The sequence below is a fragment of the Salmo trutta genome, chromosome 31 (assembly GCF_901001165.1).
Source record: "Salmo trutta chromosome 31, fSalTru1.1, whole genome shotgun sequence".
Classification (NCBI taxonomy): Eukaryota; Metazoa; Chordata; class Actinopteri; order Salmoniformes; family Salmonidae; genus Salmo; species Salmo trutta.
This window is the reverse complement of record NC_042987.1, coordinates 30,166,831-30,276,501: the sequence shown is the minus strand read 5'-3', so window position 1 is coordinate 30,276,501 and position 109,671 is coordinate 30,166,831. Positions and strand designations below refer to the sequence as shown.

Genomic DNA, 109,671 nt, shown 5'->3' with positions numbered 1-109,671 from the left:
CTAATGTGAAATGTCAATGTGAAATAAACAAAAAATGTTCCCATGTCATTGGATTTAGGTTAAAAGCTGGGTGAAAAAATAGGAAATTCCCTTAAATCCAATCCGTTCTCCACGTTGATTCAATGTCATCACATTTAATTATTTGGTTGAAATGTCATGGAAACAACGTTAATTCAACTAGTTTTTGCACGGTGGAATTTCTATCTTCAAATGACTGTAAATGCCAAAGGGTCCCATCAAGTTGCTGACTACAAATACAGCCCACCACAAAACAGAAGCAGATGAGTGTATTTCCAAACTCAGGCGGGAAAGAGAAAAAGACATACATGACAATCAAACCCTGGTTGTGTTGATTGATTTCGATGCAGTAGTAGGCTGGTAGCCAGACATGTCAACAACATCTAATGAAAAGGTCAAGTCGAAGTTCATGGGTGTGGCTCCTGCCCTTAGCATATCTCTTCAGTTTAACTGATACCATTGTTCCCCTTACAAAAAAAACATTGTAGTCAGAGTGCAGTATAACTGCAGTATGCTGAAAATACTGCATCCAAATAATAGTTTTTTTTACTGCGTCCAAAACACCACAGTCGACCTCAGTTACTGCACTTTTACAGTTTCAAAACGGCAATCTTTTTTGTAAGGGTTGCCATGAGAAGACTAGTAACATAAATAAATAAATAAATAATAATATGTATCTTTGCTGTAGTCAATGTAGACATAAATGTTCTCATCCACATGACGGCGGCATTGTATCTTTTCTGCCAGCAGGTGGCCTAGGACTGCACGCGTGCCAAGATAATCCACTTTATCGAGCCTATTATGAAGTCCATTCCACAGGTTTTTTAAATAGTTGACACCTGAATTGTGCTTAAATATGTTTTCACTGAATAGGCAGGCCTATGAACATACTGGTTCAAATGAAACTTGCTCATGCTGGATAACACGTCAAAGAAAATGTAGGATAAATGTGCGCAAAGAACAATGGCACAATGAATGGACTAAGGCGACTCCAGAGTGGAGGCACCTGATTAGGCTGTGCTTCCAAGCATGCATTTTCATCCACAAATATTAGATTAATTCATGATAATACAACGTTTGCTGTATTAACCTTAGGACAGTGGATGATAACAATCTGCTGGATAACATGCACCCAGAGAGTAATCAATCCAATGTAATCCCTTTTCTCACTGGTCAGTGCAAGGTGGTGCGGTCAAGCACATCCCCCTGAAACGTATCTCAATCACTGATCTTCTGTCCCCTTGAGAGACACACCGCACAAATACGCCGCGGCGATTACGCACGATTGCGCAGAAGCCCGAGATGCACCCTACTTGAGAATGCTAAACTTTCTCATGAATAGAGACCATTTTAAAACCATAGATGTCCCTATTTTTCAGGATCTTGTCCATTTCTCTCTCGGCTTCATCCAAACTCCACCCGTCGGGTCATCCATTACATACACTAGTCCCGTGTCCCGGCGGCTGTGGTGCCATGAGTGGGGTAGCGTGCTGCTCTCATGAACCCCGGCGTCATGCGAGAGGTCCGGCCTCTTCACCGTCTCTTGGAACCGGATAGTAAGGGCAAGCGTGGAGCTTTCGTTCATTTTCTGATACACTGAATTGCGTCTCACGGGCACCGGAGCACCAAAGCACTGGAACAGCTCCCACACCTCTACTACAGTGGGCTTGGAACCGCGTTGACCCATTCTTCAAAACTATGACCAAATTCACCTCAAAAGCAGATATGAGTCAGCTCCGGAAGAACCAAAGCTCAGATAGAGACCCTAATTGCAAACACCCTCAAAGGTCCTGTCTTTCCTCACTTGTGCTGCTGTTTGCTACACACTTGTCTCGCTTGGCCCAATGACCGAATACTTCTTATAGAGGCTCAGTATCCCAAATAATGAGCTTCGCTTTCCTGTAAGGCGGCGTTAAGTACAGTGACTTTGGTTTACGGAAAACCTGTTGAATGTTACCACACGGCTCTGGCATTTTGCACATTCGATAAGACTATTTTACAAATGTAGACCTACATGCTATTCTAAGGCCGGTTCCACCTGGCACCGGCCGTCAGTTTTGACTTGGCCCCTAGCTTGCGCGCTGTCTATGCGACGCACGCCAGCAACTGCCAAGCCTCTGTAGCTAGTGGTAGGGTGTTTGGTTACTAGAGTTATAGCTCAGACAGAACTATTTGTGCCTGCGTCTAGCGGTCCCAGAAGTGTATCAACGACGTCATATGTTTTCTTTCTGGCTGTGATCTCACCAGCCCAAACATTCTTATGCTTGTTGTCATCATTGAGGATTTTCAAATAAAACCCAATCAATTGTTTAGTATCATGACGTGACTGATGGGAGACATATTCATCAGTGTGACAATCCAGCACACTGGTAAAGCAAGAAACATGAAAACAGAGATATGATTGTTCGGCTTGGTATGTGAGTGCGTCATTGTGGTTTCTCACGGCCCCAGAGAATACTGCACTGTTTCTTGGAGGCCATATTTGGTTTGTAGTCTACAGAAAGGCCACATACACATTGCCATACATGAATAAGCAACAGAGGTCAGACAAATCTGTGACCCGTTTATTAATCCCTTTGCTGTATTACACTGCTCAAAACAATAAAGGGAACACAAAAATAACACATCCTAGATCTGAATGAATGAAATAATCTTATTAAATACTTTTTTCTTTACATAGTTGAATGTGCTGACAACAAAATCACACAAAAATAATCAATGGAAATCCAATTTATCAACCCATGGAGGTCTGGATTTGGAGTCACACTCAAAATTAAAGTGGAAAACCACACTACAGGCTGATCCAACTTTGATGTAATGTCCTTAAAACAAGTCAAAATGAGGCTCAGTAGTATGTGTGGCCTCCACGTGCCTGTATGACCTCCCTACAATGCCTGGGCATGCTCCTGATGAGGTGGCGGATGGTCTCCTGAGGGATCTCCTCCCAGACCTGGACTAAAGCATCCGCCAACTCCTGGACAGTCTGTGGTGCAACGTGGCGTTGGTGGATGGAGCGAGACATGGTGTCCCAGATGTGCTCAATTGGATTCAGGTCTGGGGAACGGGCGGGCCAGTCCATAGCATCAATGCCTTCCTCTTGCAGGAACTGCTGACACACTCCAGCCACATGAGGTCTAGCATTGTCTTGCATTAGGAGGAACCCAGGGCCAACCGCACCAGCATATGGTCTCACAAGGGGTCTGAGGATCTCATCTCGGTACCTAATGGCAGTCAGGCTACCTCTGGCGAGCACATGGAGGGCGGCCCCCCAAAGAAATGCCACCCAACACCATGACTGACCCACCGCCAAACCGGTCATGCTGGAGGATGTTGCAGGCAGCAGAACGTTCTCCACGGCATCTCCAGACTCTGTCACGTCTGTCACATGTGCTCAGTGTGAACCTGCTTTCATCTGTGAAGAGCACAGGGCGCCAGTGGCGAATTTGCCAATCTTGGTGTTCTCTGGCAAATGCCAAACGTCCTGCACGGTGTTGGGCTGTAAGCACAACCCCCACCTGTGGACGTCGGGCCCTCATACCACCCTCATGGAGTCTGTTTCTGACCGTTTGAGCAGACACATGCACATTTGTGGCCTGCTGGAGGTCATTTTGCAGGGCTCTGGCAGTGCTCCTTCTGCTCCTCCTTGCACAAAGGCGGAGGTAGCGGTCCTGCTGCTGGGTTGTTGCCCTCCTACGACCTCCTCCACGTCTCCTGATGTACTGGCCTGTCTCCTGGTAGCGCCTCTATGCTCTGGACACTACACTGCTCGCATTGATGTGCCATCCTGGATGAGCTGCACTACCTGAGCCACTTGTGTGGGTTGTAGACTCCGTCTCATGCTACCACTAGAGTGAAAGCACCGCCAGCATTCAAAAGTGACCAAAACATCAGCCAGTAAGCATAGGAACTGAGAAGTGGTCTGTGGTCACCACCTGCAGAATCATTCCTTTATTGGGGGTGTCTTGCTAATTGCCTATAATTTCCACCTGTTGTCTATTCCATTTGCACAACAGCATGTGAAATTTATTGTCAATCAGTGTTGCTTCCTAAGTGGACAGTTTGATTTCACAGAAGTGTGATTGACTTGGAGTTACATTGTGTTGTTTAAGTCTTCCCTTTATTTTTTGAGCAGTGTATATATATGTTCAATAAATTATTGGACCTATAATGTTAAAAAGTAATTTACTGTGTTAAATGACAGGGTGCAGTAGCAGCTAAACAGACTGTCTGCACAGTCTTTCAAATTGGCAGGAATAACAAACAAAAACAGCAAGATTTGACATGGTAGCATTGGATTTTAATACTGACAGACTGCATTCAGCAAATTCATACATTTTGTGTTTGGCAGATTATATGACTGACTTGTTGGTGAACTGTCTACAAGTGATGCTTGTTGCATTATCAACTTATGCATACTGTATGCACAGGTGAACAATAAACATCTGTGTATGTTTTGTTTTGACAATAAGATTAAAACTGAAAAAATAAATAAGGCAATTAAGGTACATTGTTAAATGATACATTTGCCACATCATAGGGCAGCAGGTACCTGTTAAGAGCGTTGTGCTAGTAACTGAAAGGTTGCTGGTTTGAATACCCGACCAGACAAAATAAAAAAAATCTGGCGATATACTCTTGCGCAAGGCACTTAACCTTAATTTGCTCCAGGGGCACCGTACTATGGTTAACCCTGTACACAACACCTATCTGGTGTATATGATAATACAACATATATATATATATATATATAAAAAAATCTAATTATGTATCTATGAAATAAATTCCAAGCAGGTCACCCCTTATAGAAGTCAGTATTCAATGTCCATCCATGTCTGAGGACTCCGGGAGATAAAGAGGAAACCAGCCACTAGGGACAACAGTCTGTTCCCTTCCAGTAGGTTTGGGTTTTAGGACGTTGTGGATGGGGATGGCGGGTGGGCGTAAATATCTGCATTTTGTTCCAAAAGCTGCATATTCGAATCCAGCGATAGAAAGCTGTTTTTATATTTTGGTTTTAAGCCTATCCCAAACCTTAACTCTGAAAGGTTAATGTATAACCGTAATAATTCTGAGTTAATGCCTAAACATTACCCTAGCCTTAAAAATGTGGAGTTAATGCCTAAACCTTAAACATTTTGAAATTTGATGTTTGGAACAACTTTGAAATTTGACGTTTGAGAAACATGAATGAACGTCAAATTCTGAGGTGAGCCTGTGAGAGATTGTTGGAAATACAGTCGTAATAGTAGTATTCAATACAGTAGTACACTGGTAAAACTAACACACGGGTGGCCAACTATGGTCCTGGATAACCATCTTATGGGCTGGAACAAAACCCTGCACACACTGCTACTCTCAGAGCAAAGTTGGCCATCCTTGGTCTCTAACATGATCCTGACCTTATTAACACATCAGTAGTCTCTCCAATCATATTGTGTCATATGCATATTACTGGAAATTAGCCTTCCTGTTTCAGCTGTGTGGCCTTTAACTCAGTCGCCATGGGTAACGGTGCTTTAATAAGCAGTCTGAGATGCACCTCCCAGTCCGTACGATTCCCATGGACGAAGGCATCAACACCTGTGTGCTAAAAGCCACAGATCTTTCCTAAACAAGGATAGGCTAAACAAATGTCCTATACAGGTCCAGTACCATAATTCAGTAACTTAACATCAGCCCTGTTAAGACTATGTTGACAAAAAAGGCATTGGCTGGAGCTAGATCAGGGTATAACTGATCCCGTATATGACCAAGGACATTTTTATGGACTGATACGTAAGGGCTTATCATTCCACCAAAATCAAGCCTCAACAGGTGCTTTTTCTTTTACAATTTTCTTCAGGACAGTATCAGTCCTGTGACAGTACAATACACGGCAGCAGGGTGTGCAGAGAACACTAGATCAGTTTGCTGTACTGTTTGAGTCAGAGAGTCATCTTCTCAATGATGAAGAGGTGATCCCCAGTTGTGTGTTCGTGCTGAATGCCAATGTGTGAGACGGCAGATGGACGTGTGTATGTGTGAGCGTATGTGTGTGTGTGTGTGTCAAGATGATCAAGCACTCCAGCTTCTGAGTTAAGGCCATAATTCAAGCAAAAATAATCTCTATCCAAAAGTCATTGTCAGAAATGAAAAACAAACTACATAGTGTAGGATGTTGGTGTGGGTGTACATGCGTTTCAAAGAGAATGCCAGGTATGCATGTTGCAACAGTTCCCAATCCTCCCCATTGATTGCTTGCTGCACTATCCATAAGGGAGGAGAGTCTATCTATAACATAACAATAACAATGACCCCGTCACGAACTTGTGACCTCATCGTGACCTCATCACCGCCTCTACTCCTCAGCCTTGCTCCCCACGGGGCCGCTCTTGAACTTGACCACCATGACGGTGATGTTGTCGGGGCAGCCGCGGTAGAAAGACTGCAGCACGATGCTCTTCGCACCGTAGTGTGGCTCGTCCAGGCGCTCGCGCACGAAACGCACCGCCTCCTCATTGCTGAAGGCGTCCCACAGCCCGTCCGACGCCAGGATCATGAACTCGGGCTGCAGCTTGTCCAGGTCAAAGGTCAACACGTCGGGGTCGGGGATGACCACGTTGAGGTTCTTCAGGGGGTAGTCGCCCAGCGAGCGAGACATGGCCAGGATGCCCTGGACGCGCCACGAGCCGTTGAAGCTGATGAAGCCCCCTGGTGGTGAAGGAATGGAAGTGCAATGCCCTTTGATTAAACTCTTAGTCATTTTATTATCTCACACTGGGACATTGGTCCTTGATTGTGTACACGGAAAAAACGTGCAGACGGAGTAAGGGAATTTCTGTATCACAGTCAAATTACATTATATCTATATTTCTATAGATATTCTATTTACCAAATCCACCTCAGCATATCAGTGCTTCCTATCATTTGTCAGAGCAAGTAATGTATTCATCTTCTCTTGCCCTTCCAAAGAGGGCCAATAGGTGGTGAGTGAAGGCTGCAATTGTACAGTCTCTCCATTTGACACTAATTCATTCTAGTGATTCATCCTAGCGTGCCATTGTGATCTGCTCAAGTATGGGAAACATTTTATGTCGTCATGACATTATGCACTACCTTCCACAGCCAAGAAAATGGTATGTGTGTTTTGTTTCTGTGCTGAACACTAAGGGCCGGTTTCCTGGACACAGATTAAACCTGGTTCTGGACTAAGAAACAGTTCTCCAATTAAAGTGGTCCTTAGTTCAGGACTAGGGTTAATCTGATCCAGGAAACCCACCGCAATGTGTGAATTCACTGTGTTGAGTTTAGCTAGGTTTAACACAAACACATATTTTTAATGTCCCCATAGCGTTGTTGTGCTGTTCACCCATGCTGGTGGTCCGCTCACCTGCCCTCTTGATCCTCTTGCGCTCCTTCAGCTGGTATGGCTTGTGGTCATGTGACAATGCCACAGCGTTTCCGTCCTTGTCACACAACACGCCTCGTGAGTCCCCAACGTTGGCCACCGTCAGCTCCCTGTCCGATAGCAGGGCCACCAGACATGTAGTACCTGAGAGAGGGAGACAGAGGTGATATTTCAATTTAAAGGGACATTACATTCCAAAACCATACATGATCTAGACAAGCGATGGCCTGGGACGTGGGCTCATCTTGACATAAGACTACTGTTAAGGTCTGAAAATATCTAAGTGTAATGACCCTTTAAGTTCATGTTTCTCACCTGTGATTCTCATTCTCAGAATACCACACGCGTACCAAAGTCCGCTAACCAACCACAATACTGAGAGCCATACTGTATTTCCATCACAGCTATGAAAGTCCAGGTAACAGGAGTGAAGGCCCTAATAACGTATCTGACACAGGTCTACCTTTTCATGTCTTCCTCCTCCATTGAAAAATCCAGTGATTTATAAGGTACTGTTTCCAGTACAGTCAACTAATCCATTTCTCAGGGATGACAAATCTCTCAGGGCAACAAAGCAGCTTCGTGTCTTGACCTTCCAAAGGTTGTCTCCATGGAGACATTTCACCCCCGCCATAATAAATAATACTACATTTGATGTATACGGCTTTACTTTTTACAGACCAAACTGTAAAAAAATCTATAAATTACTTTACATTTCAAAAAATATTTCTCTCTCTCCCTTTAGGCATAAAATGATTAGGATTTTTTAAAGAGAGGGTCAACTCTGACCTGCTTTAACCCTTGTGTTGTCTTAAGGGTAAGAAATGACCCGCCACTATGTTTAACAGCAATTTGATGACTTTTCCTAGTGACCCCAACATTAGAAAAAGTGAAACATCGCCTTTGTTCATATTTCCATGAAAGCTATAGACCACCAGGGTACAAAGATTGTCTTAGGGTCATTTACACACCACCAAAACCACAAAGACACACACACACATACAATGAGAAATTGAGATTGTGTGCTACTGATTGAATTCAGACAAAACTAAACTTTATTGTGCATGTGCAGCATCTCCCCTCCACGACCCCACACATGACTCAACTTCACAGACAAAATAAAAACAATTTCAGACAAAATAAACATTTCTTGAAAGCATTGTTTATTAATGGGGAATGCAGTCAGAGGCTATAAAGGTGCTGCAGATGACAGTCCCCCCAGTTCTCTCTTTGCTGAAGCCATGAGTGCACGTTTCAGTGCCCAACAGGTCATAGATCAGATTTTTTCAGATGTCCAGGAGGAACAAGAGAACAATGATTTAGAAGAGGAGGAGGTATCTGAAGAAGGGGAAGAATACAATTCAGAGCACGATGCATCATCTTCAGATGAAGAAGAAATCCCCCAAGCTGAAAGAGAGACATTTTTGTCAAAGAACAGAAAAATAACATGGTCCTTGTCACCATATGACAACCAGGGCAGGATGGCAGCACAACATGTCATAAGGATGACCCCAGGGCCTACAAGACATGCAGTTGCCCAGGACATCGCCTCAACATTCTACATGTTCATCACACCAGCCATCGAAAAAATCATCCTGGAGATGACAAATTCATGGCATCAAGATATGGGTGGCCTGTGACGCACAATCCAGCTAAGCTTGGAAGATGCAAGTCTACACAGGGAAGCTGACCAGTGGAGGACTGGAGAAGAACCAGGGGACGCGGGTTGTGCTTGATGTGACAGATGGACAGAAGGGGGCACAATGTCACGTGTGACAATTTCTTCACCTCTTGTGAACTCAGCCAGCAGCTCCTGAAGAGAAAGATCACCATAGTTGGCACAGTTAGAAAGAACAAGCCTGAGCTCCCCCCTGCACTCCTCGCAACAAGGGGGAGAGAGGCCTTCTCATCAAAGTTTGCCTTCACCCCACCACCACTCTAGTTTCTTACCTCCCAAAGAGGAACGAGAATGTGGTCCTCCTGAGCACACTGCACAAAACGGCTGAGATCAGTGATCGTGAGGACAGGAAGCCAGCCATCATCCTGGACTACAACCACAACAAAGGAGGCGTGGACAACCTGGACAAGGTGATTGGAACTTAAAGCTGCAGGAGGATGACTTTCCGCTGGCCCCTGGTCATCTTCCATAACATCATTGATGTGTCCTCATACAATGCCTTTGTGATATGGAACAAGATCAACCCTACCTGGATGGCTGATAAGCAGAACAAGACGAGGGTGTTCCTGGAGCAGCTGGGAAAAGCACTTGTAACCACACACATGCAAAGAAGGGAGCGCCTCCCCCGCACAGTAGCCTTTGCAGTGCTTGTGAAAGCTGTTCAGGGGGCTGAATCTTGTCCTGATCCACCTGAGGCTGCAGCTGGGGCAGGCAAGAGGAGGAGATGCCAGTTCTGCCTCCCAAAGAAGGACTGTAAAACAAATACTATGTGCTGCACATGTGAGAAATACATCTGCCAAGTCCATGCACACACACTTGCATACTGTCCTACATGTGCTAATTAGAGTTGATTGATTTATGTTCTTCATGTTTTTGTATCTATCATCTTATTTTATTCTTATTCATTGTTGTTGTTTGAACACCTTGTGGGTGGGGGCAATGTTTAAACAAATGGGAGAAGACTAGTATTTTGTAGTTGAATTCCTCATTGTACAGTATATAAGGATATATCACTATGTTGCCAAAACATTAAGACTGTTATTGTTTCCCTTCAATAAAATGCATTCAAAACTACTTTCTGCAAATTTCTGCTACTTTCTTAGGCTATACAAGTGCAATCTCTTGCTAAGAAATGTATGTTTACACCTATGCAGTACCCTTAGCAATAATAATAATAATAATAATAATAATAATAATAAACCTCTACTTTAGTAAAGAAAACAATTATGACAGGTGTGTTGTAATAAAAACGAGTGGTGTCCGCTGATTAAATGCAGTCTTTCTGCATTGAAAAGACGCAAAACCCAGATATTCACAAAGTTTGTGATGAATGACAGGTTGTTTCTTCATGCAAAATAGATTTGTGGTTTAAAATTCGCCTCTCCCCCTCTGACCCATCTCTGTCCGAGTGTATCGGACTTAATGTCTTAACCAATCCGCAGTATTGCCACATTTTTAACCCGTCAGAATATCTCAGAGAAGGAGTGCTGATCCAGGACCTAAAAGGATAAACTGATCTTAGATCAGCACTCCTACAGTCCCTCACCTGCTTCGTCATGATTGGCGGAGAGCTTGTCCACCATGTCTCGGTCCACAGCCAGGATACGCTGCTCCAGGATGCTGAGGTAGGAGGAAACGCTCTCCCTCTTCTCCCTCTCATAGGACAGCAGCTGCTGCCTCAGAGACTCCGGAAGGTGGGCCTTTACATAGTCCGCTGCAGCCTGTGACAGATGGAGAGAGAGCGATGGGGAAAGGGTGGGGGGGGGGAGAGAGAGAGCAATATAAGTATTTAGAAAGTTGTTCATCACGGTTTTGGTTGAATTTCAGTTATTTCACCGGTCAACTTTCTGATGATTGGTTGATACAATTCTGTGCTTTTACCTGTACAGCGGTACAGAATGGTTGTTTTTTTGCCTGTAGCCGAATAAATCCAGATTAAATGTTTGAACGAGGCACATTTATTTTTTCTGTATTCAGTAGTGTTGTGAGCCTCCGATGCTGTAAATGACTGACAACCTGTGTCCTTGAGAAATAGTCTGTCTTAGTGCCCATATTTTACAAGAACACAGCCAGGATATAGCTGCCAATGTTAACAGAGATTATCAGATGTTTAGTTTAAAAATGTCTGTTTATATAATGGAAATTGTTCCATCTGAATTCAAAGTCCAAACAAGTTCTTCATCTTATAATACATTGAAATACATTGACCACAAACTACAAGTTTAAAACACAAAAAAGTATTATTGAAATACACACCAAAAGGCATGACACTAATGTTTTCTAGGACCTACCAGAGACCTCCAAACAAAAGCTATACATAGTGCAAGACCAGAGAAATTCTATTTGACGAGCACATTTTATACCGTATGTAGAAAGGGTTTCAATGTGGCAGGCTGTCTACAGATAATTCATGTGTCTATATACAGCACTGGGTGAATGGAGGCAATATGTAAGAGATTTTAATATGCATGCTCAAATGCACACTTGGTGGCTTTGCTAATTTCCAAGAAAAATGAATGAATTAATAATGACTAATCAATTACCATGGGCCAAACCCGGTGGGCATGAAGGTTAACACTGGTTTCCAGTGATGTTAAAGACACTGTCTGTTTCTCTTTGTATATTCAGATGACTGTTATCTGAGTAAGAACAGTAAATATCCTTGGTTTTACTACACGTAGAAATGGGATTTCAGTTGGATTTAAAGAGGTGTATTTTCAGTATTTGACTGATTATTTCTAGGTCTTCGCCAGGTGTTCTGTGCTGAATTATTCAACAACCTCTCTTCCTCTCCATTCCTCCCTCCTTCCTGCTCTCTTTTTTAGCCTCTTTCATCATGTTCACTGCCTCCTTTCTCCTCAGATCATGTTCATCATATTGAATATTAATTCAGCTGCTGGAAGTTTACATATTTCATTATAGAAGCGTTCAAAACTCTTAAAGACTTGAGACTCGACACACTCATGTCGTCGTTTGCATATTCTTACACTTTGCAATCAACAGTTCTTGTGTTTTAATCAGTCCTGTAATCAAGCCATCCAATTAACCGAGGCAGATGAGATATTAACGAACAAACTAATTTCCCTCATGGTGTCATTGTACGCCGATGATTCATGTTTTCTTTTAAAACCACAATTGGAGTCTCTCCACGGCCTCAGAGGATCTAGATACTTTCGCTATCCTCTATGAACTAAAACCAAATCACGTATTGGATCACTAAAAATTGCACATTTTACATTACCATGTAGTTTACCAATAAAATGGTCTGACGGGGTTGTGGACATACTCGGTATATAAATCCCAAAAGAAAGAAATGATCTCACTCCAATACAATTTTATAGAAAGTTAGCAAAAATAGAAAAGATCTTGCTACCATGGAAAGGAAAATACCTGTCTATTTGTGGAAAAAATCAACCTGAGTAACTCTTTAGTCATATCACAGTTTACCCATTTGCTTATGGTTTTGCCTACACCCAGTGACCTGCTTTTTAAATTATATGAACAAAAAATATTCAATTTTATTTGGAACGGCAAGCCAGATAAAATTAAAAGGGCCTATTTATATAACGAATATGAATTCGGAGGGCAGAAATGATTAAATATTAAAGCATTAGACCTCTCACTAAAGGCATCAGTCATACCAAAGGTATACTTAAATCCAAACTGGTTTTCTAGTAAATTGGTACGAATGTCTCATCCTATGTTCAAGAAGAGCCTTTTTCCCTTTATTCAGATTACACCTGCCCACTTTCGGTTGTTTGAAAAGGAAATAATCTCTAAAATATCTTTATTTTTTAAACAAGCCTTAGAAAGTTGGTTGCAATTTCAGTTTAATCCACCTGAAAAGACAGGACAAATAATACAACAAATATTGTGGTTAAATTCAAATATAGTAATTGATAAAAAAAACTGTTTTTCGAGGAGAAATTTTTAAAAAAGGTATAATTTTAGTGAATGACATTAGTGGTGGAGTTATGCCACACATGCAGCTAACACAGACATATAGAAATGTCTGCTCTACCCAAAATTATAACCAACTAATTGCAGCATTATCACAAAAATGGAAGAGGCAAGTAGAAGGGGAAAAAAGTCAGGAACTTGTATGTTGGCCCTGCATTAAAGAACATAAATGGTTAAAGAAAAGTGTGATTAATAAAAACATATGCTAATTTCATTTAAGGACCAAAAAACTGACAGCTGTGCCATATAAATTACAAAATAGTTGGGAAGAGATTTTTGATGTACCCATTCCATGTCACATGGTTTATGAATTGACACGCAAAACAACACCGGATTCAAAACTTCACATTTTTCAATTTAAATTACTATACAAAATTCTTGCAACCAATAGAATGTTATATATATATATATACAATCTTCCCAGCTCTGCAGATTCTGCTGTGAGGAGGCAGAGTCATTAGATCATTTATTTTGGTATTGTCCATATGTAGCTCGTTTTTGGTCACAGGTCCAGGAATGGCTGAAGAATTGCAACATTTACCTAGAACTAACGCTGCAGATAGCAATACTGGGTGATTTGAAAAGCCATAGTCAATCAATAATATAACAATTATTTTAGCAAAAATGTTTATTTTTAATTTACAATCTGTAGAAGCTATGAGAATAGAAAGCTTCAATTGTTTTGTGAAGCATCACAGCACAATTGAAAAATATATGGCAAATAGAAATCTGAAATGTATGGTGTTGGGAGATAGATGGGAAGGGTTGAATGGAGCTGAAGGGTGGGACTAATAACAAGATAAACAATGTAAAACATACGGGGTCTGTAAAATGTATATAGGTTCAGAACTTTTGTGAAATAACACAGTTACAAATAGAAATCAAACTAGATGGACATCAGAAATAGAGGAAGGACTAAAAACAAACAAAAAATAACTATTGTAAAATAGACTGTCTGTAAAATGTGTATAAGATGAATAAATTGAAGGTAAAAGCCGAAGTGTTTATTAGTTTACTCCAATTGGGGGATCGGTGGTAGGGTTTGCGGGGAATAATAATAAAGGTATATTCTTTTAAAAAGTATGTATGTCTATATAGGTATGTGTATGTATATATGTATGCATGCGTGTATGGATATATATACAGTGGGGGAAAAAGTATTTGATCCCCTGCTGATTTTGTACGTTTGCCCACTGACAAAGAAAGGATCAGTCTATGATTTTAATGGTAGGTTTATTTGAACAGTGAGAGACAGAATAACAACAAAAATATCCAGAAAAACGCATGTCAGAAATGTTATAAATTGATTTGCATTTTAATGAGGGAAATAAGTATTTGACCCCCTCTCAATCAGAAAGATTTCTGGCTCCCAGGTGTCTTTTATACAGGTAACGAGCTGAGATTAGAAGCACACTCTTAAAGGGAGTGCTCCTAACCGCAGCTTGTTACCTGTAAAAAAGACACCTGTCCACAGAAGCAATCAATCAATCAGATTCCAAACTCTCCACCATGGCCAAGACCAAAGAGCTCTCCAAGGATGTCAGGGACACGATTGTAGACCTACACAAGGCTGGAATGGGCTACAAGACCATCGCCAAGCAGCTTGGTGAGAAGGTGACAACATTTGGTGCGATTATTCGCAAATGGAAGAAACACAAAATAACTGTCAATATCCCTCGGCCTGGGGCTCTATGCAAGATCTCACCTCGTGGAGTTGCAATGATCATGAGAACGGTGAGGAATCAGCCCAGAACTACACGGGAGGATCTTGTCAATGATCTCAAGGCAGCTGGGACCATAGTCACCAAGAAAACAATTGGTAACACACGAAGTTTGCCAATGAACATCTGAATGACTCAGAGGACAACTGGTGAAAATGTTGTGGTCAGATGAGACCAAAATGGAGCTCTTTGACATCAACTCAACTCGCCGTGTTTGGAGGAGGAGGAATGCTGCCTATGACCCCAAGAACACCATCTCCACCGTCAAACATGGAGGTGGAAACATTATGCTTTGGGGGTGTTTTTCTGCTAAGGGGACAGGACAACTTCACCGCATCAAAGGACGGGGCCATGTACCGTCACATCTTGGGTGAGAACCTCCTTCCCTCAGCCAGGGCATTGGAAATGGGTTGTGGATGGGTATTCCAGCATGACAATGACCCAAAACACACGGCCTTGGCAACAAAGGAGTGGCTCAAGAAGAAGCACATTAAGGTCCTGGAGTGGCCTAGCCAGTCTCCAGACCTTAATCCCATAGAAAATCTGTGGAGGGAGCTGAAGGTTCGAGTTGCCAAACGACAGCCTCGAAACCTTAATGACTTGGAGAAGATCTGCAAAGAGGAGTGGGACAAAATCCCTCCTGAGATGTGTGCAAACCTGGCGGCCAACTACAAGAAATGTCTGACCTCTGTGATTGCCAACAAGAGTTTTGCCACCAAGTACTAAGTCATGTTTGCAGAGGGGTCAAATACTTATTTCCCTCATTAAAGTGCAAATCATATTATAACATTTTTGACATGCGTTTTTCTGGATTTCTTTGTTGTTATTCTGTCTCTCACTGTTCAAATAAACCTACCATTAAAATTATAGACTGATCATTTCTTTGTCAGTGGGCAAACGTACAAAATCAGCAGGGGATCAAATACTTTTCCCCCCCAATGTATATTTACCCCCAAAATATATGGGGGATTGGAAATGATGCAGACAATTACATTGATGGAAGCAATATTCTTTCCGCAATATTAACCTGATCCACCCCTAAAAAAAATAAAAAAAATATTCACTCATGGTGATAATTGTAGGAGCAGATTGATTTGAGAGAAGAGGAGCATGTAATGAGGAAGTGAAATGGAATAAAATAAATGATTAAAACAGCCTTCATTAGTCCCCAGTGTGAGTAATCTCTCTCTCTCTCTTCATTCGTTCCATTTGTTTGGGAGGAACACAGGGAGTCGTGAATAGTGAACAGTAAATGTAAAGTTACCCATCCAAGAGCCCAAATGACTAAGCCATGTAAAAGTCAATTCAGCATTCAACCTTATTTCATTCAATTCAATGTATATTTTGCATCTTGAAAATGTCTGACTTTGGTGATGAAGGCCATTAAACAGCGAAAAGATTGAAAAAGGATAGAGTTGAGAATTTGCTACATATTTGCAGTTTAAGGACACACTGCTCAGACAGAGACAAGCTGTTCTGTACACAGATATTTGTTTAGGAGACATTTTGCTCCTTTTGATACCAGGGGACAAAGCAAACATTTATTTTAATACGCAGAAAATAATTTGGAAAAAAGCAATTGAGCATGGGTCCTCACATTTACCACAAACCCCTCTTGCGACTTGAAGGCGGACTTCTACAGACTTGGGTAACTGAAAGGTTCATACTGAAAAGGTGAACATTTAGTCCACTGAGTGTGTTGGGTTTGTTGCTCTCTCCAACTAACACATCTCTGTTACTCCCACCACATGTTTGCCAAAAGAGCTCAGCTCAGGATAGGTTAATTCAACATCCCAGGCCCCTTCTGACAAAAAGTTCCACAACACATACCCATATGCATGCGCTTATAACTCATTCACTCAGCAACATAGTCTACTGTGCATGCTTCTCTTGACGTGCCTCTGGCAGTACTCACAATGTTATGGAACCTTCCCCTCGTGATTTCTCAGGAGGTCCAGGCCTTCCTTGTGAACCAGCTCTACAATCAAGGGCATCGACGACTCCCTCCTGCGGTACTCTGGGCTCAACTCGTCGGTCGTGCTGCAGGACCACTCTGCCCAGCTGCTGGCCTTTGTGGGCAGCCAGGCCCCATCCTACGTGGCCAGCCTGGGTGCGGCTCTTGCCGGCCTGAGCAGTGTGCCCAACGCAGTGGGCATTGGTGCTCTGGTGGTCTCCATGATCTTAGAGATCAGCGCAGCAGGTCTCGGGGAGCCCCAGCCAGACGCGTCCCACCTACTCCACCGTATCTTTGCCGAAGAGAAAGCTTCAGAAGTGCGTGACCTGATGGAGGAGTACCTGAAGCGCTACCGGATGCACGTGGGGGCTAGTGAGCGCCTGCTGAAGGACACGCGCCGTCTGGAGGCTGAGCTCAGTGTCCAGCTGACTCGTCTGAAGAACTCAATGCTGCACGACGGCCACATGAGCACGCGGGCACTCAAGCACTGGGTCAACGGAGCCGCCTTCCACTCCCAGATGCTGGTGCACCAAGCCCGTCTGGAGCTGGACAATGGGGCAGCTGTCCATGCAGCTCTGGGCTCCTACCTGCAGGAACTACACCCCCTGCTGGCCGAGTACAGGAGGTACAGAAGCTCCAGCCTGGAAATGGTGAAAGATTGGTATGGTTCTTGTCACAAGAGGGAGCGAAGGAGGAGGCAGATGTGTTCCGGGGATTGTTGGCCATCATGTTCAGTTTGTGACAAAGAGACTGGCGAGACACGAAGCGTTCCACTCCTAAACAAAGATTCATGGTATCTACCAAGAAGCTATTGCCAACAGATCAAAGAGGCCTACATCAATCACACATTCTGAAACTACGACCAGATCACAGGTATGAAGGGTTATTTCACAGCCATCCAGGTGAACCTGACCAACCTTAGCGTGGCGTCTTCCATGTTCCCACACAACTGTCTCTAGCAAACCAAACCCAACCCAGGCAACAGGTTGGAGTCGGTACACTGGTGTACAGATGTATAAGTATTAATAAAGAGGATCAAGTTACCCAGAAACCCTTACTCTGTGACTGGATTTCAGATAAGAAGTTCTGACTTGAGTGTGTGTGTTTAGTGTGTTTGGGGGGGGGGCTCTGATTTGTGTGTTCCTGGCAAAACTCCCACTGAGAACAAGGTCCGCCTTCATAGTCATAGCTCATGTACGGGAAACATTTTTTTTTAATGAAATGTATTCACTACTGTAAGTCGCTCTGGATAAGAGTGTCTGCTAAATGACTAAAATGTTAAGAAATATCACTCTGTCACCATGACCACAGGAAAGGTAACAGGATCTCACACACACACACACACACACACACACACACACACACACACACACACACACACACACACACACACACACACACACACACACACACACACGGGTTGGTAAGGGGACCAGACGGGAAGGTTAAATATTTAATCATAGGATAGGAATAGTCTGAAAGTTCCAGATAGATATGTAAACAGCCTGCCCTTTCAGACTCCCTCCTACCTCCACTACACAAGGCCAAGCACGTCCCTTATCTTAAAGGGTAGCTAGCATAAACGTAACCACATGTAACATATGAATATGCATTAAAAGTCCCAATGCAAAGTTACACCTCACTTTTCTATTGGTTTTAGTTATTACATAAAACTGATCAGAATTCTGAAGAATGCTGGAAAAAACAGGCAAACCAGCCTATTCCCTATAATGTTACTTGCAACAGAAATGACTTCATATGTATAACTTCAAATTAAACCAAATCGATTACACTCATGACTACTGGTTTAATTTTCAGCAAACTTACAAGCAAATACTGTATGTATTGTTACAAATCCACTTGCAAGGTTGCGAGCCAACTAGCCTGCTAACATTACGTTGCTATCAACACCTAGCTTACAGCTACATTAAAGTAAACCAAAGTTTTCTAAATATATAATGGCACCTAACCAGTTATCAAATCATGTTACTGGTATATGCAGTTATCTTAGCCAGCAAGCCAGCCAGCTAAAGTTAGTCATTTTAGCCTACTAGCTAGCCAGCTAATTAGCCAACCACCACGGTCTAAGTAAGTAGTAAGCCAGAGAACAACTAGTCTAGCACAGACAGGAACTCGCATTCCAAATCCTGCCTTCCACTGGTTATACTAAGCCATGAAAGTCCTCCTGTGTGAAATGAGCACTGCATACAGAAGATACGCGCAGGGTTCCCATGCTCGAAACTGCTCTCTTCAACCTGACAAATCGTTCTGACTTCAAAGACTTGCTTCTCAGTTTTGTGCCACAAATGAGTGGGCCACAAATGAGTCATAACCCCGTCATTGTGGGTATTACTGCACTATGTGGGTATTACTGCACTAGCTACAAACAACGGAAAACTACTAGAATACTCACTCGCTCGACTTCCAATACCAAACGCACAGGAGAAAAAGAGTTGCAGTTCTTCCGCATTATTTTATGTTTTTTTTCTTTGTAATGTACATAGTAGCTCACCAGCGCCAACACTTGGTTTGGAATATAATTACATGCTAGCAAGGCTAGTAGCTACTAGCAGCCAGCTGGAACTAGCTAGGTAGCACCGGTTCTCCATATGACGTTGAGAAATAGTGCATTGTGCGTAGTTTCAAAGATATCCGGAAGTAAGTTCTTAAATATGTAAAAACGCTCAAATATAACTGTTTGTAGTTATAGGGAACCAGATTGTGACTACAACTAAGTTACTGAGTCTTTGACCACACTGTGTGTTACTAGAAATTCATGCCTCCTACCCTTTAACAGGATCTTGCCAATCTATTTAGATAGAGTGAATTTAAAAAAAAATAAAAATAATATTTAAACCTTTATTCAACTAGGCAAGTCAGTTAAGAACAAATTCTTATTTACAATCACAGTCTAGGAACAGTGAGTTAACTGCCTGTTCAGGGGCAGAACGACAAATTTTTACCTTGTTAGCTTGGGGATTCGATCTAGCAACCTTTTGGTTACTGGCCCAACACTCTAACCACTCGGCTGCCTGCCTCTAACCGCTAGGCTGCCTGCCACCCCGTATTTGAATGTCATAGAGTGGAACTTTCAATGGTTGAAAGCAGGGATTGGACCCGGTTCAGGTTACACAACCGAAAACAACATTTTTTCAAGGAACAGAAATGGTTAATAACATTGTTACGGTCATGACATTTTTTTCTATTCCCACAAAAAAACGCCTATCCAAAGCCCTCACTCTGTCACTCAGAAAGTTATTCCAGTGTCTGACTGCCAGCTGAAAATCTTTGCCTGTGTGTGTGCGTGTTTAGGCTACCTGCCCCTCCCCCCAAGGAAGTATAGGCTACTGTACTGACGTTACCATAGTCTACTGTACTGATGGCTACTGTACTGACGTTACCATAGGCTACTGTACTGACGTTACCATAGTCTACTGTACTGACGGCTACTGTACTGACGTTACCATAGTCTACTGTACTGATGTTACCATAGTCTACTGTACTGATGGCTACTGTACTGACGTTACCATAGTCTACTGTACTGACGTTACCTTAGTCTACTGTACTGACGTTACCATAGGCTACTGTACTGACGTTACCATAGTCTACTGTACTGACGTTACCATAGTCTACTGTACTGATGGCTACTGTACTGACGTTACCATAGTCTACTGTACTGATGGCTACTGTACTGACGTTACCATAGTCTACTGTACTGACGTTACAATAGTCTACTGTACTGACGTTACCATAGTCTACTGTACTGACGTTACCATAGTCTACTGTACTGACGTTACCATAGTCTAATGTACTGACGGCTACTGTACTGACGTTACCATAGTCTACTGTACTGACGTTACCATAGTCTACTGTACTGACGTTACCACAGTCTACTGTACTGACGTTACCATAGTCTACTGTACTGACGTTACCACAGTCTACTGTACTGACGTTACCATAATCTACTGTACTGACGTTACCATAGTCTACTGTACTGACGTTACCACAGTCTACTGTACTGACGTTACCATAGTCTACTGTACTGACGTTAATATAGCCTACTGTACTGACGTTACCATAGGCTACTGTACTGACGTTACTATAGCCTACTGTACTGACGTTACTATAGCCTACTGTACTGACGTTACTATAGGCTACTGTACTGACAATACCATAGTCTACTGTACTGATGTTACCATAGTCTACTGTACTGATGGCTACTGTACTGACGTTACCATAGTCTACTGTACTGACGTTACCATAGGCTACTGTACTGACGTTACCATAGGCTACTGTACTGACGTTACTATAGCTTACTGTACTGACGTTACCATAGGCTACTGTACTGACAATACCATAGTCTACTGTACTGACGTTACCATAGTCTACTGTACTGACGTTACCATAGGCTACTGTACTGATGGCTACTGTACTGACGTTACCATAGTCTACTGTACTGATGGCTACTGTACTGACGTTACCATAGTCTACTGTACTGACGTTACCATAGTCTACTGTACTGACCTTACCATAGTCTACTGTACTGACCTTACCATAGTCTACTGTACTGATGGCTACTGTACTGACGTTACCACAGGCTACTGTACTGATGGCTACTGTACTGACATTACCACAGGCTACTGTACTGATGGCTACTGTACTGATGCTACCACAGGCTATTGTACTGATGGCTACTGTACTGATGGCTACTGTACTGATGCTACCACAGGCTATTGTACTGATGGCTACTGTACTGATGCTACCACAGGCTACTGTACTGATGGCTACTGTACTGATGCTACCACAGGCTACTGTACTGATGGCTAATGTACTGACGTTACCATAGTCTACTGTACTGACGTTACCATAGTCTACTGTACTGATGGCTACTGTACTGACGTTACCATAGTCTACTGTACTGATGTTACCATAGTCTACTGTACTGACGTTACCATAGGCTACTGTACTGACGTTACCATAGTCTACTGTACTGACGTTACCATAGTCTACTGTACTGATGTTACCATAGTCTACTGTACTGACGGCTACTGTACTGACGTTACCATAGTCTACTGTACTGATGTTACCATAGTCTACTGTACTGACGTTACCATAGTCTACTGTACTGATGTTACCATAGACTACTGTACTGATGTTACCATAGGCTACTTTACTGACGTTACCATAGTCTACTGTACTGACGTTACCATAGTCTACTGTACTGATGGCTACTGTACTGACGTTACCACAGGCTACTGTACTGATGGCTACTGTACTGACATTACCACAGGCTACTGTACTGATGGCTACTGTACTGATGGCTACTGTACTGATGCTACCACAGGCTATTGTACTGATGGCTACTGTACTGATGCTACCACAGGCTACTGTACTGATGGCTACTGTACTGATGTTACCATAGTCTACTGTACTGATGGCTACTGTACTGACGTTACCATAGTCTACTGTACTGATGTTACCATAGTCTACTGTACTGATGTTACCATAGTCTACTGTACTGACGGCTACTGTACTGACGTTACCATAGTCTACTGTACTGACGTTACCATAGGCTACTGTACTGATGTTACCATAGGCTACTGTACTGATGTTACCATAGTCTACTGTACTGATGGCTACTGTACTGACGTTACCATAGTCTACTGTACTGATGTTACCATAGTCTACTGTACTGAATGTTACCATAGGCTACTGTACTGATGTTACCATAGTCTACTGTACTGATGGCTACTGTACTGATGTTACCATAGGCTACTGTACTGATGTTACCATAGTCTACTGTACTGACGGCTACTGTACTGACGTTACCATAGTCTACTGTACTGACGTTACCATAGACTACTGTACTGATGTTACCATAGGCTACTTTACTGACGTTACCATAGTCTACTGTACTGACGTTACCATAGTCTACTGTACTGATGGCTACTGTACTGACGTTACCATAGTCTACTGTACTGACGTTACCATAGTCTACTGTACTGACGTTACCACAGTCTACTGTACTGACGTTACCACAGTCTACTGTACTGACGTTACCATAATCTACTGTACTGACGTTACCATAGTCTACTGTACTGACGTTACCACAGTCTACTGTACTGACGTTACCATAGTCTACTGTACTGACGTTACTATAGCCTACTGTACTGACGTTACCATAGGCTACTGAACTGACGTTACTATAGCCTACTGTACTGACGTTACTATAGCCTACTGTACTGACAATACCATAGTCTACTGTACTGATGTTACCATAGTCTACTGTACTGATGGCTACTGTACTGACGTTACCATAGTCTACTGTACTGACGTTACCATAGGCTACTGTACTGACGTTACCATAGGCTACTGTACTGACGTTACTATAGCCTACTGTACTGACGTTACCATAGGCTACTGTACTGACAATACCATAGTCTACTGTACTGATGTTACCATAGTCTACTGTACTGACGTTACCATAGTCTACTGTACTGATGTTACCATAGTCTACTGTACTGATGTTACCACAGGCTACTGTACTGACGTTACCATAGTCTACTGTACTGACGTTACCATAGTCTACTGTACTGACGTTACCATAGGCTACTGTACTGATGGCTACTGTACTGACGTTACCATAGTCTACTGTACTGATGGCTACTGTACTGACGTTACCATAGTCTACTGTACTGACGTTACCATAGTCTACTGTACTGACGTTACCATAGTCTACTGTACTGATGGCTACTGTACTGACGTTACCACAGGCTACTGTACTGATGGCTACTGTACTGACATTACCACAGGCTACTGTACTGATGGCTACTGTACTGATGCTACCACAGGCTATTGTACTGATGGCTACTGTACTGATGGCTACTGTACTGATGCTACCACAGGCTATTGTACTGATGGCTACTGTACTGATGCTACCACAGGCTACTGTACTGATGGCTACTGTACTGATGCTACCACAGGCTACTGTACTGATGGCTACTGTACTGACGTTACCATAGTCTACTGTACTGACATTACCATAGTCTACTGTACTGATGTTACCATAGTCTACTGTACTGATGGCTACTGTACTGACGTTACCATAGTCTACTGTACTGATGTTACCATAGTCTACTGTACTGACGTTACCATAGGCTACTGTACTGACGTTACCATAGTCTACTGTACTGACGTTACCATAGTCTACTGTACTGATGTTACCATAGTCTACTGTACTGACGGCTACTGTACTGACGTTACCATAGTCTACTGTACTGATGTTACCATAGTCTACTGTACTGACGTTACCATAGTCTACTGTACTGATGTTACCATAGACTACTGTACTGATGTTACCATAGGCTACTTTACTGACGTTACCATAGTCTACTGTACTGACGTTACCATAGTCTACTGTACTGATGGCTACTGTACTGACGTTACCACAGGCTACTGTACTGATGGCTACTGTACTGACATTACCACAGGCTACTGTACTGATGGCTACTGTACTGATGGCTACTGTACTGATGCTACCACAGGCTATTGTACTGATGGCTACTGTACTGATGCTACCACAGGCTACTGTACTGATGGCTACTGTACTGATGTTACCATAGTCTACTGTACTGATGGCTACTGTACTGACGTTACCATAGTCTACTGTACTGATGTTACCATAGTCTACTGTACTGATGTTACTATAGCCTACTGTACTGACGTTACCATAGGCTACTGTACTGATGTTACCATAGTCTACTGTACTGATGTTACCATAGTCTACTGTACTGATGTTACCATAGTCTACTGTACTGATGGCTACTGTACTGACGTTACCATAGTCTACTGTACTGATGTTACCATAGTCTACTGTACTGAATGTTACCATAGGCTACTGTACTGACGGCTACTGTACTGACGTTACCATAGTCTACTGTACTGATGTTACCATAGTCTACTGTACTGACGGCTACTGTACTGACGTTACCATAGTCTACTGTACTGACGTTACCATAGACTACTGTACTGATGTTACCATAGGCTACTTTACTGACGTTACCATAGTCTACTGTACTGACGTTACCATAGTCTACTGTACTGATGGCTACTGTACTGACGTTACCATAGTCTACTGTACTGACGTTACCATAGTCTACTGTACTGACGTTACCACAGTCTACTGTACTGACGTTACCATAATCTACTGTACTGACGTTACCATAGTCTACTGTACTGACGTTACCACAGTCTACTGTACTGACGTTACCATAGTCTACTGTACTGACGTTACTATAGCCTACTGTACTGACGTTACCATAGGCTACTGTACTGACGTTACTATAGCCTACTGTACTGACGTTACTATAGCCTACTGTACTGACGTTTCCATAGGCTACTGTACTGACAATACCATAGTCTACTGTACTGATGTTACCATAGTCTACTGTACTGATGGCTACTGTACTGACGTTACCATAGTCTACTGTACTGACGTTACCATAGGCTACTGTACTGACGTTACCATAGGCTACTGTACTGACGTTACTATAGCCTACTGTACTGACGTTACCATAGGCTACTGTACTGACAATACCATAGTCTACTGTACTGATGTTACCATAGTCTACTGTACTGATGGCTACTGTACTGACGTTACCATAGTCTACTGTACTGACGTTACCATAGGCTACTGTACTGACGTTACCACAGTCTACTGTACTGACGTTACCATAGTCTACTGTACTGACGTTACCATAGTCTACTGTACTGATGTTACCATAGTCTACTGTACTGATGTTACCACAGGCTACTGTACTGACGTTACCATAGTCTACTGTACTGACGTTACCATAGTCTACTGTACTGACGTTACCATAGGCTACTGTACTGATGGCTACTGTACTGACGTTACCATAGTCTACTGTACTGATGGCTACTGTACTGACGTTACCATAGTCTACTGTACTGACGTTACCATAGTCTACTGTACTGATGCTACCACAGGCTATTGTACTGATGGCTACTGTACTGATGGCTACTGTACTGATGCTACCACAGGCTATTGTACTGATGGCTACTGTACTGATGCTACCACAGGCTACTGTACTGATGGCTACTGTACTGATGCTACCATAGTCTACTGTACTGATGGCTACTGTACTGACGTTACCATAGTCTACTGTACTGATGTTACCATAGTCTACTGTACTGACGTTACCATAGGCTACTGTACTGACGTTACCATAGTCTACTGTACTGACGTTACCATAGTCTACTGTACTGATGTTACCATAGTCTACTGTACTGACGGCTACTGTACTGACGTTACCATAGTCTACTGTACTGATGTTACCATAGTCTACTGTACTGACGTTACCATAGTCTACTGTACTGATGTTACCATAGACTCCTGTACTGATGTTACCATAGGCTACTTTACTGACGTTACCATAGTCTACTGTACTGACGTTACCATAGTCTACTGTACTGATGGCTACTGTACTGACGTTACCACAGGCTACTGTACTGATGGCTTCTGTACTGACATTACCACAGGCTACTGTACTGATGGCTACTGTACTGATGGCTACTGTACTGATGCTACCACAGGCTATTGTACTGATGGCTACTGTACTGATGCTACCACAGGCTACTGTACTGATGGCTACTGTACTGATGTTACCATAGTCTACTGTACTGATGGCTACTGTACTGACGTTACCATAGTCTACTGTACTGATGTTACCATAGTCTACTGTACTGATGTTACCATAGTCTACTGTACTGACGGCTACTGTACTGACGTTACCATAGTCTACTGTACTGACGTTACCATAGGCTACTGTACTGATGTTACCATAGTCTACTGTACTGATGTTACCATAGTCTACTGTACTGATGGCTACTGTACTGACGTTACCATAGTCTACTGTACTGATGTTACCATAGTCTACTGTACTGAATGTTACCATAGGCTACTGTACTGACTGCTACTGTACTGACGTTACCATAGTCTACTGTACTGATGTTACCATAGTCTACTGTACTGACGGCTACTGTACTGACGTTACCATAGTCTACTGTACTGACGTTACCATAGACTACTGTACTGATGTTACCATAGGCTACTTTACTGACGTTACCATAGTCTACTGTACTGACGTTACCATAGTCTACTGTACTGATGGCTACTGTACTGACGTTACCATAGTCTACTGTACTGACGTTACCATAGTCTACTGTACTGACGTTACCACAGTCTACTGTACTGACGTTACCATAGTCTACTGTACTGACGTTACTATAGCCTACTGTACTGACGTTACCATAGGCTACTGTACTGACGTTACTATAGCCTACTGTACTGACGTTACTATAGCCTACTGTACTGACGTTACTATAGGCTACTGTACTGACAATACCATAGTCTACTGTACTGATGTTACCATAGTCTACTGTACTGATGGCTACTGTACTGACGTTACCATAGTCTACTGTACTGACGTTAACATAGGCTACTGTACTGACGTTACCATAGGCTACTGTACTGACGTTACTATAGCCTACTGTACTGACGTTACCATAGGCTACTGTACTGACAATACCATAGTCTACTGTACTGATGTTACCATAGTCTACTGTACTGACGTTACCATAGTCTACTGTACTGATGTTACCATAGTCTACTGTACTGATGTTACCACAGGCTACTGTACTGACGTTACCATAGTCTACTGTACTGACGTTCCCATAGTCTACTGTACTGACGTTACCATAGGCTACTGTACTGATGGCTACTGTACTGACGTTACCATAGTCTACTGTACTGATGGCTACTTTACTGACGTTACCATAGTCTACTGTACTGACGTTACCATAGTCTACTGTACTGACGTTACCATAGTCTACTGTACTGACGTTACCATAATCTACTGTACTGATGGCTACTGTACTGACGTTACCACAGGCTACTGTACTGATGGCTACTGTACTGGCATTACCACAGGCTACTGTACTGATGGCTACTGTACTGATGCTACCACAGGCTATTGTACTGATGGCTACTGTACTGATGGCTACTGTACTGATGCTACCACAGGCTATTGTACTGATGGCTACTGTACTGATGCTACCACAGGCTACTGTACTGATGGCTACTGTACTGATGCTACCACAGGCTACTGTACTGATGGCTACTGTACTGACGTTACCATAGTCTACTGTACTGACGTTACCATAGTCTACTGTACTGATGTTACCATAGTCTACTGTACTGATGGCTACTGTACTGACGTTACCATAGTCTACTGTACTGATGTTACCATAGTCTACTGTACTGACGTTACCATAGTCTACTGTACTGATGTTACCATAGTCTACTGTACTGACGGCTACTGTACTGACGTTACCATAGTCTACTGTACTGATGTTACCATAGTCTACTGTACTGACGTTACCATAGTCTACTGTACTGATGTTACCATAGACTACTGTACTGATGTTACCATAGGCTACTTTACTGACGTTACCATAGTCTACTGTACTGACGTTACCATAGTCTACTGTACTGATGGCTACTGTACTGACGTTACCACAGGCTACTGTACTGATGGCTACTGTACTGACATTACCACAGGCTACTGTACTGATGGCTACTGTACTGATGGCTACTGTACTGATGCTACCACAGGCTATTGTACTGATGGCTACTGTACTGATGCTACCACAGGCTACTGTACTGATGGCTACTGTACTGATGTTACCATAGTCTACTGTACTGATGGCTACTGTACTGACGTTACCATAGTCTACTGTACTGATGTTACCATAGTCTACTGTTCTGATGTTACCATAGTCTACTGTACTGACGGCTACTGTACTGACGTTACCATAGTCTACTGTACTGATGTTACCATAGTCTACTGTACTGACGGCTACTGTACTGACGTTACCATAGTCTACTGTACTGACGTTACCATAGACTACTGTACTGATGTTATCATAGGCTACTTTACTGACGTTACCATAGTCTACTGTACTGACGTTACCATAGTCTACTGTACTGATGGCTACTGTACTGACGTTACCATAGTCTACTGTACTGACGTTACCATAGTCTACTGTACTGACGTTACCATAGTCTACTGTACTGACGTTACCACAGTCTACTGTACTGACGTTACCATAATCTACTGTACTGACGTTACCATAGTCTACTGTACTGACGTTACCACAGTCTACTGTACTGACGTTACCATAGTCTACTGTACTGACGTTACTATAGCCTACTGTACTGACGTTACCATAGGCTACTGTACTGACGTTACTATAGCCTACTGTACTGACGTTACTATAGGCTACTGTACTGACGTTACTATAGGCTACTGTACTGACAATACCATAGTCTACTGTACTGATGTTACCATAGTCTACTGTACTGATGGCTACTGTACTGACGTTACCATAGTCTACTGTACTGACGTTACCATAGGCTACTGTACTGACGTTACCATAGGCTACTGTACTGACGTTACTATAGCCTACTGTACTGACGTTACCATAGGCTACTGTACTGACAATACCATAGTCTACTGTACTGATGTTACCATAGTCTACTGTACTGATGGCTACTGTACTGACGTTACCATAGTCTACTGTACTGACGTTACCATAGGCTACTGTACTGACGTTACCACAGTCTACTGTACTGACGTTACCATAGTCTACTGTACTGACGTTACCATAGTCTACTGTACTGATGTTACCATAGTCTACTGTACTGATGTTACCACAGGCTACTGTACTGACGTTACCATAGTCTACTGTACTGACGTTACCATAGGCTACTGTACTGATGGCTACTGTACTGACGTTACCATAGTCTACTGTACTGATGGCTACTGTACTGACGTTACCATAGTCTACTGTACTGACGTTACCATAGTCTACTGTACTGACGTTACCATAGTCTACTGTACTGATGGCTACTGTACTGACGTTACCACAGGCTACTGTACTGATGGCTACTGTACTGACATTACCACAGGCTACTGTACTGATGGCTACTGTACTGATGCTACCACAGGCTATTGTACTGATGGCTACTGTACTGATGGCTACTGTACTGATGCTACCACAGGCTATTGTACTGATGGCTACTGTACTGATGCTACCACAGGCTACTGTACTGATGGCTACTGTACTGATGCTACCACAGGCTACTGTACTGATGGCTACTGTACTGACGTTACCATAGTCTACTGTACTGATGTTACCATAGTCTACTGTACTGATGGCTACTGTACTGACGTTACCATAGTCTACTGTACTGACGTTACCATAGTCTACTGTACTGATGTTACCATAGTCTACTGTACTGACGTTACCATAGGCTACTGTACTGACGTTACCATAGTCTACTGTACTGACGTTACCATAGTCTACTGTACTGATGTTACCATAGTCTACTGTACTGACGGCTACTGTACTGACGTTACCATAGTCTACTGTACTGATGTTACCATAATCTACTGTACTGACGTTACCATAGTCTACTGTACTGATGTTACCATAGGCTACTTTACTGACGTTACCATAGTCTACTGTACTGACGTTACCACAGGCTACTGTACTGATGGCTACTGTACTGATGCTACCACAGGCTATTGTACTGATGGCTACTGTACTGATGCTACCACAGGCTACTGTACTGATGGCTACTGTACTGATGTTACCATAGTCTACTGTACTGATGGCTACTGTACTGACATTACCATAGTCTACTGTACTGATGTTACCATAGTCTACTGTACTGATGTTACCATAGTCTAATGTACTGACGGCTACTGTACTGACGTTACCATAGTCTACTGTACTGACGTTACCATAGGCTACTGTACTGACGTTACCATAGGCTACTGTACTGATGGCTACTGTACTGACGTTACCATAGTCTACTGTACTGACGTTACCATAGGCTACTGTACTGATGTTACCATAGTCTACTGTACTGACGGCTACTGTACTGACGTTACCATAGTCTACTGTACTGACGTTACCATAGACTACTGTACTGATGTTACCATAGGCTACTTTACTGACGTTACCATAGTCTACTGTACTGACGTTACCATAGTCTACTGTACTGATGGCTACTGTACTGACGTTACCATAGTCTACTGCACTGACGTTACCACAGTCTACTGTACTGACGTTACCATAGTCTACTCTACTGATGGCTACTGTACTGACGTTACCATAGTCTACTGTACTGATGGCTACTTTACTGACATTACCATAGTCTACTGTACTGACCTTACCATAGGCTACTGTACTGATGTTACCATAGGCTACTGTACTGACGTTACCATAGTCTACTGTACTGACGTTACCATAGTCTACTGTACTGATGGCTACTGTACTGACGTTACCATAGTCTACTGTACTGATGTTACCACAGGCTACTGTACTGACGTTACCATAGTCTACTGTACTGACGTTACCATAGTCTACTGTACTGACGTTACCATAGGCTACTGTACTGATGGCTACTGTACTGACGTTACCATAGTCTACTGTACTGATGGCTACTGTACTGACGTTACCATAGTCTACTGTACTGACGTTACCATAGTCTACTGTACTGACGTTACCATAGTCTACTGTACTGATGGCTACTGTACTGACGTTACCACAGGCTACTGTACTGATGGCTACTGTACTGATGGCTACTGTACTGATGCTACCACAGGCTATTGTACTGATGGCTACTGTACTGATGCTACCACAGGCTACTGTACTGATGGCTACTGTACTGATGCTACCACAGGCTACTGTACTGATGGCTACTGTACTGACGTTACCATAGTCTACTGTACTGACGTTACCATAGTCTACTGTACTGATGTTACCATAGTCTACTGTACTGATGGCTACTGTACTGACGTTACCATAGTCTACTGTACTGACGTTACCATAGTCTACTGTACTGATGTTACCATAGTCTACTGTACTGACGTTACCATAGGCTACTGTACTGACGTTACCATAGTCTACTGTACTGACGGCTACTGTACTGATGTTACCACAGGCTACTGTACTGACGTTACCATAGTCTACTGTACTGACGTTACCATAGTCTACTGTACTGATGTTACCACAGGCTACTGTACTGACGTTACCATAGTCTACTGTACTGACGTTACCACAGGCTACTGTACTGACGTTTCCATAGTCTACTGTACTGATGGCTACTGTACTGACGTTACCATAGGCTACTGTACTGACGTTACCATAGGCTACTGTACTGATGGCTACTTTACTGACGTTACCATAGTCTACTGTACTGACGTTACCATAGGCTACTGTACTGATGTTACCACAGGCTACTGTACTGACGTTACCATAGTCTACTGTACTGACGTTACCACAGGCTACTGTACTGACGTTACCATAGACTACTGTACTGACGTTACCATAGTCTACTGTACTGACGTTACCATAGTCTACTGTACTGACGTTACCATAGGCTACTGTACTGACGTTACCATAGACTACTGTACTGACATTACCATAGTCTACTGTACTGACGTTACCACAGGCTACTGTACTGACGATACCATAGTCTACTGTACTGACGGCTACTGTACTGACGTTACCATAGTCTACTGTACTGATGTTACCATAGGCTACTGTACTGACGTGACCATAGTCTACTGTACTGACGTTACCACAGGCTACTGTACTGACGTTACCATAGTCTACTGTACTGACGTTACCATAGTCTACTGTACTGACGTTACCATAGTCTACTGTACTGAAAGCTACTGTACTGACGTTACCATAGTCTACTGTACTGACGTTACCATAGTCTACTGTACTGACGTTACCACAGGCTACTGTACTGACGTTACCATAGTCTACTGTACTGACGTTACCATAGTCTACTGTACTGACGTTACCACAGGCTACTGTACTGACGTTACCATAGTCTACTGTACTGATGGCTACTGTACTGACGTTACCATAGTCTACTGTACTGATGGCTACTGTACTGACATTACCATAGGCTACTGTACTGACGTTACCACAGGCTACTGTACTGACGTTACCATAGTCTACTGTACTGACTTTACCACAGGCTACTGTACTGACGTTACCATAGTCTACTGTACTGATGGCTACTGTACTGACGTTACCATAGTCTACTGTACTGATGGCTACAGTACTGACATTACCATAGTCTACTGTACTGACGTTACCATAGTCTACTGTACTGATGTTACCATAGTCTACTGTACTGACGTTACCATAGGCTACTGTACTGACGTTACCATAGGCTACTGTACTGACGTTACCATAGGCTACTTTAGGGGTTCCCAAACTTTTTCACTCTGGGTCCCCCTTCCAGTATTGGGGAACATCCCGCGCCCCCTGTGCGTGCATGAGCCCCGGGCACAAGCACTGTTCATGACAAACTGTTCACACCCCTCTTGTTGGTGGAGAGAATTGTGCAGCTTTAAAGATTATTTCCTGCAATTCTACACATTTTGTCATGGGGTGCAAAGAAAATTCTGCAGTTTTAAAGCAAATTTTCTTGCAATTCTATACATTTCGCCATGTCTAATGTGTATTCATGTGATATTTAAGGCAACAAAAAAAATTCAACAATATCTATGAGAAATCTAAATAAAAAAACGTTCGCTGACATGGGCTAGTTGATCTGGACATTTCTGACAAGTTATAAATAGCTCTCTAAGGAATGCAGTGACTAACATGACAAGAGGAACTGATGATGCACTACCCAATTTTGAAATTGCAGCTTGTGCATTCTACCATTACAACTTTCACACTGACTGCTGAAATAATTTAATTAGCTAACTACTGTTGATTTCACAAGTTAAAAAAGGAACAGAAAGGAACACTATAAACCGGTATCTTTTTTTGTCTCAAACGGGTTCAGAACATTCTTTTGCTGGTCAAAACAGTGGAATGGAATGGAAAAAAAGTGGTTCTGTTAACAACAAAAAGATTGGAAAATCATTTTGGTTCCAACCCCTGGTTAAAAGTCAAAGTTGGTTTGTTTAAAAACCATGACTCAACGAATACAACACAAAGCTGCTGTTTTCATTAGTAAGTTCATGTTTAAGTTGTTATTCAGCACTGTCAACACTTTGTCAACAGTTTTATAACACATAAAATGCAAGTTCTCCGTAATTCCACTCACGCTACAACCAGCACTGCAGCTGCAATGAATGAGTATAGTAAAGTGTTTTGATAAGCTAACGCTGTTAAAACCTGTTGGGGATAGGGGGCAGTATTTTCACGGCCGGATAAAAAACATACCCGATTTAAACTGGTTACTACTCTTACCCAGAAACGAGAATATGCATATAATTAGTAGATTTGGATAGAAAATACTCTGAAGCTTCTAAAACTGTTTGAATGGTGTCTGTGAGTATAACAGAACTCATATGGCAGTCAAAACCCTGAGACAAATCCTAACAGGAAGTGGAAATCTGATGTGTGGAATCACTTTCAAGCCTTTGCCATTGAAACACACAGGGACTTATTAATCATTTAGGCTTCCACTAGATGTCAACAGTCTTTACAAAGTGGTTTGAGTCTTCTCCGGTAAAAACTGACCGAACGAGAGGCCTGGAAAGTTTGTCATAGAGGGAGGGCCATTACTACTATGATGCGCGTGCCCGTGGGTACTCTCTCGTTCCGAAACGTTTAGTAAGACAATGCAATCGTCCACCTTGAATATTATTGAAGTTCTGATTGAAAAAGGCCCTAAAGATTTATGTTATACAACGTTTGACATGTTTGAACGAACGTAAATACATTTTTTTTGCACATTCGTGGCGACAAGTCCCGTGCGCTTCGTACATTTTGAGTAGCCTTCGGAACGCGCTAACAAGAAGGAGCTATTGGGACATAAATTATTAACTTTTTCGAACAAAACTACATTTGTTGTGGACCTGGGATTCCTGGAAGTGCCTTCTGATGAAGATAATCAAAGGCAAGTGAATATTTACAATAGTATATTTGATTTTAGATGAGTCCAAGATGGCGCTAACCTGTATCGCCTAGCCTATTTTTCTGAGCCTAGCACCTCGTTTATTGCAAAGTGTGATTTCCCAGTAAAGTTATTTTTAAATCTGGCAATGCGGTTGCATTCACAAGATGTTAGTCTATAATTCTTTGAATGACAATATTATATTTTACCAATGTTTTCGAATAGTAATTTTGTAAATTGTAGCGCTGATTCACCGGAAGCATTTGAGGGAAAATATTTTCTGAACGTCATGCGCCGATGTAAAATGCTGTTTTTATATATAAATATGAACTTTATCGAACAAAAAATGCATGTATTGTGTAACATGATGTCCTAGGAGTGTCATCTGATGAAGATTGTCAAAGGTTAGTGCTGCATTTAGCTGCGTTTTGGGTATTTGTGATGCATGCTAGTTGCTTTGAAAATGGCAGTGTGATTATTTTTGGCAGGGTACTCCTATCATAATCTAATGTTTTGCTTTTGCTGTAAAGCCTTTTTAAAATTGGACAACGTGGTTCGATTCAGGAGAGGTGTATCTATAAAATGCTGTAAAATAGTCATATGTTTGAGAAATTGAAGTTACAGCATTTATGAGGTATTTGTATTTCGAGCGACGCGATTCCACTGGCTGTTGACTAGGGTGGGACCTTGCCCAGACAGGTTAATATCAAGGAATATTTCACTTTCTCTGGTCATAGAAGTAACAACATGAATTGGTGCATGAGGCAGAAGTAATGCAATGTGACTGAAGTTTCACCATCAGCTGGAAGACTGTGGATAATTGGATGTTGAATAGGCTTACTTTTTTAAAGTCATGCAACAGCAAAAAATCTGAGTGGTAGATCTTGGCTTGCATTTTGACTCAGAAAGTGATCTTGACTCCAATGCTTCCCACAGTTGTGTCAAGTTGGTTGGATGTCCTTTGACCATTCTTGATACACACAGGAAACTGTTGAGCGTGAAAAACCCAGCAGCGTTGCAGTTCTTGACACAAACCGGTGCGCCTGGTACCTACTACCATACCCCGTTCAAAGGTACTTAAATCTTTTGTCTTACCCATTCACCCTCTGATTGGCACACATACACAATCTATGTCACAAGGCTTAAAAATCCTTTAATCTGTCTTCCCCCTTCATCTACTCTGATTGAAATGGATTTAATAAGTGACATCAATAAGGGATCGTAGCTTTCACCTGGATTCACCTGGTCGGTCTATGTCATGGAAAGAGCAGGTGTTCTTTATGTTTTGTCCACTCAGTGTAAATCTTTTAGTATTTTGATTTGGTTTGGTGGAGATGGACACAGTCGCCATACTAAAGTGGCATTTGTGACTTCTAAAACACAGATGTGTAACAGTGTGTAATAGAGTAATAGCTTTTGTAATAATGTGTAATAGTGTTTGTGTAATAGCTTTGTTAGTGTGTAATAGCTTTAATCGTGCTTGTGCAATAGCTTTGTTATAGTGTGTAATAGTGTTTGTGTAATAGTGTGTAATAGCTTTGTTATAGTGTGTAATAGTGTTTGTGTAATAGTGTGTAATAGCTTTGTTATAGTGTGTAATAGTGTTTGTGTAATGGCTTTGTTATAGTGTGTAATAGTCTTTGTGTAATAGTGTGTAATAGGGTGTAATGGGTGTAATGTGTGTAATAGGGTGTAATAGCTTTGTTATAGTGTTTGTGTAATGGCTTTATAGTGTGTAAGTGTTTGTGTAATAGTGAGTAATAAGGTGTAATAGTGTGTAATGGGTGTAATAGCTTTGTAATAATATGTAATAGCTTTGTTATAGTGTGTAAGTGTTTGTGTAATAGTGTGTAATAGGGTGTAATAGTGTGTAATAGGGTGTAATGGTGTGTAATAGTGTGTAATAGGGTGTAGTAGGGTGTAATAACTGTGTAAGTGTCTGTGAGAAAGAGAATCCTGGCTCCAAGCTCTCTGTGGACAGTGAAGTGGCAGATGGCTCTCTAGAAATGTGGTCTGGAGGCTACTTTGGGCATTCACTGACCCTTGACAGTCAAAGAGAGAAAAATATTGTTCACACCATGTGTGACACACAAAGCCTCAAGACTGGTTCTTTGTGTGGGTTCGCGATTCAATTCCTATGTCTCTGAGCTGAGGACAACACACAAAAACACATAGAGGGTGATTCTAGTTTCATCAAAGGGGAGGCAGGTAGCCTAGTGGTTAGAGCGTTTGGCCAGTAACCGAAAGGTTGCAAGATCGAATCCCCGAGCTGACAAGGTAAAAATCTGTTGTTCTACCCCTGAACAAGGCAGTTAACTTCTATAACTTCAACAGCCGGTGAAATATCAGAGCGCCTTATTTGAAAACAACAAAATCTCATAATTCAAATTTCTGAAAGATACAACTATTTTACACCATTTGAAAGATAAACATCTCCTTAATCTAACCACGTTGTCCGATTTCAAAAAGGCTTTACGGCGAAAGCATAAAATTAGATTATGTTAGGACAGTACATTGACAAAACATTACACACAGCCATTTTCAATACAAGGACAGGCGTCACCAAAAGCAGAAAACCAGCTAAAATTATGCACTAACCTTTGACAATCTTCATCAGATGACACTCCTAGGACATTATGTTAGACAATACATGCATTTTTTGTTCTATCAAGTTCATATTTATATCCAAAAACAGCATTTTACATCGGCGCGTGATGTTCAGAAAATATTTTGCCTCCAAAAATTCCGGTGAATCAGCACAACAAATTCAAAAATTCTATTCATAAACCTTGATAAAATATTAAACTGTTATTCAAAGAATTATAGATTAACATCTCCTGAATGCAATCGCGTTGACAGATTTCAAAAGAACTTTACTGGGAAGGCACACTTTGCAATAATCTGAGTACTGTGGTCAGAAAAAAACAGTAGGCAATTATAGACACCGGCCATCTTGGAGTCATCTATTTTCATAAATAGCATTAGAAATATTCACTTACCTTTAATAATCTTCATCAGAAGGCACTTCCAGGAATCCCAGGTCCACAACAAATGTTGTTTTGTTCGATAAAGTTAATGATTTATGTCCAAATAAATGTTGTTCGCGCGTTCTGTAGGCTACTCAAAATGTAGGGCGCGCGAGGGAAATGTGACGACGGAAAGTCAAGAAAAAGTTATATTTACGTTCATTCAAACATGTCAAACGTTGTATAGCATCAATCTTTAGGGCCTTGAGAATGTGAAACTTCAGTAATATTCCAACCGGACGTTTGCATTGCCTTGAAAAACGTTTTGGAACGCAAAGGGATTTTTCACATGAACGCGCCCTATGGACTGATGTGATTTTCTGGTCACCTGATTACCAGCGTTCTCCTTCGGTCTGTGTTTACCGCAAAAAGCTCAAACTACTTTCTAAGACTGTTGACATCTAGTGGAAGCCTTAGGAAGTGCTATTTGAGTCCTAACTCACTGTGTGTCAGAAAGGCAAGGACTTGAGAAAACTACAGGAACCAGATTTTCATTTCCTCGTTGGATTTCTCTCAGGGTTTTGCCTGCCATATGAGTTCTGTTATACTCACAGACATCATTCAAACAGTTTTGGAAACTTTAGAGTGTTTTCTATCCAAATCTACTAATAATATGCATATCCTAGCTTCTGAGTTTGAGTAGGAGGCAGTTTAATATGGGCACGTATTTCATCCGAAAGTGACAATACTGCCCCCTAGCCTAAAAACCCACTGTTCCTAGGCCATCATTGAAAATAAGAATTTGTTCTTAACTGACTTGCCTAGTTAAATAAAGGTTAAATAAAAAGGGTCGTAGTGGTAGGTGACATACACAGGGCCTACTACTAAATAGGCCAGCGGAGAGACTGTAAATCATACTGCAGAGGATTTAGATGCTGCCTACTCAACTTAAATTCTGGTCATGGTTAGGATGGCCCAAGACCGTGTGACTTTCAAAATGCTCTGTTTGCTAGTTTTATGTACCCTGAAAGCTGGGGTGGGAAGATCTTTTGTTTGGACTCTCTCATTCCAAATCCAATGAGGATGCTGTGCGTACCACAGACGCTAATGATGTTCAACAGCATCCCTTGTGTTTTCAGCTATTATCTCTAATAAATCGTGAGACATATAGGCCTCTTTCACTAGGCTATGGATTTGAGAGACACCTATCCAGTGGGACCCATCATTCAGGGCAAGTGGGGCAGAGCCACGCCTGTTTTGAGACCCACCTGTTTAGCTAAAAAAATATGTAAAAAAATAATGGGTTGCCTGTTTTGCATGTTATTTTGGCATTAATATGTCACATATCAGTTCGCAAACAATGTAAAAACTAAATAACTTTGTTAATAAAGCTGCATACAAACATGGTCTCTTTTTTGCTTTCTTGAGTAAGGCAGCTCCAAAATGCAGGTGTTTTAGCGTAGCTCAGTGATTTCTGTGGTGGTGGGGCAGCCAGCGGAAAATACGGAGTATAGGGGTTGGTAATGTTCTCTAGTTGCGCCGTGATTGGCTCAGTGTTCTGTCACTCATGGGGACACTACATCACCGAAAAATCTACGGGGAGAGCTCATAAATTCAAGCCCCTTGGGTGCTGCCGTAGATTTACATTAGAATTGCCCATCCAAGAAGGCTCAAGGTTATTGGCCACAGATAAATTTACGTCAAATCACGTTATATCTACCGTAGCTTTGGTTGGACTGATCATGTCAACATCATACTTTCAAAATCTTAGCTAGCAAGCTAGACAAGCAGTCATCATCATGAATCAAGTTGACAATATATTGGAAAATCCTTTTTTCAATCCTTGTCATATGAAGAGAAATTATAGATCAAACGTATTGGTGCTCATCGGCCATTGGACATAAACATTACACAACAAGTTGGAAATCGCAAATTCAACAATGAGTGGTTTGGAAGGAATCTGTGCCTAACTGCAAGTGTTGCAATCACTAGCCTGCTATTCAGTGGAGTGGGTGTGTGGTCCCTAGTTTGGGTTTAAGGGGTCTCTTTTCCAAACTTAAAAGGATAAACATTAATATGCAATGAGCCAGAAAAGATTAAATACATTGGCCATGCTGTCAATCCAGCATTACTTCTGCCGCGCTCATAACAACTGGAAACTTGGAAATCTCAGACTTCAGTGAGTTCAAGACAACTGGGAACTCTGGAAAAAAATGAGCTCTGACTGGGAAAATACATTTTGAATGGTCATCCAACTCGGAATTCCAAGTCGGGAACTCGGGCCTCTTTCTACAGCTCCGACCTGAAGTTCACCAACGTCATGATTCAACCTTGTTTTTTTTCAGTTCCCAGTTGTTTTGAAAGCACCATAGATCCAGAGAATGTCTTTGATTACAAAATTTGGCAACAAGAAGTACCGCCTTGCCAAATTCCTGTTCAAGCTAGCACAGCAGGTGTGTCCAAAAATGTATTTTCTGTTGCTGCATAAATGGTGTAATATGTTGTAGCTAAGAAAGTAATACTAAGTGCATGTTGTGTAGTAAGCTGTTAATAGCCCATGTGCCTCACCCTAATAATTTGTTCCCTTTCCCCCCTCATAACTTAGCCTACTGTTCTGACTTGGTTGTGCACATCTAACCTATAGCCAGTTTTAGAGAACTGTCATCATCAAATATTGTAAGAGCTTTCATTGTCTGCTTATATCCCCCTTTATTTATCCCACGGTTCTGACTTGGTGTACTGGGAGAATACTGTAAGAACGGCCCATGTTCTGAATTATTTTGCTGTACATTTCAAAAGTACTGAACAAATAGTTATTGACTATGACAGTCCTAGCTCGGATTGCCTCTTATCCGCTCGTTGTTCCCTTATGCCATAGTTTGTACATCTCAATTGTCAGTAGAAACCACATTTGTTTTAGCAAGTCAGCCATATCAGTTCCATATCATTTCCTCCCAGTTGCCCACTGCTCTGAGGCTAGGAAACACTGTTACCACTGATAAATCCACTATAATTGATAATTTCAATAAGCATTTCTCTACGGCTGGCCATGCTTTCCACCTGGCTACCCCTACCCCGGTCAACTGCCCGGCACCCTCCACAGCAACCCACCCAAGCCCCCACCATTTCTCCTTCACCCAAATCCAGATAGCTGATGTTCTGAAAGAGCTAAAAATCTGGACCCATACAAATCAGCCGGGCTAGACAATCTGGACCCTCTCTTTCTAAAATTATCTGCCGAAATTGTTGCAACCCCTATTACTGGCCTGTTCTTTCGTATCGTCTGAGATTCCCAAAGATTGGAAAGCTGCCACGGTCATCCCCCTCTTCAAAGGGGGTGACACTCTAGACCCAAACTGCTACAGACCTATATCTATCCTACCCTGTCTTTCTAAGGTCTCCGAAAGCCAAGTTAACAAGCAGATTACCAACCATTTCGAATCCCACCGTAAATTCTCCGCTATGCAATCTGGTTTCAGAGCTGGTCATGGGTGCACCTCAGCCACGCTCAAGGTCCTAAACGACATCATAACTGCCATCGATAAGAGACATTACTGTACAGCCATATTCATCGACCTGGCCAAGGCTTTCGACTCTGTCAATCACCACATTCTTATTGGCAGACTCGACAGCCTTGGTTTCTCAAATAATTGCCTCGCCTGGTTTACCAACTACTTCTCTGATAGAGTTCAGTGTGTCAAATCGGAGGGCCTGTTGTCCGGACCTCTGGCAGTCTCTATGGGGGTGCCACAGGGTTAAATTCTCAGGCCGACTCTCTTCTCTGTATACTCTCTTCTCTGCTGGTGATTCTCTGATCCACCTCTACACAGACGACACCATTCTGTATACTTCTGGCCCTTCTTTGGACACTGTGAACCTCCAGACGAGCTTCAATGCCATACAACTCTCCTTCCGTGGCCTCCAACTGCTCTTAAATGCAAGTAAAACTAAATGCATGCTATTCAACCGATCACTGCCTGCACCTGCCCGCCCGTCCAGCATCACTACTCTGGACGGCTCTGACTTAGAATACGTGGACAACTACAAATACCTAGGTGTCTGGTTAGACTGTAAACTCTCCTTCCAGACTCACATTAAGCATCTCCAATCCAAAATTAAATCTAGAATCGGCTTCCTATATCGCAACAAAGCATCCTTCACTCATGCTGCCAAACATACCCTCGTAAAACTGACCATCCTACCGATCCTCGACTTCGGGGATGTCATCTATAAAATAGCCTCCAACACTCTACTCAGCAAACTGGATGTAGTCCATCACAGTGCCATCCGTTTTGTCACCAAAGCCCCATACACTACCCACCACTGCGACCTGTACGCTCTCATTGGTTGGCCCTCGCTTCATACTCGTCGCCAAACCCACTGGCTACAGGTTATCTACAAGTCTCTGCTAGGTAAAACCCCGCCTTATCTCAGCTCACTGGTCACCATAGCAGCACCCACTCGTAGCACGCGCTCCAGCAGGTATACCTCACTGGTCACCCCCAAAGCCATTTCCTCCTTTGGTCGCCTTTCCTTCCAGTTCTCTGCTGCCAATGACTGGAACGAACTGCAAAAATCACTGAAGCTGGAGACTCATATCTCCCTCACTAGCTTTAAGCACCATCTGTCAGAGCAGCTCACAGATCACTGCACCTGTACATAGCCCATCTGTAAACAGCACATGTATCTACCTCATCCCCATACTGTATTTATTTATTTATCTTGCTCCTTTGCACCCCAGTATCTCTACTTGCACATTCATCTTCTGCACATCTACCATTCCAGTGTTTAATTGCTATATTGTAATTACTTCACCACCATGGCCTATTTATTGCCTTAATTCCCTTATCTTACCTCATTTGCACACACTGTATATAGACTTTTTGTCTTATTTTTTTCTACTGTATTATTGACTGTATGTTTTGTTTATCCCATGTGTAACTCTGTGTTGTTGTATGTGTCGCACTGCTTGGCTTCATCTTGGCCAGGTCGCAGTTGCAAATGAGAACTTGTTCTCAACTAGCCTACCTGGTTAAATAAAGGTGAAATATATATATATATGTTTATGTTATGTTTTTTTTTTAAAGGCAGTAAATGAGGCTGAATGAACTGTTTCGCTGCCAGACAAGACTCCGCTCATAGCCAGGTGTAGTGGTAAGGATTCACTCCATGGTGCTGAAAAGAAAGCTCTGCTGTTGGGACAGCTTTATGTAGGCCCTAACAGTTTTAGTGCAATTAATGTATTGTTTAGTGTTGTGAAGTGGCTTCATCTAAAAACATTTGGCGAGGTTGCCCCATCAAGATTTACATGCTAAAATCGTCACTGCACCTACCTCACCACCGTGACCGTCAAATATCCCGAATATAGAAGGGTGACTCTTGTTTGTGATGTCGGTGAGTACCTCGAATCGGTCCTCCATGTGATCGCGCCGCCCCTGAATGGAGTACACTGCTACATTGTTGTTTTTGAAGTCCCAAGTTTTGGAGAACTCCGCATCTAAGACATTCAGGCCCCCCAACCTGTCGTTTTGCATCATCTCCGCCACTTTCCCCTTCACCATGTTCACGGCATCCCGACTGGACTTGACGATGGTCTTCACCTCGTCCGTGTGGAAGAAGTAACTCCATAAGGCCAAGCTAATGCATAGCAGAAACAATGTCTCTGGCCTGAGGAGGAAATAACGCATGATCCGACCCAAAAGAGACAACAGCGTCATTGTGTCTTCTATCATCACACGCAAGAAAACTGTTGACGGTTGCCCCTCTCGTGCAGGTCAATTCACTCCATTACATTCGTTCAAGAGAAAACTTAAAAACGTCCACCATCAATGTTTGATGTCAGAACTGCTATAAATATATCCAACTGGCTTTAAATGGTCAATGCAGGCTATTCCCAGCCTTAACGCTCAGCGGAATGTAACACTGAAGAGCGAATGACGAAAGCGGGCAGACACATTGGCTTGAAAGACACAAGTGAGACTGTCTTGGCTCGCGAAATAACAGCTGGAGCGCGAGGATTCGCCGACAAAACTCGTTATGAAGTCGCTGTCGTCTGTAGCCCATTGTAGGCTTCGCGAATAACGGGAGACGACCCACCGGAATGTGAGGAGTTGTCGTCACCCGGGGCGTAGTAGTGGTTTCAGTTTCGGTGGCCTGTTTTTGCGGTGACCCCGTTTCTTGTGTGGGAAACGCTCCCATTCAGCCTCTACTCACCCGCATCAACAGCACCCCCCTTGCGCACCCCCCCCCGTCTTCAACTGTAGTCAGTGATGACAGTGTGCGCAGCTGCTGCAGAACGTCCTGTGATGGATCATGATCACAGCAGCTGCAGCAAGCGAGGGTGTTTACAATAGTCTTAATATTCAGGATTTGTAATGTAGGTCTGTCTATAGCGTTCCTCTTTGCACATTTTATTATCAAATGTATGTTTTAATTATTAGGCCTATTAAGCATATTACACTGGTATCAGTTAGGATTAGGATGGAACAAAAGCCTGCACGCCCACCAAAGGCTGTCCGGGAAACGGTTGGTGACCATTGAATAGCCCCTAGCCTATAAACAGCACCCAAAGCACAACACGAGGAATGTTGTAGCCCTCTGGCGGCTGACTCCAGTCCTATTTTATTTATTTAACCTGGCAAGTCAGTTAAGAACAAGTTCTTATTCACAATGACGGCCTAGGAACAGTGGGTTAACAGCCTTGTTCAGGGGCAGAATGACAGATTTTTACCTTGTCATCTTGGGGATTCGATCTAGCAACCTCACCCAACGCTCTAACCACCAGGCTACCTGCCACCCCACAATTAAGATGAAACATAACTGGTCCCACTTTAAAACCTATGTATTTACATCGCAATTACATAGACACATACATTGCATATTGTTACATAACTCTTATAACTTATATACCAGTTTGTGGTTTGCACAATTTCAAAGATTTGCAAATAAGCTCACAGTGGAAATAACTGTAACCTAACCAATCATTCTCAAGTAAAGGGAGGTCTTACCACAGCTAATTTAACTATTCTAATAAACATTAAAAAAATAGTTCTGTACTTCCACAAACTGCAAACAAATTGTCACAGGCTAATGTACTATGCAACAATGTGACTGTGAACCAACACATTGTAATACTGGCCTATGTACCATGTGAATATAGTCCTGGGAGCAACAGGAACATTGGTACATTGTTTTGGGAGGCAACCCCGTCTGTCTAGAGAGACTAATGTGAAAACACACTTTTTAGCACCACCATGTAATGTTATATGGGACCACATTATTAGGAAACTGTCATTGACATATTGGGATGTCAAACTCAATTCCTAGAGGGCAATTTTACACCACACAGTGGTCACAGGCATATTCATCAGACATTCTTACTTGCACGAATAACATCTTTAGGCAAGAGGCGCTACATATCAAATGTGAGCCTAGATTTTTTTGATAAAGGTCCCTCAATGTTAACTTCCTTCCTTTGGTCTCTCTTCTTCTCTCCCTCTCTGTTGCTTGAAGAACATAATTCCGGAAAGCCAAAATTACATTATTTTGTTAAATATGTTTGGGCCTACCCCCACCCTGTAGTACATGGCTAGTAGACATTCAGAGACTGTAGTAAAAAAGCACATTGGGAATGTGATTAAAAAGCCATGTAGGCCGACCCAAGGCTGATCCAAAAAATTCCTTACCCCAGGACACTTCACCAGGTGACTATCCCATGAAATATAGAGAAAAAGGAGCACTCTGTGTCTGCATTGATCATGAGTTCATTCACGGGACAAACAGGTCATATAGGAGGCTTTCATCTGAGTCTTAAATAGGACCATAGATATAGAAAATAGTAACATAAACAGTGCATTCGGAAAGTATTCAGACCCCATGACTTTTTACACATTTTGTTACGTTGCAGCCTTATTCTAAAATGGATTAAACAAATACTCATCAATCTACACACAATACCCTATAATGACAAAGTGAAAACAGGCTTTTAAAAATGTTATCCAATTTATATAAAATTCCCCAGAAATACCTTATTTACATAAGTATTCAGACCCTTTGCTATGAGACTCAAAATTGAGTTAATGTGCATCCTGTTTCCATTGATCATCCTTGAGATGTTTCTACAACTTCATTGGAGTCCATCTGTGGTAAATTCAATTGATTGGACATGATTTAGAAAGGCACACACCTGTCTATGTAAGGTCCCACAGTTGACAATGCATGTCACAGCAAAAACCAAGCTATGAGGTCGAAGGAAATGTCCGTAGAGCTCCGAGACAGGATTGTGTCAAGGCACAGATCTGGGGAAGGGTACAAAAACATTTCTGCAGCATTGAAGGTCCCCAAGAACACAGTGGCCTCAATCATTCTTAAATGGAAGAAGTTTGGAACCACCAAGACTCTTCCTAGAGCAATTTGGGGAGAAGGGCCTTGGTCAGGGAGGTGACCAAGAACCCGATGGTCACTCTGACAGTGCTCCAGAGTTCCTCTGTGGAGATGGGAGAACCTCCAGAAGGACAACCATCTCTGCAGCACTCCACCAATCAGGCCTTTATGTTAGAGTGGCCAGATGGAAGCCACTCCTCAGTAAAAGGGACATGACAGCCTGCTTGGAGTTTGCCAAAAGGCACCTAAAGGACTCTCAGGCCATGAGAAACAAGATTCTCTGGTCTGATGAAACCAAGATTGAAAAACTTTGGCCTAAATGCCAAGCATCACGTCTGGAGGAAACCTGTCACCATCCCTATGGAGAAGCATGGTGGTGGCAGCATCATGCTGTGGGGATGTTTCTCAGCAGCAGGGACTGGGAGACTAGGCAGGATCAAGGGAAAAATGAACAGAGCAAAGTACAGAGATCCTTGATGAAAACCTGCTCCAGAGCGCTCAGGAACTCAAACTGGGATGAAGGTTCACCTTCCAACAGGACAACGATCCTAAGCACACAGCCAAGACAATGCAGGAGTGGCTTCAGGACAAGTCTCTGAATGTCCTTGAGTGGCTCAGCCAGAGTCCGGATCTGCAGAGAAGAATGGGAGAAACTCCCCAAATACAGGTGTGCCAAACTTGTAGAGTCCTACCCATGAGGCTGTAATCGCTGCCAAAGGTGCTTTAACAAAGTAAAGGGTCAGAAAAGCTAATGGTAATGTTTAAAAAACATATATATTTTTTTATACATTTGCAAATAATTCTATAAACCTGATTTTGCTATGTCGTTATGGGGTATTGTGTGTAGATTGATGAGGAATAAAAACAATTGAATCAATTTTAGAATAAGGCTGTAATGTAACAAAATGTGGAAAAGGTCAAGGGGTCTGAATACTTTATATATATGTTGTATCTCTATGAGTAGGACCCTAGATATAGAACCTATATATGTGGTGTATGTCTATGAGTAGGACCCTGTCATGAGGCACCTATACAGCCTCAGAGGTGTGTGTAGTGTACCTATAGAGGAGGTGGTGTTGGTTTCACTGACCAGGCCACAGTGCAGCAGCCCAGGGGGTTCAAATGTCCAACTTCAAGCCACACCCAACCAGTGTCAAGGTAGAAGGTGGACATCCTACCCATAATGCCCTCTGAGAGGAGTTGTAAAAGTCAGCAGTACTGGAGCTAGACAGCCCGTCGTGCCGCTTTGTGGACAACGACTCCCACTGGTAAGGCGGAGAGACATGTATCTTGACAGTATATCCATAATCGTTGTTTTCCTAAAGGTTGGTAGGATGTTGCATCAAGGTGGTCACTGGTCATGGAGGCTCGTTTGAGACATTCATCCCTCCCTCTGCGGTTGTGTTTTGGACCCTTCCACTTTGAGGTGGTGCCAGCGTGGTGTGGTCGTCCTGACGCCTGAGCGTACAGGTCCTGCCTCCATCTCATATAGGGTATGATGTATGATGATATAGAGTGATGCCCAGATAAATAAAGGTTAAATAAATACATAAAATGTATTACTAACTCTGTGGTGTGTCTGTGTTTGTGGCAGCCATATAGAAAAAAACAGCTAACTGTATATTATCCGTGTCGTCGTTCAGCCACGACTCGGTGAAACAGTTTTTAATGTCCCGTTGGTAGGATACTCTCAAACAGAGCTCGTCCAGTTTATTCTCCAATGATTGCAAGTTGGCCAATAGAACGGATGGTAGAGATGGGTTACCCACTCGCCGACGAACTCGCACAAGGCACCTGGATCTGCACCCCTGTATCTCCGTCTTTTCTTCATGCGAAAGATAGGGATTTGGGCCTGGTCTCGGAGAAGCAGTATATCCTTTGCGTCAGACTCATTAAATAAAATATCTTTGTCCAGTTCGAGGTGAGTAATTGCTGTTATGATATCCAGAAGCATCATATCACAGAGACACAAGGCAAAAGGAAAGAACGTCCTGTGTTGTATGTTATCCTAAAGCTTTATTACCATGTCCCTCAGGTTTTCACCTTGTGTCCATCCCGACCTACCCTTCCTCATAATCCCCAGTGTATCTGTCCCTTTGTCTCCTCTCATTGGTCAAGCTATGAAGCCCAGAGGCTAGCAGACACAATAAAAGGGGAGGGGTTTGTTGTTGGAACCACCAAATGCAGGGAATGGAGTGATCAGCAAACCATTTCATTTAAAGCTAAGCACTGAACGCTACATTTGAGGTAAATTTTTAAATGAGGTAACTTTTTTTGTTTTGGTCAGTGCTCAGAATTGTTCATGAATTAATAGCTATTTGTTACTAAATGTGATTTACTACCTCCATCTATGCTCTCTCTCTTCCTCTCTTAGATCATCGCACACCAAAATCCGCTGACATGCATTCTCTTTGCTTGCTCGCCATTCTAATGACCCTGCTGGTGGTGGTCTTGACGGAAACCTAGTTGTCTGCAGCCAGACACACCTGCTGGCCCAAGCCTCAGAATACCAAGAAGTCCCGTCGCGGAGGTGGCACTGGAGGAGGAGGTGGTGGAGTGGGAGGAGGTGGTTCACTGCCGGCCCGTCTGTGCTTCAGACAGACCACCACCAACACCACAGAGTTCCAACCAGACGCCATGGTGCCCCCCGGGAAGGGCCACAGGGGAGAGGGGACCCCAGGGCCGGGAGGAGAGAGGAGACTTCCAGGTAGACTAAAGAATATACATTATGTTGATTTCAGTATAGATTGACTAAAAGTATACATAGTACTGTAGTGGCTTGTGACCATGACTGTAGGTTGTGTGTGGTGTTCTTGCAGTTATATTGTCTCCATGGTGTGTACTCCTAAATATCTCCTCATATCCCCATCCCTCATACCTTTACTCTTCCCCTCCTTCCCCTCCTTTCCCCTGTCTTCTTTCAGGTGTACCTGGAGTGATGGGGGATGTTGGACTCATGAGACCTCCTGGACTGGATGGAATGTCTGGAGCTACTGGACTGGAAGGAGATAATGGTAAGCTTGCCAATTCTCATATACAACTGTTAAAGGATGTAATCTGGGTTTATACATTTACAGTCCAAAGTGTGAGCTACTATGACATCTGTTATCTCATTCCTGAATACGTCGTTATCTGGTGCTGTTTTTAATCAAATCGCTAATTTTGATCTAAAATAGAATATTCATGCTTGAGACTGATATCTATCTTCATATGTTGACATGTTTCAGATACCAATCCTTCTCTCTTTCTTATGATAGGTGAGAAAGGAAATCAAGGAAACATGGGGATGCCTGGTGTTCCGGGGTAACTTGGGAGACAAGGAGAGAAAGGTCTACTCCAGAAGTGAGAACGATAGCATCTTCACCGGCTTCCTGCTCTAAGCCGACCCCAAGGCCTGACCTACGACTTTGTCTGTGAACCCGGCTTGACCACTGCATGAGCTTTATCTGACAACTTATGCTGACTGGATCACCTCCAAACTCTTTTCACTACTCTGATAAATGATCTCTTTCAATATAGCTACTGCTACTAACTTTGTTCCTGCTTATTGCTATCAAAATACTCTGACCAAATGCTTGCTGTATTTTGATGGTAAAGGCTGTAACACTTTATCCAATGGTTCCCAAACTGTGGGAAGACATTTTCAGTGGTTCCCGAACAGTGTAAACTTAAATGACTGACACCAAATAGAATGTATGTAGAAAAGATAATGGACGTGTATATTTTTCAATAATAGCCTATAATCTTTGAGAATTTACAATCAGCAAAATAGAGCTAGACAATCAGGCCCCCATTGATTTAGTTAAAATGCTTGAGCATAAGAACACCAGCCATGTCAAAATTTGGAAATTAGCTTAAAAACGGAAAACAAATTATCTCAGCTCCGTGGCAAAATGCATAGAATTGCAGGGAATTGACTTTAAAATGGCAAAATGTTCTTTCAGCTCCATGGCAGGATGTGTGGAATTGCAGTAGATTATCTTTGAAACTGCTACATTTTCTTATCTAGATGCCCAGATAATATTTGTTAATTATTCTTTGGTCTGTGTATGTTTTTTTTTTAAAACAGCTCAACCTTTATGTTGGGTCACGACTCAAAAGACACCTCAATCGGTTGGTCAGTTTGGGAACCCCTGCTTTATACAACGCTTACAGTTTCTATCAATGCATTAAAACACTGCTAATGCTTGAAATTAAAATTGCTTGAATTTTGTGAGTTTAGGTCTGAACTTATCTCGACTTTACTACGACTGATTTTAGTTTTGTCAACTTCCCAAACCCAGCTCTGCTTAGGGACAATCTCACCCATTCACTACTTGAATGTGCTCCTAACAGTAAAAAGTCTTCATCATTGTTGTGCCATAGAAATATAGCTCCAAGGTCTGTGGGTGATGGTGAGTGATGTATGAATACATTATGTTCTATAGCCTACTGATGTACTAGTCTACCGTCACCACCAAAATATATCTAACTGAAACCTACATGTTATTTCCCCCACTAGAGGGCACTGGGACATCACAGTTTGAAGAGGAGGGCTGAATGAGGATTGTATTAATTCTACAGTATCATGTAAAATTCATTTTTAAATACACTAAAATAATGTTGATATTCATGCAAATGTAGAGGGGGAAAACACACACATGCTATAATTATTTATGTTACACCACCCAATCACAGATAGACACATAAATAGAAATCAAAATAAAGCAGGTTTGTACTAGAACAATTCCCCTCTGGCTGTGACTGTGCTTCATCCCTGTGACCTGTGATGTTGCCTCCCACCGCTTAAGCCATTGTTTGATGCTACCAAGACAAACGGCTTCAGCTCCATCCCTGACTTCCTGATTTACTGTTTTTGTTTCATTGTTTAATGACTTGTATGTGTTGTATACGTCATTCAGGTTTTAGCTGCCATGTACTACGGCCTACATGTAAATGTATCAAAACTACTACTACAAAGTATGTGATATTGATTAAAAAAAACTAAGAGGAGGCCTTCTACGGTTAGAAAATGTGAAGTCACAAAGCAGCACTATGATGTCTCTGGCCCTCTTTTAGAAGAGTGAATCTCCATGGAAAGTTCTACAACATTCTAGAATACCGTAGCAATCACAGTGGAAAACAGAAACATTTGATTCTTATCAGTTTTCTCTACTGTGAGACCTTTGAGAAGTAACAATGTTTATATAAAGATTGTCTAATCTTCACTTCAAAGAGATGGTAAGGACAGACAGATGGGGGGAATCCTGCCCCTGAAGAGTCCCAAGAGGGGAGCAGGATCATGACAAGCATCCTATAAGAGACCACCATGAAGATGTCAGTGAATCACCATCTCCTCCAATAACATCTTGCCAAGACGATCAGCTGGACAACCAATATGATACCCAGTCAGTCAGCCTGCAAGATGTCCAACTAGACCTCCAAAAAGGTGGCATGTCTAATCACCAGCAAGACATGCACTTTATGAATGATCCAAAGCAAGATGAAATACAGAATGATCATCAAGACATGCACCAGGATGTCCACCAAGATGCAATGCCAAATTACCAGCAAGACATGCAACAAGACCAACAGCAAGATTTAAGCCCTTAGAAGTCTGTAGATATCCTTCACTCCCTTACAGACACCATCATCACAGGATGAACTAGAAGACTGAAGTGATTCCTCACCTCCTACTCTGGTTCCCATCTTCAGGGATCACTATGTAGAACTAAGTGATTCATCCAGTGTCAACAACTCATCTTGGTCAGTGAGTCAGGGGGAATATAGCGACTCAGACTCTTCCACATCAGAAAGTGGGGAGCAAATCAGCTATTCTGTCCCTCTTACACCAAAGAGTGAGGATGGTACAAGTGATTTGGTCCCACTTCTACAAAAGAGCGAGGGTGGTATTAGCGAAGACAACACAACCTATTTTGCATCCGTAACGCCTAAGAGCGAAAGAGATCTCTCGTCATCGGAGAGTGAGGTGGACATGATCAAAGCTGCCACCCAAATTGTCAGCAGAGATGCTTTTCCACTGGCTTCTGATGGCTTAACCAGGGACCAAGATCCCTCCTGGAAGTGGTGTTGTCCACCCTCTCTTCTGGAGACCCTAGCCCCAGCCTGGAGGAGTCCCTGCCTGACTGTGAGGCTGTGGAGGATGGGGGCGGTGTCTATCACCTCTGTGGGAGCACCGAGACCCTCAATCTGGATCCCAGTCTGTCTGTGGATGATGCCCCACCAGTGGCCCCAAGCACTGCTGCTGACTCACCCCAGGATGGGACTGCTCTACCTGGGAAAGCAGGAAGCAGTAGTAGCCCCTGGCATGGTGTAAGGGCAGGTAAACACACCATCAGATGCTGCCGAAGCTCCTTGAATTGCTTCAAGAGAAAGGCCGACATCCAGCAAGAGACAAAGCCAGAAGAGACCCTCTCAGAACTCTGAGCCGAGCACAGAGCAGGGAGGAGAAGCGAGCTCCGAGCAGGGGAACGGACAGGGCTCTGAGGAGGCTGACACTCCTCCCCAAAACAAGAGGAGGAAGTTGTCATCAGAGGGAAAAAAGAAAAGGAGACGGTTATCAGGTGTGGCCTATGCCCTTCCAAGAACTCCATGATGTCATCTCCTTGGAGTTGGATGGAGGGAGAGCAGGCTATTATTAGATTAAGGTATTGAAAAAAACAAAAAAACATCGATGTGTGGAATAAAATCTCAGCACCATGATAATAGTGTTATGTTATCTCATTCGGAATAACTTAATTTCAATTTCACGTATTTTTGTTTAGAATATTTAAGGTGATGTATAATATAATTTTTTATACACAATTTTACAATGGTGGACTCACATGCATGTATATAAATGATACATTGGGAAGATGTAGTATGGAGAGCGTTAACACATTGGCAAGACGTCTTGCAGATGTATATAGAATGTCTACATTCTAAATTCTACAGTTCTACATCGTTTATACGTCGGCCAGACATCAACATTCTATTCTGATGTTTCTGTGACATCTTACAAATGTGCAAAGTAAATATTCCCTACACATTTTGATTTGTTGGCCGAAGGTGTGCGTTCTGACTGGGTAAGAGTTATCAGTGACTGTACAGCTCCTCATTAACTTATCAACTCACTGCATCAACTTGCCTAGACCGTCAGATTTGGACATGACAGAAAAGTCTAACTATGACTTGGAGTCAGTCATTAGCTCGTCAAAATCATGACATTATTAGCTCGTTAGAATGGCTTCAGTGAGGAAGAACCTTGAGTGTGTCTACTGGAGGTTTAGGTCCATATTCATGAGGTGTCTCAGAGAAGTAGTGCTGATCTGGGATCAGTGTTGCCTTTAAGATCACAATGAATAAGATTTAATGGACAGCGGGGAACTGATCCTATCAGCACTCCTACTATATGACGCTTTACGAATATGACTCAGGTCACTCAGGGGGATGATGTGCCAGCCCAGCCCAGCTGGCACTCACCCTGGCACATACCAACCACCGCCCTGGACTATGGACCACTATATTCCAGTCAACCAGTCTGGTTCGGATCAAAGGGCCCTTCTTTTTTTCCTTCATAGGAAATTATCTTTGAGAACAGTGGCCAATCATGAAACAAACATGAAGTCAGGCCCTGTCAGGGAGCAATCACAAACACACACATGTACAGTCATGGCAACAGGTAAACAGAGAGGTTTCTATAAAAACCTCTTCTTGTTTCAGTCACTTCACCACTGTCCAGCAAAATCATTAGGCACTTCCAATAGCCAGGTAATTTGTTATTTCTTTTATTATATAAAGACTGAATTCATGTTAGTACACTGTACAACACAGCATTGCATATACAGTACCAGTCAAAAGTTTGGACACACCTACTCATTAAAGTGATTTTCTTTATTTGAACTATTTCTACATTGTAGAATAATATTGAAGACATCGAAACTATGAAATAACACATATGGAATCAGGTAGTAACCAACAAATTGCTACACAAATCAAAATATATTTTATATTCTTCAAAGTAGCCACCCTTTGCCTTGATGACAACTTTGCACCCTCTGCTACAGAGCATAACTTCATTAGAGTTACCAGCCTCAGAAATATAAATAGCATTAAGCCTGCATGAATCAGGCCTTTATGGTCAATTTTGCTTCAAAGAAACCACTACTAAAGAATACTAATAATAATAAGAGACTTGCTTGGGCCAAGAAACACGAGCAATGGACATTAGACAGGTGGAAATCTGTCCTTTGGTCTGATGAGTCCAAATTTGAGAATTTTTGTTCCAACTGCTGTGTCTTTGTCAGTCGCAGAGTTTTCGAACGGACGATCTCTGCGTGTGTGGTTCCCACTGTGAAGCATGGAGGAGGAGGTGTGATGGTGTGGGGGTCCTTTTCTGGTGACACTGTCAGTGATTTATTTAGAATTCAAGGCACACTTAACCAGCTTGGCTACCACAGTATTCTGCAGCGATACGCCATCTCATCTGGTATGCGCTTGGTGGGACTATCATTTGTTTTTCAACAGGACAATAACCCAACACACCTCCAGGCTGTGTAAGGGCTATTTGACCAAGAAGGAGAGTGATGGAGTGCTGCATCAGATGACCTGGCCTCCACTATCACCTGACCTCAACCCAATTCAGATGGTTTGGGATGAGTTGGACCACAGAGTGAAGGAAAAGCATCCAGTGCTCAGCATATATAGGAGCTCCTTCAAGACTGTTGGAAAAGCATTCCATGTGAAGCTGGTTGAGAAAATGTCAAGAGTGTGCAAAGCTGTCATCAAGGCAAAGGGTGGCTATTTTGAAGAATCTAAAATATTTGTTTAACACTTTTTTGATTACGACATGATTCCATATGTGTTATTTCAAAGTATTTCATAATGTCTTCACTATTATTCTACAATGTAGAAAATTGTAAAAATAAAGAAAAATCCTTGAACGAGTAGGTTTGTCCAAACTTTGGACTGGTACTGTATATTTTAGTTACACACCACAACATGGAATTAAAAGGCATAAACATTTAAAGCAATAATTTATACTATATTGTTGTCGATGCACACGTACATGTTGATGATTGAGCAGCAACTTCAGTGCTTCATGTTGATCTGTGAAAATGGGAACAAATCAAATATCGTAAGTGCTTACTAATGTTTCATAGTTATTCACTTGTTGAATAATAATTATTTTAAAACATAGTTTTTGTTGTCGTGGTTGTTGTTATAATTATCATAAGAAGCTGTAGCAGTAGAACCAGCTGTCTGCATGCAGAGCAGAGTAAAGGTAGCTAATGTTATAAACATACATAAGACAGTTATACATCACATTTCCCACTTGGAAAAAACTGGTTGAAGCAATGTTTCCACGTCATTTCAACCCAAAACAATCAATGTGATGACGTTGAATAAACTTGGAAAACTGATTTGGAACTTTTGTAAAAAGTTATCATCCTCAGGGCATTTCATCTTTCTTTCACCCAACTTTGAACCTAAATGATAATTGTTGTTGATTTCATGTTAAATTCAGGATCAGTTGACAACTCAACCAAATGTAAATCCAAACTAGACATTGAACTTAAATCTGTGTCCAGTGGATTATCTCCTGTCAGTGACATTTAGTCTACTAAAACACAATTACAACATTACTCCTCTGGATAACTGGTCCTCGGTTACCCCATGGGTAAATATACATTTTCCTCAACTGTAACAGTCACTGAATGCAGTCTTTTCTCATTTAGCAACACAGTGATAAGCAGGTTATACAGTTCGAAAAGTAATCAGACCCCTTTCCTTTTACCACATTTTGTTACGTTACAGCCATATTCTAAAATGGATTAAATGAACGAAATCCTCATCAATTGAACCCTAACCCAGACGTGACACTTGGCATTCAGGCAAAAGAGTTCAATCTTAGTTTCATCAGACCAGAGAATCTTGTTTCTCATGGTCTGAGAGTCCTTTAGGTGCCCTTTGGCAAACTTCAAGCGGATTGTCATGTACCTTACTGAGGAGTGGCTTCTGTCTGGCCACTCTACCATAAAGGCCTGAATGGTGGAGTGCTGCAGAGATGGTTGTCTTTCTGGAAGGTTCTCCCATCTCCACAGAGGAACTCGATTGCTCAGTTTAGCCGTGTGGCCAGCTCTAGGAAGAGTAGGAGGAAATGTTCTGTGTTCTTGGGGACTTTCAATGCTGCAGGATTTTTTTGGTGGCCTTTCACAATCCTGCCTCGGAGCTCGACAGACAATTCCTTCGACCTCATGGCCTGGTTTTTCCTCTGACATGCACTATCAACTGTGGGACCTTATGTGTGCATTTCCAAATCATGTCTAAAAACAATTTAATTTGTGACCCGTTTCAGGAAACTAGGCGTAGCCTCAAGTCACGACTTCATAGGAGAGCCGTTTGAACGTAAAAACATTTTTTTTTAATCAAAATGTGTTTTTGGCCAGAAATGCCTTCAACAACATGTGAACTTTCATGTGCCTTAATAACAAACTTTTATGCCATCTGTAAATATGAATAAAATTGTTAAATTACGATCCTAGTTGGTTAAGCCACAGAAAAAGACAGCAACCTTCCCGCTAGCCATGATTGACTGAGATAATGAGGGGGCTGGACATGCCGAGAGATGAGTTTGGATTGGTCTGCCCCATATAGCACGCTTCTGTCTATTTGAGTGTGTGTGTAGGGTAATCCTGTCTAACGCAGCTTTAAAAAAAATATATGTATTGCGTATTAAAACTTAACAAAAGACTCCAGTAAGCAACTATCCATTTCAATAGAACGTCACTGCAACAACTGTTTCGTCTGAGTGTACCAGAGCGCAGAATAACTGATGAATTTATGAACTCTCAACACTGGTTGAATATGGCCGGTGTCAGTAAACGTCAGCAAAAAAGCGTAATTAAATTGTTGCCAGGAGCACAGTTACAGTCATCAATGCTCTGGATAACATGAAAACAGCCTAACCAACTCTGCTAGGGCGAGTAAAATGGTCAGAGTTTGGGTGGGGGCTAAAGCTTAAGATGATTCTTATAGCATTGCACACGGTCAGTGTGAACCAGAGTGACTTGACACAACAAAGGGCCAAGCAAATTGTACATACAAAACGGAAACGACACAGGAAAACGACTTTAGCTATCTATGATAATCGGTTTGTATTTCTAGTACTCTATGGATTGGGAATATAGTACATTTTTTAGCTAGCGAACTTTAACGTTACATGTCTAAACAAAAGACCACAAGTTAAAGTTTACTGTTAGCTAGCTAACGTTAGCTGACTGACTAGCTAGCTAATATTATGTGTATGAACTGTGTGTAACGTTAGTGATGTTCTCAGAATGCCATTACGCATTGCTAGTTATAGCCTAATGTCAGCTAGCTAACTAGCTAACATTGAACCTATTTGGTTAACTTTAGCTAGCTATGACAATTGGTTTGTATTGCTAGTACTCTATGGATTGGGATTACGGTTCATTGTTTAGCTGGCTAGCTACATGTCTAAACAAAAGACCCCAAGTTAAAGCTTGCTGTTAGCTAGTTAGCTGACGTTTGATGGCTGGCTTGCTAGCTAACATTACGTGTATATGAACTGTGTGTAGTGATGTTATCTCAAAATGCCACTTCGTATCTATTGTATAATAATGCTAAAATATTTTTATCTGGAATTTGTCTTTCAGCATCAGTAGAATATGCCTGACTCTCCTCCACCAGTCATACAAAGAGAATGGTCTAATGCTGCCCCTCAAAAAGAGAGCTGGCCCAAGCAAGCACAGGTTACACCTGAAGCATGAGGACTTGCAGTGAGTAGTGAACTTCATCAACAACTACGTAGAGTTGACCCCGCCCTGTGCAACTGGGTCCTGGACTTTCTGGCAGGCCACCGCCAGGTGGTGAGGGTAGGAAACAACATCTTCACCCCGCTGATCCTCAACACTGGGGCCCCAAAAGGGTGCGTTCTCAGCCCTTTCCTGTACTCTCTGTTCACCCATGACTGCATTGCCATGCACGCTTCCAACTCAATCATCAATTTTGCAGATGACACTACAGTGGTAGGCTTGATTACCAACAACTACAGGGAGGAGGTGAGGGCCCTCGGGAGTGTGGTGTCAGGAAAAAAACCTTTCACTTAACGTCAACAAAACAAAGGAGATGATCGTGGACTTCAGGAAACAGCAGAGGGAGCACCCCCCCGTCCACATCGACGGGACAGTAGTGGAGAAGGTGGAAAGTTAAGTTCTTCGGTGTACACATCGCGGACAAACTGAAATGGTCCACCCACACAGACAGTGTGGTGAAGAAGGTGCAACAGCGCCTCTTCAACCTCAGGAGACTGAAGAAATGTGGCTTGTCATCTAAAACACTCAAACTTTTACAGATGCACAATCGAGAGCATCCTGCCGGGCTCTATCACCGCCTGGTACAGCAATTGCACCGCCCTCAACCGCAAGGTTCTCCAGAGGGTAGTGCGGTCTGCACAACGCATCACCGGGGGCAAATTACCTGCCCTCCAGGAGACCTACAGCACCTGATATCACAAAAAGGCCAAAAAGATCATCAAGGACAACAACCACCTGAGCCACTGCCACAGAAGGCGAGGTCAGTACAGGTGCATCAAAGCTGGGACCGAGAGACTGAAAAACAGCTTCTATCTCAAGGCCATCAGACTGTTAAACAGCCATCACTAGCATAGAGAGGCTGCTGCCAACATACAGACTCAAATCTCTGGCCACTTAAATAAATGAACTTAATAATGGTATCACTAGTCAGTTTAAATAGCGCCACTTTAATAATGTTTACATATCCTACATTACTCATCTTATATTGTAACGGTCGTCGTACGTAGTGGACCAAGGCGCAGCGGGTTGAGTGCTCAGTGACTTTTATTGAACACAAAAAAACGATCGAACGAACAGGATTGCAGGCTAAAACACACAGCTATGCAAACAACAACTTCCCACAAAGGGACAGGTGAAACAGGGCTACCTAAGTATGAATCAATCAGCAACAACGATGTACAGCTGTTCCTGATTGAGAGCCATACCAGGCCAACACAAAGAAATACACAACATAGAAAACCATAGAAATACAAAACAAGAACATTACCCAAAAACCCTGGAACACATAAATCAACATCCCTCTTACATAAATACATATCCCATAAACCCCGAACCACATAAAACAAATACCCCCTGCCACGTCCTGACCAAACTACAATAACCAATAACCCCTTATACTGGTCCGGACGTGACACATATGTATATACTGTATTCTATACCATCTACTGCATCTTGCCTATGCCACACGCCATCGCTCATCCATATATTTATTTGTACATATTCTATTCATTCCTTTACATTTGTGTGTATTTGTGTGTATAACGTAGTTGTTGTGAATTTGTTAGATTACTTGTTAGATATTACTGCATAGTTGCATTAACATCTGCTAACCATGTGTATGTGACCAATACAATTTTATTAGATTTGAGAGGATAATGCAATAGTATTACAAGGACTCAACCCAGGACACAAACACTTTGGTGGAAAGCTGCTGCCATCCCATGTGACAAAAGCAGCAGTGTGGCGTCTCTACAAGGAATCGATGACAACACTTGGTATATAAAGCTTAAACACAGTGAAGAGGCAACTCCGGGATGCTGGCCTTCTAGTCAGAGTTCTTCTGTCCAGTGTCTGTGATCTTTTGGCCAGTCTGACAAATTGCTTTTTCTTTGCAACTTTTTCTTTGCATCCCGGAGTCGCCTCTTGACAGTTGACATTGAGACTGTTTTTTTTTTTGCAGGTACTATTTAATGAAGCTGCCAGTTGAGGACTTGTCTGTTTCTCAAACTAGACAATCGAATGTACTTGTCCTCTTGCTCAGTTGTGCACTGGGACCTCCCACTTCTCTTTCTATTCTGGTTAGAGACAGTTTGCGCTGTTCTGTGAAGGGAGTAGTACACAGCGTTGTACGAGATCTTAAGTTTCTTGGCAATTTCTTGCATGGAATAGCCTTCATTTCTCAGAACAAGAATAGACTGACGAGTTTCAGAAGAAAGTTATTTGTTTCTGGCCATTTTGAGCCTGTAATCGAACCCACAAATGCTGATGCTCCAGATACTCAACTAGTCTGAAGAAGGCCAGTTTTATTGCTTCTTTAAATCAGAACAGTTTTCAGCTGTGCTAACATAATTGCAAAAGGTTTTTCTAATCATCAATTAGCCTTTTAAAATTATAAACTTGGGTTAGCTAACCCAACGTGCCATTGGGACACAGAAGGGATGTTTGCTAATAATGGTCCTCTGTACGCCTATGTAGATATTCCATACAAAATCATCCATTTCCAGCTACAATAGTCATTTACAACATTAACAATGTCTACACTGTATTTCTGATCAATTTGATGTTATTTTAATGGACAGAAAATATGCTTTTCTTTCAAAAACAAGGACGATAGTGTGTGTATATATATATATATATATATATATGTATATATATATATATTACTGCTCAAAAAAATAAAGGGAAAACTAAAATAACACATCCTAGATCTGAATGAATGAAATAATCTTATTAAATACTTTTCCTTTACATAGCTGAATGTGCTGACAACAAAATCACACAAAAATAATCAATGGAAATCCAATTTATCAACCCATGGAGGTCTGGATTTGGAGTCACACTCAACATTAAAGTGGAAAACCACACTACAGGCTGATCCAACTTTGATGTAATGTCCTTAAAACAAGTCAAAATGAGGCTCAGTAGTGTTTGTGGCCTCCACGTGCCTGTATGACCCCCCTACAACGCCTGGGCATGCTCCTGATGAGGTGGCGCATGGTCTCCTGAGGGATCTCCTCCCAGACCTGGACTAAAGCATCCGCCAACTCCTGGACAGTCTGTGGTGCAACGTGGCATTGGTGGATGGAGCGAGACATGATGTCCCAGATGTGCTCAATTGGATTCAGGTCTGGGGAACGGGCGGGCCAGTCCATAGCATCAATGCCTTCCTCTTGCAGGAACTGCTGACACACTCCAGCCACATGAGGTCTAGCATTGTCTTGCATTAGGAGGAACCCAGGGCCAACCGCACCAGCATATGGTCTCACAAGGGGTCTGAGGATCTCATCTCGGTACCTAATGGCAGTCAGGCTACCTCTGGCGAGCACATGGAGGGCTGTGCTGCCCCCCAAAGAAATGCCACCCCACACCATGACTGACCCACCGCCAAACCGGTCATGCTGGAGGATGTTGCAGGCAGCAGAACGTTCTCCACGGCGTCTCCAGACTCTGTCACGTCTGTCACATGTGCTCAGTGTGAACCTGCTTTCATCTGTGAAGAGCACAGGGCGCCAGTGGCGAATTTGCCAATCTTGGTGTTCTCTGGCAAATGCCAAACGTCCTGCACGGTGTTGGGCTGTAAGCATAACCCCCACCTTTGGACGTCGGGCCCTCATACCACCCTCATGGAGTCTGTTTCTGACCGTTTGAGCAGACACATGCACATTTGTGGCCTGCTGGAGGTCATTTTGCAGGGCTCTGGCAGTGCTCCTCCTGCTCCTCCTCGCACAAAGGCGGAGGTAGCGGTCCTGCTGCTGGGTTGTTGCCCTCCTACGGCCTCCTCCACATCTCTTGATGTACTGGCCTGTCTCCTGGTAGCGCCTCCATGCTCTGGACACTACGCTGACAGACACAGCAAACCTTCTTGCCACAGCTCGCATTGATGTGCCATCCTGGATGAGCTGCACTACCTGAGCCACTTGTGTGGGTTGTAGACTCCGTCTCATGCTACCACTAGAGTGAAAGCACCGCCAGCATTCAAAAAAGTGACCAAAACATCAGCCAGGAAGCATAGGATCTGAGAAGTGGTCTGTGGTCACCACCTGCAGAACCACTCCTTTATTGGGGGTGTCTTGCTAATTGCCTATAATTTCCTGTTGTCTATTCCATTTGCACAACAGCATGTGAAATTTATTGTCAATCAGTGTTGCTTCCTAAGTGGACAGTTTGATTTCACTGAAGTGTGATTGACTTGGAGTTACATTGTGTTGTTTAAGTGTTCCCTTTATTTTTTTGAGCAATATATATGAGGCAGGCAAATACCTTTCACTGAGCTGTGTAAAGACAGACTGACATGGGTGAAACAATTATTATTTGTAATTTCTCTTAATGTTATTTTGTTGTTTGCAGGTGCACTATCCTCCTGACCCTATGCAGCTGTGACAGGTGTCAACATCCCACAGCTGGTTGGACTGGAGGATGGTATGGTGCTGGTGGAAAGCTGAGGCTGGCAACAACACCTGACTCCGTACTTCAGGTCGCTGCCACAGATCAAGCAGTACCAGCACTTCAGGTGAATATCATTTTCATTGCATTGTATGAGCTTATTCTGCTTATCTAAACTTGGGAGGTGAATTGATGTTGTGCAACGTTGTAATGTCAGAATTTTTGGTTTTTTTGCCTGGTGTTGTTGTTGCCAAGGAGCGTTCGAACTCAGTCGGGACCAGGTTTCAGCTGCTGCGCAATGATGACATCCATCCTCCCATATATGGTCTGCCTGTACAAACACCACCAGGACTGAACACAGCTAGACAAACATATATTTTTGAGAAGATCAGGGAGTTTTGCGACGAAGAGGCTATGGACATCACATGCCCTGCACCAAAGTCAAGGGCAGGACAGAAACAGGCTCTCTGAATATAGATTCCCTTGTTCATGCGTGGTTTGGACAGACCAGTCATCAGCACTATCTGCAATGCCTCTATTCAAATGACTCTCTTAACACACACGCCATACGTTCCTGCTACTATTTCTCGTTTTAATCCTGCTGTTCAGCCACTTTACCACTGATTGTATGCATACAACTACCTCGTCTATCACTGATATCATTATTCATATTGCTCTTGTACATACTGTATATTATTTTATTTATATTGACACTATTTCTGATATTGCTACTATACAAGTAACCATTTGGCTGTACCGTTTACACCTTCTGTAGAGACCCATCCACTTAGCAAGATGTGGCCAGTTGTGTAAAGTACTAAAGTAAAAATACTTAGTGTTTTGGGGGGGTATCTGTACTTTACCATTTATATTTGTTGCAACGTTTACTTTTACTTCACTACATTCTGAAATAAAATAATGTACTTTTTACTCCATATATTTCCCTGACACCTGACACCCAAAAGTACTTTACATTTTGACAGGAAAATTGTCCAATTCAAACTTATCAAGAGAAAATCCCTGGTCATCCCTACTGCATCTGATCTGGCAGACTCACTAAACACAAATGCTTAATTTGTAAATTACGCCTGAGTTTGAGTGTGCCCCTGGCTATCCGTCAATAAAAAATTAAAAATGCCGTCTGGTTTGCTTTATATAATGAATTTGAAATGATTTATACTTTTTACTTTTGATACTTAAGTATCATGGAATCGCTAAAATGTACTTCAGTATTTTTTTTAAACCAAATATTTTTACTCAAGTAGTATTTTACTGGGTGACTTTTACTTTCACTTGAGTCATTTTCTATTAAGGTATATTTACTTTTACTCAAGTATGACAATTTTGTTATTTTTCCACCACTGGATGTGGCTCGGGTTATAGCATTTCTTTCACATGACCCATCAATTTAGACAAGTGTGTCTGGGTAAGCGTCATCTAATATTTATTAAATATTTTTATCTCAACACTTTGTTAACCTGGAATTTTTTCCTTATTGTAGGTTACTACTTTCACCACTTTCAGTCTTAATCTTTACTACACTACTCACTGTTTAGCATATGACCTTACATGTGAATCCTTAAAGAGATGGGTGGGGCTGGTTTAAGAGGGTGTGAGCAATGCTGAATGGGTGTAGACGAAGGAGAGCTCCCCAGTAGGTACCAAAACGTTCAAAGGCCATTTTCTCAAAAGTGAGTCTACAAGTCGATCAACATTCAAAGCAGAATTACTTTCCCATTTTTCCTCAATAATGCAGTGTATGATATACCATTTTGTAGCTCTGAGTCTATACTTTTGTCCAATGTAAAAAAAACACAATTTCAAATGTTGCTACATAAGACCGGTCAGTCACATTTACCACAGGTGGACTACAATCAAGTTGTAGAAACATCTCAAGGATGATCAATGGAAACAGGATGCACCCGAGCTCAATTTCCAGTCTTATAGCAAAGGGTCTGAATACTTATGTAAATACGTTTTTTGTTGTTGTTCTAAAAACCTGTTTATGCTTTGTTATTATGGGGTATTCTGTATAGATTAATGAGGTAAAAAAAAATATTAAATCCATTTTAGAATTGTGCTGTAACGTAACAAAATGTGAAAAAAAAGTCATAGGATCTGAATACTTTCCGAATGCACTGTAAATGCATAGTACTTATTTCATGTAATGTTTTGATACATTGGTAGACTCCCATGCATTTGCAGCTCCAGTTAATTCTGTCTTCAGTACTGCTAACTTGATTACTAACTATGGGGGAAAAAGGCCTTGATTCATACGAGAATGCAAACATTGTTGAAATACTGAGATGATATATTAGCCACTAGAGTAATAGACATTCCAACTTGGATATTTCCTGGAGATTTGGGTCCCTATGCAATCAGAAATGATTCAATAGTGCTTGCAGCATTGAACAACCACAGAGAAAAAGTCACTTTCTTTAGGTTTCATTTCATAGAACACAGGAAATCAGGTCCGACCAGTGGTAGGTCTATTCAATCAAATGAGGCTCAGGGAACGTCCCAGTCACAGGCCAATCATGAACACACACGTACAGTCACGCTCATTCAGAGACCAATCATGAACACAGCTGTACAGCCATGACAACAGGTTTCTATAAAAGCTTCTTGTTTGAGTCAACATTTATACATTTTTACGATCAAAGAGCACTAGCCCAATGGTAATCCTATCGTACCTGCTTTCTTCAGGTAAATTATTCATTTCATTATATGAAGACTGCATGTTATTACACTGCACAATGTATATTTTGTTATTGAATTGTTTATATCGCACTAACAACGTATGTGTGACGTAGGCCTAAATATGGCTAATGGGGTGAAACTCGAGGCAGAACCCTTTTCTGACTGAGCAGGTGACAAAGATTATTTACAAACGCAAACATTGAAAAAGCATGGAGGAGCCTGAATATTTTAGCTCTGAAAGTGAGAAGGCACAGTGATGACCCTGAAAGCCCAGCGATTCTGAAACGTTGGTGATTTACAAAATAAATTACTGGGAGTTTATATATAGTGTGACTATTTTTACAGTTTAGTTCATTCGCCCGTTAGTCCGCACCTCTACATAAAATATTTTTCTTTGGGTGTGCGCCAGCTCATGTTTTTGATTAGCTCTGAAAGTGAGAACACGAGGTATATATGATGCAGATTATAAGTGAGTGAAAATGCTGTTGTGCAGCAACTCACTACTTTCCTGAATACAAATAATGTATATGAAACGCTCTAGTAAAGCTCCATTAAGAGTGAAAAACAATGGCTTCTCAGCACTGTCCTATCAGTGTAATGAACACGGTGGGAGACAGACTGCTGGTTTCAAGCGCAGGGAGCAGCAGCTGTTTATTGTAAAGGACCACAGGAGGAGGCAGGTAGCTGGGTCCAGGGACAGGCAGAAGGTCATACTCATGGGTCCAAAGGCAACAGTTTAAGCAGGGAAAAGGCTAGTAACTTAGTCCGGGAGATCAGGCAAATCGGTAGATAACAGGAAATCCGATAGGCTAAAGTACAGTCAGGGAATAGGCAAAAAGGCGTCGTTAGTGAGGCAGGCAAAAACTATCATACACGGGAGGAGTAAATCACAGGAAAACCAGAGCTCTGAAAGACGTATCACAAAACAAACAATACCTCACAGTGATGGGGTGCAAAGAACTGAACTAAATAGTGTGTGATAATGACATACAGGTGTGTGAACAGGTGATTAGAATTCAGGTGATTGGGATCTGGAGAGTGAGCTGCGTTCAGGGGATCTAGGTGTTTGAGGGTGTGAGCTGGAAAGTGGGCTGGAAAGTGAGCTGCAGGGGATCTATGTGTTTGAGGGTGTGAGTTGGAAGCAGACGTTAATCAGATTCTGATATTTTGGACGGACTCAAATGTACGAATAGATTAAATATTCCACCACGTTTTTGAGTGAAGCTGTGACATGTACACTAGAAAATATACATGCTTTAAGTATACTTTGGAGATACAACTAGTCTAATAAAGTCTTCATGATGCCTTCATACTGTCCTACAGTCTCATCTCCTTTCGGCAACATGTACTAAAACAACATGAAAACAATACACTTCTGGATGTGTGGTCCTCGGCCTCCCAATGGGTAAATATATACGTTTCTCTACTTTAACTGTCAATGAATGCTGTTTGGTCTCTTTTGTCAGGAAGACTATCAGTAATGTTATTCATTTTTCAAGGCTTCATTCTGTTGCAAGCAGTGCATTCAGGCTGTAACATTCAGGCTGTAACACAACAAAATGTGGAAAAGTCAGGGGCTGTGAACTTTATTTTCATACCCTGTTACTTTTTTCCACATTTTGTTGTGTTACAGCCTGAATTTAAAATTGATTAAATTGAGATTTTATATGTCAAAGTGGAATTATATATATTTTTCAAATTAATACAAAATGAAAGGAGTTGCTTACTAAGACGACATTGAATATTCCTCAGTGACATAGTTATAGTTTTGACTTAAAGCGTCTTGAAAATCTATGGCAAGACTAGAAAATGCCTGTCAAGCAATGATCAACAAACAACTTGACAGCTTGTACAATCCAGTTGTGCAAAGCTTCACAAATCATTTGAGATTTACCCAGAAAGACTCGAAGCTGTAATCGCTGCCATAGGTGCTTCTACAAAGTATTGACTCAGGGGTGTTGAATACTTATGTTAATATGATATTTCTGTATTTACTTTTCAAGAAAATTGTAAAAAAAATCTAAAAACATGTTTTCACTTTGGCATTATGGGATGTTGTGTGTAGAAAAAAAATCTATTTCATCAACTTTGAATTCTGGCTGTAACACAACAAAATGTGGAATAAGTCAAGGGGTATGAATCCTTTCTGAAGGCACGATTGTCAAGATTATTATATCAATCCTTATCATTACCTTTATATTCATTATCGTTATCATCAGCAAATTCATTATCCATAAATACCAAATACCGTGCAAATCTAATTGATTGTTTAAGAGAGTAAACATGTTTCTTCACATTGCAGGGCTGGGGGCCAGGGCTAAAGCAGGGGCCAAGATAGCGGATGGAGAACACACGGACCACCTGAGGACCTATGTGCCATCGCTGCCCTCCTGTTACCGCTGGTGGAGGCTTCCGGATGGATAACGGCAACCACTCTGCTTTCTCCCTCCCTCTGTCCCTATCTCTCTGTTTCTTTCTCTTTCATCATCCTGGAATTAAAGTGTGACTATGTTAACCTGTCAGGTCAGTCAAAAAGATTGCTACTGGTGTCACTGAAATCCGGTACTATCCTGTGTCAGTATTTGAGATATATATGGTTCAATTCAAAAAGATTTGTAATATTGATATTGTGCGTGACGTAAATATGTCCTTTGGAGTGGAACTTGAGGCAGAAGATTTTTCTGACTCTGAGCAGGCGACAAAGATTCTATACAGACGCAAACGTCGGAAAAGCATGGAGGAGCCTTCACGTTTTAGCTCTGAAACTGAGATCTTCATAAGTACAGAGGGTGCAGATCAGACATTGAAAGTGAAAAACAACATCATAGACTCTTCTCAGCGTTCCATCATATCAGATTCTGAAATTTTAGACAGACGCAAACGTAGGAATAGCTTAGATATTCCACCAGATTTTGTAACATGCACACTGGAACATATTCAATATGTATACTTTGAAGCTTTATGTTTAATGTATACTTTGAAGCTACATAGTCACATTTTAAACCAGATATATCTAATAAAGCCTTCATGACTCTATCATAATGCCTTCATAATGTCCTACACTACATACATAAAGCTTCACATATCATTTGTAAGCTAATGTCATGCTGGAAAAAGGTGTGTAGATGCGGAAGCAGAGACGTGCCGACAGAAGCGAACTTTCGATGCATAATCTCGTTTAAACGGACGGCGCAGAAGCTGCAAAAATTGGGCTTTCGAGAGGTGGAAGGTTGCTTGATCAGTAGCCGGAAGGTTGCTGATTCAATCCACGGACAGGGTATAAAAACAGAACTGTGGGAACTGTTGGTCTATGATTCCAGGTACCCCCTCCAGCCGTTGTGCCCTTGAGCACAGGACTTAAACCCTAAAACTGCTCTCCATCCAGGGACGCTGCTCTGTATCTTATCAACTGTGATGTGAAATGTGATGAAGCAGATAATGAGGCCTAACAATATTCAGTTAAGTAATGAACATTTAGAAGGTTATGTTAGGGTCATACTCACATTGCTCCTATAAATATATTTAGCATTTCATTATCTTTATTCTGGCTTAGCTTTTTAATGCAATAAAAACTATGACAAACTATTCAGTGATGCTTTATTTGTCCTAATGCAATCCTCATTTTAAACTATGTATTTAAACTATGTCACGCCCTGACCTGAGAGTCGTTTTTCTCTGTTTGGTTAGGTCAGGGTGTGATATGGGGTGGGCATTCTATGTCATTTATTTCTTTGTGTTTGGCCGAGTATGGTTCCTAATCAGAGGCAGCTGTCTATCGTTGTCTCTGATTGGGAATCATACTTAGGCAGCCCTTTTTCCCCACCTTCAGTTGTGGGATCTTGTTTTTGTACAGCTCTGTGTAAGCCTGCCGAACATAACGTTCGTATTCCTTTTCATTAAATTAAATCGAATTTATTTATATAGCCCTTCTTACATCAGCTGATATCTCAAAGTGCTGTACAGAAACCCAGCCTAAAACCCCAAACAGCAAGCAATGCAGGTGTAGAAGCACCTTATTTTGTTTAGTGTACCGAGTTAAATAAAAGTAAACATGAGCACTTTCCACGCTGCACCTTGGTCTCCTCTTTACGACGATCGTTACTGAAGATCCCACCACCAAAGGACCAAGCAGCGTGGTCAGGAGCAATGGACCTGGGAAGACATCCTGGACGGCAAGGGATCCAGGACGTGGGAGGAGATCCAGGACGGATGGGATCGCCTCCCATGGGAACAGGTGGAGGCAGCGAGAGCAGAGCGGCGACGAGATGAGGAACTAGCATGGCAATGACGGAAACACGAGAGGCAGCCCCAAAAATATTTTGTAGGGGGGGGGGGGCACACGGGGAGATTGACTAAGTCAGGGTGGAGACCTGAGCCAACTCCCCGTGCTTACCGTGGGGAGCGAGTGACCGAGCAAGCACCGTGTTATGCGGTGATGCGCACTGTCGCCAGTGCGCATTTACAGCCCGGTGCGCTCTGTGCCAGCGCCCCGCATTTGCCGGGCTAGAGTGAGCAGTCGGCCAGGAAAGGTGGTGCCAGCTCAGCGCTCCTGGTCTCCTGTACTTCTCCTCGGTCCAGGATATCCTGCACCGGCTCCACGCACTGTGTCGCCAGTGCGCATTCACAGCCCAGTGCGTCCTGTGCCAGCGCCCCGCATTTGCCGGGCGAAAGTAAGCATCCAGCCAGGACGGGTTGTGCCAGCTCTACGCTCGAGACCTCCAGTGCGCCTCCACGGCCCAGTATAGCGTGTGCCTGCCCCACGTACCCGGCTTCCAGTGAGTCTCTCCAGTCTGGTACGCCCTATGCCCAGGGGCGAAAATCTGATATCAACTTTGGAGGGGACAATTACATGACATTTTCTCAAGAGCAATTCCTGAGGGGGACACCAAAAGTAGTGCTGTAACACATAGCCTACATTGTAATATGGTAAATGTATATTGAGGAACCAAAGAAATAAGGTGTTTGCCATACTCCTAACTACCGGTACCCAAAACTATACAACTAATCACAACAGCAATACCATTGCCTTTAACAAATCTTAGTTCAGTCACCAGTTTAAGTTGAGAGTGGGGGTATCCATGGCATTTTCCAATTATGTTCCTATTTTACAAGTAAAAAAAATGGAGAACCTTTCATAATGTTGCCAAACAAAGACTCAAACTTACCTGAGACTCCCTGTCTCTGCCAGTCTGTCCCTGCATATCTGCCCCCAACTCTGCTGTCTGTGTGCCATCTGTTGCCTGCTCTGCCTAATGATGACATTGTGAAACATTTCCATTAGAATTTCATTTCTTATGAACATTTTATCAACTAGTCTTTGAGATATTAGGCTACTAGGGTTCTTACTTTGCGTTTTGGTGTACTGAAAAATACTCTGATGTCCGTCTTTTATTTTTCTGCCATTTTTCTTCCTGGCTGGCTGGCTGGCTACACACACACACACACACACAGTGTGTAGGTTATTTACAGTAGGAGATGGGCTTCTATCATCTTATCTTTTATCATTCTATTTGGGCTTCGATCTAAAAGGTAGCTAGCAAATGTGAAACGGATTAAAATGACAAGAGTTGACAGCTGTATGAGTTCACCATTTACACAACATATGCTGCAACCTTTTGTAATTTTAATAGTTTGTTTCATATTGGCTGGCTTCCAACAATAGCTGAATTTGCAAAGCTAGCGAGCACCAATTCCGTTTCAGTGGTGTTTGCTATAATCTTTGCTACCCGGGTTAAATAAAGGTGAAATAAAATAAATAAAGGTTCCCTTGCGTCAATTTAGCTTTTGCAACTAGACCATTAAATATATTTAAGACAATGGTAGAAGAGTGTAGTTCTGTTCAGTTTGGACTTCAGTTCATCGCTAACCTTATCACAGGGACTTTGAAGCACTAATTTACATCATCTGCATGCTGATCTTGGAATAAATTGACGATAGCAAAGATTCCATCTTTGACGAGGCCACATAAATGGAATAGGTACTAGCTAGCTTAATAGTTAATATTTGCGCGCTAGCTCTGCATATTCAGCTAGTGTTTGTGTGCGTGATTGACTGGATTAACCTCACTTCAGTTACGTTCATTGAGTGCCTTTCAGACAGTAGATACGACCCCTCTGTTACCTAGCCAACTAAGGAACTGGCAGTGGATCAAAACATTGTGAGGCAAAGCGTGGGGGGGGGTCGCAATCTTTTGAAACTTAAAAACGCGCTATTAAGTGTCTATAATCAGCACAATTGCTTTCATTGCGTATTATTATTATTTAAATTACATAGTTATGTTTCAGTGATATATTGGGGGGGTCAAATCATATTTTTCCAAGATGGAGGGGTCGTGTCCCCCCTGGGATTTCCGCCCCTGCCTATGCCTGCTCCACGCTCCCGGCCTCCAGTGCGTCTCTCCAGCCTGGTACGCCCTGAGGCAGCTCCACGCACCAGGCTGTCAGTACGTCTCCTCAGTCTGGTGAGACCCGTTCCGGCTCCACATACGAAGCCTCCAGTGATGATCCATGGTCCGACGCCTCCAGTGATAACCCGTGGCACGAAGCCTGTAGGGATGATCCATGGCCCGGAGCCTGTAGGGATGATCCATGGTCCGGAGCCGATCCGCGGTCCGGTGATACAAAAGCGGAGATATAAGTGGGCGGAGCGGGGGCTACGCCCCGAACCGGAGCCGCCACCATGGGTAGATGCCCACCCGGACCCTCCCCTATAGGTTCAGGTTTACGGCCGGGAGTCCGCACCTTTGGGGGAGGGGGGGGGGGTACTGTCACACCCTGACCTGAGAAAGACGTTTCTCTCTGTTTGGTTAGGTCAGGGTGTGATATGGGGTGGGCATTCTATGTCATATTTCTTTGTTTGGCCGAGTATGGTTCCTAATTAGAGGCAGCTGTCTATCGTTGTCTCTGATTGGGAATCAACCTTCAGTTGTGGGATCTTGTTTTTGTACAGCTCTGTGTAAGCCTGCCGAACATAACGTTCGTTTTCCTTTGTTATTTTTAGTGTTCTGAGTTAAAAGTAAACATGAGCACTTTCCACACTGCACCTTTGTCTCCTCCTTACGACGATCTTTACAAACTATGGCAAATTGTTCCCTATTATCAAGTCAGGGCTTTGGAACAAAATGTCCTGCATCAGTCCAGCACTGTTGATGCTGTTTTTTTTTCATCCTCTTGAAAATGCACTCAGTAAATGTACTGGAATGATCATGTCTTACTTAAATGTTGACACTAAGGAACAAAGTTCAATGGGCTTAACATCTAAACCTTGAAATGGGTGACTGACTGGAAAAACAACTGTCACTGGAGGATGAGAATGAGATGAATACTGTAAATTAGACCAGTGTTAACAATCTGCCTGTTTAAAAACATTCCAGAACTATGTAAACAGTTCCATGATACAAGCGTGCTAATCAGAGGACAAGAGAGCATCTCATTACAAAACAAAATAGTACTTATTAATGCAGTCAATGAACACTTGATATTTATCCGTGTCAATTCTATATGTCAAACTGCTGTAAGTATCTGAGACAAATTGGTTGCGGTGCTTTCTCTGGCAATTGTTCAAAAGATTCAGCAATTGTACAATGGCAATGATGCATTATTACCGACTGGGCACAGACGTCCTTTCAATGTCTAGTTTTTATTTACATTTGGTTGAGTTGTCAACTGACAGTGAATTCAACAAATGTCACCATGTCATTGGATTTAGCGTAAAAGTTGGGTGAAAAAAGACAAAATGCACTGATGACTTTTATAAATCCAGTCAGTTTTCCACGTTGATTCAAAGTCATCACATGTCCCTGCATATTTATGTAGTAAGGCTAGGTTCGACACTCAACACAAATACAGAAGTTAGACATAGGGATTTACAAGAAGTCACGTGATTTTCAGGAAATTGTAGACAGAAAAGAGAAACTGATATGCCAAATAAATGGTATCTGGGACAGTTTTTATTCACTGTGCTTGTTGAGACAAAGACTTTCACATGGTACATACTTTTCCACCGAGGTATTATTTGACCGTTAGATTCTTCTCACCGTGTTGTTGGTACATGTTGCATTCAGAATGACAGCACACAAAGACCCAAATGGGAGTGAACAAACCCCAAACTCACTTTACTTACCATTTGTATTTTGAGTAAATTATCTCTTCAAGGTGTTGTCTTTAATTAACTATACTGCACTCCGTTTCCTCTCAAGGTTTCTTCTCTTGCCAGTGTTGCCCTGTTTTTTTAGGAGCATCTAAAATTAATTTGTGTAGAAATACAACACCAGCATAAAGACAGAAAGTGTGCAAGAAAAGATTGGACTTTGTGACTTAAGTAACAAACCAGTTATATTAGTCATCACATCTTCTCAACCATCTCATGGCAGGTTTAGACTCAACTGTTTCTGGCTGCTGACCAACTGATTGTCTCATTTGTACAGCAGCACTGCCTGTGGTGTTGACCTTTTTCACTGTTCATAAGATATTATAGTCATACTCAAGATGAAAAAAAACAAATACAGGAAATACTTGTTTGTGTGTGTGTGTGTGTGTGTGTGTGTGTGTGTGGCTCCCACCCGCAGTACACTTTTCCAAGGAGGTGTGTGGATGCGGACTCAGAGAACGAACGTTTGATGCATTCAGAAAATGTTTTCAAAGTTGAAACTCATTTACTGCATTTCTATACAATTAAAACATGTTAAAATGCCATTTGAAGAAGAGCAAAAACAAGCAGAAATTACCCCAGCAGTTATCCCCTTGGCTGCTTTAGATTCATTAACTGCAGTCGATCTGCAAACACATAGCCTATTTGAAAGAATAGTGGAATCTGTGTGGGTAGCTGGACAGGTAGGATGACTGACAGTGAGGGTGAACAGGTGGTCACGGGTCAGGTGACAGAGGAATGGATGAGACTGAGGCAAGAATTCCTTTAACCATAAAGTGGTATATTTACTGGGTAGTCTGTGCTACTAAAAAGACAAATCAGGGCGAGCAGGTGAACATAACGAACAAACCACTGTTCATGATTCCACTCGTTCGCAAATAGGCAGGTTGAATAGAACAGTCAGATCTAGAATATAAGCGTTCTGAGCTTTGATCAACGCTGGGAGCAATATTTAGATGTTGACACGTAATTGATTTTCTTTATTGTGTACAAAATATATATATTTTTATTATTATTATTTTATTTCTAATTAGAAAAAAATAGCAGATGTCCGGACCTTGGTGTCCTCATATGTAGTTTCGGACATGTGCAGAATGAAAGCCCACAAACACCCAAATGGATGGTAACAAACCGCAATCTCGCTTTCCTGACCCTCTGGGTCATAGACTGCCTTCCAGTGCTTGGAACCAAAATTATTTTCCAATTGTTTCTTTCTGAACAGAACCACAATCTTTTATTTCAGTTCCACTGTTCCGATCAGCAAAATACACTTCTGAACCAGTTCGAACCCCAAGAAAGTACCGGTTTTTATCGTTCCTTTCTGTACCTTTTTAAACCTGTGATAAACAGTTTTTTACATTTAGCTCATTAAATGACTTCACCAATCAGTGCGGATAGAGCAGGCAAAATAGTTGCTTTATATGCATGATGGACAGACAAGTGTAGCCTATGACAGAAGTGTTGCTGGTAGGGAGAGAGCGAGAGAGGGTTGAGAAGCAGACTTAAAGCGCTGGGCATCTTATGAAATGCATGAAGTGAATTAGGTCCACAGAATTATACCTAGAAGGAGCAGCTTCTATGAAGGAACTTTGAATGTCATGTGAGCTAGCAAGCTAACAAGCTTGTGTGTGCAGAGGGCACCAGAATTAAAAACCTTTTTGTAGTTAAGAAATCCAACGTGAAACGTGATAACTAGGCCTATAGATCCTTAACTAGCATTGAAAAAGGTTTAGACTCAACTGTTTCTGTCTGCTGACCAACTGATTATTTTGCCTCATATTTGTACAGCAGCACTGCCTGTGGTGTTGACCTTTTTCACTTTCACTGTTCATGAGATATTATGTCCATAGTACGTCCATTCTCAAGAGAACCAAGTTTTATCAAAACTGTGTGTGTGTGTGTGTGTGAGAGAGAGAGAGAGAGAGAGAGTTTGTCCTAATAAACCTGATCTGCTAAATTATTACCATAACTTAGATATAAAGTGAAGTATAAGACTGGCTTCCTGTTGACAGTCTTGAACTCATACATCCAATACAAACCATAAAAGGAGTGACATCGCCACCTGTGGGTGGAGAATGAGAAAAAGCGTCTGTCCACCATTTCTATTTGTGTGTGTGTGGTGTTTCTGAGTGCATAAATGCTTAAGTTGTGTATGTGTGTGTGTTCGTGTGTGTCTATGTGTCCATGTGCCCGATTTGGTTGAGGGGCCCCCCACCTCGCAGTGAAGTTAATTTTCGGCAATGTTACAGATTTTGTCATAGGGCGTAGAGAAAATGTTGCAGTTTTAAAGCAAGTTCCCTGCAATTCAATACATTTTGCCATGGAGCGGAGAGAAAAAATGTGTATTTTTACAGAAAGTTTTCTGCAGTTCTACTCATTTTATCATGGGGTGTAGTGAAAATGTTACTGTTTTAAAGGCCCAGTGCATGCAAAAATGTGATTTGTCTGTGTTTTATGTAAATTTCCACACTGAGGTTGGAATATTACTGTGAAATTTTCCCTTCCCTACTCAGACCACTCTCAGACAGTCTTACCAAAATTCTTGCTTGAGAAATGCTTTTTGTTTGTTAAGAAGCTATTTTTATTTATTTATGTGAATTTCTATTGAAAACAATCTCAGTAAGGTACTTACAGTTGAAGTCGGGAAATTACATACACCTCAGCCAAATATATTTAAACTCCGTTTTTCACAATTCCTGACATTTAATCCTAGTAAGAATTCCCTGTCTTAGGTCAGTTAGGATCACCACTTTATTTTAACAATGTGAAATGTCAGAATAATAGTAGAGAGAATGATTTATTTCAGCTTTTATCACATTCCCAGTGGGTCAGAAGTTTACATACACTCAATTAGTATTTGGTAGCATTGCCTTTCAATTTTTTTAACTTGTGTCAAACGTTTTGGGTAGTCAACTTAGTGTATGTAAACTTCTGACCACTGTAATTGTGATACAGTGAATTATAAATGAAATAATCTGTCTGTCAACAATTGTTGGAAAAATTACTTGTGTCATGCACAAAGTAGATGTCCTAACAGACTTGCCCAAACTATAGGTTTTTAACAAGAAATTTGTGGAGTGGTTGAAAAACAAGTTTTAATGACTCCAACCTAAGTGTATGTAAACTTCTGACTTCAACTGTAATTGTTACTCAGAAATGATATCGAGATAAAAAGAGCTGCATTGGACCTCTAAAGCAGGTTTTCTGCAATTCTACTAATTATGCCATGGGGCCCAAAAAATATATAAAAAGTTTTACAGCTAATTTACAGCAATTACCTATTTTGCCTTGGGGTGGAAAGAAATGTTTGCAGTTTAGAAGCTAATTTCCTGCAATTCTACACATGTTGTAATTACTTATGCCTTGTTAATATGATATCTGAGTGAGAATGACTAACAAAATCAATCGGGTCCCTGGAGGTCAAATGGGAAAAAGTCTCCTCTCTCCTGTGTGACACGGAAAACAAAAAGTGGTTGAGTGATCGAGGAGAGTGTCACTTCATTAGTAGGCGAACAAAGGAGTTTGCACCCATCATCAATTACCTACTTTGACAGAGGATGCACATGAGTATCCTGGCAGCGGTAAGCGTGGAAGTGTTTTAATATTGTCACAGGGGTCGTGAAATGGAGACCAAGACGCAGCGTGGATAGTGCTCATTCTTAATTCTTTAATGAAACCACTTGACAAAACAGGAAACGACCAACAACAGTCCCATCAGGTACTAAGACTAAAACGGAAAACAACTACCCACAAACCCCAAAGGAAAACAGGCTGCCTAAGTATGGCTTCCAATCAGAGACAACAAAAGACACCTGCCTCTGATTGGAAACCATACCCGGCCAAAACATGGAAAACAAAACATAGAAATAGAATACTAGAAAAACCCCACATATAAACAGAAAACCCAAAACCACCCAACACAACCACCTGTCACGCCCTGACCACTCTACTCTGGCAAATGACCTCTTACAAGGGTCAGGACGTGACAAATATCTGCCACACCCGCTTTGAATCAGCTGTTGTTTTCTCAAAGGAGAAAGCATTACACTACTTATCCTTTCATCTATAAAATGTCTTGCAAAAGTATTTACATTTTTTCTTCATCACTTTACACATTTATTTTGGGATCCATTGTTTACATTTTAGCAGACACTCTTATCCAGAGCAACTTACAGTAGTGAATACATACATTTCATGCATTTTTTTTGGTACTGGCCCCCCGTGGGAATCGAACCCAGAACCCTGGCGTTGCACACACCATGCTGACGTTGCAAACACCATGCTCTACCAACTGAGCCACAGGGAAGACCACAGGGATCCACCCCCGTAAACGTAATACGTCTGAGTGGAAAAGGAGTCTCGTTTCATATGAGTTCATTTTCCTCCTTTCCTCTCCTCATCTCCACTTCTGGATTATCTTTGACCTTTTTCAAAAGCAGGCGAGGAGAGGACGTAGGAGAGAGGCGATAGGAGTCGAGCAAATTCAACTGAGATTCTCCCCATGACCTCCCCATTACTCCATTATGTTACCTGCTTGGAGTTGGAAGGAGGGAGAGAAGACTATTTGGTTATGAGATGTACTACTGAAAAAGGCATGAAAAAAGCAAAGCATAATTCCATCAAATGAATTCAATATTGAACTTTAACAGCCTGTTATATTCAATGAAGTGACCTTTAATATAGGCCATATGGAGAATGTTCCTCAGTGCACCCTCTGTGACTTCTAGGAAGATTTGAATCGACTTACCCGCAAAATGTCTCCAAGATTTCCCATCATTGTGAAGCCCTAGTTATACTGTTGGTTTGTCAAAATAATTTCAGAAGATTATTATTTATTTCATGTGATTAGTGATTCATTTACGTCTGTCCCTCATTTTAAGGTCAACCCTGTTACGTGAACTGAATTCTCATTTTAATATGGTGAAACTATTCCTTTCAATAACAACAAAAAATTAAAACATCTAATAGTCATATCACAGTGTGAAAGCAGGTGAGCTGGTGGTACATTGGGCTGGATGTGTCAATGTGGAGTTCATACATGCATAATCTATGAGCAGAATTACTGTTTTACCTCAATTAGCCACGTAATCCCTAGTTTGAAAGCCACTGTTTTTCGCTAGCTCTGCTGTGGCATTTTCCCTACATTTCCCCCCACGTGGGCCAGCCCCCTAGCAATTCGAGTTCCAGCCAATGACATCGAGCCCCCCACCAACTAGCAAGAATAACACAACGCAGAGTGAGAGAGAGCAATGACATGGTGCATATATCTGAACATATGTGACTTGCTCTATCATAATCAGTCACATTGACCCCAAAACACATTTAGATTTGTATACACTGCTGGAAAGAGGAAATTCTTAGCTTCAAAACAACATATAACGTGTGCATGAACTGTTCATATTGAGCGCAGCATAGCTAGTTTCAACGGAGGTCTGTCTCCCTTATGAGCTGTTCAGAGAAAATCACCCCAGAAGTTTGTTGGTGGTTTTTAGCATGGCTCCAATTGCATTCTCCACGTCTCATTGTATAAGACAGTGTATAAGACTTGTTATTTGGCATTACTTGTAGCTGATTTGCTACTCATTTAACAGTTGACAAGATAATGTGCTAGCTAGCTGGTGTTTGTGCTTGTGCTAGCCAGCTAAACAGCTAGTTAGCTAGCTTGTCAGTTGACTTGTCAAACTAACTTTAACTCCAATGACCATTTTACTCTTGTCAGTTTCGTTTTTAATCAACTCCCTTGCCATTTGACACTGTTCTGTGTTGTTTTAAATAAACAATCAACTACAGCAGAGTACATTTCTCTTCCAGTTGACCTCCTTATAAGGGTGTAAAGCCTTATTTGAATATTTCTTAATGTGTCACATTATTGTGGTTTACAATGTGAAATCAATTCTCTGTTGGAAGCCTATTTGCAGGAAGATATACAGCAATTTTAGATCACTCACACCTTGCATTAAGAATACGTGTCAGAGTAGGGAAGAAAATACAGTACATGAAGACTCCCTACACCATGTAAACTGGAAAAACTATCTCACTAACGGTTGCTATAAATTCAACCACTTACAGATTGGATTAGTTTAGAAATAAATACACCTTCCCTTTTATCCTCAGAACAGGCTCAATTCGTCAGGACATGGACTCTACAAGGTGTCGAAAGTGTTCCACAGGGATGCTGGCCCATGTTGACTCCAATGCTTCACACAGTTTTGTCAAGTTGGCTGGATGTCCTTTGGTGTGGTGGACCTTTTTTTATACACACAGGAAACTGTTTAGCATGAAAAACCCAGCAGCCTTGCAGTTTTTGACACAAACCGGTGTGCCTGGCCTGGCACCTACTATCATACCCTGTTCAAAGGCAGGTAGCCTAGCGGTTAAGAGCATTGGGTCAGTAACCGTGAAAGGTTGCTGGTTTGAATCCCCGATCTGCCTAGGTAAAAAAATATATATCGATATTCCCTTGAGCAAGGCACTTAACGCTAATTGCTCTGGATAAGAGCGTCTGCTAAAATGCACTTAAATATTCTGTGATGCCCATTCACCCTCTGAATGGCACACACTCACAATCCATTTCTCAAGGCTTAAAAATCCTTCTTTAACCTGTCTCCTCCCCATCTACACTGATCGAAGTGGATTTAACAAGTGACATCAATAAGGGAACATAGCTTTCACCTGGATTCACTTGGTCAGTCTCTGTCATGGTAAGAGCATAATGTTTTATAGACTCAGGGTATACACATACACATACACATATTCCTCTTCTGTAAAAGTCACTGAATGCTGTCTTTTCTCATTTAGCATTCAGCAGGATATACTGTAATCCCCTGGATAAGTAAGTGTTGTGTTGGGATGTGTTGTGACGTGACTATCACTAATGCGATGATAGTTATCTTATCAAGTCAAATTAATCATGTAACAATTAACTCAGTAAGTTGGGGCACCACGGGAAAACGTATTTAAGAAGTAACTATCTCCCGAATTAAACTCTTATAAGATGTACAGTATTTCTACCTGTCACGTCCTGACCAGTTAAGGGTTATTTGTTGTTGGAGTTTGGTCAGGATGTGGCAGAGGGTATTTGTTTTATATGGTTTGGGGAGGTGGTGTAGGTAGTAGGTTGTTTTATTTATGTATTCCGGGGGTTTTGGGCACTGCTCTGTGTTTATGTATTTCTAGGTTTAGTTAGTTAGTTGTGGGTATAGGTTCTAGGTTTGTTTTCTATGTAGAGTTAATTGGGATTGGACTCCCAATTGAAGGCAGGTGTGTTGAGTTGCCTTTGATTGGGAGTCCTATATTAGTAGGGTGTGTTTGTCTGTGTGTTTGTGGGTAATTGTTTGTGAGCACTGCTGGTTTAGCCTGCCACACTTTTTGGTCGTGAGTATCGGTTATTGTTTGTTTTTTCCTGTGGATGCTTTGTGTTTTTTCCATTAAAAGAATGAGTATCCACATACCCGCTGCAGTTTGGTCAATTCAACACGGCACATTTTGTGACACTACCTCATATCAGTCTCATCCGGAACGTCGTAATATTCTATAAATCTGCACGAACCCTAGTCTACATGATGACAGCGATACACAAATTGGCTTAATTATTTATTTACTAACTAAATAAATAATCCCACAGAATTACATAAACACACACACAGGATAGATTATACATTTATTTGTTTGAAACCTATCACTAGATGGTTTCATTTCAGAGAGACAAACAATCACATTTAGTTGCAAAATGAGATATCTCAGCCTCACTCTCAGAGAAAAAAGTAGCAATGCAAGGTTTTCACAGTCACATTTTTTTAAATAACTGTACAAATTATACATTTGTGACATCAATATTTAAAAAATATACACTGTATAATTTTTTAGCAATTCAGTAAAATGAGATCTGGGCTCTGGTCAAATGTAGTGCACTGTATAGGGAATATGATGCCATTTGGGATGATACCTAACTAACCTAACACTATAGCATGACGCTAGATTGATGATGTGATGAATTTATATTTTAAATATACAAGATACGAACATTCCATTTTAGCTTGTTGGCATGTGGACTAATATGTTGTTGAGTTGTGTTCTTACACTGGTACAGTCATGCCCTATGAGAGATGTATGACTGCGCATGTGCGAAAATAAATAAAGTGCATTTTCCCCCGTTCTGGTTAAAACACCAATGATGAACATGTGTGTTTATTCCTCCATAAAGTAAACCGGTATTCCTGTCCTGAAGATGTCAGCACCAAAATAGCTAAACAATGGATATAGCATTTTCAAACCTAACCAATTGTAACATCTAAAATCTATGAATTAAACATATGAGGACAGTAATATTTTACACACACATTTATTTTACCAGGTAAGTTGACTGAGAACACATTCTCATTTACAGCAACAACTTGGGGAATAGTTACAAGGGAGAAGAGGAATGAATGAGCCAATTGGAAGCTGAGGATGATTTGGTGACCGTGATGGTATGAGAGCCAGATTGGAAATTTAGGATACCCGTTTAACATCCCAGCCAAAAGACAGCACCCTACACAGGGCAATGTCCCCAATCACTGCCCTGGGGTATTGGGATATTTTTTTCAGACCAGAGGAAAGAGTGCCCCCTACTGGCCCTCTAAACACCACTTCCAGCAGCACCTGGTCTCCGATCTAGGGACCAACCAGAACCAACCCTGCTTAGCTTCAAAAGCAAGCCAGCAGTGGGATGCAGGGTGATATGCTGCTGGCACACAAAAAGGGCTCCCGAGTGGCAAAGCAGTCTAAGGTACTGCATCTCAGTGCTAGAGATGCAGACCCTGGTACAGACCCTGGTTCGATTCTAGGCTGTATCACAACCAGCCGTGATTGGGAGTCCCATAGGGCGGTGCACAATTAGCCCAGCGTCGTCCGGGTTTGGCAGGGGTAGGCTGTCATTGTAAATACGAAAGTGTTCTTAACTGACTTGCCTAGTTAAATAAAGGTAAAATTAAAAAGGTACCATAAGCATTCATTTCTGATATTCTTTTTATTATATAGCATTTTGGGAATAAATTCAGTTCATGCTTCATTCATTTCACCCTCACCTCTGTTATACGGTATTCCTAAAATTATACCTTGTTCGGGGGATTTATATGTTGCATTGCACATTCAGCACTCAACACAAATACGGAAGTTAGTGACTATGAATTTCATAGAATGAAATATAAAAAAGATAACAGTGTTACTGTCTGACACGATCTTGTCTCCTGCATACAGTACGGTACCTCTGTTTTGCTTCACCTACTGACATTGGGATTTACAAGAAGTCACATGATTTTCCTGTGGATATAGGTTAGACAATATATCCACAGGAAAGTAAAATTAAATCAAATTTTCAAAGCACTGGTAAATCATTAAGATTTCTATCACCTGAAGCATGCACAGAGCAATGTAAACACGTGCACGAGCTAGGCAAGTATGCATGCATATCGTGCATGTATTTTTTATCTTGTATGCATGCTTCAGGTGATAGAAATCTGAATGCATTACCAGTGCTTTGAAAAGTTGATGTAATTATACTTTCCTGTGGATATATTGTCTCACATCCCTACCACCAAAAGGACCAACCGCACAGACAACCAGTAAGGTAAGATAAAATATAATTGTATTCAACATTCTGGCTTGTAGAGGTTGTGAGGAAACTTTCCTGATTCAAACGCCAATTTCTGCCCGACGTAGAATTCAATGTAATTCAACGTTGAGTTTCCAGGCAGTACACGACCCTAAGCATGATGGGATGTTTCTTGCTTAATTAACTCAGGAAACACACTTGTGTGGAAGCACCTGCTTTCAATATACTTTGTATCCCTCATTTACTCAAGTGTTTTCTTCATGTTGGCAGTTACCTGTACATCCAATACAAACCATAAAACGAGAGACATCGCCACCTGTGGGTAGAGAATGAGAACAGCGTCTTTCCACCATGAGTTTTAAACCATCCTATTTTTCCAGGTAAATTAAGAGATAAACCATTTCTGCTTGTTTACATTTGAGTTTGTGTGTGTGTGTGTGTGTGTGTGTGTGTGTGTGTGTGTGTGTGTGTGTGTGTGTGTGTGTGTGTGTGTGTGTGTGTTTGTGTTTCTATACTGTATACTGTGTGTGAAAATATAAATAACTGCCATGGTGGCGTAGGCAGTGTAATCTGTACCCAGCAGGCTGGATCCCCACTGTGTGAGAGTCAGTGTATTGTTCCTGCAGCGCGTCAGATAACAACTCATTAACATACAGAATCATTTGGCTGCAAGAGACACTCTGCCATCCATCTGCACTGAGATGATAAATACACACACATGCACACACACACTTACCCTGTCTTTTTGTCACTCTTTCTCTCTCTCGCGCGCTCTCTCTCTCATACACTCTTTTTAGACGGACAGTATGACTATAGTCTCCAGTTTGCAGGTAAATGTATGTTTGCAGTCCAGTCACAGAGCTAGTTATAGAGGTCACAGTCCAGTCACAGAGATAGTTATGGAGGTCACAGTCCAGTCACAGAGATAGTTATGGAGGTCACAGTCCAGTCACAGAGATAGTTATGGAGGTCACAGTCCAGTCACAGAGATAGTTATGGAGGTCACAGTCCAGTAACAGAGATAGTTATGGAGGTCACAGTTCAGTCACAGAGATCGTTATGGAGGTCACAGTTCAGTCACAGAGATAGTTATGGAGTTCACAGTCTAGTCACAGAGATAGTTATGGAGGTCACAGTCCAGTCATAGAGATAGTTATGGAGGTCACAGTCCAGTAACAGAGATAGTTATGGAGATCACAGTCCAGTCACAGAGATAGTTATGGAGGTCACAGTCCAGTAACAGAGATAGTTATGGAGGTCACAGTTCAGTCACAGAGATCGTTATGGAGGTCACAGTTCAGTCACAGAGATAGTTATGGAGGTCACAGTCCAGTCACAGAGATAGTTATAGAGGTCACAGTCCAGTCACAGAGATAGTTATGGAGTTCACAGTCCAGTCACAGAGATAGTTATGGAGGTCACAGTCCAGTCACAGAGATAGTTATGGAGGTCACAGTCCAGTCACAGAGATAGTTATGGAGGTCACAGTCCAGTCATAGCCGACTGTGGAATACTGGAGAGGTCCTAAAACACCTGGGTGTCTCCGCGTTCCTAGAAGCACTGCACTTTGTTTTTGTGATGTGTGCAAGTGGAGCTGATATCACAATAATTCATACAAAAACAGAAACATATTTTTACTGCAATATTATCATTAAGTAAAATGGTTGATACAGCGATTATGCATTATATGTAGTGTTCATGCATTATTACTTTGTCTGTGGTTTACTTTTTGAATAACTCTCCATGGTGGTTGTGATTGTTTGGTAATGCTGCAGACAGTCTGCGAGTGTGGAGAATCTAAAAACTGTGAACCACTTTCACAATGGCAGGATATCCTGAAGGTCACTGAGCCATGCTGACCTTTGCAGGAAGTTGTCACTTGCTTAGAGGAAGTGAGGATTCCAGACTCGAGTGGGAGTGTTTTACATGCCTTGTGGGGGGTTATGGATTTACTTCACATTGCTAGGCACAGGGAGTGATTGGTCCATTTGATATGAATTCAGCTTTAAAATGTAAGAAGTTGTTTTCAAATATTCCTAACACATTAGTTTCATAGTCTTAATTCTATATCGGTAATGATTCCTGAGAAATAAGTAAATAAAGAAAAATGCATAACAAAAATGTACAAATCTGTGTTATAAATTAGATTGAAAAAATGGTCTGGTTTATAACACAATTTAGAACACACATAAGGAGTATTTTGTATGCCAGTATTTTGCGTTTTTGTGTGTTCATTTTATTCAGCATTTTATATAAAAGTCATTGCATATAGTCATAGATATATTTATCATACAACAAACATGCTTTTTTACTAAAAACAACAATATCCCTTTGCTTTACTGTAGTTCATAAAATAGTAACCAAAGGTACCAAGATAGGCTACTAAATGTCTGCTGAAAAAGCAGCAATCAAATAACCAAACAACAGTTCACTGTTTACTGACATAAAACTGCTGATGTCATTGCTAATCCCAACAGAGAAAAGGAGGGCATATTAAGAAGGTGATATACTAAGTGTACCATACCAAATCACAACTGCATTACAATGAAAAAACATTGAAATAGAAATGTATAATATACAAAATGATTGGGTGAGTCATCATATGATTTCATTGGACATAAGTTATGGAAATACTATTTGTACCTCTTGACAGGAGAAATGGTAATTTATTACCCTCTGGTAGATGTAGTTGCTAGTTACCTTGCTGCACATAAGTCCATCATCTACATGCTATGGCAGTGTGTCTCAGAAATCAGATTGTACTTGATATGTGTGTGTGTGTGTCTGTGTGTGTGTGTGTGTGTGTGTGTGTGTGTGTGTGTGTGTGTGTGTGTGTGTTTGTGTGTGTGTTTGTGTGTGTGTGTGTGTGTGTGTGTGTGTGTGTGTGTGTGTGTGTGTGTGTGTGTGTGTGTGTGTGTTTGTGTGTGTGTGTGTGTTTGTGTGTGTGTGTTTGTGTGTGTGTGTGTGTGTGTGTGTGTGTGTGTGTGTGTGTGTGTGTGTGTGTGTGTGTGTGTGTGTGTGTGTGTGTGTGTGTGTGTGTGTGCACATGGTTCACGGTCAGTTGCCATCTTACTCTGGGGTGTTTTACTTAATGCTAATCAGTTATGTGACAAAAAATATAAATAAGGTACCACATTTATATAATTATATGTGTTTGTCATACATTTTCTAGAGAACATGTTGTTTGTCCACTGTTGAATGAATGTAATCAGGAGCACTGAGCAGAATCTAAAAAAAAAAAATATATATATATATATATATATATATAAACTGCCGAATCACATCACTTGACATGAACCACTGTAAAAATATTTTGGTATATGTGCATGTTTGATAATGTGTTGTGAGTGCTAAATCCTTAAGATAACACATTTTCAAGCAAATAATTGTCTTTAATGCTAGTTTAAGTGTGTATTTTATTGTGAGGATTTGCCATCAAGCCATTGCTATCAGTGAAACAGCTATGCTGTTGTCGTGTTGTTGTCGTAAACTTGACTATTCAGAAGAGTTAGAATGCCCTCATTGACAACTGGCGAAGTTGGATCTTAACCCAAGGTGAGAACATGACACCATTCCAATTGTCATTTCCTGGTGTAGCGTCCATTGAGTCGCCTCATGGTACCATGGCATGAGTGACTTCTATGATGATGACATAGGATGTATACTACTCATGACATAATAGTGTAACAGAAGCACACTGTATTTCAACATTCACAACTCAGGAAATATGAAGTGTTCCTCAACCCAGGTCATAGACAGCATTAAAAGCATGCAGAATTTACAAGTCTTTTGTTTTGTCCACCAATTGACCAAATAAGGACCATACCAAGCAAGCTGCCATTGGCTTCAGTATGAGCTGATTAAAATCCTGACGAAGTGAAATTCTGTCATCAGCATGCTTCCAGAACCTAAAGCACTGCTCTTTAGATGAATCTCAGAGATGCTAGGACCCTTGTCATGTATATTTAAGTCATCCCTCTTTCAGGGAAATAAGTCAATCCATGTGTTTTCCTGCGGTCCACCATCAACTTCGTCACCATCAACTCCACCATCGTCAACTCCGTCACCATCATCGTTATGACTGTCACCACCACTATTATCATCACCGTCATCGCTGGCTGCCGCTGTCTTGTGGACGCACGTTGCGTCGCAGTTCCCTACCGCGCGGGGCGGGCACAGTCCTCTGGGCTGTGGGTGAGTCCCGGTCCTCGGTGAAGCTCTCGGGGCTGCCGTCCCCATCTGGCAGACTCCCGCAGCTGGACCCGGGCGACAACGTGCCCTGGAGGAGAAGGTCGTCCTCCGTGGCCAGTCCCACCACGTCCTGACGAGGCCCCTGGGGTCGACCCTCACGGCCCCCCACCAGAAGCCCTGTCTCGTTGTCCACGGCCACTGTGCCCCCTCCGTCCTGGTCATCCAGCAGGTTGGACAGGAAGCTGATGTACTTCATGGCCAGACGCAGTATCTCATTCTTGCTCAGCTTCTTGTCCGGTGGGTGGGTGGGGATGAGCTTGCGGAGCTCTGAGAAGGCTCCGTTGACGTTCTGCTGCCGCCAGCGCTCCCGGCTGTTGGTGAAGATCCGCCGTACGATCTTTGGCTGGCCAGCTGGCGGAGGAGAGGAGGAGGAGAGGAGGATGGGGAGGAGGAGAGGAGAAGGAGAGGGGAGGAGGAAGAGGAGGAGAAGGGGAGGGGAGCGGAGGAGGAGGAGAAGAGGAGGAGGAGAGGAGGATGGGGGAGGAGGAGAGGAGAAGGGGAGGGGAGGAGGAAGAGGAGGAGAAGTGTAGGGGAGCGGAGGAGGAGGAGAAGAGGAGGAGAAGAGAAGGAGAGGAGAAGGTGAACAGGAGTAACAGGAGAGATACGGGATGTAGGAAGGGAGATGCAAAAATGAAAAGTAAGACTCAGACAGTCCAAAGGTTTTATTATGTCAATGTCATTGTTAAAGTCAGGCTTGCTTATTCTCGTAACTCCTCTACAGAATTGAAGTGGACACTTCAGATGTAAGCCTTCCTCCTCACAAGGTAAATTAAAAACCGATAAGTGATGAGAATGTGTTAAAGGTGGTAAAGTAGTGGAGTGTGACACAAAATGAGAATAGAGGCATGAAAGAAGCCAGCGTAGTGATAAGAGACTGCCTTGTGCATTTATGAAGACAGCTACGGTGTTGTGGTTAAAGAGCCATTTATGTATCGTAAAGCAACCAGAAGTAGGGCTCTTTAAACACTAGCACAAGATATTACGCAGTGAGCTGTCATACTTATTTAGACAATTGAACTTTTAGAATCTGAATACATGTATTTGTCAAAGCTCTGCCATATGTAAAAAGGTTTCAGACTTTGGCACACCAACTACAGTGTTGGATTGGCGAGCACAATGTTGCTGGGGTTGGACTCTATTCTTGGCTTTGCTACGTTGATGTCAGAAGTGGGATAGGAGATTCAGTGGGGTTCAGTAGGGTCACTACGCCACAGTATATGAGAAAGTATTTAAGCATCCGGTGATAGGTGATAGGTGGTCCATAAATGTATGTCACAGGAGGTTTCTGAGGGGAGAACAGCTCTTAATAATGGAACGGCGCAAATGGAATGGCATCAAACACTTGGAAACCATGTTTCTTGGAAACCATTCCGCTCCAGTCATTAACACGAGCCAGATCTCCCCAATGAAGGTGCCACCAACCTCCTGTGATGCATAGTACCAGTCAAAAGTTTGGACACACCTACTCATTCCAGGGTTTTTCTTTATTTGTATAATTTTCTACATTGTAGAATAATAGTGAAGACATGAAAACTATTAAATAACACATATGGAATCATGTAGTAACCAAAAGTGTTAAACAAATCTAAATATATTTATATTTGAGATTCTTCAAAGTAGCCACCCTTTGCCTTGATGACAGCTTTGCACATTCTTGTCATTCTCTCAACCAGCTTCATGAGGTAGTCACATGGAATCCATTTCAATTAACAGGTGTGCCTCGTTAAAAGGTCATTTGTGGAATTTCTTTCCTTCCTAATGCGTTTGAGACAATCAGTTGTGTTGTGACAAGGTAGGGGTGGTATACAAAAGATAGCCCTATTTGGTAAAAGACCAAGTCCATATTATGGCAAGAACAGCTCAAATAAGCAAAGAGAAATGACAGTCCATCATTACTTTAAGACATGAAGGTCAGTCAATCTGGAAAATGTCAAGAACTTTGAAAGTTTCTTCAAGTGCAGTCGCAAAAACCATCAAGCACTATGATGAAACTGGCTCTCATGAGGACCGCCACAGGAAAGGAAGACCCAGAGTTACCTCTGCTGCAGAGGATATGTTCATTAGAGTTACCAGCCTCAGAAATTGCAGCCCAAATAAATGCTTCACAGAGTTCAAGTAACAGACACAACACAACATCAGCTGTTTAGAAGAGACTGTGTGAATCAGGCCTTCATGGTCGAATTGCTGCAAGGAAACAGCTACTGAAGGACACCAATAAGAAGAGACTTGCTTGGGCCAAGAAACACGAGCAATGGACATTAGACCGGTGGAAATCTGTCCTTTGGTCTGATGAGTCCAAATTTGAGATTTTTTTCAACCGCTGTGTTTTTGTGAGACGCAGAGTAGGTGAATGGATGATCCCCTTATGTGTGGCTCCCACCGTGAAGCATGGAGGAGGAGGTGTGATGGTGTGGTGGTGCTTTTCTGGTGACACTGTCAGTGATTTATTTAGAATTCAAGGCACACTTAACCAGCTTGGCTACGACAGCATTCTGCAGCGATACGTCATCCCATCTGGTTTGCACTTAGTGGGACTATCATTTGTTTTTCAACAGGACAATGACCCAACACACCTTGAGATGGTTTGGGATAAGTTGGACCGCAGAGTGAAGGAAAAGCAGCCAATAAGTGCTCAGCAAATGTGGGAACTCCTTCAAGACTGTAGGAAAAGCATTCCAGATGAAGCTGGTTGAGAGAATGCCAAGAGTGTGCAAAGCTGTCATCAAGACAAAGGGAGCTACTTTGAAGAATCTCAAACATAAAATATGTTTTGATTTGTTTAACACTTTTTTGGTTACTACATGATTCCATATTTGTTATTTCATAGTTTTGATGTCTTCACTATTATTCTACAATGTAGAAAATAGTAAAAAATAAAGAAATACCCTTGAATGAGTAGGTGTGTCCAAACTTTTGACTGAGACTGTATGTTACCCATTATGATATACACTACATATACAAAAGTATGTAGACTCCCCTTCAAATGAGTGGATTTGGCTATTTCAGCTCCAGGAAAAGGGTTGGGCAGCCCTGATCTAGTGGAAAGCCTTCCCAGAAGAGTGGAGGCTGTTATAGCAGCAAAGGGGGGACCAACTCCATATTAATGCCCATGATTTTGGAATGAGACGTTCGATGAACAGGTGTCCACATACTTTTGGTCATGTAGTGTATTTTCCAAAGTTGTTTTTTAGATATTGGCACATGAAGCCGATTAACAATATCTGCGGCTCACGCCAGAAACTGTGGGATGCATTTTAGAAATAGAACATCCCATTGGTGCATGCCATTCTCCTGGAACACACCCAGCCTCCCTTAATCCTCCAGTTTACTATGCAGCAAAGCCTTGGCATGGCAGCACCTATCTCCCTACACCGTTCCTTTATGCTACTACTGTATTTGACTGTGAGCGGGGATAGAGAAAATGAGATGCAGTATATTGTGTTTCCAAGAAGCTAAAACCATAGACATCAGATGTATATTTGACTATTTCAGAAGATTAGGTTTAGTTAGGAGTTCTCTATAAGTTGGTGGTCAGTAGACTATTTTATTAAATACCTACCCATGTTACAGCCATGCCAGGGGATAAATGGAATGGGATGATGTTGAGATGAGGAGAGGATTGAGGAGAAGACTGTAAGCAGCAGGAGGACACAGCAGAGGTGCGTCTTACCATACTTAGAAAGATCTAAAATGCGCCTACCCTCGTCGAGCTCAACCTCGTAAGGCGCTGGGCGGTGCTTTACCCTGTTGCTGGGGTACATGCAGTATTGTTCCGACTCTCCTCCAAGACTAGTGACAGAGAAAATATATGAGGCACAGGTGACCATACACACACACTATTTACACACAGGCACATATAGACTATAACAGCTCACCAATATGAGGTATGAAGCAATACCTAAATATTTCATGAAATTGATAGCCTAATTATAGCCTCTATAATATATGCAGTTAGCAGAGGATTTTAGAAAAACGACTTAAAGTCATGCATGCATACATTTTCAGGATGGGTGGTCCCAGAAATCGAACCCACTATTCTGCCATAGCAAGCCCCATGCTCTACCAACTGAGCTACAGAGGACCACAGATGGTCTTGGTGTCCCTACTCACAACCAAAACACATAAGCTATGTGTGAGTATAGGCAGTAGACTAACCTGAAATCCTCCACATTCAAATGAATCAAGGAAAAGACTGCAATTAATCAACACAGGTAGCCTAGAGGGAAAGGCACTGACAGATACCCTTGTGAAGGTAGATTAAGCCAATAGCCTAGATAACAAGCAACTACATGAACTTTTGCTGTTTCTCATTTTTTTTCCATTTTTAGGTAGGCTATAAACACATGTGTTGATGTATGCCTATCGGTAGGCCTAATACTGTAGGCTACATATAATTATTCTACCTTAAAAATAAATGACGATGAATAACTTATAGGCTTATAGACTATATTCTTTAGGGTGAAATAAACCTAGCAGGAAAACATAACACTTGTTTCAAATGCATAAAGGCTAGGCTATTTGATGCTTTATTATATTTTACCTGTTGATTGCGGAGAGAGGTTGCGCCAGGTTGTAGAGCATCGCTCGCGCTGGGAGAGGGAACGCGTTTGGGCTCAGCTGAACCATTCGGGCGTCGTTCAGCGCGTCTCCGTGCGGCAGCGGCAACGGCACGGGTGGTCTGCGAAGCTCCGTGATCGGTACCGTGAGACAGTCCGTTCTCTGCTGTCCCGCCTTTATATCGTCTCTCCTCGAGAGCTCGATTACTGGTACTTCCCTTTTCAGGTCAAGAGCGTCGTAAGCGGTTTCCTTGGCAACGCCGTTGAGGATGATGGTCAGGTTGCGCGGGTCCCGCAGAGGCGCGTCATCTGTTTTAACCTCCTCCCCTGGGAAGTTCTCCTCCTTCGAGTCCTCCAGGTCTTTGCATCCATTCCCCCTGATGATGAAATCCTGCTTCAGTGGGCTGCACGATTTGGCACCGGGACTTCCAGGACAAAGCTCCGGCTTAATTTTTTCCATAATTTCATCACGTTGTAGTTATGTCCTGCCTTTCCATAAATCAGCTGTCGAAAACACCACACTATGGGGCAGAAAAATGTTTCGTAAATAGATGCATGCGATAGCCTAAAATAAGACTGATCTTGTAAAAAACGTGTTTGATTCTTCAAATCAGATTCAGATTCTAGACTTCTCCCATCATTTCATCACTCCATGATTCCATCATTATAAGGCTGTTATTATGCTGTGAAGGGTCGTGTGTATAAAGCCACACATTTTAAAGACGGAATGTGTTGATTTCGTTGAGCCTAGAAATCAGCAAGAAAATAACCCCTAAAATGCAGGCATCTGCACATCAAATTGTTACGTGTTTTTGATTCAAAACGGGTGGTGCATGTCCTCATCAATGTCCCAAATAGTCATCACCAACACGTTTCCATGTCATTTTGTAGGCTATGGTCGAGTTACTTATTTTCCACATTTTGGATTAGCCCCTAAATAAATCCTAGAAGGGTCATCGAAGGGTTTTCTATTATGAAAAAAATAGGATAGTTCTACTTCTTGAAATTCTCCGAATACCTATGGACATCTTTGAGTGCACCACATTGAATATGTTTGAAAGAAGAAGAAATACATTCAATGCGAATAACGAATAGGCCTACAAAGAATATGAACAGCACAAGGTGCCTACGTTATGAGAGGTCAGTCTAAAACAGTATTGAATTAACTGCTTTTGATGGTTATTCGTTCGTGTTGTTCTTCGAAGTCCTTTCCCCCTCAAACAACTGGGCTTTTACTTGTACGTTATTCAGATTTCAGCAACAACCTGACCAAGGCCTGTGGAGGAAGCATTCAATGTGGCATTTGAAAAGGCAATTGGTGTCGATGTTTTCGAACATTACTTTTTATTCAAATCCTCTAACGTTTGTTGTTGTTGTTGCAAGAAAGACCACTTGAAAGCCTATTTGCTCTTGAAATGATCTATTATTATAGGCCTATTTAATTTTATGTATTAATTAATGTATTATTAACAAGAGAGTAAGTGAATAGGAATCTTAAAAATCCCTAATCAAAAGGCCTTTATAACGACTCTATAACGTTTTTTTTTCTCTCTCCCATAGTTTAAGCAATAGCCTAAGATCCAATACAGTCATTTGGAACAAAGGTTGGCATAACAGAGCTTTTGTAAGAATTTTGGATTTATTTTTCGTTCCCTTTCTTGTTCTACTGTATAGGTCTAGATGCTGTAGTATTGAAGTGTGTAGCCTACCATAACTCAAAACAACGAAGAAACCACAAGGCAATCTTTTTTAACTGTAGGCTAATAAAACAACCTACCACTGTCAATGGGCCAATGACAATACATATTTATATCCATACAGATTAAAATAGGCCAAAACAATCAGTTTTAACCAATAGCCACATCATTATTTAGGCCTAGGTTAATGAGCCTATAATTGTGGGGAGGGGGGGTTAAATCTGAGAAACATAATAGGCCCTATAAGCGTTTCTAATGCATTCCAAAGTGTCCACGGAACGAACAATAACGAAAAAGCACTTCAAACACACTCCTAATTGTAATTCAAAATAATTCGCGTGCAAAGCAGGCACGGAAAATGAAATATAGATGAATTGTATGCGCTTACCGTTCCCGACGTGTTGTTGATGTCAGTGTGAAAGTGGAGCCATTTTGTGAGTGGGTCATCCATGTCTGAGTTTTTTTTGTGCTGGTGAAGTGCAGTGTGGAACTGGAAGTGAGGTTTGAGTTATTCCTCATTGCGTCCAGGGCGCCCGCTCAGTTTGTGCAGCGGAACACGACCGCAATGTGGCCAGGGGAGATAAGCGCACGGCAGCGGCCTCTTCGTTCCCGATAAGACCCTAAACCCATTATTTATGAAATGATTCATTATTATTTGGCTGTCGTAGGCTATATAGGCTTGTGGAGGGCAAAGCATAAAAATATATGGCTGCAACTCCAGTAACTACAACGATGCGAGGAATAGGCTAAAGGTTCATCGAGGTGGTTACATGTTTCTGATACAATTTTTTCCCCTGGAAAACAAACAAATATGTATTTAAGGTATAATATGTTTATCTTTGTCGTGCATAAGGCTTAAGGGCATATCAACATTAGGCAAAATAACCCTATAATTTATAGAGTATGCCTGTTAATAATAGCCATATAATAATAATAGCCTAATAATCATAATGATAATCATTATAGTAATATACATTTCAGTTGAATGTAGGTCTAATCTCTATTCTATTCCTTAATAAACAACAATACTTTGCTACATTTTTGAATGTACAAATGGATCCAATATCAAAGGACTTCAGATAGGCCAAGTGTCATTGTTTTTATGGAGCCTATGTATGGAGTGGCCAGGCCTGGGATTCATGGCAAATTTAGCGGGGTTCCCCCTGGGGAGACACGGGTGAGAGAGATAAACCCATATCAGCCCCATTCGTCGGATTAGTGAACGGAGAAATCAGCAGTGAAGAGCCATCACTGGATGACATATACGGGTTTCTCGTTTGGGCAAAAGTCCGGCCTATGTCCTCTGTCCTCTGTCCTCTCTCCTCCAATACCAGGAAACCGATAAGTGGAGTGTGTCAATTCATTAGTAGGCAAACGGAAGACAGCCTTCCCCTCTTCTATAGCCTCTTTTTGGCAAGTAAGCACAAGCATATACTACTGTGGAAGAGTTTCGACACTGCATAGCGTTAGGACAAAAAACAAAATGTGCACCCCTTGAGGTCCCGAGGACCGAGTTTGTAAAACGCTGGCTTATAAGGGCTTCCGTAGAATAGAGGTGGATATAGGCTTATTACTTAACTAGGCCTAGGCTAAAACACTTGGCCAATAATATATGTGTATTCTACAAAGACGTGTTAAGAGACATTTAATATTCAGAAACCTTTATAAGTTTCAAACTGCGGAGAAAACCTAATTGGCTTAAGTTAAACAGAACACCAGGAGACACCACTTTCACTGATAATTCCTTCCTCTGTTTTAGCGACTTGTAAAGTTGACTGTCACGACCGAAATAATATCACGTGCTTTTAGATCACTGGTCACAAGCATCCTACTGGTGAAGCAGACTGAGAATGCTGTTGCTACAAAAAGAGAAAAACAAACAGCCTATTTCCCAACTCATTTCATTCGAGTCAATAAAGTGATTGCAGAATGAGACACTGCCACACAAAACAAATAAGAATAAAGTAAAAGTTCTAACTGTTGAATAACCTTTGAGAATCATTTTTACCACATTGGTAGTAGACCTACTATGAATTAGCTTTTTCGACAAAGTTTGCAATTGTATTCCTTCAAGGTAGGCTTTGTGGTGGGAAAAGGTAGACTAGTGGGTTGCACAGAAATTGTGTAAATGACCAAATATAAGGCCCGAATGTGCATATAGTAAGTGTAAATTAAGGCAACAGGCAATTAATAATAAACAGATGTCATTTTCACCTTTGACACAATAGGCTATTTATTGTGAAATGCAAAATAATCATTATACAGTCTTTATTTACAGTGCCTTCAGAAAGAATTCACACCCCAGAAATAATTCACACCCCTTTTCCACATTTTGTTGTGTTACAGCCTTAATTTAAAATGGGTTATATTGGGATTTGGTGTCACTGGCCTACACACAATACCCCATAATGTCAAAGTGGAATTATGTTTGTAGACATTTTTACAAATTCACAAAAAATGGAAAGCTGAAATGTCTTGAGTGAATAAGTATTCAACCCTTTTGTTATGGCAAGTCTAAATAAGTTCAGGAGTAAAAATGTGCTTAACAAGTCACATAATAAGGTGCATGGACTCACTCTGTGTGCAATAGCGTTTAACGTTATTTTTGAATGACTACCTCATCTCTGTGCCACACACATACAATTATCTGTAAGGTCCCTCATTTGAGCAATGAATTTCAAACACAAATTCAACCACAAATTCCAGGGAGGTTTTCAAATGCCTTGCAAAGAAGGGCACCTAATGGTAGATCGATAAAAAAAAGCAGACATTGAACATCCCTTTGAGCATGTTGAAGTTATTAATTACACTTTGGATGGTGTGTCAATACACCCAGTCACTACAAAGATACAGACGTCCTTTCTTACTCAGATGCCAGAGAGGAATGAAACCGCTCAGGGATTTCACCATGAGGCCAATGGTGACTTTAAAACAGTTTCAGAGTTTAATGGCTGTGATAAGAGAAAACTGAGGATGGATACAGAACATTGTAGTTACTCCACAATACTAACCTAATTGAGAGTGAAAAGAAGGAAGCCTGTACAGAATAAACATATTCCAAAACATGCATGCTGTTTGCATTAAGGCACTAAAGTAAAACTGCCAAAAAATGTTGCAAAGAAATTAACTTTATGTCCTGAATACAAAGTGTTATGTTCGGGGCTGTCACGTCCTGACCATAGTAAGAGGTTATTTTCTATGGTAGAGTAGGTCAGTGCGTGACAGCGGTTTTGTGTTTTTCTATGTTTTGTATATCAATGTTTAAGTTCTAGTTTTTCTATTTCTTGTTTTTTTTGGGGGGGTTGATCTCCAATTGGAGGCAGCTGGTCCTCGTTGTCTCTAATTGGAGATCATATTTAAGTAGGGGTTTTTCTTCCTGGGTTTTGTGGGTTATTATATTTTGAGTAGTGTTTGTTTCTCTCTGCGTCACGGTTAGTTTGCCAATGCAGTTATTTATGTTTCGCAAAGTTTCATGGATAAAATAAAATGTGGAACTACAACCACGCTGCACTTTGGTCTGCTCCTTTCGGCAGCTGTGACAGGGGCAAATCCAATACAACACATCACTTTATATTTTATAGGATAGTGGTGGCTGCATCATGTTATGGGTATGCTTGTCATAGGCAAGGACTAGGGAGTTTCTTTGGACAAAAATAAATGGAATAGAGCTAAGCACAGTCCTAGAGGAAAACCTGGTTCAAAATCCTAGAGGAAAACCTGGTTCAGTCTGCTTTCCAACAGACACTGGGAGACAAATTCACCTTTCAGCAGGACAATAACCTAAACCACAAGGCCAACAATACACTTACCAAGTTGTTTACCAAGACAACAGTGAATGTTCCTGGGTGGCCTAGTTACAGTTTTGACTTAAATCTACTTGAAAATCTATGGCAAAATTTGAAAATGTCTAGCAACCAACTTGACAGAGCTTGAATAATTTTTAAAAGAATAATGTGCAAATATTGTACAATGCAGGTGTGCAAAGCTCTTAGAGACTTACACAGAAATATTCACAGCTGTAATCAATGCCAAAGGTGATTCTAACATATATTGACTCAGGGTTGTGAATGCTTTCGTAAATAAGATATTTCTGTATTTCAATTTCAATAAATTAGCAACATTTTCTAAAAACATGATTTCACTTTGTCATTATGGGGTATTGTGTGTAGATGGTTGAGAAAATAAAATCAATATAATCCATTTGGAATTTAGGCTGTAGCAACAACATGTGGAATAAGTCAAGAGGTATGAATACTTTCTGAAGGCACTGTAGATCATCTCACTTGCATCTTCAGTGCAACATTTTCTTCATAATTTGTTTTATCTGTTTTGATTCACAAACATTTGCCTGAATCTTCAAAGATTAGGCCTAATAATAGAAAAGGAGATGTATTGTGTCCTTCCTTTTGTTCTCCCTGAGTTAAAAAGGTCTCTTTATGCCTATTTCCATTCTCAAGTTTTCGTCATGACATCATCATGGCGCAGTATCCAGTGTGTTTTTTCATTGAAATGGATAATGGAATATTCTATTGTGGCGTTGCTCAGCGATGGTTCCGACGGTGCGGCAGGACACGGATAGAGGCAGTGCTGTCACGGGTCATGAGGCGTGTCACCAGATCCAGGGTCAGTCCAGCCACTGTCTCCCCGTTCACGTCCAGAATCTCATCCCCAACACCCAGGAGCCCAGAGTACAGGCCCTCCTCAGTACCGTCCCCTACCTGCTCCACGTACACACCTGAGACAAGAGAGAGGGGTGGGGGAAGGACCGAGAGGGAGATAGAAAGAGAGATGGGGAGGGAGGGAGGGCACAATAGGTAATGGTGCAAACACTAAGAATATGTCAATTTAAAATCATTAAATAGTATGTCATTACACACTCGGGTAAAATGCCCTCTAAAACACCCACCTAAAATCCCTGCCATTAGGTGTTTAATGAATATACGGTGCATTCGGAAAGTATTCAGACCCCTTGACTTTTTCCACATTTTGTTATGTTACAGCCTTATACTAAAATGGATCAAATCGTTTTTTTCCCTCATCAATCTACACACATTACCCCATAATGACAAAGCAAAAACAGGTTTTTAGACATTTTTGCTAATTAATATACAGTACCAGTCAAAAGTTTGAACACACCTACTCATTCAAGAGTTTTTCTTTATTTTTACTATTTTCTACATTGTAGAATAATAGTGAAGACATTAAAACTATGAAATAACACATATGGAATCAATCATTTAGTAACCAAAAAAGTGTTAAACAAATCTAAATATATTTTATATTTGAGATTCCCCAAAGTAGCCAACCTTTGCCTTGATTACTGCTTTGCACACGCTTGGCATTCTCTCAACCAGCTTCATGAGGTAGTCACCTGCAACTGTCTCTCATGAGGACCGCCACAGGAAAAGAAGACCCAGAGTTACCTCTGCTGCAGAGGATAAGTTCATTAGCGTTACCAGCCTCATAAATTGCAGCTCAAATAAATGCTTCACAGAGTTCAAGTAACAGACACATCTCAACATCAACTGTTCAGAGCAGACTGCGTGAATCAGGCATTCAAGGTCGAAATGCTGCAAAGAAACCACTACTAAAGGACACCAATATGAAGAAGAGACTTTCTTGGGCCAAGAAACATGAGCAATGGACATTAGAAATCTGTTTTTTGGTCTGATGAGTCCAAATTTGAGATTTTTGGTTCCAACCGCCGTGTCTTTGTAAGACGCAGAGTAGGTGAATGGATGATCTCCGTATGTGTGGTTCCCACCATGAAGCAAGGAGGAGGGGGTGTGATGGTGTGGGGGTGCTTTGCTGTTGACACTGTCTGTGATTTATTTAGAATTCAAGGCACACTTAACCAGCATGGCTACCACAGCATTCTGCAGCAATACGCCAACCTCAGGTTGGATGGGGAGCATCGTGGCACTGCTATTTTCAGGTCTCTCCAGAGATGTTCGATCGGGTTAAAGTCCGGGCTCTGGCTGCGCCACTCAAGGACATTCAGACACTTGTCCTGAAGCCTCTTCTGCGTTGTCTTGGCTGTGTGCTAGGATCGTTGTCTTGTTGGAAGGTGAACCGTCGCCCTAGTCTGAGGTCCTGAGCGCTCTGGTGCAGGTTTTCATCAAGGATCTCTCAGTACTTTGCTCCGGTCATCTTTCCCTCATTCCTGACTAATCTCCCAGTCCCTGCCACTGAAAACATCCCCACAGCATGATGCTGCCCCCACCATGGTTCACCGTAGGGATGGTGCCAGGTTTCCTCCAGACGTGACGCTTGGCATTCAGGCCAAAGAGTTCAATCTTGGTTTCATCAGACCAGAGAATCTTGTTCCTCATGGTCTGAGAGTCCTTTAGGTGCCTTTTGGCAAACTGCAAGTGGGCTGTTATGTGCCTTTTACTGAAGAGTGGCTTACATTGTTGTATGAGTGGCAGCATCATGCTGTGGGGATGTTTTCAGTGGCAGGGACTGGGAGATTAGTCAGGAATGAGGGAAAGATGACCGGAGCAAAGTACTGAGAGATCCTTGATGAAAACCTGCACCAGAGCGCTCAGGACCTCCTGGCCACTCTACCATAAAGGCCTGATTGGTAGAGTGCTGCAGAGATGGTTGTCCTTCTGGAAGGTTCTCCCATCTCCACAGAGTAACTCTGGAGCTCTGTCAGAGTGACCATTGGGTTCTTGTTCACCTCCCTGACAAAAGCCCTTCTCCCCGATTGCTCAGTTTGGCCGGGTGGCCAGCTCTAGAAAGAGTCTTGGTGGTTCCAAACTTCTTCCATTTAAAAATGATGGAGGCCACTGTGTTCCCTCGGGACCTTCAATGCTGCAGACATTTTTTGGTACCCTTCCCCAGATCTGTACCTCGACAGAATCCTGTCTTGGAGCTCTACGGACAATTCCTTGGTTTTTGCTCTGACATGCACTGTCAACTGTGGAACCTTACAATAGAAAGGTGTGTGCCTTTCCAAATCATATCCAATCAATTGAATTTACCACAGGTGGACTCCAATCAAGTTGTAGAAACATCTCAAGGATGATCAATGGAAACAGGATGTACCTGAGCTCAATTTCAAGTCTCATAGCAAAGGGTCTGAATACTTATGTAAATAAGGTATTTCTGTTATTTATTTTTTAATACATTTACAAAAATGGGTATTGTGTGTAGATTGATAAGGAACATTGTTGTATGTATGTAATTCATTTTAGAATAAGGCTGTAATGTAACAAAATGTCGAAAAAGTGAAGGAGTCTGAATACTTTCCGAATGCACTGTACACCCTCACATCCACAACAGTAAAATGTAGGCTACATCTAATGGAACCCAGTTATACAGTACTAGTGCTTTAATATACCTGTGACCGGTCGACCTTTGCCTCGTGAGATGACGAACCCAAAAGGGCCGTTAGGAGGTCTGGTGAGCTCCAACCAGAGGGTCCCATCAGGGAAGGCCTGGACGACCCTGCCCATTGGACCCATGGGACGCACCACCCGTGTGGCTAACACATCTTCCACGCTCAGGGCTCTCTGGATCATCCTGTAGAGATAGTATATAGACACATTTCAGTCAAATGTAGTGGAAAATTAGTGGCAGTTTGTCAGTTTCCTATTGGAAATGGGATCTTACAATAATCGAGCTATATTGTTTTTATATACGTAAGGCATTTTGCCAAGTAAAACATTGCTTAGTGTAAATACGGTCTAGATGACATCACTTCAAGAGCTTTTGGAAAGCTGCCTGGATTTGTAGTGTTGTGTCAATAAGGATTACATTATTCACGGTCCTAGTATTTATGTTCCTTATGGTGTCCTGAAATTTGTTGATTGGAATGACATTTCTGTTCCATGACAAAAAGAATTTACCGCTTGAACAATCGGAAAGTACAGAGTACTTTCAGTGCTGGTTGATTTAGAGCCTAGACACAATGAGAAATCTATTTTTTCCCTTCTCTCTCTGTGCGCACGCGCACGCGCACACACACACACACACACACACACACACACACACACACACACACACACACACACACACACACACACACACACACACACACACACACACACACACACACACACACAGAGTACCTGGGTGCCAGGCTGTTAGGCACGGACACCTCTCCCAGAATGGTAGAACGCTCCACTCTCCTCTCCAGACTCTGCACAGAGGAGGCTTTCCGAAGCTGGGCCAGTGGGGACACCTGGTGACAGAGAAGGACATTTGTGTTTATTAGGGACATTGCAACAGGTGTCATCATCTGTGCAGTTGATGTTGTCTCCTGAGTCCTGACATTCACAGACAGCGGCGGTGTCTGAATACCTTACTTTCCTTCTAAACAGTAAGGATTTTGTGGGTTTCAAAAATAGAAAATTCAATATGCTTTAAATATGCTTTAAATGCCAGGATGTCATACTCATTTTGGATTTTCATCTAGTAAAATTTGCTGCACACTGTTGAGGAAGAGAATCGTCTTTCGAGACCCACTTGTGTCTGACAACAGCTGATAACCAGAGAAGGTGAGGCGCTGTACCAAAATGAACGACTGGTGGGAATCAGTGCAATTGTGTAATTTAATACCTTTATTTAACGAGGCAAGTCAGTTAAGAACAAATTCATATTTTCAATGAGGGCCTAGAAACAGTGGGTTAACTGCCTTGTTCAGGGGCAGAACGTCAGATGTGTACCTTGTTAGCTCAGGGATTTGAACTTGCAACCTTGCGGTTACTGGCCCAACGCTCTAACCACTAGGCTACCTGCCACCCCAATAAAGGATAAAGGATGCATTCCCATTAAGATGAGCCTAGTACCCTGATATTAATTGCTTACTGCATTCGTTTTTACTAAACAGTATACGTTGTAATTTCTATGTAGTTAGATTAGTAGACATTATGCAGTAGTAGTAGGCAAGACAGATTTCAGGCACAGCCAGAGTCTCTTGTATTTTGAATGTCAGCAATGAAAATTGCATCTCAATATGAAAATGTTAAAGAATGGTGTAAAAGTAAAGTGGCATATGCATTTCTGTTCCTTGACAAATAAGTTAGTGAAAACATTTAACAGAACTGAATCGAACTGAATATAAATAAATGTAACTGAACTGAATTGAACTAGATTGAATAGAACTCGACTGAGCTGAAGTGAATAGCTGGTGCTTACTGAGTGCAGGGCCTGTAGTGAGGGGGTCCTCTGCAGGCGGGTGTTGGTGTGAGGGCTATGGGTGGGGCTGGGTGAGGCAGAGCTGGCCCGCGGCGCTGAGATGCTGAGCTGTTCCATGCTGCTGGAGCGCCCTCCCTTCACCAGCCTGCCCACACTGTGCAGCCCGATGGAGGAGAAGAACCGTCGCAGAGATAGCTTGGGTCTGCCGTCCCGCTCTGCCATAGACCTCCTACACAAGTCACCAACACATACAGACAGAGCAAAACATGTCAGTTGTACGTAAAAAAGCAGGCTGTAAGCGTGAACAGTGGTTTATGTTCGATTGAATCTGTCACCTAGGGATTACAACGCATAGTTCAATTCCTGCAAGATACATTACAGAAAAACTGTATGGTGCCAAATGTACTAATGCAATCTATCACAGAGTAGCTAACAGTTTTGCACTTATCCACCCCGTCAGAGTTAAAGCTCCCTCTGACAGAACAAACTGTGGAGCTTGAAGTTATGCTTCAGTACCAGGAGGAGGCAGTCTTGCCTCCCTGTCAGATAGATTAAGAATAACACACCATTTAAAGGAGCCAGAGCCACATTAAACATATATATGGGTCTGACTTGAATTTGGTGTCAGTGGTGGGATCCATACTGACCGAGCCCCCTCTTGGCCATCCTCCCACTGAGCCTCTGCCTTCAGGTGCTCCGCTCTCAATAACTCTGCCCTCAGGTCCTCTGCTCGGGACACGCCCAAGCAGCGCAGCGCAGGGCGGCACTCTGGAAGAGCCACCAGCAGATCTCGACACACGTCTCCGCTCAGCGCCAAACCTGGAAGACATTTTATGTGTGTAACTGAATGAAGCATTCAGTGAGCACATCACATCAAGTCTACAGTTCCTTCCAACACAATACATTCTATCTACTCACCAGCTCCATCTGCAGCAGTTTCACAGAGTTCCGCAGGGGGGAGGTCAGGGGTGATCCTGGCAGGGGAGTACCTGAGGGACGACGGTCGGATGCAGGGGACTAAGGCGGCGCTAGGCGGAGACCCTGACAGGGCAGAGATAGGACCCTCCCCATGATGCTCTGTGGTGATGAGGTCATGCTGTGGGCTTCCCCCTGCCCCCTCATCCAGGTTGATGAGGCGATACTGAACCGAGGGCAGGAGCTTTACCACACGCTGCCCACTCGCCCTGCTCTTGCAGCCTGACTTCAGAGCTGACTTAATGGGCAGTGGCGGGGTGGGGGCGTCACTATCCTTGGGGCTGCTGTTTCCGGAGGCTCCCACCAGAGGGCGGTCCAGAGCTACAGGACTGCCTAGAGCAAAGGTGACGGCTCGCCTGCACACGTTGACCCTGTTTCTGGGGTTGGAGTTCCGACGGTGGGCCCACGAGGCACCATAGGGGCCATGTCCCGAGCCGACCCGTTTCAGCCGGCTCTCTCCCTTCCTGCTGCGCCTCCTCAACTTCCCGAAACCGGAGGACCTCTCCCCCACTGCACCCCCGGCCCCGCCCTCTGTATCCTCTCCCAGAATCAGGACCTCGCCGAAGGTGACCCCTGCCGCTTTGGGGTGGATGCTGCTGGGCTGATCTGGTTGGGGGATCCCGTCTGATTGGGCTGGGGGGCCCCAGCGAGAGACCTTCCTGCCTTTATTCTCCTCCGCGTTGCCGGACTGGGGCGGAGCAGTCTCTGGTTCGGGCACTGGAGGATCCCTAAGAATGGATCCACAAGCTTCACATTTCCTTAACAGCACCACTACCTCCGTTACCTGGGTAGAAGCAGCGTTTGTGAAACCAACGTCCTCCAGTCTTGGAGTAAGGCCTGTAATGCTTATGCTAGTCTCCGCCTTCTTTTCCAGAGTGCCCTTGGATTTCTGTCCCGTGGCCCGCCCACGCTCCTTCACCCGATCCAGGTAGCGAGACTCTGCCTCCTTCTCTGATTCATCCTCAAACCGCACCCTCGTGGGTGAGTTACCATACCGACGATTATGCCCCCCAGGGGAGAGGTCTCTGCTTTGTGGGACCAGGAGTGGACCTGATGAGGGAGGGGCTGTCAGCTCTTCCTTGGGTTTCACAGCCACAGCCTTTTGGACAAGTCCTGAATCAATCCCAGACTGCTGCCTCCTGCTGGATAGAACAGGGAAACACACTAAACACTGTATATAATAATAATAATAATAATAACTTCATATTCTTACTCACAGCCTGTACATATTTTCATAGTCACAAATACAAGTACTTCTGCTGACACAAATGCATGAAAGTGTGTGTTTGAGTGTGTGTGTTCTCTCATGAGTGCCAGTATTCCTAATACCATTTGCTGTGAATGTATCCCACTGATATAAGAGGGGATTTCAGGAACAAAATACCCATTACAGAAACTGAAATATCATGGTGTGTGTCATCAACATGGTTACATAAGTTATACTATATAACACTCCCTGCATCTCTGTGGAACATCCAATCAGAAGCCAGAGTTATGATTCTGAAACGATCAGTCATTGGAAGTTACCTAATGTCACCTTTTTCAATCACACAGAAAGAAAAAGACAGAGAGAGAAATTAAGAACTGAAAGGAGAGAGAGATGTAGGAAAGGGTAGACACACTTATACAGAACTAAATATAAAGACAGACAGACAGACAGACAGACAGACAGACAGACAGACAGACAGACAGACAGACAGACAGACAGACAGACAGACAGACAGACAGACAGAGCATCAGGTAGTCAGACTAACAGACAGACAGACAGACAGACAGACAGACAGACAGACAGACAGACAGACAGACAGACAGACAGACAGACAGACAGACAGAGCATCAGGTAGTCAGACTAACAGACAGACAGACAGACAGACAGACAGACAGACAGACAGACAGAGCATCAGGTAGTCAGACTAACAGACAGACAGACAGACAGACAGACAGACAGACAGACAGACAGACAGACAGACAGACAGACAGACAGAGCATCAGGTAGTCAGACTAACAGACAGGCAGACAGACAGACAGAGCATCAGGTAGTCAGACTAACAGACAGACAGACAGACAGAGCATCAGGTAGTCAGACTAACAGACACACAGAGCATCAGGTAGTCAGACTAACAGACAGGCAGACAGAGCATCAGGTAGTCAGACTAACAGACAGACAGAGAGCATCAGGTAGTCAGACTAACAGACAGGCAGACAGAGCATTGGGTAGTCAGACTAACAGACAGACAGACAGACAGACAGAGCATCGGGTAGTCAGACTAACAGACAGACAGACACACAGAGCATCAGGTAGTCAGACTAACAGACAGACAGACAGACAGACAGACAGACAGACAGACAGACAGACAGACAGACAGACAGACAGACAGACAGACAGACAGACAGACAGACAGACAATCAGGTAGTCAGACTAATAGGGGGGAGATCAGGTAGTCAGACTAATAGGGGGGAGATCAGGTAGTCAGACTAATAGGGGGGAGATCAGGTAGTCAGACTAATAGGGGGGAGATCAGGTAGTCAGACTAATAGGGGGGAGATCAGGTAGTCAGACTAATAGGGGGAGATCAGGTAGTCAGACTAATAGGGGGAGATCAGGTAGTCAGACTAATAGGGGGAGATCAGGTAGTCAGACTAATAGGGGGGAGATCAGGTAGTCAGACTAATAGGGGGGAGATCAGGTAGTCAGACTAATAGGGGGGAGATCAGGTAGTCAGACTAATAGGGGGGAGATCAGGTAGTCAGACTAATAGGGGGGAGATCAGGTAGTCAGACTAATAGGGGGGAGATCAGGTAGTCAGACTAATAGGGGGGAGATCAGGTAGTCAGACTAATAGGGGGGAGATCAGGTAGTCAGACTAATAGGGGGGAGATCAGGTAGTCAGACTGATAGGGGGGAGATCAGGTAGTCAGACTAATAGGGGGGAGATCAGGTAGTCAGACTGATAGGGGGAGATCAGGTAGTCAGACTAATAGGGGGAGATCAGGTAGTCAGACTAATAGGGGGGAGATCAGGTAGTCAGACTAATAGGGGGGAGATCAGGTAGTCAGACTAATAGGGGGGAGATCAGGTAGTCAGACTAATAGGGGGGAGATCAGGTAGTCAGACTAATAGGGGGAGATCAGGTAGTCAGACTAATAGGGGGGGATATCAGGTAGTCAGACTAATAGGGGGGAGATCAGGTAGTCAGACTAATAGGGGGGAGATCAGGTAGTCAGACTAATAGGGGGGAGATCAACAGAGTTGCAGACACAGCTGACTTACGGGTTGTATCTCTGGGCAGAATGGGAGCGGCGGGTTTGAGGGCGTTCCCCTTTGGCGTGATTGAAGCGAGCTTTTAACCGAGCCCTCTCCAGCAGGAGCATGGCCTGCTCATGTCTGGGGCTCAGAGGAAGTTCCTCAGGGTTGAAGTGTGAGCTGTCAATCACACAGAGACAGAGGGTGAATTGGAGAGGGAGACATAGAAATAGGGAAGGTGATAGAAATGTCGTACCAATTCTCGACAGAAGAGGGCGTAATCACCCTGCGGGATCGTTTGTTGGGAGGATTTGGGATCAGGGTGGTCTTTGAGCTGGCGATTGAAGGGGCTACATGTTTGTTTATTTATTGTAGATATGGAAAAATAGCACACCTTTTAACTTTGTAAGGTGCGTCTTCTGTGACAGCATGGACAGCACCATTGGGGGCTATCTCCATTTTAAAATACTCAATGTGTTATTATTATACTTCTATGAGTGTATTAGCAGTTCATAAATAAACTTAAAAGGTCCACCACCTACTGTGGTGGAGTGTGTATTGTCTGAACAGGTATAAAGCTGCTGACCTAGATGGAATTCTGTGATTCTTTGTTAACCCATAGGAAGTCCCACCCAGTTGACTACTTCAAAATGGTGAAAGCCCTCAATGGTGCTGCCCTTGCTGGGTGCTGCCCATGCTAAAGCAGGCTTTGGTCCATGTGCGCCCTCTATCTACCTCTATGATATTGATCCTTCACCATTGAAGAAAGAAGTTCTTCTACCCTTTACTAAATCCTTGCCGTACACAATTGGTGGTAGCAGTGGGATCCGAACCCAAACGATTGAAATGACTGGAGGGGGAAAAAAGATGGGGGGGTTGAGGTTGGGGGCAACCAGACAGTAGTCCAATATTGCTGTACTATCCATGGCTTGCTGAATTAAACGTCTCTTAGCATATTGCTGATGTGATTAACGAGGTTCATAATAATTTTTCAGGTCTACAGATAAGGTCAAAGTCCTCATTTTGTGTAGCCCTGAAATCAATTGAAACATATTTTGTCTTGAATCATTTGCCTGCACCCCACATCTAGCCTCATAATAACCAGACCAATTACCTCTGCACTATTTCACTTGTAGAGAACATCCATGTAAACTTGCGAGATCAGGTGGTTTGTGAAGCTACCACACATCTGGTGCCTTCAGTTGTACTGAGCTGATCCTGCACAGTTACATATCCAGAGAACATTATATGCCCTACGGATAGAGTTAAAGAGAATGGAGCTCTGAACGTCAGTCTTCTACGCTAAGCCTTCTTATGTAATATGCGATTGGACTGGGGCGTGGTGGCGAGGTTAGCCTCCGTCTTGTACTTCATCCCCTGTATTCCAGTTGATCCTATGCTCTATGTGCTTTAGTGGCCAAAATAGTATGATACGCCTGTGGATTATCCCTGTCACCAACACACTCATCCATTCCTGTATGTACGGAGAATGGAGGAAGATTTTGTGTACGCATCCAGCTTAGTTTTGTAATGCTCGTATTTATTATTTATAAAGAAGTTCACTTTATTGGTCAATTGCACACAAGGTCCAATTGAAATTTGACTTCCACTTTTAACCCAACCCCTCCAAAAGACACACATATTTACAGTTGAAGTGGGAAGTTTACATAAACTTTGGTTGGAGTCATTAAAACTTGTTTTCAACCACTCCACAAATTTCTTGTTAACAAACTATAGTTTTGGCAAGTCAGTTAGGACATCTACTTTGTGCATGACAGAACAGATTTTTCCAACAATTGTTTACAGATAGATTATTTCACTTATAATTCACTGTATCACAATTCCAGTGTGTCAGAAGTTTACATACATTAAGTTGACTGTGCCCTTAAACAGCTTGTAAAATTCCAGAAAATGATGTCATGGTTTTAGAAGCTTCTGACAGGCTAATTGACATCCTTTGAGTCAATTGGATGTGTACCTGTGGATGTATTTCAAGGCCTACCTTCAAACGCAGTGCCTCTTTACTTGATATCATGGGGAAATCAAAATAAATCAGCCAAGACCTCAGAAAAAAAATTGGTGACCTCCACAAGTCTCAAATCAAACCAAAGTTTATTTGTCACGTGCGCCGAATACAACAGGTGTAGACCTTACAGTGAAATGCTTACTTACAGGCTCTAACCAATAGTGCAAAAAGGTATTAGGTGAACAATAGGTAGGTAAAGAAATAAAAACAACAGTAAAAAGACAGGCTACAGTAGCGAGGCTATAAAAATAGCGAGGCTACATACAGACACCGGTTAGTCAGGCTGATTGAGGTAGTATGTACATGTATATATGGTTAAAGTGACTATGCATATATGATGAACAGAGAGTAGCAGTAGTGTAAAAGAGGGGTTGGCGGGTGGGACACAAAGCAGATAGCCCGGTTAGCCAATGTGCGGGAGCAGTGGTTGGTCGGCCCAATTGATGTAGTATGTACATGAGTGTATAGTTATAGTGACTATGCATATATGATAAACAGAGAGTAGTAGCAGCGTTAAAAGAGGGGTTGGGGGGGCACACAATGCAAATAGTCTGGGTAGCCATTTGATTATCTGTTCAGGAGTCTTATGGTTTTGGGGTGAAAACTGTTGAGAAGCCTTTTTGTCCTACACTTGGCACTCCGGTACCGCTTGCCGTGCGGTAGTAGAGAGAACAGTCTATGACTGGGGTGGCTGGGGTCTTTGATAATTTTTAGGGCCTTCCTCTGACACCGCCTGGTGTAGAGGTCCTGGATGGCAGGCAGCTTAGCCCCAGTAATGTACTGGGCCGTACGCACTACCCTTTGTAGTGCCTTGCGGTCAGAGGCCGAGTAATTGCCGTACCAGGCAGTGATGCAACCGGTCAGGATGCTCTCGATGTTGCAGCTGTAGAACCTTTTGAGGATCTCAGGACCCATGCCAAATCTTTTTAGTTTCCTGAGGGGGAATAGGCTTTGTCGTGCCCTCTTCACGACTGTCTTGGTGTGTTTGGACCATTCTAGTTTGCTATTGATGTGGACACCAAGGTACTTGAAGCTCTCAACCTGCTCCACT

General features: G+C 42.3%; 3 protein-coding genes and 1 long non-coding RNA gene across 8 annotated transcripts in view; 1 reads left to right on the top strand and 3 right to left on the bottom strand.

The window, feature by feature from the left end:
• Window positions 1-4,293: 4,293 nt before the first annotated feature.
• On the bottom strand, window positions 4,294-43,953 carry LOC115169918 (protein phosphatase 1L). Of its 3 annotated transcripts, none has more exons than XM_029726041.1 (4): window positions 43,109-43,953; window positions 10,630-10,804; window positions 7,388-7,549; window positions 4,294-6,708 (listed from the first exon to the last, which is right to left on the bottom strand). In XM_029726041.1, exons 1-4 carry the CDS (start codon window positions 43,436-43,438, stop codon window positions 6,356-6,358), a joined length of 1,020 nt encoding a protein of 339 aa, XP_029581901.1. In that variant the 5' UTR covers window positions 43,439-43,953; the 3' UTR covers window positions 4,294-6,355. The 3 variants fall into 3 exon arrangements, with proteins under 3 accessions (XP_029581901.1, XP_029581900.1, XP_029581902.1); XM_029726040.1 differs by having other exon boundaries at window positions 43,040-43,952; XM_029726042.1 differs by lacking the exon at window positions 43,109-43,953 and adding an exon at window positions 19,132-19,197.
• Window positions 43,954-64,835: 20,882 nt separating this feature from the next.
• LOC115169917 (uncharacterized) lies at window positions 64,836-68,572 on the top strand. The gene is made up of 3 exons (XR_003870937.1): window positions 64,836-64,993; window positions 66,311-66,392; window positions 67,290-68,572. It is a non-coding gene; the product is annotated as an uncharacterized LOC115169917 (long non-coding RNA).
• A 17,551-nt stretch (window positions 68,573-86,123) lies between these two features.
• Window positions 86,124-93,710, bottom strand: LOC115169916 (T-cell acute lymphocytic leukemia protein 1). 3 transcript variants are annotated; one of them, XM_029726036.1, is made up of 4 exons: window positions 93,620-93,710; window positions 91,519-92,055; window positions 90,538-90,767; window positions 86,124-87,329 (listed from the first exon to the last, which is right to left on the bottom strand). In XM_029726036.1, exons 2-4 carry the CDS (start codon window positions 91,992-91,994, stop codon window positions 86,836-86,838), a joined length of 1,200 nt encoding a protein of 399 aa, XP_029581896.1. In that variant the 5' UTR covers window positions 91,995-92,055; window positions 93,620-93,710; the 3' UTR covers window positions 86,124-86,835. The 3 variants fall into 3 exon arrangements, with proteins under 3 accessions (XP_029581896.1, XP_029581898.1, XP_029581899.1); XM_029726038.1 differs by having other exon boundaries at window positions 90,649-90,767; XM_029726039.1 differs by having other exon boundaries at window positions 90,679-90,767.
• Window positions 93,711-97,355: 3,645 nt separating this feature from the next.
• LOC115169203 (uncharacterized) overlaps window positions 97,356-109,671 on the bottom strand; it is a 19,283-nt gene continuing 6,967 nt past the window's right edge. The window contains exons 3-9 of the mRNA XM_029724683.1: window positions 106,622-106,774; window positions 103,294-104,492; window positions 103,023-103,194; window positions 102,376-102,604; window positions 101,307-101,419; window positions 100,577-100,758; window positions 97,356-97,966 (exon numbers count right to left, since the gene is read on the bottom strand). Of these exons, the coding sequence (XP_029580543.1) occupies window positions 97,773-97,966; window positions 100,577-100,758; window positions 101,307-101,419; window positions 102,376-102,604; window positions 103,023-103,194; window positions 103,294-104,492; window positions 106,622-106,774 (2,242 nt within the window). The 3' untranslated portion in view covers window positions 97,356-97,772. The remainder of the gene's footprint in view (window positions 97,967-100,576; window positions 100,759-101,306; window positions 101,420-102,375; window positions 102,605-103,022; window positions 103,195-103,293; window positions 104,493-106,621; window positions 106,775-109,671) is intronic.

What these genes read in the sequence shown, in the direction of transcription:
- LOC115169918 (XM_029726040.1), bottom strand. Translation starts at nt 43,438, where the DNA reads ATGATAGAAGACACAATGACGCTGTTGTCTCTTTTGGGTCGGATCATG. An exon ending in TTGACGGTCACGGTGGTGAG is followed by an intron (nt 10,805 to 43,039) that starts GTAGGTGCAGTG and finishes CATCTGTCACAG; the next exon opens with GCTGCAGCGGACTATGTAAA. An exon ending in CGCCAATCATGACGAAGCAG is followed by an intron (nt 7,550 to 10,629) that starts GTGAGGGACTGT and finishes TCCCTCTCTCAG; the next exon opens with GTACTACATGTCTGGTGGCC.
- LOC115169916 (XM_029726036.1), bottom strand. Translation starts at nt 91,994, where the DNA reads ATGGAAAAAATTAAGCCGGAGCTTTGTCCTGGAAGTCCCGGTGCCAAA. An exon ending in CCTCTCTCCGCAATCAACAG is followed by an intron (nt 90,768 to 91,518) that starts GTAAAATATAAT and finishes CTCTGTCACTAG; the next exon opens with TCTTGGAGGAGAGTCGGAAC. An exon ending in CTGGCATGGCTGTAACATGG is followed by an intron (nt 87,330 to 90,537) that starts GTAGGTATTTAA and finishes CTCCTCCGCCAG; the next exon opens with CTGGCCAGCCAAAGATCGTA.